The 139893-nt window shown below is 54.6% G+C and overlaps 2 protein-coding genes across 11 annotated transcripts; both read left to right on the top strand.

Moving 5' to 3' along the window:
• Positions 1-36508: 36508 nt before the first annotated feature.
• On the top strand, positions 36509-87845 carry FOXP4 (forkhead box P4). Of its 8 annotated transcripts, none has more exons than XM_053905033.1 (18): positions 36509-36871; positions 54810-55038; positions 67255-67344; positions 73182-73304; positions 73926-74006; positions 75319-75466; positions 75595-75808; positions 76057-76161; positions 76961-77048; positions 78063-78146; positions 78229-78436; positions 78519-78595; positions 79500-79601; positions 82434-82484; positions 83121-83242; positions 84740-84806; positions 85296-85465; positions 85941-87845. In XM_053905033.1, the coding sequence occupies exons 2-18, from the start codon at positions 54826-54828 to the stop codon at positions 86086-86088; spliced, it is 2091 nt and encodes a 696-aa protein (XP_053761008.1). In that variant the 5' UTR covers positions 36509-36871; positions 54810-54825; the 3' UTR covers positions 86089-87845. The 8 variants fall into 8 exon arrangements, with proteins under 8 accessions (XP_053761008.1, XP_053761007.1, XP_053761006.1 ...); XM_053905032.1 differs by having other exon boundaries at positions 73920-74006; positions 75598-75808; XM_053905031.1 differs by having other exon boundaries at positions 73920-74006.
• A 33431-nt stretch (positions 87846-121276) lies between these two features.
• On the top strand, positions 121277-139213 carry MDFI (MyoD family inhibitor). Of its 3 annotated transcripts, none has more exons than XM_053905029.1 (5): positions 121277-121527; positions 123172-123258; positions 132626-132808; positions 135732-135956; positions 138404-139213. In XM_053905029.1, the coding sequence occupies exons 2-5, from the start codon at positions 123183-123185 to the stop codon at positions 138658-138660; spliced, it is 741 nt and encodes a 246-aa protein (XP_053761004.1). In that variant the 5' UTR covers positions 121277-121527; positions 123172-123182; the 3' UTR covers positions 138661-139213. The 3 variants fall into 3 exon arrangements, with proteins under 3 accessions (XP_053761004.1, XP_053761005.1, XP_053761003.1); XM_053905030.1 differs by lacking the exon at positions 121277-121527 and adding an exon at positions 122171-122256; XM_053905028.1 differs by lacking the exon at positions 121277-121527 and adding an exon at positions 122846-123030.
• The last annotated feature ends 680 nt before the right edge of the window (positions 139214-139893 follow it).

The following is a 139893-nucleotide window of genomic DNA, read 5'->3' as shown; positions in this document are numbered from 1 at the left end:
GTGTCGGAGAGGGCTCAGGAGCAGGGATGGAGGCGGTTGGGGACTAGCCAGAGGAGTCCCGCTGTCCACCTGGCCTCTCCCCTGTTTCCCGGCCAAGCACCCTGCGGGACTCGATGATCCCCCGTTTCCAAGTAGTAAATAGATGTATAAAGCAACCATTTCCATTTAAAGCTCTGCAGACCGTAGGGAGGAAGGCCTGCAGGCCATCTGGGCCCTTGTTTGGCAATGTTTGTGCTCACAACAAACCTGATAGACAGAGATTTATCACCGTTTTCATTAGCTGAGGTTCGTTTGGTTTGCTGCTTTTCTACCACAGCACCCCCTCATCCCCCCCCAACACTCCAGAGTTACAGATTTATGGTGAGTGGGAGGGCCAGGGACTGGGGGAAAAGGGAGGAGGGGGCTGAGAGCAAGGTGTGGGCTTGGAGCAGGGGGCAGGGGGGAATTAGGGGCTCTGGAAGGTGGGTTGGCCAGAAGCACACCAGCTCCAGAGAAAGGACTGAGGGAAAGAAATGTGTGTGTGTGTGTGTGTGTGTGTGTGTGTGTGTGTATTAGGGAGTAAGGAAAGACATCTGCAGCAACACCCCCCCTCCCACAGGCACACACACATCTCATAATCACCATAATTGTTAAGCATAGAGGCTATTGACATTCTAAGCCATCACTACCAATGCTAGGCTAGAGGGTCCAGAAGGACACACGACTAGGGCAACCTCAGGGTCCGCTCGGGTCTGAACATAATTCGCAAAGGTCTATACACCGTTCCTCCTGTGCTAGACACTGTCCTGGGGCTTTAGATACATTAACTCATTTCGCTCTCAAACCAATGCTCTGGAGCAGACACCAGGGTTTTTGCTATTCTGCCCCCCCCCCGCCGCAGGCTGTGCCTTGCTCTTCTGGAGGAAAGAGCCTGGACGTGTGTGTTCCCGGATGTTGCAGAAATCATCTTTACCCCTGGATGTGCCCGTGGCGCTCCCACGAGCACCGACTGGGAACCCCTTCCTCAGTTTCTTTCCAGCTCCTTTGCTGTACAACCGCTGCCGCCCAGGCAGGCTCTGTGCCTGCGTGGACCTTGCGGGACCCTGGCTCGGCATCTTTCCCCACCTCCCGCCTCCTCCCTGCTCTGCCCTCCCCACACCTCCAGGCCTCAAAATTCCTCCAGCCTTCAAGTCCATCCTGGCGTCCCCCGTGAGGCCATTCCTGAGGTTTCTCAATGTGGTCAGGCCTTCCAATCAGACACTCAGAGCTGCCCTTTGAAATTATCTGAAAAAGAGGAAGAAGCCAGAGAACAAGGGCTCCCTGCCCTCGGAACGGAGCTCCTCTACCTTTACGGCAGAGTCCTGTGTTGTATTTCATTAGAGCCCAGGTCCCATATTAAGAGAGGAAGAAAAGGTTTAACCCAGTGATCAATCCGAACGTTCTCATCTTATGGATGAGAAACCAAGATCGGAGAGGGTAAGTGACTTGTCCAAGCCCACACAGTGAGTTCACAGGGCCAGAAGGCTGAGGCTCCCTTTATGTGATGTTCCCCCCAGTGTGAGCGTCCGTCTTCCCATGAGACTGTGAGCCCTAGAGGGAAGAAGCCAGATTCAAACATCTCTGTCTCCAGCCACAGCTGAGTGTCATTTCATGGGTTTTTGCTCCCCAAATCAGGCATCCTTCCAAGAAGCACATGTCACCAATTTGCGTCCGTGGTGCCCAGTAGAGACAGGTTATGGGGCTGCGACAGGGTGGGGGGAGGACAGCTCCTTGTCCCTGGAGAATCCCCTCTGACTGGAACCCACACCACCGAGAAGCTTTGCCTCAGAATTTCCAACATACAAAGGACCTTCCTTTCCTTCCAGATCCACCCAGCCTGCGTCTCTAGAAAACAGAGGGTTGTTTTGTTTGTTTGTTTTTGCCTGGACAGCTCTCAGCTATAATCTGAAGGAAACCAAAGGAACTTCCTTTCCCCCAACACACCAGGACGTCAACGTACCATCTTCCTGCTAAGTGCCTGCAGCTCCCCCATCAAAGTGCCTCCTTTGGGATAGGGCCTTGTCCCCAGCAAATCTAAACCCCAAGCAGGAATGCCACAGTGGGCACTGAATGAGGCCAGATCCCTCATAGGGGAAAGAGAGTGCCCCCCAGCCACACATTCCTGGGTTCTAGTTCTGGCTCTGCCCTGGGAGATCCGGGGCAGGTTACTTAACCTCTCTGCTCTGGTCTCCCCGTATGTGACATAGGGACAATAGCATTGGGAACAGTGCCCATAGGATGGTTACACAGACTGAATGAAATCACGGGTTGAGGGCACTCAGCACAGTGCTGGGTGCAGTCTCGCCCATTGATACCTTCCTGCGAAAAAGCTTCAAGGGAAAAAGAGCCTAGGGACAGTGGAGCTTGAAGAGACAGAAGACAGGGGGGATCACCCAAAACATCAGACAGCCCTGGGGGCGAGGCGGTCCCTGGAGGGGGCTTAGGGGGAGGGGCCGCCCGATCACTGAGTGCCCTCCCCCCCCCCCCATGGGAGTCCCGAAAGTGGGAAAAGAAAGATCTGGCACCAAAACAGACTTTGATTCCTTCCTTGGTTTGGCAGGAACGCTTAGCTTGGCTTCATGTTCCCTCAAAGGGGCCATTTTATGTGATAGTAATAACAAATGTTTTATAGCACTTACTGTGTGCCAAACAGTCACTGCATCTTTCCCCTCCCCATACCCTGTGAGGTGGGGTAATTAGGGATTATTATCACCCGCCAGTCCTACAAGTACTGAGGGGGGCTATGCCACTGGCCAGGGACCGCTCAGTCCTCAAGAGCAGAGCCCGGCTTTGCACGGGGCAGTCTGTGACTGGAGTCCCTTCTTCGAACCCCTGGGCCCCGGTCTGCTTTCTCCCCAGCCCTGTCCAGGCCACACCATCCAAAGGCCTCCCTAGACTCCTTTCCCCCTGGGGCCACATCAAGTCCGCATTTCTCGCTATCAGGCTGGGATCTGATTCTCTTTCCAGTTCGGTGGAAATTACCAAGCCTAGGGGCCCCTGGTGTGGGGTGTGGAGGGAGGGAGAGTGCACAAGGCAAATAAGACATAATCCTGGCCCTGGGAAGTTTTCCACTCACCCCTTCTGGACCGGGCAAAAGTACAAATGGAGGCCCACATTCCATATGTCTAAATATTTAAAAGTTATAAATCAAGTTAACAAACTGTTAAATAAAATATGTTCTATTCTCCTATGCTGACACATATACCTTCTAAAGATCTGGAAAGCCAGGTTCAAATTTAGAGTTCTCAGGCTCCTTGGAGCTCTGCACAGGGCAAGGCGGGGAGAAACTGCCTCTGTGCTCCCCCAGCTCCTGCCTCCCCCCTTCCCTTCTCTTCCCATCCCCCACTGCACCTGAAACTTTGAAGCGCTTCCGGGTGTGGACACCCTGGGCCGCCAGCCGCTGGGAGGGTGAACCGGGGGAGGCAGACTGCACAGGCCCCTCACGCAGACTCCTGTCCCTCTCCCGGAATTCGGGGCTCTGGGAATCTGGAGAGTAATCTGGAAGGAGCGTGGCTCCCTGTGTAGACTCCTTGCCTTGTGAGAAGGGGCAGAGGAGGCCCTAAGTGGGAGACCCTCATACCCAGTCTAGAGGCCCTGGAGCTGAATGAGGGTCTCCCTTCATTCCTCTGTTTCCAGCTCCCTTTTATCCAGTCAGCCAATGTCTGAACCTCCTGACGACTCTCATTGCCAGACAGTTCTCTGAGCCCCATCACAACCCCTGTGGTCCAGGCCACTCTCATCTGTAACCGGGTCACCATGACAGCCTCCTAACTGGCCTCCCAGCCCCCAGTCCTGTCCTTCCCCCTCTCCACAGCCAGACTGATCTTTCTCCAGCACAGCCTGGAGCGTGACGAGGTCAGGCTTGACACGCTTTTGGCTCCCCGCTGCCCACTGGAGAAAGCCCACACTCTTCAAGCTCCAGCCCTTGGCTCCTGGCCCCCCAAGCTCCCCAGCCCCAGCCCACACCACTCACTGCCTCTAAATGCTGCTCTGGCCCCTCGAGGCTGATCCCAGCTCCCGGGGACACGCGTAGACCTCACTCAGCCTTGCTGCCCCTCTGGCCCATCTCCCATCCCCCACCTGGACCAGTTCCTTCTCTTTCAATTTCAGCCCTGATCAAACCTCCAGCAATCCTTTCTTGTCAACAGCCCCGTCCTGCCTCCAGGCCCATCAGGAGTCCCTGACTTGTGCGCTCATGATGGACCGTCTCCACTGTACTGTAATTGTGTCTAATCTGACCACTTCCCCATACCCCAGCCACCTCACCCAAACCATCACCATCTCTTGCCTGGACTATTGCAGTAACCTCCTTACTAGCCTCCCTGCTTCTACTCTTGCCCCCCGCCCCAGGCAGTCCACTCCCCGGAGCCAAAGTGAGCTTTTTAAAACAGATGTTTGCTCATTTCACTCCCTCCCAGATATCCCCAAAGGCTCCCATCTGACTCTAGAATCCACAGACCTTGCCAGGGTTCCCGCACCAGTCACGATCTGGCCTCTGTTGCTGCTGACTCCTCTTTTCCCCTCACCTATCCTTCTCCAGTCACACTGGCCTCCGTGTTCCTTTTGGCTCACACAAGCATCCCTGCCTCAGGACCTTTGCACGCACTATTTCATCCCTACACTCAGGTCTCTGCTGAAGTGTCCCCCTCCAAGACCCTTCTCTTCCCCGCTGCTTTGTTTCCCTCGCCTTGCTTATCTCCACCTTGCAGGTTATATATCTCTTGGTTTCTGTGTGGCTGCCTCAAGCATGTAAAAGCTCCATGAGAGCAGGGACTCTGATTTTTTCACCTCAGTGTCCCGAGGGCCTCGACCAGCATCAGGCACACAGTAGGTGCTCAACAAATATTTGGCAAAGGAATGAATCTGTTTATGCTTCTATGTTTTAACTAGAATGTGTCCATCTAAAAGCAGAACCCATGGCTTATTCATCCCAGTGTCCCCACTGCTTAGCCTGGTGCTGGGCACATAAATGGAGGTCTTCATTTGGATGGTGAAGGAGAGAGGGCAGGACCATAGCGTGCACCTAGGCACAGAGGTGGACAGAGCTAAGGTGGAGTGGAGCCCAAGTTATGGAGGGGCCTGAAGGTTGCTGGGAAGACTTGCCCCTATCTGATACGGAGCATTACAAGGTCTGGGGCCAGAGAGAAGAATTTTATACAGAAACTAGAATTTGGGAGAAGAGGAATTCAGAAGGCATGGAATTGACCGAGAGATTGCAAGAGCCCCTCACTCCCCAGTCTCAGATCCCGGAGGAAAAGCATCATCTCTGATGTGCTTGCCTTTGGATACTTGTGGACCTGCTCACCTTGGGTTTGTCACCTTCTAACTCTGGACATGGGTGGTGGACACGCCTGCCCCACCACCCTTGAGGCTGCCTGGATTTGCGTGAGCAGGTGTATGAGAGAAAGATTTGGACGGGGAGGTTACAGTGACCCTGCCGACAGCGGAAGATCGAAGGCCCCTTTTGGCAACCCCTCTGGCCCAGGGCTTGGTCATCAAGAAAGGCCTGGGAAACAGGACGGAAGATCGAAGGCCCCTTTTGGCAACCCCTCTGGCCCAGGGCTTGGTCACCAAGAAAGGCCTGGGAAACAGGAGGACAGAGTGTTTAGGGCCTCCCCTCCCCCCTGCCCACCCCCAAGGCTTTACTCTGGGTCAGTTGGAGCCTGAAGTGGCTTTTAAGCAATTAGACTGAGCACTGGGCCCTTGCAAATCTAATTGTTTCAAAAGCCCTTGAAGGGTTTGAGTCTGAGCTCTTAAAATGCCAGAGAAGAGGGAAATCAGTGATGGTAGGAGGTGTGGAGGCCCTGGCTTCTCTTCCCCTACCCCACTTTCTGCTCTCCATCTTCTCTGGGGATGGGGAGGGGCCGGTTCAGGGCAGAGGGGCCCCTCCCTCCTGTCTCTTAAACGTCCCCCTCACCCTATGTCAGGTATCCAAGCAACTGTCTGACCTGTCCCCGTGGGCAAAGCACCTCGCCTTCACCCCCAGAAAACATGTCAACAGCTTCCCCACGATTGCACACCTATTCATGGGCTGGATGCTTGAGATTAAAAAGACACCCCTGACCTCAGCGAGCCCAACAGTCCAGGAAGGGAGAAAAGATCTGCTCCGAGGGAGTAGACATATAGGGGAAACTGATCTTTGGAGAGGCGCAAAGACAGGGAGCTCTGGGAACACCAAAGAGGGTGGGCATGGGGCCAGAACTGGATGAGAGAAGGGGACAACGCTCCACAAGGAGGTGGTATTTCAACTGAACCTGAAGGGCGGGAAGGATTTTGCAGGTCACGTTGGAAAGGAGGACACATCGTGAGTCCAGGAAATGAACGTGAACCAAAAGCAGACCATGGGTGGGCAGAGAACCCTAAGGACCAGCATCCTCCCCACCATGTTCTGACTCGGTTTCCAACCAACTCGGTGGATTCTGTCTGCATTCTCTAAGCTTTGGTGTTCCACAGGGGAGCTTGGGACCACTTCCGGGGGGGGGGGGGTAAGTATACAGCGTCCACCCCTGACCCCTGCCCCACCTCAACTAGAGCTACAACTCTTGGCCGGTTTACCTTTTGGGTTTCAGTGTAAATTACATTTATTAAAAGGCAGTACTATTTTAAGCCACTCTACCCGCTGGAAACTACTGGACCAGATGGTTCCTTGGGTCCTTTCAAAGCTCTGAGCTCAGAGTTTTCTCATAGCTCCCAGGCAGCCCTTCGTCTACTGAGGACAGAGCGAGAAACAAACCCAGAACCCTGATTGCCGGTTGGACCCGTTTGGACATTGCCCGCAGGATCTGATTTCCTGGATGGGCTCCTTCCCACCCACCCGGAGGAGCTCAGCCCCATGACCAAACTGGAATAAACCGGGTGATACCTGAAGAGGCACCCTCAGAGTACCACCTTTGTCATTTAAGGCAAACCCCCCTGAGCTCGTTCGTGGGGATGAGTTACCTTTCCTTTCACCCAGCTGTGAAAAAGCGAGCCTGGGTTGCTGCCACTATACCTATGCCTTGTGTGAGAAGTTGGGGGTGTCAAAGCTTGGACGGTAGCCCAGCAACCCGCGTAGAGAGGTCGCAGCTCGGGTTTTCAGATGGGGTGGAGGCCCTTCAAGAAGGCCAAAGGAAATGATTGAGTAAATCAAAGAGTGAACGGACAAAGAAGCTGTTGCCAAAATGCACTTCTGTCACGAAAGGGTCACTTTAGAAGCTGTTATCAGTCCTGTTGACTTTGGTGGGAGTGAAGTATCTTAGAGCAAGAGTTGATAGGGGTAGGAACGGTTTGGGAACCCGGGTATCACTCTATAAAAGAATTATACCAAAAGGAATGTGACCAAGTGTAAGACAGTCCCATAACTTTGTCTTCCCCTGGACTACCCCCACCGACCCGCCTCACCTCACCCCAGCCCTCCGCTCCTCACACTCACCCCCTTTCTTCCCTGGGAGCCCGGCCAGGTGCTGAAAGGTGCCTTCAGGGGAGGGGAAATGTATTTGGCCTGGAGCAGGCGGGTGAGGGACAAAGTGTCAGTCTGTGCCATTGTGAGGGGTGTGGCTGGCTGAGTGTAAACATGGGGGAGAGGCAGTGGCTTCCGGCCTGAGCTCTGGGCAGGAAGGAGTGAAAATTCCTACCTGCGCTCCTCTCCCTTCCCCACCTGCCACCGCAGCCCCTTCCCTTCACAGACAAAGCACAGACTGGAAGTCAGTGGAATCTTTGCTATGACATCCACCCTAGCCCAGGGCCTGGGCCCTTGCAGACGTCCTTGGATCCAGCCTCCGGCACCTGGGACCCCACTCTCAGAGGCCTCTGCCCTGGCCCACTTCCCTGGCTCCGTTCTCCCTTCACATACAAAAGCCCGAGTAGGTTTAAGAAAACAAAAACAATAAAATCTCCCACGGGGCTCCCAAGTTCATAGGTGGAGAAGTCAGGCGTGTGTAACTTAGAACAGGTCCCTTAATTTTTCTGGACTTCAGTGTCTTCCCAAACAGACAAAATAAGCATAAAGACAGCTCGAAAGCACCTTTCCAGGGTTAGGGAAAAAATATAAGGCCACTCAACTGTAGGTCCAAATCCTGCCTCTACCTCCTACCCTATAGGTGGGGGGGTCTTGAGCAAGTTACTAAGTGCTTGGTAACTCAGTTTTCTCATCAGGGGTGCTCATGTGACTTATCTCAAAGCTCCCAGAGGTAAATTGCATGACATAATGTATTGGAACCACCCAGCCCAGGCCCCATAGGTGGGAGATATTCCTACCTTGCTGTATGTCCTTGAACTAAGATTGTAAGATGCACCATTATTTCACGTTCCACTAAGAAAGAAATAGTGCCGGGGCACCTGGGTGGCTCAGCCTTGCTTTTGGCTCAGGTCATGGTCTCACAGTTTTGGGGGTTCAAGCCCCACGTTGGGCTCCGCAGCTGGCAGTGAGAAGCCTGCTTGGGATTCCCTCTCTGTCTCCCTCTCTCTCTGTCCCTCCCGGGCTTGTGCTGTCTCTGTCTCTCTCAAAATGAATAAACTTAAAAAAAAAAAAGAAGAAGAAGAAGAAAGAAAGAAATAGTGCCATCAATGGATTGGGAGACACATCTCAGATATCAGAGATGAGTGCACCTTAGAGAAATTTTTTTTAATGTTTATTTTTTTTTAATTTTTTTTAACGTTTATTTACTTTTGAGACAGAGAGAGACAGAGCATGAACAGGGGAGGGGCAGAGAGAAAGGGAGACATAGAATCTGAAACAGGCTCCAGGCTCTGAGCTGTCAGCACACAGCCCGACGCGGGGCTCGAACTCACGAGCCGTGAGATCATGACCTGAGCCGAAGTCGAATGCTTAACCGACTGAGCCACCCAGGCGCCCCAATGTTTATTTATTTTTTAAGAGACAGAGAGAGCACAAGCAGGGAAGGGGCAGAGAGAGAGAGAAAGGGAGACACAGAATCCAAAAGGGGCTCCAGGCTCCCAGCTGTCAGCACAGAGCCTGGTGTGGGGCTGAAACTCACGAACCGTGAGATCGTGACCTGAGCTGAAGACAGACGCCTAACCGACTGAGCCATCCAGGCGCCCCAAGATGGGTGCACCTTAGAATTGAAATACTGCATTATCCGGAGGACAGACAGGGAAAGGGCAACAAAAGAGTCAATCTCTAACAGCAATAGCTCTCCACTCGGGATGCAACTTAGAATCGGAGGCCCCGAGTATATCTCAGTTTAACCAAAACCTCCGGGGTGCGACCCAGTAATCTTTCCGTGCCTTGTTTTCCCCATCTGCAAAACTGGGATAATTATAGAATCTACTTCTGATGTTGTACTGAGTTAATTCACACAAGTGATTTAGAGCAGCGCCAGGCCCCCCAGAAATGCTAACCTAAGTAGTGTAAGTAAATGTTAACGATTTCTCAACTCTGCGCCCCAGGTCCTGGCACCCACGAGGTACCTCCTAAGTGTTGGTAGAATGCAGTAGATATTGCCTCGTGACTGCTGCCCTGCACCCACCCCCCCCCCCACCGCCACCCCTTAGCTGGGAGAGGCCCTCTCTGGCCTCTGTCGGGGGTGGGGGCCCAAGAAGAGGCTCACCTGCCCAAAGGCCTTCCGTCCAAAGTTCAAGAGAGCCACACCCTTCCCAGGCACAGCGCTGCCCCAGCCCCCGGAGGCAGCCCCCGGAGGCTGCTTTGCGGTGGGCGCCAAGAAACTGGACCTGCCACGGCCCTGCAGAGTCAATGACAAGAACCAAACTTCTCCCCTAGCCTCCACCCCTCCCCTTTCCTGCTTTTCTTATTTTCTTTTCCATAAAGATTAGTCTGTTGCTCCTCTATCAAGGCCTGGAGGATAAACATGTGGTCCAGAGGCAGAGAAACCCCAGGCTTGAAAGCCCCACTGCCCCCACCCCGGCCGCATAAACCCAGGGCTTTTAAGCAAGGAATGGTTTTCAGTAAATCTCTCCTATCAGCAGAAACCTTTGAAAGAGTTTGTTTAAAGGCCAGGGAGATAAACAGCAAGGAGAAGTGTTTGTTTAAGATGTATGTTCTGTGTGGCCACTCTGGGGCCCGGATTCACATCTAAGGGAGAAGAGCCACTCAGGGACCAGGGTGGGGGCCTCCCAGGGGCGCCTGGGGCCCTGGGTGTGGATTCCAGCCCAAGCAGGGACTGAGCCTCAGGAGGGAGGGGGAGCTGGACGGCACCTGCAGTGTGTGTGGGGGGAGGGAACCTGGCAGCCAGGGGCTAGGTGATGGGGGCTAAAAGGAGCTTCAGGGAGGGGGAGGGGTGGGGGAGGGGGACCCGGAAGGAGCTGCTGGTTGGAGAGCAGGTGGAAATCCCCCAGGAAGCCCCCTAACTCAGAGTTCCAACCACCGGCTCAAGGCCCACCCCACACCATACTCAGCAGCCCAAACTAAGCAAGGGCTTGACTCTGGGTTCTGACAGCTCTGTGACTTTGGGCAAGCCACCCAGCCCCTACCTAGAGCCCTGACTCCTCTCTGTTGTGCAAATAACACGCCTGCCTCAAAGGAGTTGACAAATAGGCGTGTTGAGCACCTGCTTCTACCAGACACTATTCTAAGGGCTTCGTGTATACGACAGTAAACAAAATCAACCAAGTCTCTGTCCTTTGGGAACCTAAAGCGAAGGGGAAATAGGCAGTGAGCAGAATGACCGAATTATTACTGTGCTAGGTGACAGGAGCTGTGGAAAGTAATGGAACAGGGCACGAGGGACTGGGAGAGGCTGGTCAGGTTCAGCCCGGCTGAGAAGGTGGCCTTGAAGGACATGCAGATCGCTGAGGGGAGAGGGGTCCGGGCAGAACACTCAGCCGGGGCAAACGTCCAGAGAATTGAATGAAATGCCCTACGTTAAGCACACCTACCAGCCCAGGAGCACAGTCCTGCGGTCAGAGAGTGATAGCTGCCCTTGTCGTTGTCTCCCTGAAGCAATTACTGAGGGCAGGAGAGCTTTCAGGGAGGAAGCCGGACTTGAGCCGGGTTTCCCCTGGAATTCCTTGTCCCTGCCAAGTAGAAAGGAGAGAAAGCCTCTGTGGCGCAAAACATTTTGAAGGTGGGGAGACAGGCAGACCGATGACAGAGCCCGTTCCCCAAACCCAATGGATCCTCAAGGAAAAGCCCTGAGCTGCGCCCAGGAGTTCTCAACTCCAATTCTGACTCTGCCTCTCATCTACCAGGTCATCTGGGGCAAGTGACTTGTAGCTTCCTGGGGTTTTCTTTTCTCCAAGTAAGATGGGAATAATACATCCCCTCTCACTGGCTGGCTGCTGGAATGGCAGGAGGTATGGTGGATGGTGGATGTGTGTGCCTAGAACATAGGAGATGCTCAATCATGTTAAGTTTGTGTTTGGGGCCCTCCCTCATCCTTTTTGAATCCCTTTTGGCTTTTCCACGGGAAGGTGAGCTGGACGGTTGACGGGCTCCCCAGTTCCCAGCATTGGAGGAAAAGTTATTTGACAGCTGAGTATTGTCTCCATGTAGTTGAAAGGCTGCCCCACTGGAGAAAGTTGCTTTGTTCCTGGGCTCCAAAGGGGAAGGTAGGAATTTGGGAGAATCTTACACTCAGGAGGAATCTTCCAGTGACCAGAGCCTCTTTGGCATGAGTAAGTTCCTGCTGATGGGAATTGGGTGAGCACAGACAGGCAGCTGAGCTTTGGGTCGAGTTTAAGCAGAGGAGATACCTGCTCTAAAAGGAGTTTAGACCCTGAAAGCAGAGGGTCCCTCCGAGCTGTGAGATTGGGGGATTCACTTCCATTCCTTTCCAGACTCCAGCGTCCATCAGTATCTGCCCACACATCAGACCTTCTCCGTTACCTTGTGAAAACTTGCCTGACCTGTGGCCTTCAGGTTCTGCCATGGGACAGGCCAGCATGTCTGATAGCTAAGTCCATGTGAAATTTGGAATGGTCCCAGATCAGCATATCAGTCCTGCCAGGTAAGCCAGGTGGCAGCTTAACGGGGACTAGGATGCGTTAACTCAAAAGCATGAGGAATGGTGGAGTTTCAGGCACTGTGGGAGAGACCAAGGGACAGATATGTTTGGGAAAACGTGCCTGAGTAGTTGATCCAATAGTTCCCAGTACTTAGCTAAGATCACAGACCACGGCTCAAAGATTTAAAGGGTCGGAGTGCCAGCCTTGGCCAGTCCTCAGCGTGTCCTCACCAACCAGCGGAAGTCCCAGGGGGTTCTCTGTGCACCTCTCCCTGCTCCACGGACGCCTTGCCGAGGAGAACCCACTCGCCTGGCAGCTGGAAGCCAGCACTTTTCTTTTCAAAGCCTCTACATCTCCTTTCCCTCCTCCTTCCTTCCCGCCTCCCCCCCACCCCGAAAGGAGGATGCCCCTTCTGTTGAGTACACAGCCTGTAATTTTGCTGTCAGATCTCAGCCAGGAGGTCAGTGTTGTGACTGACTGTGTAAGGATCGCTCCCTTAAGGGTAATTACACTAAATTCCCCTCTGAAGGACAGCTCTCTCTGGATAGAATACAAGAAAACCCCACATCCCCCCATTCATGGAAATTCATGATTGCTGTGGTTGTCACTGGCACCCTGGCAGTGAGACACTTTGAGGCGCTCCAGCTGCTTGGAGGTGAGTCTGCAGGGTGGCAGGACCCAGGCAGGGAGAGGGCGTGGGGGTGGATGGTCAGGCAACCAGGGAAAGGGGGCCACAGAGGGGGCCACACTGGGAGCCAGGGGCCTGGGTGGCCCCACAAGAACTGGGCCAGAGCCGGGAGGATGGTCACCCTGAACCGGAAAAGCAGGACAGCCCCCTGCAGACACCGGACACCGGCCCAGGAGCGGAGACCCCTCCACATTCACTCATTCCTTTGTTTAACAGGTTGGCTTTGATGGTCCGCCTGCCCCACACTACACTAGGCCCTGAAGGGTGACTCCAGGATGGGCAGCAAATCCATCTGGAAAGATCTGGAGGGCTCTTGGGCAAAACAAAGAATTCACACATGGAAGGTGAATGAATAGCCAAGCCCCTGCCCACCAACGCCAGGCCCCTCATCGCTGGCTGCTTCTAGGACCACAGCCCGACCTGCAGAGACCTTCCAGATCTAGCCTTCCCTGCCCTGGCACTTCTCCTCCCCCCTCCCCACCCCCCCCAGGGAGACCCGAGGGGGAGTTGGGGAGTCACTCACCCACGACAAACAGTTAAAGGGAAGAAAGCGGGTCTGGCGATATCAATGCACTTTGATAACAATAAACTCTGCTTTTAATTTATGCTAATGTGTAGGGCTGTGGTGACAGTAAGAACTAAATTACAGAGTGGCTTTCGAGCTGGTAATTATCCCTCCATTTTTCGCTGCTCTGGAAGATGGACACACAATTATGCTCTCTTGCTGTATATTAATACAGATTCTTGACATCTTCAGCAGACCTGGAGCTGTCATGGAGCTTTTTGTCTCCTTTAATTGAAAATTAATGGTTACTGGGTTGCCACGGAAACAGAGGCCACGGACGCCAATGGCGCTCACGTCTCACCAAGGGACTGGCGGCGTCAGGAGTCCGGAATGACCTTGAAAGTTAAAAGAAAAAAAAAAAACTTAAAAAAGAAGGGAAGAGGAGGGGAAATGAGGACAGAGGACAGGAGGGTGGGAGAGTGTGCCAGGGCTGAAAGAGAGAAGGGAGAAGGGGAGAGAGAGGGAAAGGAAGGAGAGAAAGGGGGAAGAGGGAGAAAAAGGAGAGGAAAAAAAGAAGAGAAAAATAAGAAAGAGAGAACTACAGGAGGTTGGGAGAATGGATGCTTGAGAGGGGGAAATTCAATTAGGAAGTTTTACCTCTCGATTTTGGTCTCCTACCTCTTTTTTTTTTTTTTTTTTTTGTAAGACCCATTGAAAAATTAAGAGTTTCAAAATCCATGATTCTTAAAAATCTGTATTAGGAGGAATGAGGGCCTGTGCCCAGAGCCCCGGGGGGGGGGGGGGAGGGCAGAAGAAGAGACAAAAGCTCCTGGGGGCCGTGGGACGTAGCAGGCAGAGCTGGGGGCAGAGCTGGGGGCAGGGCTGAGGTGCGCCAGAGTGGGCACCTGCCGGGGGCCGCTGGGCTGTGCGCTGTGCTGACAGAAAAGGAGGCCGGAGAGGGGGCTGCTTCGTGGGGAGCCCGGGGAACTGCCACAACATTGCTCCAGCAGTAATGAGCAGGTGAAAGGGCTCTGTCGGCTGGGCCCTCAGCTTGAAGACACAACAAAAGAACTCAAATGAGTCAGGGATGGGGGGTACAAAGGAGGAGGGTCCCGGCAGGGGGAGGCAATGTTTGGTTTGCTACCAGGAAGATAAGAGATACTGGGAGGGATTTCCATGTGCGTCCAGGACGGCCAGGGGCTCTGAGCTTGGGAATGTCTTTTTCCCAGGAGAACTGGGCAGGCCCAACATAGGGGCACCGGGGACCCCCTGAGGGTTCTAGCAAGGAAGGTGGGCTCCTCTCTGATCAGCCCACCCTTCAAGTACCTCACTCCAGAACAGGTTTCAGAAATGCCACGCAACTCCACAATTATGGCACGTCTACAGTGAACGAGGAGCCAAGCTAGGGTGCAGAGTCTGGTCTAGAAGGTCTCGGGCTCCAAGCAGAGGTGGGAGGTGGGTAGACAGATAGACACACAAACACTGCAAAAGTCAGCCACCCACACGCATACACCCCCACACAAAGATCTCTATAAGGGAATGTTTATCACGGTGTTGTCCACACTAGAAAAATCTAGAAACACTCTGGATGACCAATAACTGAGGACTGATAGAAGTATAGTAGTTCCCCTTTATCCGTGGTTTCGCTTCCCACGGTTTCAATTACCTGTGGTCAACCACGGTCCAAAAGAAGATGATCTTCCTTCTGACCTATTGTTGGAGGGTCAACAGGATCCTAATGCTATGTCACAGCGCCTACGTCATTCCCCTCACCTCCTCTTACCATGTGGGCATTTACCATCTCATGTCATCACAAGACGAGGGGTGAATGCAGTACAGTAAGACATTTGAGAGAGAGAGACCACATTCACCTTTAAAAAAATTTTTTTTAACACGTATTTATTATTGAGAGACAGAGAGAGGCAGAACATGAGCAGGGGAGGGACGGGGGTGGTGGGGGGAAGACACAGAATCCAAAGCACACTCCAGGCTCCGAGCTGTCAGCACAGAGCCCGACGCGGGGCTCGAACTCATGAACCCAAGATCATGACCTGAGCCGAAGTTGGACGCTTCACCGACTGAGCCACCCAGGCACACCCACGTTCACTTTTTATTATTACTATTGTTATATATTGTATAACATATTGTTATATTAAAGTTATTGTTATGTGTTCTATTTTATTATTAGTTATTGCTATTAATCTCTTACTGTGCCTAATTTATAAATTAAACTTTATCATAGGTGTATGTGTATGGGAGAAAAACATAGTGTATATATAAGATTTGGTACTATTCACAGATTCAGGCATCCACTGGGGGTCCTGAGGGTAAGCGGGGGACCACTGTATACACCTTATGACACATCCAACGGATGGAACATTTCAAATTATGTTCGAGAATATTTAATGACCTGGAGACAAGGTTCTTCATATTTTGTTTGATGAAAAAAAACAGTTTATGAAACAGTAATATATTCTTTCTCTTTTTTAATTTTTAAAATGTTTTTATTTATTTTTGAGGGGGGAAGGGGCAGAAAGAGAGAGAGAGACACAATATCCCAAGCAGGCTGCAGGCTCTGAGCTGTCAGCACAGAACCTGACGCGGGGCTCGAACTCACGAACCCAAGATCATGACCTGAGCCAAAGTCCAATGCTTAACCAACTGAGTCACCCAAGCACCCCTGAAATGCTAGTGTATTATTGATTCCATGATCCTGTTCCTAAATTTTGGAGATGTATATACATCAAGCATGTTATGCTGTATGTAATAAAGTTAATACATGTGTGTGAAAATGTATGAGTGTGTGAGTGAGCGTGTACTTAAAAAAACTAGAAGATACGGTAAAATCCTCCCATGGTAATCTCTGAGTGGTGGAATTATGGCTGAACGTCATCTCCTTTTTTTTTTGCGTTTTTCTGTGTTTTCCAAATTTTCCACAATACAAAGATATAACTTTTATTGACAGGTTAAAAAAAAAAAAGATGTATTTTTGAAATTAGCTTTTTCAGAAACCAGTCCCCTAGAAATAGAAATTCCCAGCCAGGCGCTCCCCACACACTGGGACTAGAACCCCTGGCCCAGGTACTTTTCCTAAGAAATCAGACTCAGCAGACCCTTTTCCTCAATTACCAGTATCTCTCCCAGGCTCTCACTCCCACCCACACCTTTCCCCAGTCCTAGCCTGTCCCACCCTACAGTGTCCAGAGATGGGGTGAGGGGCTGAGGACCTCCAGAAGGGACTGTGTGGTAGGCCAGGCTAAGCAGGTCCTGAGTCACATAGCCTGGAGGCCAGCAATGACCCCTCCTTGGTATGAATCTTAATCCCATTTTGCAGACCAGGCAACAGAGGCCCAGAGAGACTAATTGACTTGTGCCAAGTCACACAGCTAGAAGGTGGCAGAGCCCTCTGCCTCCAGATGTGTAGCCTCTGTACCTTTCTCTGTCGCCTCGTCCCTCAATGGGCCCAGAGAACTTGAGTTCAACTGGAAGCCTCTTTGAGTTGCTTGGATTTCTGGAATAAGCTCCATTCTGGGAAGGTCACCATGATAAACAGCATCTTTTCATGGTCTTTGTCCCCTTGGCTTACCCTTGGTTGGACTGGGAGAGGGTAGTCATGTTACCCCTAGTTAGAGCAGGAACTTTGGCTCAGAGCAGGGCTCCAGGAGGTATATCCTTTCCCCCTTCTCAGACCCTGCACTCACCTGGCAAATGGGACCTCCACCCCCACCCCTGACTCACACCATCCCCGTCCCTGGTCTCAGTCTCCAAACTCAGATTCCATGCTCCCTCCCTCTAAGACGCTTTCAGGCGGGTTAACTTCACACAGCCCCCTGGTAACAAGACTGCCCTCACTGCACACATCCCCTGCGGTGGGCCCTACATCAAATACTTTTCACGTGCTCTCTCCGTCTTCTTGACAACCTTGACAACCAAGCAGGGGGTGCTAGTATTTTCTTCCACTCAGGCATAGAGAGGTGAGCCGACATGACCAAAGTCACGCGGCAAGTTGGTGGCAGAGTCGGAATTTGAACCCAGGCAGTCTGAGGCCAGAAGCCACAGTCTTAACCAGCTCACCCGGGACACTGAGAGGGTTCGAGATTTTGCTGCAGCTCTACTGGCACTGGCTGGCCTGGAATTCAGAAGTCCATCTGGCTGGCCTCTTGTGACATTTGGATGAGTAGGCACATCGGGGTGATGGCCTTGCCCCCAAAAGAGGGGACCTTGCATTTGTAGGCAGGTAGAAACAGGTTCGTCCCCTATCCAGAGGGATTCTGGCGTCTGCCATGTTGTTCTGGTGGATTCTGTCCTCACTGGCCCTGCCACCGACACTCAGGACAGGCTCTGCCATGGGGGCAGGTTCACAAGGGGGTGGCTGGCCTGCTGGGGACAGGGTCCCAGGGAAGGGCCCCCTGTGTGCCCCTGAAAGCCACGAGGAGGCCTGGCGTCCTCTGCTCTCCACTGCCCTGCACCTGCCTCTCTCCTCCCTTTTCTGTCCTCCTCCCCCAACGTCCCTGCCTGGCCCCAGCCCACTTCCCTCCCCACCCACCTTCCCAGAATGAGAATAAACAAGAAGACAAACCCAGCATCATCACGGTGGCAGCAGCAGCAAGGGGAGCAGGGAACTTGCCTTCATTTCCCTGGTTTCCCTGATCCCGACCTTAATCCCCCGCTCAGCATCCTGTCAGCCGGCTTGTTCTCAAGCTGACTTTGCTGCAGGCGCCTTCTCGGCAGCTTTTCCTCAGATCTGCCTCCTCCGGGGACTTCTAAAGAGGAGCCCGAGGTTTCTCTGTTACAGCCGGCTTCACTCGCTGCCCTCAAGCAAAGCCTGGGCTCCCGGGGGGCCGTGGGGAGTGGGGGCTGCCGGGGGAGGGGGGCAGTGCCAGGCCTGACGTTTAGCAGGACCAGGACGAGGGGAGGATGCGGGCGGCTGCACCCCAGAGGCTTCCAGCCTGAGGGTCAGTCCTAGGGCAGAAGCCCCTCAAGCGGTGGCAGAGCCTCGCTCGGGTGTGGCGGCCCACAAGAGGGGACACCGAGGCTGGAGCGCAAGGAATTCAGGCCGGTGCTGGTTCTGGCTGTGGAGGAAGCAAAGGGGCCTGCGGTTTGCTGAGTCTACACGGAGGTCACAGCTCAGGGTGGGTTTGGAGAAACGGCAGCCGGGGCCTGCGCTGCTTGTATACGAGAGAAAACCCATATACACGCACTGATCAGTTGACCTGCGGAACATTCCTAGATGCCGGGTGCTGGGAGAAAAACGGGAAAGGCGGCCTGGTGAAAGGAATGGAGCGCGAGCTTGGCATGAGACGGATCCGGGGACCAGCCCAGCTCTGCCATGTAAGAGCTGTGTGGCCTCGGGCCAGTCACTTGGCTTTTCTGGGCCCCGTGTCTCTCATCTACAAGGTAGTGGGAGGTGGCAGCGGGGAAGGATATAATAAAAGCTTCCTTGCAGGATCAATGTGAAGTTTAGAGACATGTGCGGAGCACCTGGGGTTTAGGATGGTATTTACTACTCCCGTCATCACCCACAGGGGACATTAGAGTCCAGAGTTTTGCCTGGGTCTTCACGAAGGGGGTCTGCATGCAAGGGGATCACCTGAGAGCATGTGTATGCAGGTGAGCATCTGTGAGGGGTCTGAGCAGGGGTCTCATGAAATTGCACAGTCCCTGTGTTTTAAATCAAGCTCAGCATGAACAAACGACTAGGACAGTAGGCTCTGGCCAGCCCTGCCCCTCCCCACACACTCCTACCCTATCCTGCCAAGGGGACAGAGATGTGGGAGGCACCTGGAAACCCAAGAAGCAGTGTTCCTTGAGCCCCCTCCCCCCATCACACGGTTCCTCTCTCCTGGGACGCCCTCAGAGCCACGAATGCTCCAGGGACTAAATTGGCCTGGAATTCAGAAGCCCATCGTCCAAATATCACAAGAGTTCTGGGCATCTACCCTCGGGCGGAGAGCCCTGAGACCAGGATGCAGGCTGGGTGGGCTTCGAGAGAGTCCACGGGGTTCCAAAGGCAAGAGGCTTGGTGAGTGGCAGACAGGATGCCTCCCAGTCTAACTCCTTGGTTCTTATTTGACAGGTGGGAGGAAGGGAGTCTTGGCAAGAGGGCTGCAAATCAGGTTCTGCATTCAGTTACTCTATCTCCTTGAGATGATTCCTCCTGGGAGCAGTGAAAAGAGCAGTGGCTCTTCCTGATGCCAGGATTGACTTAGCTGAGTGGCCTCAGACAAGTTACTAAACCTCTCTGAGCCTTGGTGTCCTCCTCAGTAAAATGGGAATGTTACTGTTTGTTGACGTTGTAGCACAATAATAAATAGGATGTCGACGACGATGTTTCAGGTTTCAGAAATGGCAACAAATGTCAAAAAGTCGAAACAGCCGGATCCAAATGTCCCATAACTACGCCTGGCACCTAATAGATGTGGGTAAACTCTCATTTCTTTCCTTCCTTCCTCCTTCCTCCTTCCTCTCTCCCTTCCTTCCAACCGAACCAATTTTACCATTCTTCTGACCAATTCGTTCCTGCCCTTTGGGGAAAGTCAAATTCCCTCCCGACCCAACCCATAAGGCTCGTGGCTCATCTTTGAGGGCACAAGCTGCTTGCAGGACCCATTTATGTAGGGCACTGTTGACTCCAAGTCTTTGGGGGAAACCACCAATCTCAGAATTTCCAGGAACTTGCCCAATTCCTGGGCATTCCCCACCTACTGAACTAGCACCCAGGGGTGAGCCTGGGCACCAGTGTTTAAGAAGCTCCCTTGTGGGGCGCCTGGGTGGCTCAGTCGATTAAGCGTCCAACTTCGGCTCAGGTCACGATCTCACAGTCTGTGAGTTCGAGCCCCACGTCAGGCTCTGGGCTGATGGCTCAGAGCCTGGAGCCTGCTTCTGATCCTGTGTCTCCCTCTCTCTCTGCCCCTCCCCCATTCATGCTCTGTCTCTCTCTGTCTCAAAAATAAATAAAAACGTTAAAAAAAAAATTAAAAAAAAAAAAAAAAAAAGAAGCTCCCTTGTGATCCTGACACCCGCTGGATTTGAAAGCCACCACCCTGGCTCGTGTTCACTTTTGCACTGGGCCCGCACCATGTGGTCTGACATTTGTCACATGGTGTTTAAAGTCCTTGTCTTGGGAATGTGGCCGCTTCTTCCACCGGCCAGGAGATGCCCGTGGAACAGTCCTGTGAGACCGTGCAGCCGCTGGGTGGGACCGATCCCATGCTACCTGTATACATGCCCCACCCCCCACAGTCTGCGGGGGTGGGGGCTTCCTGGCCCATCTTCCCCAGTGGACGCTCTATTCCTCAGGTCAGTACCTCTGGGTTTCCCCAGTAGATGGCCTGGGATACCACTGGGGCCCCATGCCAAGCAAGACCCGAGCCCCCTGCCTTGGCATTCAAGGAGACAGGCTCAGGCTGAGCAGGTTGCCTTCAAATGTCCCCAAAACCTCCTGGCCCTGGGGTTTGGGGAGCAAGGCACTTTTCTGTGGCTTCTTCCCTCCCTGGATCATCCCCCAAAGGATGGCTGCCGTCGTGTTTGGGAAGGCTTGGGAGGGGGCATGTCTCAGATCTCTGACAGCTCACATTCCCCTACATTCCAAGACCCACACCCTTCTAACTACTCCCACCTGCCTTAGCAGGAGTTAAGTTGACCAGAACCCTACCAAGAGAGGTGCCCCTGGTAGAAGGGGAGCTGTGGGATGTGTGAAAAATCCAGGCTTTTCACAACCAGTTGAGCAGACCATGGCAAGTCCCTCTGGGTCCCTGCCCTCCCCTCCCCCTCAGGGAGCAGCACCTGAAAGCTGACCTTCAGACTTTTATAAGTGCTAAGTGAACACAAGCTATGGATCTTTTTATTCATATTTTATAGAATGAATCCTTTCGGGCCCTCCCCGCTAACAGGTGCAGGCCACCTAGGAAGCCCCCTGTCCCACCGCTACCTCTCAGGGAGTCCCAGCCTCAAGCTGTCTGGCTCTTAAAACAAGCCCATCTGCTTGAGGGGTTTCAGAGGCAGCTGGGAGGGGCCCCCCATCACCCCACTCCTTCCAAGAATGAGAACCCCGCTCTAAGGTAGCCTTGAGCCATGGTGTCTGCCCAGGAGGTACCGGGTCAGGCGGGGAGGGGAGGCACCGGGGGAGGAGGACTCTGGGAGCCAGATCCCGAAACTCCCATGGGCGTGAGACCAGAAACCCAAACCGGGGCCCCCCACCCTACCCCCCAAGCCACCGTCCGGAAAAAATAAACTATTTCCTGCAACCAGCTCCGAAACAAAGTCTGTGAGTGAGCTGTGACACATGTTACATAAATAGAAGCCGCAGAGGGGAAAAGCCTGTTTTCTCTTTCATTATTTATCACTCTCTAACCATCTCCAGCTGGGTGAGTAAACAGGCGCATTGGCCCATAATGAGGAACAGACTGAGCCATGGGGCTGCCGCAGGGGCACGGGTGCGAGTGTGACAGTGTGTGTGTGTGTGTGTGTGTGTGTGTGTGTGTGTGTGTGTGTCTGTCTGTCTGTCTGTCTGCCTGCCCCCGGGAGGAGAAAGTGGGGGTCTGCAAGGAGCAGGCTTGTAGGGGGCACCTGATTCCAGAAGGCAAGGGGCTGTCGACCGCCTCCCCGCCCTGACGGTTGGTTGTTCAGGGACCGGGTGTTCTGGATGGAGGCGTCAGAAAGGGAGAGGCTTGTGTGGGTCGGGGAGGATGTGAGAGATACGAGCAGAGTGTGAGGCTGTGAATGTGCCAGGTCTCAGAGCGTGACCTCGGCAGGGTGGCCTCTGAGTGTGGCCAGGGGCTGTGTGGGAGTGGGGCGGGGGGCTGTGGAGAGTGTGTGTGGCTGTTTGTGAGACAGAGACTGAGGAAGAGGGGATCGGGGGTGGTGGAGGCCCTGGGAGTGTGGACCGTGTGGTAGGCATGGGTATGTGTGATTTTGTGACTATGGCAATGTGTGTATGAGCGTCTGGGTGACTTGGTAGTGCTTCTACATCCGTGTGGCACTATGGGAGTATGATCCGTACATGTGAGATCTTATGGCCATAGACGTGGTTATGGGTTGAATTGTGCCCCCCACCCAAAAGAACATATGTTGAAATCCTACCCCCCAGCACCTCAGAATATGATTAAATGTTTATTTATTTATTTTGGGGTGCCTGGGTGGCTCAGTCAGTTGTGTCTGACTTTGACTCAGCTCATGATCTCATGGTTCGTGGGTTTGAGCCCCACGCCGGGCTCTGTGCTGACAGCTGGGAGCCTGGAGCCTGCTTGGGATTCTGTGGTCTCCCTCTCTCTCTCTCTCTCTCTGCCCCTCCTCTGTTTGCTCTCTCTCTCTCTCTCTCTGTCTCAAAATAAATAAATAAATGAACATTAAAAAAAATTTTTTTTAAGTTTATTTATTTTTGAGAGAGAGAGAAAGAGCGTGAGTGGGGGAGGGGCAGAGAGAGAGGGAGACACAGAATCCAAAGCAGGCTCCAGACCCCGAGCTGTCAGCCCGGAGCCCAACATGGGGCTCGAACTCATGAACTGGGAGGTCGTGACCTGAGCCGAAATCAAGAGTTGGCTGCTTGGCCAACTGAGCCCCCCCAGGTGCCCTTCAGAACATGATCTTATTTGGACACGGGGCTGTTGTCGAGGGATTCAAGAGGGGGTCGTGCCGGGACAGTACTGGTGGTACCTAGCGCGATGTGACTAGGGTCCCAGGAAAAAGATGTCCGTGGGGAGATGGAGGCGGAGATTGCATAGTAATTGATAATGAGGTTCTGTTGTTTCAGCCACCCAGCGTGTGGTACCGTGTCACAGCAGCTCTTAGGGAACAGATGCTGGAGGATAGGAGTATGCGTGTGCACTTGGGAGCAGGCAAATAAATGTGGGAAACCATGGGAATGTGTACGCGAGATCCTGGTAGTGAAGATGGGTGTGGGTGTGACTGCCCGACTATGGGGGTGTGTAAATATGTGTGCAAGACCAGGGAATGTGCCAACGTGCACGTGTGTCTGTCCACACCAGCACATACACGCTCGGAATCCGCTTACTATCATCCCGGAAAGGAAGCCAGCAGCCATCCTTCACTTCCGGCTGCCTCTGCACACCCCCAGAACCCTTCCCTGATCTTGGGCAGTCAAGGTCAGGTCCGCCCTGGAGGTGGGCTGAGATGGTCTTGCTGAGAGCGGCCCACAGCCTGCCCACCCCCCCACCCCCGCCCCGCCTTGGGGTCAACCCGACATCAAGGTTTAAACCCCACCCATGCATGCAGAACCGGGAGCGTTCAGATTCCTTGTTTGTGGCCCTGGTCATTCTTGCCCAAAGCCTGATTCCTCTCTAGCTCGGGGCTCCTGAGCTGATATCGAGCTGTCTTGCATGGGGACTTCTAAGGAAGACAGGCCTAAACCCATTGATTCTTAAAACAGAGCTGTGTTCCTGAACACCTTTGTTGACCAGGCCCATCCCAGGTGACCACTGAATGTCACAGAGCCACCTGGACACCTAGCCTCCCGGGCCATGTCCAGACCAGCCTGTCCTCCCACTGCCCAGCCTCTGTCCCCCAACCAGGGGCTACCACAATTGTTCAATCACTCACTGAGCATAACACGTGTCCCTAGAGCCTGTCTTAGAATCCCCTAAGGTATCCCAGAGAAGCCTTTCTGCAAAACCTCAGACAAGCCACTTAGGGAACTGAGCCTCAGTGTCTCCTCTGTGAAAAGGGTACAACCAACCCTTGCTCTGCCTATTTTATAGGAATGGTGTCAGGTTTAGGGGGTCTAGTGGACATGGACTTGTCTTATAAAGAAATGCCTTATAAAATGCTCCCACAGCCTGCCTCTGAGAATGACACATCACAAAGGGAGCCCCCCACAGGAAGACCTGTGGTACCGGAATCATCTCCACCATCAGGGTGGTTTTCTGTCTCCTTTTCCAGCTTTCCACAATCTCTTCCCTTAGCTTCTTAATGGTTTGATTTAATTCAGGGGGTCTGCAAACTGTGGCCCCTAAGCCAAACTCTGCCTATTTCTGTACGGTCTGTGAACGAAGAATGATTTTTATAGATGAACTAACATTTGCCATCAATTTTATGATAGGGAGCATTACCTTTGAGTTCCAATCAAACAAAATGTTACCCCTCTCCTCCCCCCAAATCCCATTCTTCTCATTAGCAGATATGGGCTACAAATATTACACTCAGTTACTTTTTTTTGTACTCCGTTATCACTGTAATTGTAATCCTGTCAATAAAAATTTTGTGAAAGTTTGTTTTCTTTCTTGTTATAGGAGTCCCTATGTAATATCTTTGATTCTGCCTCTTGGCCCACAAAGCCTGAAATATTTACTATCTGGCCTGTTACAGAAATCATCTGCTGGTCTCTGCCTCCACTACCGAACTCTGCCATTCCAGAAACAAGTTGGCCATAGTTTGCCAATCCCCAAATAGAACACTCTAAGCCCTTGGCCATTTTGATTGGTTTGGAGCGAGGTAAGTAAATTCCTAGACAGGTCCCAACAAGCCAGCATTTGCTCGAACAGTTCACCGGCCTGGACTGGGCAGGATGTGAGTCTAAAGCTGATGGGACTCCCTCCAAGGACTCTGAGAACAAAGCCCACCCAGGGAAAGGCAGAGTTAAGCAATGCACAGAACCCAATGGCAGAGGTTGAAGCCCCTGGATCACACATCACCTGCAGGGAACCCTACCCCTTGATTTTTTGGGTTACACGAGCCAATCAGTTCCCGTTGTTATTTGAGCCTATTTGCGGTGAATTTTCTGATGCTTGCACGGATACAAGAGTATAAAAGAAGAGTGTCTAAGCTAGCTCGGGGCATTCAAGGAAAACTTCCAGGAGGAGGTGTCATCTAAGCTGGGTCTTAGAGTCGGCCAGGAAAGCAGAAAGAAGAAAAGGTATGCCAAGCAGGGAGCACGACGGGAGGACAAGGAGCATAGCACAGGCCACAGGTCCCAAGTGGCAGAGCCGGGAGTGACCAGGGATGGACTCAGAGGTTCAAGGGAGGAAACCTGTGCACCAGGCCAACGTGCTCGAATTTAGCTCTGTGGAGATGGAATTTTTTTTCTAATGTTTATTTATTTTTGAGAGAGAGGGAGAGAGAGCACGAGCAGGGGAGGGGCAGAGAGAGAGGGAGACTGGGGGATCTGAAGCAGGCTCTGCACTAAAGCCCCACCTGAGGGCTCGGGGCTCGAACTCACAACCAGACTGATCAGACCTGAGCCGAAGTCGAATGCTTAACCGATTAACCGCTAAGCCTACTGAGCCACCCAGGTGCCCCACGGAGATGGGTCTTAAGCAAGGCATGACAAGCTCTGGTTGGCACTTGAGACTGAACTTTTGACCAATGCTACAGGGAGGTATAGGAAGGGATCAGGTTGGAATTGGGGGAGGGGTGGCAATTAGGAAGCTACTGGAATACCTCAGGGGGAAGACGATGAAGGTCCAGACCATCAAGAGTGGGGATGGAGAAGAGGGAATGACCCTGAGAATATTCTGGAAGTCACATCCGGAGGACTTGGTGACTGATTGGATGTGAAAAGGAAGGGATAGGGAGAATTAAGGGGTGACTCCTAGTTTCTAGAGGGACGGGGTGGATCAGGATGCCACCACTGAGGAGAAAATGCCAAAGTGGAGTATGTTTTGGGACGCAGATGATGATTTGAGTCTGGGATACGTTGCATATGCCATCACTGGAGGCTCACAGACGTGGAGGTGGGGGTGAGAGGTCCAGATTGGGTTAGTACTTGGAGCCACCAGCCCAGACTTCGTTAAAACCATGCGAGTGGGTGGGACTGTCCAAGAGGACACGCAGCTTGAGGAGAGCAGTGGGTCAAGGCTGAAGCCTTGAGAACACCAAGCATTTAAGAGGGGGCCGTGGGAGATGATACGAATTCACAGAGGCACACGGAAAGGAAAAGTCAAGGAGGAGAACAAAGGGCAGAGTGTGCCAGGCGCTGGCACCCGGCCCATTATCTGTGGGCACATACCTCTAGATGGACAAGGCCGCTCACTGCCAACACCTGCTCTTTGCCAGAGGGTTTTTCTGGCCATGGACACACTCTTGACTCCAGCTCAGGGCAAGCTGGAAGTGCTGGAGAGTTAACGTGCCCTGAAGCAGCCCTGAACCCACGGCAAAGGGGAGAACCAGTAGATAAATACCCCAGCTTTCTCGCCCTGTGGTATTGACAACTTGAAGCATATCTCATTTATCTTTCGGAGTTCCCGGCCAATGCATGAGAACACTCCCTCCATTGGCTTCCTGGCCTCCCTTCTCACTTTCCCACTTCTCCACAGGTATTTCCAGGGACCCCTTCCCAAACAGACTACTTGTGCTGGAATCTTTGTCTCGGTGCCTGCTTCTGGGAGAATCTAAACTTACCATGAAAACCAAAAGGGTAGAAACTTTCAAGATGTTCCCTCCAGGTAACTTCTGTCTTGAGGGAATCAGGTCCTCACTGCTCCCGTGCTCACCTCTACGCTCACAAAGAGGCAGGCCAATTATTGCCCGCTCCCAAGGTTCTCGGAATGGGGGGGCTTTCTCATTCTGAGGATAAGCAAACCTCACTCTCAAAAAATCCTTTCTGGGGCATCTGGGTGGTTCAGTTGGTTGAGCATCCAACTCTTGGTTTTGGCTCAGGTCATGGTCTTAGTGATTCATGGGTTTGAGCCCCAAGTTGGGCTCTGTACTGACAGTGCAGAGCCTGCTTGGGATTCTCTCTCTCCCTCTCTTTCTGCCCTCCCCCGCTCGCTCTCTCTGTCTCTCTCTCAAAATAAACAAAGTTAAAAAGAAATCCTTTTCCTCTCTCCTCACCTCAGCCCCTCCTGTGTTTCGGGGTTCCTGTGTGCAGGGAAGAGGGGTCACATTCTCTTGAATAGTGCAGAGGCTCAGAAAGGACTCCTTCGGCCTGAGCACCCTCTCCTTGTACCCCTGGCTCAGCCCTCTCCTTTTCCAGCACTCTGGCACTTTTTTCCATTCGTCACATGTCCAGGCTGGCAGGTTCTCTTTCTGTCTGTGATCCAGGAACTGGCTCTGACTGCCAGCAGTGACCCACAAGGGAGGCAGGAAGGGCTGGGTGGCCTGGAAACACACCCCACTTCCAACCTACCTCTCACCTCTTATCTCTCAAGGCACGAAACCAAGAAGAATGGCCTTGGACCAGACTTCTGGGGGGCAGGGAGGAAGAGCCCTCAAGAAGCCATATGGTAGAGCAACAAAGTGGACACATTGCTGTGTACCAAGCCAGGGTGTGGACACAGGCACTTTGCTTATGTCATTGGGGAACTGGGCATGAGTTTCACTGAGCTGTGGTCTTATCACTTGTAAAGCGAGGTTAATAACACTACCCACCTATAAATTGGTCCAGTGTGGAAAACAGTACGGAGGTTCCTCAAGAAAGTAAAATAGAAATACCATAGGAACCAACAATTACACTACTGGGTGTTTACCCAAAGAAAACAAAAACACTAACTTGAAAAGATATATGCACCCTATGTTTATTGCAGCATTATTTACAGTAGCCGAGATACGGAAGCAACCTGTGTCCACCAATAGATGAATGGATAAGGAAAAAGTTGTGTGTGTGTGCATATACACAGGCACACACGCACCCCCTGGAGTATTACTCAGCCATAAAAAAGAATGAGATCTTGCCATTTGCAACATGGATAGACCTGGAGGGTATTATGGTTAGTGACATAAGTCAGACAGAGAAAGACAAATACCATACGATTTTGCTTACATGTGGAATCGAAAACAAAACAAAACAAAACAAATGAGCAAAGAAAGCAGAAACAGACCCCTCTGTACAAAGAACAAAATGATAGTTGCCACAGAGAGGACGGGAGTGTAGGGATGGGCCACATGGGGTGAAGGGGAGTAGGAAGGACAGGCTTCCAGGTATGGAATGAATAAGTCACAGGATGAAAGATGTCGCATAGGGAAGATAGTCGAGGGTATTGTAATAGTGTCATATGATGACAGGTGCCAGCTACACTTGTGAGCACAGCATAATGTACAGACTATGGAATCACTGTGTTTTACACCTGAAACTAATATAACGTTGTGTCAACTATACTTCGATTTTTTTAAAAGGGGGGGGGAGTGGGCCTTACGTATGAAAGATGCACAATACCACTCCCAATGAAGGAAATGCAAATTTAAAGCTTTTTATTTTATTTTGAGAAAGAGCAAGCGAGTGGGGGAGGGGCAGAGAGAGAAGGAGAGAGAGAGAGAGAGAGAGAGAGAGAGAGAATCCTACACAGGTTCCAAGCTGTCAGCGCGGAGCCTCACTCGGGGCTCGAACTCGTGAACCATGAGATCATGCCCTGAGCCAAAATCAAAGAGTCGGATGCTTAACCGACTGAACCGCCCAGGTGCCCCTGGAAATACAGATTTAAAAAAAAATCACAGTGCCCACCTGACTTAGGCTGGATTCCCCCAGAAGGAGCCCCCGAGACAACTATTCCAGTATATGGGGCTGATTCAGGAGGTAAACACCAGTAGAGAAGTGAAGAAGTAAGACAAGGAAGGGAAGGAAGGTGATAAAGGGTGGGGGGCTCTCCCAGAAGCGGTTAATGCCCCTGCACTTCTGGCATCCCACACAGTGGTAAAGTGGATTTCAAGGCCCAGAGGGAGCCTTCAGGCAAGGACAGGCAGGTGTTGGTGACTAAAAGCCTTAGGAGTATAAGAGGTCAGGGGGAAGGCACAGGAGTGGGGCACCAACATAATATATTGTATCATCTCTGGGGGCTGTTAGGAGGTGAAATGAGGTCACACATGAAGAATGCTTAACACAGTGCCTGATGCACAGTTGGTTCATCTCTAATTGAGATCCAGCCTCACTCCAGCCTCCCGATGCCTGGCTCCAGAGACTTCCTGCTGCCTAGTGACCACGAGGAAGGTCTTGGAGACTGGAGGGCCAGGGGTCAAGAGAAGAAGTGACTGGAGGAGAGAAGGCCAGAAAGAAGAAAGGGTGCAAAAGAACCAAGAAGGAGGCGGGCCCAGCCCAGACCTGGGATGGAATGTGATTCAGGACACAGTATGAAAGCCGCAAGAAAATGTGTGAGCTCCACTCCATGGGCCCAGCTGGACACCACACACAATAAGCAATGTGTAAAAACTCTCTCTTATCTCCTCTCATATCCACGCTACATCTGTTGCCTCTGCCATTTGGGGCACTGCCTTCTAAGAGAGAGAGAAAAAGAGAAAGAGAGAGAGAAAAAGAGAAAGAGAGAGAAGAAAGAAAGAAAGAAAGAAAGAAAGAAAGAAAGAAAGAAAGAAAGAAACAGAAAAAGGAAGGAAGGAAGGAAGGAAGGAAGGAAGGAAGGAAGGAAGGTAGGAAGGAAGGAAGGAAGGAAGGAAGGAAGGAAGGAAGGGAGAAAGAGAGGGAGAGAGAGGGAGGGAGGAAGACAGGAAGAGAGAAAGAGTGGAGGAGGGAGAGATAGGGAGAAGGAGAGAGGAAGGAAGGAAGGAAGGGAAGAAAGAAACAATCCACATTAGGACCACTGTGGGGATCAGAGATACGTATCAGATACATATCAGAAATGCCTGGTATATTGGGGCACCTGGGTGGCTCAGTTAGTTAAGCATCCAACTTCGGTTCAGGTCATGATCTCGCTGTTCATGGGTTTGTGCTGAGCCTGGAGCCTGCTTTGGAGTGTGTCTCCCTCTCTCTCTTTCTGCCCCCCCCCCCCCCAACTCACACTGTCTTGTCGCGTGCGCTCTCTCTCAAAAATAAATAAACATTAAAAAGAAAAAAAAGGCCTAGCATATAATAGACGCTTCATAGGTGGTAGCTATTCCCAGTGTGAGGCTACCTTGGCTTTGACTTTCCTCCTTCACATCCCATCCCATCTCACCCTCCAGCGCTGATGGCTGAGACCTCAAACCCTAGGCTTTCAAGGTTCTCCTGGGAAGGAACGCTTCCCTTGCTCAGCAGAGTTCTGAAGGCATCCTCATGGACCAGCAGAAGGGGAGCAGGAAGAAGTGTGGAAAAGAATGGAAGCACAGCCTTCTGGGAGGAGGAGTGTCTCTGAGGGTGTGAGAGTGCCACCTTGTCCTACCCCAGCTCCCTTGACGCCCCCAGCCCTGTCCCTCCATCAGTGAAGACACATTTCCTGCCCAAGTTCTACAACCAACCCCCAGCCGATGCCTTCAGGGCACCAACTTGCTCTGCAGTGTATCAGGCTTTTTTTTCTTTAAGCTCTGCTCTAAAGTATCTAATCATAATAAAATGCAATCAACAAGCATTTACTGTGCACGTACTATGCAAAACACACTGTGCTGGGTGCAACAGGAAATTCCAAAATGACTACAATTGTAAGCTGCTGACCTCAGTTTCTTATGTAGTTGGAGAGATGAGGCATAAATGATTAAACAGTTAACAAACAACAGAATGTGTTACAAGTTCTTAGGTGCTTACTGAATAAAAGTTAGCCAACAAGGCATTGTAACAGGAGCGCGGAAGGGGAGAGGGAAGGAGGTGCAAGCCGGACAGGTAATCAAGGAATAACAACCCAGCTCCAATCTACCCAGTGCTGAGACTGAGAAGCCCACGTGACTTACACCATGCCTCCCCACCTCTCTGCCTGATCATGTGTCTCTCCATTCAGCAGCTGAAAAAACCCAGTAACCCCCCACCGGCCCCTCCGCTTTGGGATTTCAGGCTAGAAAGTGACAGAATTGGGATTAAAATCCAAGCGTCTTCACAAGGAAGGAAATCATGGGGCAGCTCCCAAAGGGGATGAAGGGAGAAGGGGTTCTGTCCTCTGAGCCTGCTCCTTGCCTTGTCGCCAGGCACACCCCTTCTTCCGTGAATGGCAGGGTGCCATGCACAGGGGAGGGGAAGGGCAATGGGTGTGCTCCTGGTGTGTGTCCTGCTCTATCCCTCCAGGGAAATCTCTCCACAGAGAAGTCTCATTTGACCCAAAGACACTGTGTTCTAATTGATGGAAAATTGTCCACTGCTTGTCAAGTTATTGTTCATTTCCTGGTCCTTAATGACTGATTTTCCACCAATTAGCCTAGAGTCCCATGCCCGCCACCCTATGGACAAGGCCCAAGTCTCTGAGTCCCTAAAAGTGACTGCAGGGGGCCCTACAAATATCTCCCAGGGCCCAGGCATGCGGCCAGCCTAGCACCAAGCAGGGCAACTGGGTTCCGCCCCCAGTCCTAAGTGCCCTCCATCTCATAGCCCCTTGGGATGGTTCCCCACACAGTGCATGGTCCTCTACTCAGGGCAATATGGTAAACTGATAAAGCTTCCCCCCACCCCCCCCCCCCAGGGCTAGGAGCCTCCCTTAAGGGGTGTGTGTGTGTGTCTAGAGAGTGTCTTGAGGGTTCCTGGCACAGTTCATTAAGATATCAACCCTTAATGAAATATTTCTTTGTTTAAATCATCATTTATCTTGCGGAACAGAGGCCTTTGTGGCAAAGGAAAAGGCTGCCCCCTTCCATCCCTCCCCCACCTCCACCCAGCACGGACCCGGGGTCTTTCTGAGTCAGAAAGACTGGGAAGCAGGGTGGGGAGGAGCAGCTGGGAAATGAGGAGGGGAGAAGATTCCAGAGTGGAGGAACCACAGGCGGAAAGGGGAACAACTTGATTGAGCAGGAGGCAAAGGAGGAAAGAGAAACAGAAGGCTCTGGGGGTGGGATGGGGGAGGGGAGGTGGACACAGAAGGAAGCCCACTGCAGTGTGACCACAATGGCCAAAGGTTGGAAACAACTCAACTGTCTATCACTGGGAGGCTGGGCAAGGAAACCAGGGCACCTGCTAGAGTGGAATGCTCTCCACCAGCCTTTTCAATGATTGACCTAGAGATACATGTAGCAAACCTAAATTAATCTCCCCAGCATGGAGTTCAGTAATAAACACCAAGAACAAAAAGTAAAAGCAAGGAGCAGAAAGATACCTTCTATTTAAAATTTCGTGATACCCAAGCGACACTAAATGATGAATAGTATAAAACTTAATTTGGGAGGGATCCCTCCAACTGCAAGGAAGTGGCTACCTCTGGCAAGGGAAGGATAGAGAAAGACTAAAAGGGATATGGAGAGGTCCTCAATTCTTTTTTTTTTTTTTTTAATGTTTATTTATTATTGAGAGAGACAGAGGCAGAATGTGAATGGGTTAGGGGCAGAGAGAGAGGGAGACACAGAAGCAGAAGCAGGCTCCAGGCTCTGAGCGGTCAGCACAGAGCCCGACGCGGGGCTCGAACTCACGAGCTGTGAGATCATGACCCGAGCCGAAGTCGGACGCTCAACCGACTGAGCCACCCAGGCGCCCCGAGAGGTCCTCAATTCTAACAGCAACAACGCTGAAGCTTTTTAGTTGAGCATGAAGAAAGGCACACAAATCAGAAGGACACATCAGCTCAAGTAATTTTCACACAGTGAACAGAACCGTGCCACCAACTCCCAAATCCAAAAAACCCAGAACAGGGGCATCTGGGTGGCTCGGTCAGTGGAGCCTCCGATTCTTGATTTCGGCTCAGGTCATGATCTCACGGTGTGTGGGTTTGAGCCCCGTGATGGGCTCTGTGCTGACAGCTCAGAGCCTGGAGCCTGCTTCAGATTCTGTGTCTCCCTCTCTCTCTGCCCCTCCCCACTCGCGCGTGCTCTCTCTCTCTCTCTAATAAACATAAAAAAAAAAAAAACAAACTCAGAACATGCCCATGCCCAGATCCCCCACCCCCCCACCCCGGAACCCCTTTGTACCCTCTCCCAGTCATGTCCCCTCTCTCCTGAGTTCTAATGTTATCAATCCGACCAATTTTTGAATTTCAGATAAATGGATTCACACTGGCTGCTTTCTCTTACGGCTTGTCTTGTTCTTATGCACAACATTCTGTGCATGAGATTCCTCCACGGTGCTGTGCGTGGCAATGGCTTATTCATTCTCCTTGCCAAGTACTCGCCCGTGTATGAGAATACCCTGATACGTCTACTTATCGCAGTGCTGCTGGGCACATGCTTGTGTACGTCTTCTGGTGAACATGTCTGCATTTTAGGACTGGAGTTGCCGTGTTAGGCTGGAAAGTTTAATTCCGCAATAAGGCTGAGGGAAAAAAAGTTAAGACCCAGTCGGTCAGATGAATGGAAACATCAAGTATCTGGGCCTAGATGTGTTGGGACTGTGGGATTAACGAGAATACTATTTTTGGACACACACCCACCACCACGCAGGAGCGTCAGGCTGGTATGAGGAATGAGCTCACCCACTAGCCCACTTCATCCCCACAACAGGGAGGCAGTGGACCCCGGGGGAGGAGCTTCTGCTTGGGAGCAGGAAGATCTGGGAGCCCACCCCTGTTGCAATACCTCCCAGCTGTGTGGCGTGGGGCAAGTTGCTTGACCTCTCTGAACCTCAAGTCCCTCACTTATAAAATGAGAAGAGCCACCATGTCTGGGGTGATAGAGGTCAAAAGCATGTGAGTCAAGTGGCTGGCATGCAGCCAGCAGCTAGTAAGGATCAACGGCTGTTATATGCATGATGTGCATTTTTGTGAGGTCGGAATTCTGCATTTGTAGGTGAGGAAACTGGGATTTACAAAAGGGAAAGGGAGCATTTGTGGAAAGCTGGATGATTTGCCCGTGCCCTTTCCTGCCAACCACCTAAGGAGCCATTCTCTCAGTGTTGTGGACGAGGAAACTAAGGCCCAGACATAACGTAACTTGCCCGGGTTACACTGCTGGCAAAGACAGAGGCTGAAGTTCAACCCAAGGCCGCCTCACACCAGCCCAATCTGAAGCCAGCTCCAGGCTCTGAGCTGTGAGCACAGAGCCCGACGCAGGGCTTGAACCCACGAACCGAACCGTGAGATCATGACCTGAGCCGAGGTCAGCTGCTTAACCGACTGAGCCACCCAGGCGCCCCCAAGGGCTACTCTTTTGAACCTTTTCTCAGAGCTCTTGTACCAGAAGGAAAAGCTTTGAACTGGCTGCTTTGATTTCACGGTGTTAATTCTGTACCTTTTTCTGGTGAGGCCTCGCCTTCCTCACCAAAATGCCCTTTAGGGGAGGATAACACAGGATCTTTGCCTCTCTCGTGTCCCTAATGTGACTCACAGGGTGCTGGAAACTGAGCTGGCCTGGAGATGACCGGTAACCTGAAATGAAAGCCAAAACAACCCAGGGAACTCTGTTGGGGCAAGGGAGCCCGTGTGGGAGGTACAGAGGGCTGCTGCAAGAAAGCCATGTGGAAAGGACTTGTTGGGGCTGAGAGCCAGAAAAGAGGTGGAGAAGCCCACCCCACCTCCCCTCTGCAAAAATCCCTTCTTTTCCATTGAAAGTCCTGAGATGTCACCCCACCCCAAGCCTCTGCAAAAATGATGAGAAGGAGGCCTGAGGGGCACGGCCACTGCCCAGCTGGGCTTACACGAGGGCCTGCCAACCCCACGCCTGGCCCAGACCTGTCCACCCATCCTGACTCCCACCAGAGCTGACTCCCCATGGAAGATAAATTGGATCACGTTATCAAGAGCTTCCTTCCTCCGCAACCGCACTCCTCCTCAGGTAAGACCCGAGCAGTACTGTTCTAGAAGCTTCCGTGAGGTTCTTCCCTGTCCTCATGGAAGCGGCTCCGGTTGGAATCCTGCTTCACCACTTACCAGCTCTGTAAGCCTGGGCAGGTGACTTCATCTTTCCGTGCCTCAGCTTTCTCCTCTGTAAAATGGGCATGACGGCACTATCCACCTCATCAGGTTATTGAGAAGATGACACATGTCTTCTGCCTGGCCTGTGGCAGGACTCGAACGTTTGCTGTGGTTATTGCTACTGCCATGGCTGCGCTGGGAAGGACACTGTGGCGCCCACATGAATGACCCTTAGAACACTCCTTCCAACAATCTCACACCTAGATACCTGATGGTTCCAGCTGGACCTAAATATGCCCATCACGCCCACACAGCAAGGCAAATACATAGGATTCTGGACCTGGACAGGCACCACTAACTTACAACTACTTCTGACTATTTGTACCCAACAGAAGAGGGATGGAATAATTGATGAACAACCCAAAAGGGAGCCTCCTCTCCTGAGATCCTTTTCTTCCAAGCCCCGTTGGAAAGACTTTCTCCTCCGAGAAATCCTTCTCTCCCCAGGCCACAGGACTGACTTACCCTGAGGACCCCCAGCTCACATTCCACAGGGGCCTCAATGTGCCTGCCCTATCTCCACCTGCCTCCTGTGATTTGGACCAGGAGAGCCTTCAAGAACCACCGTCTTCCTGCCCTCCTCCCGCAGCAAGGCCCTCCCTCCCTTGCTCACGGGCACTCCTTGAAGATCTCTGGGGGCGTCCTTCACCTCTCCCCACGCGCAACACGGAGACAGACAGGAGATGTTTGGGGGGTGGAAGATTTATTCAGATTTCCACGGGTCTCTGAGCAGAGCGGCTGCTACCAGCAAACCCTTCTGCGTTGGAATTCGGGCCTTTCCCCATCTGGACTCCCCCCACCCCATCCCTGCCCCCACCGAAACCCAACACACGCCACTGCCTCCACCACTGTCTCTCCAGCCCCCCACCCCACCCTTCCAGCCCCCCAGGCAAAGGCTCTGCGCTGAGCTTTGTTTGTAATCTAATTTGCCCGGATAACTGCCTCGACTTTGCACCTCGCTTCTCCCGCGTGTATCCGGCTTTGGGCCCCTTCTTCACCGGTTCGCAGAGCACTTTCTGGGAAATTCCCCTTCCGGAAAGGGAGTCAGCGCTCGCCGGGGGTGAGCGTTCACAAAGCCCAGAAGGAGCCTCCCCGCCTCCCCCACCCCCGGGTCAGAAAGCTCACCTCCAGCCCCCACGCAGTGGCGAGCAGGAAGGAGGCCAGGAAGAACCCGGGCCGACACCGGCCCCGGGCTCCGAGCCCCCGGCCACTCCCCGCGCCGAGCGCAGCCCGCTGGGAACCAATGAACCGTGTGGGAGCAGGGCTCGGCCGTACCTCCAGACTCCAGGGAAAAGCTGGGGTTTGCCAAGCGCGCCACAGGATTCGCGAGGGCAGAGAGGATCCCTGGGGTCTCTCCACCTCCCGCCTTTCTCAGGTCCGCAGTCCCGTGTCTTCTCCCCAAGTCCCCACTTTCCTTCCCCTAAAGTTCGCTCCACGTGGTGTTCTCTCGCCCGCCGCGGCGGCCTGGCCGGGTGAAAGCGGCTGCACCTGCTTTAGGCGAATTATGGTAGCGCTAGAAGTTGGTCTCCCCTCCCTCCGCCGCTCGCTCGCTCCCTCCTCCTCGGCTCTCCGCGCGCTCCCTCCTTCCCCCTCCACCCCGCGTCCCCCGCCCCCTCCCGCCCCGCCCGCGCGCCGCCCGCTCGCAGCCACTCGCAGCCCGGGCTCAGTCGCAGCCCCTCGGAGTCCAGAGCCGGCCGCCCCTGCGGACCGGACAGCGCGGCCCGCGGCCGGGACGGAGCCCCCAGCCCGCGAGGAGGGCGCGGCGCAGGCGGCGGCGGCGCGGCGGGGAGGAGCCCGGGCCGGAACCAGGGCTGGGCCGGGGGCGGGGACGCCGGGGTCCCGGAGCCCCGGAGCCGGAGCGAGCGAACGAGCGTCGCGGGAGGATCGGGAAGGAGGAGCACCGCCGGAGCGAGCCGAGCTGCCCACAAAGTGCGATGCCCCGGCGGGGCTAAGGCGCGCGGCGGCCGGCGCGGCGCGGCGCGGAGGGAGGACGCCCGGGAGCTGCGCGGCGCCGGGCGGCGCGGAGGGGCAGCCCCAGCGGGCGGCGGCGGGCCCGGGCTGCGACCCGAGCGAGCCCCATGCCCCGCGCGGGCTGACGGGCCGGAGCCCGCACGGAGCGGCCGGGCCGGACAGGTAGGTGGCGGGCCGAGCCCGGGGACGCGGGTGGGGGCTGGGCTGGCGACCAGACCAACTCCCTAGCTCGCGCACTCTCTCCCCGCTCACTGGCTCACTTTGTGTTTGCAAACTGCCCGCCGGAGACGCGCCGGGCGCCGGGAGGAGCCGGGCCCAGGCCGGCGCACTTTGTTCCAGCCGGGGCCGGCTGCGGCGCCCTGACCCCGCGCCGCCACCACACCCCGCCCCCGGCCCGGGCCCCCGCGGCCCAGAGCCGCCTTGGGAACAGGTGGGGGCTGCTGCGCGGCGGCGGGAGGTGGGGGCAGCCGGAGGTCGGCTGGGGCGGGGGTGCTGGCTGGAAAGGCTACTGAGGCCCGCCCTTCCCCCCCAGAATCTGGGCCCCGCCCCCTCCCGGCCTGGCCGCTGGGAGTGGGGTGTAAGGGGGCGCGACCCCCCCCCCCCCCGGTCCCCCGACCGAGTCAAACAAAGAGTACTTCCCGGCCCGGACTTTCCAGAGCTGGGGAGGGAAGTGGTAGCGCCAGCTCCCCCAACCCCAGTCTGTCCAGCACTCCCCGAGACGCGCCGGAGGCAGATGGGGGGGGGGGGGACCTCGGTGGCACCCGCCGCGTCTCCTCGAGTGAGAGGCAGACTTGTTTTTCTTGGGGTCGCACCTTGGAGGCTCCGGGGCCAGTCAACCCCTTTTCTCCATCGCTCGGTCAGCTCGGAGATTGAGCGGAAAACTTCTTGGGGACTTGAGAACGTCTGGAAACGGCCCCCGTGATTTTGTGCGCCTGTGCTGGAGGGCGGGGGACGGACCCGGCAGATACCTTTATTCACCGCATTTAGGGAGAACCACCCCCACCACCCCCCTCGACCTCACCATGGTGGGGAGAAAGGGAGGATGGCAGCAGGGTTCTTTCCAGGGAAGAGGGTTCCCAAGTGACCAAGCCCAAGCGGGAAGACCCCCCCCACGGACGCCTCTCTTTGACCGGCGGTCACCCCGTGGAGCTCTGGCCTCGCGCTCCCCATCAACGCCAAACAAACTAACTTGGAGCTGAGCCCGGGCAAAGCCTGTGGCGCTAGAATGCGGGGCTCCCTGAGCGACCCGGGGTCCCGGCCTCCCCGGCAAAGAACGGTGTGATTTCGCGGGACGCGGATTCTGAGACAGAGGCCCTAACAGCTGCGGATTCCTTCTCTACAATTGGGACACCTCGTGAACACGTCCGCGTCTCACCCAGACTATCTAGGTTGGGGGAAGATGATATGGGCATGCGGCCCCCCTGAGCCTGCAGAGCGACCGGCTCATCCCTTTTGCACCCCCGCTTCTCTTGCCAACCCCCGCCTGGTGGATTTCCTCCCTCACTGGGCGCCTGGGGTTTAAGGCGTCTGGAGATCACCGCGTGCCTCGCACCCTAGCACCGGGTCTCCCTGCGGATTGGCCGCGGAGGCTGGAGCAGGGGTTCAGGTGGGGACCTGAAAGAGCAAACCGGAGTATGAAGCTGTCACGCAGTGGGGGTGGGGGGGTTCCTGAGAAAGCCCAGGAGCGTTTTGGCCAATGCGGGTTTTTACTTGAACTTCAACATCTTTATCCCCCGGCTTAAAGCACCACCTGGATTGTCCCAGGGTGAGCTGTGTTGGGTCTGGGATTAAGGCCCCAGGAGTGAAGCTTGAGGGGCAGCTTGGGGTTGGAGCCAGAGACTGGCCAGGGTGCGCCATCTCCCACGCAGGAAGAAGGGGCAGCCTGCCGTCTATATGGCGTGTAGCTGCTAGAGGGTTTGACCAGTCCCACCGGGCAAACGGAGTGGGTAACCCAGGCTTGAACCCAGAAACTCACTTTCAGCAGAGAACTGGGACTGAACGCTTCCATGCTGAGCATTTCAAGCCCCTGAGTGTCTCTCCTGGTGAGCTAGCGGGTGGTCGCAGGGGCCGGAAGGCAGGGATGGCAGTGTCTCCAATGCCCCCCAGAGAGAGACATTGGCTTCAGACAGCCCCTATCCCAGACAAGCCTCGCATGCTACCCCCCGCAGAAAATTGCTTTGGGGATGGGGGAAGTCTGCAGGCTGGCTTTGTTTTGTTTTAAACTTAAGAAACTTTGTCTTGCCGGGGGTTCTGGGGCTCTTCGTCACCTGGCAGGCTGGAGGGAGGGTCCTGAGACTGTTGTAGGCACCTGAACAGCTTGCTTGCTCTGGCTACCTTAGATCTGAGCCTCTCAAAAGCAGGGATGTGCCCTGGGGCTGGGGGGGGGGGCGGATTCCCTATGGGGTGTTAACCACTCTTGTCAACGGGGCAAGGTAGCATGGGGAGGAAGCGATGCTGTGGGTGCCCTGTCCCCCAGACATACTCAGGACCCCAATAGGATCTGAATCTCCTCCCAGACCCTCCGGCCACTACCTTACCCTGGTCCCAGCCTTAGCACTAAGTTAGGGGAGACCACAGGAACCTTCTTCTTTGGCACTAAGCCGTTGGGTCTCTGGGTGGGGTTTTCTATCCTTCTTCCAATCCTGGGCAGGTTTCCCAGGACTTATAGAATTGGGGAACCACTGAGTCCTGGGGAGAGAAAGGTCTGACACCAGTGCTGGGGTATGCCAGGGGTAGGGGCAGGTTGGGCTCAACTTGTGACAGCCCCTGTCCCTTTGTGGGGGTGCCCTTCTCACACCTACACACCAACACCCCCACCCCCTTTCCTCCGCCTTTGGCCAGAAACTTCCTTTCTGGCTGCCGGCAGGTAGGTCCCTTCTTGCCAGGAATGTGCATATCCTGCTGGGCCCCTACTCCAAACACACCTCTTCCTTAGGGGGAAGAAAGCCAGAGGACGTGGGGGTGGGGGGCTTCCTTCGATGCAGTAATACCCTAAGTGTTTGCTGAGCCCCCCTACTCTGTCCAGCAGGTCCCAGGCTGGGCACTAGAGTGCCCAAGCCGTGAAGGCTGGGGTCTGCTCTCTGATCCTCATATTGTCAGGGTAGGACAGACAGGTAAGATATCACATCAGGGAGAGGAGAGTGGGAGCAGGGTGTCTGTTTCAGAGGAGAGGTGTGAGACGTGAGGGGAAGGAGGGGTCATTTCCTCAAGAAGACTTCCCTGCTCCGCCAGCGGCCCGGTCTGGCAATGGCTGCACCCGCCTTTCCTACATCCTAACCCTTCACTACACCACCCCACCGCCTTGGTGGTTTGCTTGTCTCTCCAGCTGAAATCCAGGCCCCTCCACGCCTATCCTGAGCACAGTGTCTTTACTTTCCTACTAGCCTCAACTGTGCAAAATACTAATTTCTTCTACCCAAGGAGCTCCACGCCATGTAACTCTCCCAGCTTCCCTAGACCAAGGCCAGGCAGATGCCACTTTTGACAGGATTCCATTGGCTGAAATGGTTTCCTTGGACTTGGTTCCAGAACTCTGGATCCCAGGGCAAGGAACTCAGGGCCTGCCCAGGGCAGACCATGGGTCAGAGTGGAAAAGGCTTTGGAACTGGCCAGCAGTGACGGGACTCTGGGGAACTCAATTAAGCTCTTGGAACCTCAGTTTGCTTATGTGTAAAGTGGGTCAATAATATCCACCTTAGAGGATCCTTTTGGGAGTCAAACGGGAGAGTGTATGTAAAGTCTGTACCACGGTGCCTGGCACATGGTAGCGCTGACCAACGGTGACTTTTATCATTAGATTCCCAGCACCGCCAGCCTGCACAGCGGACAGCATGTTGGAATTGCTTGAGTTTTAACCTCCATCTCATGGGCTGGGAAAATGAAGCCCAGAGAGAAGAAGCAACTTGTCTGATGTTCCACAGCGAGTTAGTGGTGAAGCTGGCAATAAAATATGGGGCTCCCAACTCCTGGTGCAGCCAGTACAGCTTGGGGCTCTGCCGTGGGGAAGGGAGAAAGGAGGGGATGCGGAGGGCCTGTCAACTCCCCCCTCACTCCTTTACAAACTCAGGCCTGGGCCGCCCCTCTCCCCTCCGGTGACAAGGCTATGTTCTCTTCTCCTGCCTTCCCTTTAAGCGGGGAGGGTCTAGGTTCAGAATCTGGCATTTCCCACCCACACACAACCCTGGAACAGTCCAGTCATACATTACCCCCCACCCCCCACCATGCCCTTTTAAGGTGCTCATAGAGACAAATAAGAAACGGGAGGGAGAATTCCCCCGGGGTGTAGAGGAGGAAAAATGGCTGGCACCAGGAGACTTCTGGGGCTTGGAACCCTAGCCTACACAGTCTTCTGGAAGGCAAGTTTGGCCACCCATCTGAGATCAATTTGGGACCTACTATGGATGGATCATCTCAAAGAAGCAAAAAGAAACTTCAACTTAAAGCTTCTGGCTTTTTGCACTGCCTTACTGGATTGTCCATGGGAACGCATACCTTCTTTACCCATTGCCAGTCCCACCTTGCCAGGATCACAGCAGGAAGGAACCCTGTGACTCCAAACCTTGTGGCTGCCGATGCAGTGGTCTGGGCAGGTCCCTCAGGAGTCTGAGCTCGGGGCATGCCTGCCTGAGCTAGAAATCTAGAGCTCCCAGCACAGAAAGTGCGCATGTAGACAGGGCCATGGGATGTTGGGCTGTGAGACCAAGCATCCTGTGCCTTGAGGGGGCCATCCAGGCCTGGGTCTCGTGGAGGCCTTCCTTCCCTCGATCCTTGTCCCAAATCTCCTCCTTTCCGGGCCTTTGCCAGGCTGTCCCTCAGTCCAGGGCCTCCCAACACCTTCTCCCCACCCTGACCAGAACCATGCAGCCTGGGCCCAGAATCTCAGTAGCTCTGCTGACCTCACCGGTCATCCTGTGCCCATCCTCTGCCCAGCTGGAGCCTCTAGAGCTGGCACCTGAGGGCCATTGGGCTCACTGGTGGTACTGGACAGAGGTAAATAATGTTTTCTCTCCCACTCAGAACTGATTCCAGTGGCACCTGACCTGGGCTGCAGGGCAAATGGGGGTGAGACGGTGGGTTTTCCTCAGACAGTAAGAGTGGAGTGGGTAGAATAGCGATTCTCTGGCATTTGTTCAAGGTAGGTGGAAGTTACCTAGAATTCTCACTGACAGCAAAGGAGGGACAAATGATGGTGACTAAGAAGGCAGGTGACTCAGGGAGTCCTGGTCTCCACTCCACAAACATTGTGGAGCACTTACTGTGTGCAGTGGCAAGCAAGAGGGTCCAGGGGAAGAGGTTTAATTAGAGGTGACTCGGTCCGTGGCAACTTGGAAAATCAGAAATGGAGCAGGTGCCCCAGGGCTGATCTTGCAGATAGGGACTGTTGTGCTCTGGCCCTGATGCCCCCCAGGGGCAGCCGGCTGCCTGCGTTGGCCTGGGAGAGCCCTCAGGAGGGCTGCACTGTGTGAAGGGGAACTGGAGTGGGGGTGGGTGGGAGAGGGGGGCGCCCATTCTTATTTCCTCAACCCAGTGAGCTCCCTCTGATTGGGTCCCCCAGCTCTGGAGCCCACCCTTCCGGGAGACGGAGGCTGAAAGAAAGTGGTCCAAAAAAAGGGTAGCAGTGTACTTCCTCCTTTCCTTCAAAAGTGCCCTGGGCAGATGTGCATTCGCACCCTGCAAGGAAGGGTGTGCGCAAATCTGGGGAGAGATTTGGGGGAGAGGTTGAATGGCAGGATTTGTGGGACACCCAGGGAGTGGCTGCAGCTGTAAGCACTTAGGGAGCAAAGCCGGAGCGCTGGAGAAGCTCCCTATCTTCTCAAGGCTTCCACACCACTGGATCAGAGCAGGAGGCGCTTGGGAAGGTGGTTAAGGATGTAGAGTTGGTCCTCTTGGAGAATCCCTCCTTTAGGAAGCCTCCAGGATATCCGCCCCACCCCCCACAACCCCTGAGAGCCAGGGCTACTGGTCTCCCCGCCCCAGCTCAGCACGCTTGCTTTGGGTTGCTTGCCTCCCCAGCCTTTTCCTGAGCTTCTGCGAGCGCATCAGTGCAAGTTGCAGGAAGCTCCTTAATCTCTTAGACCTGAGCTCGGAGATGCAGCATGGAGAAAGAGCCTGGGGCACGGGGCCCACTCCACCCAGGGCCTGGGGGTCTAGGGAACGTTGGGAGGGGGGCTGCTTGTCTTTTAGCCACTGGGAGGGCGGCCTGTGCCCGTGTGCTGCACTCTACTCTCTTGGCGATTGACTTCGCAGGTCTGGGTGATAAACAAGGTCTGGATTCACCAGTCGTCACACTGCTACCAGTTTCCTAATTCTAAGACCTTAGGCATGGCCAACTTCTCTCTGGGCCTCGGCTTTCCTAACTGCACAGAGGACGAGGGATCGATCACCTGTGGGCTCCTCTCCCGGGCCTCTGCAGGCCGAAACTGCGGGTTGGGCATCGGGCAGAGAAGAGACTGGAAGGTCTCAGTGCACTCCCCCTTTGTTCCCCGCGCCCGGAGCCTACTGCCTCTGCCACTCTTTCCCAAAAGGGGCGCTGTGGAACATGGGGCAGGCGACCCGAGGCCCAGCCAGGTCTCCTCCTTCCCAATTAGTCAGTGGAGCCTGATTAAAAGGGGGTGCTGCCCGCCCCCCCTCCTGCCCGATCTCCATCGACGAGATTTCCCTTCATCAGAATCTCACATCCTCCAGAAATTAATTTGATGCCTCTTGTTATCAATTAATTGAATCTCGTTGGGAGAGAGAGCTCAGCAAGGCAGGCTGCAGCTTGGCCCTTGTATGCCGCCGTTCTGCCCTCCCCCTCACATCAGGACAGCCTCCCCCCCCCCCCCCCATTTCTCTGTTTCTGCCTTGCTTTTATTCCACTTATTTTCTAAAACCACCGCTGGGAACCGTTTTGCCCAGTTTGGCTTGGATGGTACCCATGGACTGGACACTCCCTGGGCTTCACCCTTTCTGAGCTGGGGAGGGGGATAGGTCCTCTCTCCTGGGCCCTGTTCCACCCCTCCTTAAATCAACAAAACCTCACCCTTTGGGAATTTGGCCCTGACCCTGACCCTGACCCTGTGCACTCCGGGGGCTGCTGGTGAGAAACTTGGAGAGGAGGACTGGGGGAGGGAGAACTAGGGACAGACTCCAAGGAGCCTCTCCCACTAGACACCCACACCCTAGATGGGGGAGGGGACACTGGAGGACCAGGCTAGGGACATGTCAGCCATCAGGATTTTGTTCATTCATCTTTTTTTAGAAGAGGCAGTTAGGAGCTATTGCCCCTGCTAGAGCCGATCACTGTAGGGGGCGAGGGCACAGATGTGTGCTACCTCCTGGCTGCCCAAGAGCTGAGGCAGGCATCTGAAGGAACAAGAAGGTAAATGGAAGATGAAGGAGGAAGGTTCTAGAAGACATCCTGATCTGGGAGGGGGCTGTGGCAGGTACAGGGTACAACTAAGTGGTCACCAGACCCTGACTGAGGAGCCGGGCCTTGCCATTTCACATACTTTCTTGTTCTGATCCTCATAACACCCCTGAGAGATCCTCTAGGCAGTGATACACGTTACTCTCAATTGGCGAGTGAGGGACCCGGGGCTAGAGTGGAAATGTAACTTGCCCAGGGCCACATAGTTACCTGGAACCTGCCTGTCTGGAATGCTGGCCACAAGGGCCGAGGTCACAAATTGACTAACTTTACCCCCTATGAGTTTTTTGTTGGCCCACACAAAGTTTATTACAATGGCACATTTCACATAAATATCCCCACTTTAGCCTCTTTTGAAAAACCAGAACCCTGTCAACAGTCAGCCTGCATTTCTGGGTGTGGTAAGGACAGACTGGGATTGAGTGCCCTGCACTTCTCACCTGCCCTCCTAGGTGACCAGCCTTGCCCCTGAGGGCATTTTGGTTAGTAGTTCTGTCTTGGAGATTTCACCTGTCTTCAGTATTCTTCGAGGAAGAGCTGGGGGAAGGGGGGTGGTCTCCGAGACTCTGCAAGCTCTCTACTAGAGCTCAGAGAAGACCTTTAAGGACACCCTGACCCCAATCGAATTCCCACACACCTGTTAAAAACGGATGGTGGGGGACAATTGTCCTGTTTTCTACCATGGCGGGAATTATAGGGTCTTGTGTCTCCAGGAGCCTGTTTGAAGCTAAAACCAGCCCATCCCTGCCCAGGTGAGCCTGTCTGTGAAAGTCATCATCACCCTCTTCCCTGTCCCCCAAACTTATTTACTTTTTGTTGGGGAGAGGGGAGACTCTCTTCCAAGAATGGAATCTCAGGTGGGGACTAGAGAAGAACTACACATAAGTCACCTTTCTGGAACTCATTTGGAACAGGGAAAGAGGTGAGGAAGGATGCTGAATCTTATGTATTCGGATGTGGCTGTGTTTTAGATGCCCCTTGAGTTGGTACCCAAGATCCCTGTAAATGCCACACCTAAATATCGTGAGGGGAGACAGAGAGAGGGCCCAGGGCCTGTCAGGGACAGGTTAGGCCTAAAGCAGTCAAGGCCCCAGGAAGGGCCAGACCAGTGATCTGTCCCAGGCTGGCCAGAGCCCCTCCTTTGCTCACGGGAGCCCCCTGGTGCCAAGGGCACTACCAGAACCAGGCTCCAGATGGCCACTCAGGCCCTGGACGAGTCGCCCCCACCCCTTCACCAGCAGGCCCCCCCACGTAAGACGTCACTATTTAATTAGCCATCTCTGATTAACCAAACTTGGCATTCGGCTTCTCTTGCCCTCATCTTTCCCAGCTCCGAATCAATGGCTTTGATATGCTAATTAGGGAGTAATTTAATTTCAAAAGGCCGCAATTAACAAGGGTGTTGTGGACATGCTGTAGTTAAGCGGAGTAATCTAATTTGCATTAGTAACAAGCAGGGACTAATTAGAAGCTTAATTAGACACTTAGATGGCTCTTATGTTTACTTTCTTAATGAGATGGAGTGGGATCTTTGGTTCTCTTTCTTTTTTCTTTCTTTCTTCCTTTTTTTTTTTTTCATTGTTAATTCTTCCTCTTGGTCTGGTTGTAGAAAGGAGTGCTGAGGGAGGCCACCTTGCTAGGGCCTGGTGGAAGCATTTTAGGGCCAGAGCCAGGGGAGAAAGTCCACTGTGCAGGGGTGGGTGGGTGGCAGTGGTGAGGAAAGGTTCACATCCCAGGGAGGTTGCAGAGTGACTGCCCCAAGCGAGGCTTGCGGCTTCTGAGGTGGGAGTCAGGAGAAGAGCACTGGTTTGGGAGTCAGAAGAGCTGTAGGGTTTCAGTTTGGCTCAGACTTCTAGCAGCCAGGTGACCTCGTCAAGTCACTAGGCATCTTCAAAGAATGGTTCCTTCGTCCGTCAAATGCATGCCAGATTGTATGAAGAGGGGAGATGACAGGGGTGTGGGAAAGGGCTTCCAAGGACTCTGTGAGTGGAATGGTTGTTATTAAAATAAAATAGAGTCACAAATTGTGTGCCCAGGCTTCACTTCCTTGTGACTCAGCTTAGAAGTCACCTCCCACCAGAGGAGCCTTCCCAGAGTATCCCCATTCCCTCCAGGCACCCATAGCCAGCCCGCCCACCCACCCCCCCCCCCCCCCCCCGTGTCAATTTAACATAACATTTGTAAAGTTGTGTGTTGTATAGAGCAGAGGTTCTCAACCCTGGCTGCAGTTGAAGTTTAGAATACTTGGAAAAGATTTTAAAATTATCCACGCCTGGGTCCCACACCCCAGAGTCCAATTTAATTGATCCAGGGTGGAGCCTAGGTACTGTTTTTGTTTTGTTGTTGTTGTTTTAACACCCTGTTTGCCTGCATGTCTCCCTTTCTCCTCCACCAACTGGTAAGCCCCCCAAAAGCAAGGGCTGTGCTTTCTTCCCTCCATATGCCCAGACCCCCCTGTGTTCAGAGGGCCACCAGCCAGCTGTACCCTGTAAACTCACCCAGACTTGACAGTGTTGCATTTTGAGAACTTTATACAGGATCTGAGAGTCTTCTGGAGACAGACCTGAGGAAAATGGAGGGAAAATGCTGAAAAGGTGAGGGGCTTATAAGTCCTCCAGGATATGGGTGCATTGCTGAAGGGAGGATAAAATTGGTACCAAGTTTTTGGACATCAAGTGGGGAACAAATGCATTAACAGCCTTAAAAAGAGGCAGTTCTACCTAAACATGTATTGTAAACAAATAGTTAGAAATGTAGAGTATTCCGTTCACAGAAGGGTGTTTATTGCAGAGTCATAGTAAAAAAAAAAAAATTGGTAACGGTCTAGATATCCAACTCTGGGCGATTGGCTAACTAACTTCTGGAACACGCAGCCCATTCGAGCAACTATGTGGCCACTAAAAACTGTTGCTTAAAATATTTGATGTCATGTGGAAATGGTTATGATAGTAAGTGGTGAGTGGAAAAATAGGAAAATTCAAACCATGTACAGATTATGACCCCAATTTCACTTTTTAAATGTTTATATGCCAAAGAGGGTGAACACGAAGAGAAGGGGTAGATCCCAAAAGGCCAGCTCCCTGGGTGGCAGAATTATGGGTATGACTTTTTTTTCTTTGTACTTTTTTTTTCCCCCCCTCTTCAAAATTTTCTACCAAATTGTTACTTTTACGATTGGGAAATAAAGTTATTTGAAACTCGGAGAACTTGGAACAGCCCAGGATGGCAGCTCACCTTCCAAATCACAGAGGCTCGTTGCCGCCTTTTAGAGAGGCATGTCCTAACCCTGCCACCTGCACGAAGCTCCTCGGGCCCTGAAGTTTTGTGCTGAGAGGTTGAATGGTCGCTAACATTGGGGCAGGTGGCTGCTAGTGTGTCATTTAGGGAGAGTCGCGAAGGACAGGCAGGACATGGGCTTGGAGAGGGGTTAAGCTTTTTCTGGAACCCAGGAGAGCCCCCATCTTCTTGGGGGGAATTGGCTTAGTCAGAAAGCCAGGCAGTGATGAGACTCACATCATCCTTCTCTGGTTTGGGGACCCATTTTGGAACTATAGAGACATTCTCACCCATGGGCCCTACTTCACTTTCCTCAAATGCTGAACCAAGAGCTGTGGTAAGGGGATGGGCTCATAATCCATAGCCCACTCAGAGTTGAGTTGTAGCAGGTCCTTCTGGGCCCCCATAATTATACTAACTACCCTTCTCTGAATGCCTTCTTCCTGCGGTGTATTTTATTTGATATCACAGCAACCCTGAAAGGAAGGCTTATTGGTATTAGCCCCAAATCAGGAAACCAAGGCTCAGACTGGTGACCTCACTGCTCAGTGCTCTCATTACAAAGATAATAAGAGACGAGAAAAGGGCCAGCAGGTAGGATGGCAAATGAGTGGCTAGCAAAGGAGGGCCAAGGCCAAAGGTGGCTGCCGCCTGAACGAACCCTCAGCTCTTCCGGTAGCCTGAGCCAGTAGGCCTTGGGGGCCTGAGCTGAATGAGGGAGGGAGATCCCGGGGCCTTTGGATGACAAATTGGGAAGGCATCCTTCAGTTACTTGTAAGGTCAGTGCTTATTGCTCTGAAAAGCCCTCTGCTTTATGTCCCTGACACAAGTAAGATCTGATAGTAGGACAGCTAGAAAAAAAGGCAAAGAGAGAAGGAAATATAAGCTGTCTTCATGCTCTGTTCCCTGTGGTACCCACGTCTTTTTATGTAATCTAGCAGTATGTCCATTTCAAGGACTTGTAGCTCTGGAGAAGTCTGAAACTGGCAACCTCTCTTATAAAAGAAGGGCCTTTGCATATGCTGTTTCCCCTGCATTCAGTGTACACTTCGCCTGGCCAACACCTACTCATCTCTCATTTCTGAGCATAAATGCCATTTCCTTAAAAAGAAGGCCTTCCTTGCGCCGCCCCCGCCCCGTTTAAATTAGATTCCCCTGTTTATTCCCTGTACTCAGCATTTGATAGAACCTACTTTATTTGAGCCTATCTATTTATTTGCGTCCTTATTTATCATCTGCCTCCCCTCAAGGGAACCATAAGCCCCAGCATAGAAGGTCTGCATATTCAGAGCATGGCACGCTGTAGGCGTTTACCTATATGTGGAACCAGTGAACGGATGGAGGGTCATTGCTGGTGAAATACGCCCCAGGCCATCCACTGGAAGAGAGAGAAGAAGAACTCCGTTCATGGCCAAAACTCTACTAGTGGCTAAATGTTCAAAATGACAAATGCCTGGGGCCCCTGGGTGGCCCAGTTGGTTAAGGGTCCGACTCTTGATTTTGGCTCAGGTCATGATCTCATGCTCTCTCTCAAAATAAATTTAAAAATTAAAAAAACAAAAGAAGGGGAAATTCTGGGGAAAAAAAGACAAATGCTAGATTTACCTAGTAAAAAGGGGTGCGGGGAGTAGGACCCCCGTTATTACAAGTTGCCCTCGAAGCATCTAGGACACTATGCTGGCCACTACTGTACTGGCTTGTTCAAGATTTTTTATTTTTTATTTTTTAAAAACTGTTTTTTAACATTTATTTATTTTTGAGAGAGCGTGAGCAGGGGAGGGGAAGAGAGGGAGACACAGAATCTGAAGCAGGCTCCAGGCGCTGAGCTGTCAGCACAGAGCCCGACGTGGGGCTTGAACCCACGAACCATGAGATCATGACCTGAGCCGAAGTCGGGCGACTGAGCCACCCAGGCACCCCTTGTTCAAGATTTTTAAACCTGCAAAGGGCAGGGACCAAATTCCAGGTTCCTTCCTGAAAAATAGATCCTCACTGTTTGTCTTCTTTTATTTTATTTTTTTTAAAGTAAGCTCTTTACCCATTGTGGGGCTCGAACTCACCACCCTGAGATCAAGAGTCACATGCTCCACCAACTGAGCCAGCCAGGTGCTGCCCTCAGTGTCTGTCTTAAGCAGGCACTAAATCCCTATTGAATGAATAAATGGCCTTGGAGATGGATCATCTCATTTTGGCCACCAGGCAGCTCATAAACTAAAGTCAGTGGCCATAATCCGGGACACCTGTCGTCTTGGATGAGCGGCCTCAACATTTAAGTGGAAACTTTTTAGAAATGAAAATTCTCAGGCTGGGTCCCAACCTACTGAATCAGAAACTCTGGGCCTGTGGCCCAGTAATCTGTGTTCTAACAAGCCCACCAAGGTAATTCTGATGCATTCAAGTTTGAGATCCTCTGGCTTAAGGTTTTGGTCCATTCGTTCTCCCTTTCTACTACCCAGTGACATTGTATTTTAAGAAGCTTCATCCGCCTTTTATTGCAATCTGCTTCCTGACCTTCCTTGGAAGCTGATAGGGGTGTACATTGTAAATAGATAGCTGCATCTAGTCTAGTTTTCCCCGTTATACAGAGGAGAAAAGAGGGGAATGAACTTGGCTCAAGTCACACAGCAAGTTGGTGATACAGACCTGGGGCTAAGATGCCGGGTTTCCCAACTTCCAGTCTCAGGCTTTCAGCTGTCTCTCCGCCTAGGTTATGGGTTTGCGGAGCGCTGGAAACCGTGTGTACTTATTTCATCTCAAACCGCCACCATTGCTATGGGTACAGGTTACCTGTGGTCACGCCCCCACCGGCTTTGCTCGGATTAAAGCTAGGAGTGCCTCCTCGGGCTGTCCAGCTGCGCGCATGCACGTGTGCGCTGGGGTCTGCCCCGCCCCCTTCCCTCCCTCCCTCCCTCGCGGGTAAACTCCGGGCATCCATCAGTCTGTTAATTGCACTAATTAGAGATCGCGGAGGTGTTAATTGGAAAACCCTGGTATTGTGCCTGTTTGGGGAAGAAAACGTCAATAAAAATTAATTGATGAGTTGGCAGGGCGGGCGGCGCGGGTTCACGGCGAGGCACAGGGTGTCGTGGCAAATGTTACCGCTCAGATTAAGCGATTGTTAATTAAAAAGCTACGGTAATTAATACTCCCTTCACCATATGTGCCCGCGGGAAAGGCACAAAGGTTTCTCCGCGTGTGGGGCTCCCCGTCCCTCTTCGTCTCACCCCAAAACACCCTAGTCCTTGGGTTCTCCTTTTAGCCGCAAGGTGGGTAGAACTCGTCACTTCCGGCCTGGGAGGGGACAAGGCGGACCAGAAAAGTTACAAGGAGGCCTCCCTTGTTAAGTGCCCCCTGGGGTTCTTCGAAGGGCCACGAGCCTCAGGGGAAGTGGGAGCCCCCAGGGGCCCGCTGCCTCCCCCAGAGAGGAAGAGAAGGCTGCGGCTTTGACCCAGCTTCCTTCCTTCCGACAATGTCTGCGGGAGCTTCGGGGCCTGGCCCCAGGCTGAGGTGCCCGGGTTCCCCAAGGGGTTCCCTGAGAGAAAGGAGACAGGGAGCTGCCTAAGGGCGGGACTAGAGAACCAGAGAGAAATCCTAGGCCACATAAAACAACCCAGCCTGAGTCGCTTTCCCCTGCCCCCAACACGTGGTAGAAGAGGGGTCAGGGAAGGCGGAGGGTGGGGGATGAGGGCCCCATGTTTAGCGAATCCTAGAAAGATCTAATTTCCCCCTTACTTGCTGTGCGAAGGAAGAAAGACCAAACCAGTGACTTGGGCAAGGGGCAGTGACTTGCCCAAGGTCACAGAGCTGGCCCTTGAAACCAGATGGTCTCCTTCCCAGAGCTTCTCTCCTCATCTGCAGGTGTCTGCTGCTCTTTGCTGAGGAAACAGGTGACTGGGGGAGGAGTGTGTGGAGAGAGAGGGAAGGGCCAGAGTGAAAAAAGGAGGGGGCCCCCCACCCCATTACCAGAGGAGGAAGCTCAGGTCGACGTTGGGTGGAGCCCTTCTTTGGGCGAGGGACCACAGCTGTAATTCAAATGGACTCTTGGTGGCTCCCACCGGCCCTAGAACACTGTGGCTTCAGGTGCACCTGCTGGAAGAGGGAGTTTTACTCCTGGAGCTTCAAAGTTAGATAAGACCTTCAAGACCACCTCTCCATGCAGAGAGGGGGAAATTGAGCCCCAAAGGAGGAGGAAGGCAAAGGATTCACAGCTGGTTGTGGCTGAGCCCAGGCCCCTGCCTTCTCCTTAGCCAGAGTCCGGGCTCTCTGGGCATTGCTGTAAAGGCCTGCGTCTGCACCCTGTGCCTGGCTGTCTGGCCCTCTGAGCCTGCTCACCCACCGTGCAGGGAACACCCCAGTGCTGTTGGAATGCCCAGCGGAGAGATGGGCAGGAGGCATGAGGCTGCTGGTGTGCTCATCTTCAGAGGGCAGGGTGTCCCAGGGTAGAGGAGGTAAGGTTGCGGAGATACAGGGAACACGTGCAGGTTTGGGTGTATGTTGGTGGGCGGGTGGGAGCATGGAAGGAGGTGAAAGCCCCGGGAGAGGGCAGAGCGTGCCACATGGGAATTAATGCCATTCATACACCCTGCGGAAATGACTTTTCAAATGCATATAATCTCAAGCATGCAAATGAGAGGCTTGCTTCACCCTGTTTAATATGAATGATCGGCCCCTGAATAGCTATTATTACACGCCACATTGCAGCAATTATGTTGTTCACTGGGTGTCGCTCTGTTACCCACCCTCCCCCCCCCCCCCATAAAAAGACGGAAAAGAAAGGGACACCTCTGTTAGGAGCCTCCTTCCTTTTTTCTCCCTTTTTCCAAACTTGCTGTCTGATCTACAACTTTATACTGTGTGTGTGCGTGAGTGTTGGAAGGGAGGGCACTCTCCTTTACCCCAGGGAAAGTGCTGGATTCTCTTTCCTTTCTCCTTTGCACACACACACACCCCTGAGGCTCTAGTCTTTGTCCCCTGGGGCCCAGGAGTTCTCAGATCTCAGAGAAGCTAGACTTGGAATCAAGGCAGGCAGCTGCTCTCCACCCCGAGCAGGGCCAGGATTCGGGGAGAGGAAGCAGAGTGGGCCTCTGCTGTCTCCCCATCCCCCTGATGTGTAGCTGGGGCCCAGGCCTGAGTGGGGGAAGGTGCTCTGTAGGCCGATGGCAGGGATCAGGGTGGGTGGCTCGGAGGAGGGGGCTGGGGCCCTGTGCTCTGACGGGTGGAGGATGGCGCCCGCCCCATCCATCATTTGGCAGCCACTGGCCCTCGGGCTGACATGGCCATTAAGGCCTGGGACCAAGTGCTCAATCTCTTCCGAACCATCGCCCCCAACCTCACCCTCGCCCCTGGCCCACCTCCTCTCAGAACTCAGGAGTGGGAGAGGCCACTGGGGGTGGGCGCTGGGGAGACAAGCCCTTGGAAACACACAGAAATGCACAAACATGGGACACGCTAACAGCACAGGGTCACCCAGGAAGCCACACAGATCCATCCACTAGGACAAAGAAACCTAGAGTCACAGATGGAGAGGGGCCACAAGAGCAGCGATGTGGCACACGTGACCGGTGGGCTCCCCGTGAACCCCTTAGCACCTCTCCGTCCCCCCGCCCCCACCAATCCCTCCAATACCCTCACACGGCTCCCAACTCTGCTTCCAGCAGGGACAAAAACAGCAAGTGGCCCAGCAGAGCGAGGGAAAAGAGTTCTTCCGGAGTGAAGGGAGAGAATTTTCGGGCCAAGAGAGATCCAGAGAAATAATCCAGTCTCTCCCAGCAGCTTTCTGGTCTGCTTCCTGCAAAGGCCCTCATCCATTTACCTGTGGGGAGTCCCATGTGGTTGTGGGTCTGCCTAGGCCAAAAAGGGATCAAGAAGGGAAGAAAGAACACTGGCTGGCTTCCATAGACTCCTCAAGCTCTATGTGGTCTTGGCCTCTCTAAGCCTGAGAGTCTTCAGCCTTACAAATAGGGCAGGTGGAGAAGGGGTGGATTGGAGTAGATACCCCTGAGTGGTTTACGTGTACTGTTGTATTTACTCCTCACAGAACTCTTAAGAGGCTGAAATTAATAACTTTTACAGACAAACTGAGGGTTAGGGCTGAGTTTGTTGTTGTTGTTTTTTAAGTAATCTCTATACCCAACGTGGGGCCCGTTGAGATCAGAAGTCACATGCTCTTCCGACTGAGCCAGCCAGGCACCCGAGGTTTAAGGGAGTTTAAGACCTGAGTCAAAGATCAGTGATGGGTACCAACCAGGTCCCTTTTAACTGCAATCCACGTTCCTCTCAAGGGACTATGGCTTTGGGGATAGCCGGGGACTGGGGACACTGCAGACTTTGAAAGCAGCCCTGGATGCTAAAGCCCCCTATCTGCGTCACAGTGTGCTCCTACATGCCCCCTGCCCCTGCCCCAAAGATGTGGGAACCTCCTTGAGTGGTAGAAGGAAGCTCGGGCCTCCTCCTTTGCCTGGCTACCTTTGACCACTCCAAACATTCCCTCTCTTTCTGGGAATGTTTCCACCACTCGTTGAAAAGCAGCTAGGGAAGGGAGGGAGGGAGGGCACAGGATTCAGACCTTGACTCTTTGCCCCGACCTTTCTGGACTCTCGGTTTTCCCATCGGTAAAAGAAGGAACCATGGTGCTTGTAGAAACAGTGAACGTTATTGGGTGTCTACTTTTGGCCAGGTGCTGGGCTGAGGGCTTTAGAATGGAAGGTCAGAGACGTGGGACCACTGGCTGCCTTCCCTGCACACCTCCAGGCCCACCTGAGTGGCTCCCAGTAGGTGCTGGGCAAAAGGGCAACCATTTTTACTATGGAACAAACATAGATTAGAGCCTTTCTGGGTCCTGGGGAAGGAGACCCTATAAGGAGGCCCTGCCCTGGTTGGTCTCTATCTATGGGGAACATACAGAGAGGTCATTCATGTTGGTGGGGCTGGGGTGCAACCTATCCCTTTGCTATCCTAGCTGGACCCTAGCTTCCCCACGGCCCTGGCCTGGAGGGAGAGGCCAAAACAGGTTTCTGATGCCACCCTCCCCAGGGGCAGGGGTGAAAGCATCACCTCCTCCCCTTCCCTGCCAAGGTCTCCTGGAAGTCTAGAAAATGTGGGGGAGGAGGGCAGTGGGGTCGCCTCAGCCTGAAGCTGCCCCCTCCCTGGGGCCGAGGGGAGAGGGTGACATTGGGAGGGGGGGCCGCCCCCCAAGAGGGTTCCCAGGAGCTGCTTCCAGGAGGTTGAGGAGGAGGCGATGCCCTAGGACTGGGGAGGATAGCGGTAGTGTGATGTTGCAGGGGGGGGGGGGGGGAGGGGTATGGTTAAGGGGCTTTTTGTTGGTGTTGATGAGGGGTTTCGGTGGCCGCCCCTGGGGTAGAACCCTGTCCAGCCTGGAGTCTCAGCCCCTCCCCCACGTCTCTCCTCCCCCACTAGGTCCCGCTAGAGCGACATGATGGTGGAATCCGCCTCGGAGACAATCAGGTCGGCTCCGTCTGGTCAGAACGGCGTGGGCAGCATCTCCGGGCAGGCGGATGGTGGCGGCGGCGGCGGGGCCGGGGCTTCGGGCACCGGCGGAGGCGGCGCGGGCAGGGACGCGGCTGGGGGCGCCGACAGCAACGGCGAGATGAGCCCCGCGGAGCTGCTGCACTTCCAGCAGCAACAGGTAGGAGCAGCCGCCCCTTCCCGGCCACCGGGAGGAGAGGGGGCTTGCCTGGCCTCTTCCCTCTCCCTCCTGACGTCGACGTGGGCCCCAGGCTGACTGCCCAGCAGCCTCACTTTCAACCTTCTTGAAAAGGGCCAGCCCTCCAAGGACTCCTGCTCCCTCGAATTCTAGTGGCCACCTTGGGGCAGGCAGAGGGAGATCGGGGGCTCCCAGGAGAAGTGGGACCCAGGAGGCCCCGAGGTCAGGGAGCTTAGGGCAGTCTCAGAAGGACCCACCAAGACAGATGCCTGGGCAGTAGGCTGGAGAGTGTGCGTCTGGGATGGCTGGGCGCCTGGGCTCTCCTCCTGCACACTGGCTAAGTGAACAGCGTTGGGAGAGGGAGACCCCACTTTAGGTGCATGCCCCTTGGAGGAAGGGGGCTGTGTATACACTGTCTTCACTTTATTTGTATTGTAAAACATTCCCCACCTCCATGTCTGCCTGGGCCCCTGACCCAAGCTGTGAAGAAATTAAACTTCCAGGCACCAGAGTCCAAAGCAGCTAGGAAAAGGCCAAGAGCAACAGGCAAAGTCAGGCCTCCATTTTTAGGGCTCAGACTGGGGATCCCTATCTGCGTCCCCCTTCCCATTTCCCCCCTTCGTCATTCCCACCCTCAACTGCAGAGTTCAGGAGTTTAAGACCAGCTGCTGACGTTCCAGAGGCTCTGGGGTGGGGAGCCTGGTTGGATGATGACAGAGCAGGGGCCCCAGGCCCTGGCCCCATGGCCCCACCCCTGGAAAAATGGAGAATCATGCTTGACAAGTTCAGGAGAACCGGCCCAGCCAGCCTCAGCCTTGGGATTCTCCTCTCATTTGACTGCTCAGCCAGGCACACTGGCGGCACAGCCCCTTGGGGGCTCTGCTGGGAATGTGGAAAAGTCGGGTCTACATGTAGTCCCCGCCCATGCCTCAAGCGTGCACAGATGTGTGCACCCATATTGCCCTCACGATCTCTCCCAGGCTCACGCTGGGGCTCCTCCCTCAACTGCATAGCCCCTAAGGGGCCCTTTCCCACCACACTTGTGGAACCCAAGGTCAGACTGGAAGCCCAGTACCCTGTACTGAGTTGCTCAGCCACCACTAACACAAACTGAACAAACCCAGGTTAAGTCCCAGCCAGCCTCTTACCAGCAGTGTGACCTTGACCTAGTCATGGGCCCTCCCTGAGCCTTGGCCTCCTTGACACCCTAAAGTACAGGGTTTTTAGGATCAGGTGCAATTTGAGTGTGAGATCCCTGCACACAGTGCGTGGTTGATGTGGATACTAACCGAACTGAGGACTTTAGAAATCACTTCCTCTTGCAGACTACGGACACGGGAACAGGAAGGACCTGTCACCTTTCCCTGGGGAGATAGCCCTGGGGAGTTTGCTGGCATCTCCCAAGACTTCCTAAGCAGGATCTCTGCGGAAGAGAACCTCAGAGTCTGTGCCACCTACCGGGGACAGAATGTCAAAGGGCAAAACCTACCCCTTAGGAAAATAACAAACACACCCCACCGGAAGTCTCCAAGGCCACCCATTTTATACAGCCACCTCTTCCCCTCCCTCACCTCTATGCACACAGAGCTAGGAAAGATTTGAATGTGGTGGGGGATGGGCTGTGGGGGGAATACTGAAACTGGAAAGTGTCTTTTAAAACAATTACTTAAAACTGCAGAGTAAACACAGATATCTCTATAACTGGGGAGATGTGTAGGGCAGGGAGAGACAGAACTGTCTGTACTGATCAGGTTTCTTCATTCTGCATTGCACACAAGCCATGTTTTGCCATCTATATTCCACGTTCTAGTTATTCCTGTTTGTTTTGGGGACTATCCCAAAGTCCTGGAAAATCCTATATCTGTTTCACAAATAAACTGGGGTGGAGCTTTGGAGGCAGGCGGACGGCTGTTTTATCCATTTGGGCTCACTATGGGCCTGGGGCCTGGGGCCAAGGAAAATATTTGAGACTTTAAAAAGGTTCTATTGGCTCCAAACTATGAGAGAACCCTGCAAAATTACAATTATAAATGTTTCAATTAAAAGGAAAGTCTGTGGACGGTCCTTCTACCCCCGTACGAGCAAGGCTTTGAGGAAAGCTTCAGGGGTAACACTCTCTGGTACCCCCAACAACAAATGTTCCTGATTGTTTGTGGAGTAGAATAACTAGGGAAGAAAGCCTGGCCCAACGGGTTCCTCCTCCCTCTCCTCCATCCCATCCAGGAAGTCCTTTGAGGACAAACCAACAAATACCTTGCCTCTGTTTGGTGCTTTGGGTCTTTCTCCTACATGGTGTCATTTAGCTGCCTCCCCAGCCCTGGGAAGTGGGTGTTACTATTATTCCCATTTCACAGGTGAGGGGGGCACTGGCTGGTCCAGGTGACACAGGAACAGCTGCAGCTAGACCTCAGGTCTCCCAATTCCTAGTTCAGGGCTCAACACAGCCTCCTTTTGGCTGCTGCCACCTCACACAGTCCCTTGTAGGAAGTGGAGGGAGTAAGACCTGGAGCATAGTAGGTGCTAAATTAAACGTCTGCTGGTGAGTGTATGAGAGGACTCTATTCCCAACCCTAAAAGCTCTTAAAATAAACAAACAAAAGCAACACTGCCGGCCCTAAGGAGCCACTGTAGAGGGAGGTTGGGGGTGGGTGTACAGTCTGTGCATTAGTCCCATCCCGCCTCCTTGGGCCGCCAAGCCCCTCTCCCTGTTTCCATCTGCCTGTTGGTCTCTGTCCCTCCACTCTAGGTAAACAAGCCCTGGAAATGCAGTCTTAGCCTTTGGGAGTAATGAGTTGACAGAGGAGAGAGAGATAAACAGGGCAAGTCAGAAGTCAGGCCAGTGACAGGACTTCAGGCTGAAACAAACAGTACTAGAGACGGTGGCCGCATCACTTTGGAACAAGATCAGGCACTCGTTTCCATGCAACAGCAGGCCGGGAGCTTGTTTAAACAGAGGCTGGGGGGTGGGAGTAAGGGGGTGACATGGCGTGGCTGCCAGGCCCCATCTGACTAGAGAGAGGGTCCGTGGCCGGCTGCCCCGTTTCAGCCGTCAAGGCCCCAGCTTCCGGCTCCCTCCTGTCAACCCGCTTATGGATGAGTGATAGAGCCACACCACCTCCACTCTGTCCTTGGGGCTTTCGTGGGGTCTCCAATCTCACCCCCTTATGGAGAACGTTCCCCGAGAAGAAGGCCTTGGAGTGTGCATTCATTCAGCAAACAAGCATCGAACCTTATTTATACCAGCACCCTGCTGGCCAGCCAGCTGGAGGTGATGATCCCCAGCAGCTATTAAAGAATACCCTGGACCCAACAGACCTGCCAGCCACCTCCCGTTCCCGTCCCCTTCCTTCACCAAGGCAGAGTCTCCTTCCTCATGGCTCCTTCCTCCCTTATTTCCCTCTGATGGCTTTTTTCTTTGAAGGTTGCCCTTGCATTTCCTCCTATTCTGGCTTCACCTGTATGAAATGTTCCCAGTGTGTGGGGGCTTTCCCCAGGGACTGCACGGATACCCTTTGAGCTCTGTGATGGGGGGCAGTGAGGGCCGGGACGAGTGTGGGAGGTGGAGGGCCTACAGAGGCCTTGGGGTCGGGCCAGGCCGCTCTGGCCCAGGAGAGCTGGACCTGGGGCCGGGAGGGCTGGGCCAGGCAGGGTGGGGGCTGGCAGGGCTGCTGGCGGCTGCGCTGAAAGGCGTCCTGGGCCTCCGGAGCCTGCACTTCCATTGTCCTCGGGTTTCGGGGGTGACAGGTCAGCGAGGGTCACAGGAGGGTTGCCTAGCGTCTGGGAACTCCCACCACAGTTGCTGTGGCAACCGAGGCCAAATCCCACCCTGTTCACATCCTGTGAGGAGATTCAAAGACGTTGGGGGGCTCTGCACATTAATGGGCTTTTAACTCACCCCCTCCTAAGAGATGGTCGGGGTGGGGGGACGTCAGGGCGAGGAGGAAAAGAAGAATGGAAGACATTTTTGTTTCCTTCCCCCATCTGGCTGTCCTCTGCCCAGGCTACTTAGGGGGATGGGGTGGAAAGGGGAGCCTTCTAGGGTGAATTAGCACAGACACCCCCCACCTCACACAAGTCCTCAGTGGTCTTCAGCCTTCGGGTCTGGGGCCCATTTCTCCCTGGGACTCATGCCCCAGATTTACTCTTCCTCTCTGGTCCCACACCTTTTGGACTCTTCTTTTGGTAGAATGAGCTCCTCCCCAGGAGGCGCGGGGGCGGGGGGCCTGAAGGGAGAGTTGGGGCCCCAGCACCCCAGAGAGGAGACTTAGGAACTTGTCAGTGAAGCCCTTGACTCTCCAACAGCTGTAGCATAGCATGTGGAAACTACTTTCCCACCGTTGCTGGAACAGAGGGCCGGTGAGTAGGGCCCAGCGGGAAGGCATTCTTTGGGGTTGTGCAGGGAGAAGGCCTTAACCCCCTTCTTATATCCTTCCTGGGTTACTAAGCCAAAGGCCACCCTGTTTTATGTGTCTGCCTCCAAGTCCCCAGGAGGGTGCTAGGGCAAGAAGGGTGGAAAAGGCAGAGGAGAGGCCCTGGGCCCAGGAAAAGGGGCCCAGGAAAAGGGGCCCAGGTCCTTGCTTTGCTGGGACTGGGAGGGAACCAGCCCACTCTACCGCTAGCCTTCCCTTCTGGTATGGAATTCTGAGACTTCCTCTTTCCCATGCCAACCCCAGGGTTCTTGTCCTTACTCATTGGGAATTTGGAGACAGAAGGGAGAATATGGGGGAGTGGTGGCTGAATGTTTCCTCTTCTGAGTGTGAAAGATTAAAGTGGAGAGGGTCACATCCCAGGGCTACCCCTTGGTGGGCCAGCTAGTTTTGCACCAGGGGAGCCCCTTTATTCTGAGAAGCCCGGTGAGAGTCCTTGGGAAGGGACTCGCATGCCCCTACATGTCCCGCTCTGTGCCCCACACTTGAGCTCCCTATAGAAGCACTGGTGTGAGGGTAGCAGCTGGGCGCACAGTGGCTCTGATCCCAGACCTGGAGAGACACCCACTTCCAGAGACCCCACAGCTGCTGTGGGTCTGGGAGGCGTCCCAAGCGATCAAGCCACCCCCGCAGAGCCAGGAGGGAATGAGGGAGCCACAGAGGAGCCCCTTAGCCGCTTCAGAGCAGTTGGGGTCACTTGTTAATTCTCATCTCCCGGAGGTGGGAGGCCGGCCATTCCTGGCGTTGGTGAGAAAAGGGGCCTGAAACCCGGCTGTGCACCCAGGCTCCGAGTCTCCCACCCACGTGGGCTGGGCCTGCTTGTATCAGTGCGTTGCTGGTTTTCATTTTAATGGTTCTAATTTGAGAATGCGCCGATGTCATTTTTACGAGGTTGGTGTAAAAAAAATTTACAGCCTTTCCAAAAAGCTTTTTTTTTTTTTTTTTTTTTTCCAAGGGAAAAAGGTGTAGAATCACTTCGGGGGTTTTATGGTCTCCTCTTCCCCATCCTCCTTGCCCCCCTTCTCTGTGTCATTTAATTTTTATGTCTCTGCTGGAGGACAAAGCAGGGCTGGTAGAGAACCTGGATCTCTCTAGGTCAGTACCTTTAGTGGTTGGGACCACTGACCTCTGACCCTTCTCCCTGGGCCCCTTTCCTCCACTCTCTGGCCTCAGAGGACTTGCATTTCAAGCAGTAGACCAAAAAATGCTTCCTATTTAATTCAAATCAACAAGTTCTTATTAAGCACCTACTGTTTACTAGGAGTGGGTTATGTATCTACCCTCAGAGATTATATCACTCCCTCCTTAAAATCCTCTGGCATTTTTTCCTCAAGCATGAAGTATTGCCCAGATGCAGTGAGTATCTGACCCTTGATTTCGGCTCAGGTCATGATCCCAGGGTTATGGGATCGAGCCCCCATGTAGGGCTCCGCACTGATCGTGGAACCTGCTTGGGATTCTCTCTCTCTCTCCCTCTCTCTCTCTGCCCCTCTTCCCCACTCACACACACTCTCTCTAAAATATATATATATATATATATATATATTTTTTTTTTTTTTTTTTTTTTTTTTTAATTAAAAAAAAAGAAAGAAAGATGGGGCACCTGGGTGGCTCAGCGTCCAACTTCAGCTCAGGTCATGATCTCACGGTTCGTGGGTTCGAGCCCCGCATCAGGCTCTGTGCTGACAGCTCGGAACCTGCAGCCTGCTTTGGATCCTGTGTCTTCCTCTCTCTGTCTCTGTCTCTCTCTCTCTCTCTCTCTCTCTCTCTCTGCCCCTCCACTGCTTGTGCTCGTGCTCTCTCTCGCTCTCAAAAATAAATAAATAAATGTTAAAAAAATGTTTTCAAAGAGAGAAAGAAAACCACGGTCCCTCCATGATCTGGCTCCTGCTCACCTCTGGGACTTCCTCTTAGGTCACTCAGCACGGCTGAACTGGCCTTCATAGTTTATAATGCTCCCAGCTGAGTCCCACGTCAGGGCTCTTTTGTTCACCACGAAGACTCTCCTGAAAGGGTTCCCTCCCCACCCTCACAGCGGCCTTCCCTGGCCAGCCTCTCTGTGTGACGCTAACCACCATGTCTTCACCCGCTTGGCTTTGCTTTAGTATATGCTTCATCCCATTAGAATGTAATCCCCGTTAAAGCAAATGCCCCGTGTCCCCGGTGTCTAGGACAGTGCGAGCGCCCCATGGGGCTTCACAAATACTCGCTGAATTATCAATAAGTGAATAGAGAGTCCTACTGTGGCCATGCGGCGGGGGACAGGTGATGGGCTTTCCTGGGGCTCTCTTTGGGTTTGGGATAGGCTAACCCACCCCCCCCACCCCCCCATCACCTCCTCATGCCCCTTCCCCTAAATCTAGCCAGCCCCAGTTGAAAGTAACTATATCAAGATAATTTCTCTCTCAGTTTTGCCCAAATTAGCTATATGCAGACAAAAGAAGTTTGGATTTTATTTTGCCCGCCCCTCACCACGATCCAAATGGAACCAGAATTTGCTAGAAGGTCCTCCATCTTGCCTGGCCGCTCCTGGTTCCTCTTCCCTGCACAGAGCCCATTCAGGCTCTGCTTCCGCTCCGGTGTGGCTTCGGGCATGTCGCTGCCCCTCTCTGTGTCTCCATCGCCACCTCTATGAAGCAAACCACAGCTATGCTTCACAAACCATTTAGCTTAAGAGCTACCGTAAGAGATACATTTTACGTGGAGCCCTAGCACACACCATTCCATGAAACAATACTTATGCTTACCCTAATAACTCTGATGCTTTCTTACATACTGGTGTGTGTGTCCCTATTTTTTGGACCCCCTACATTGATATTATGACCCACCATTAGCTCATGACCAGCAGTTTAGAAAACACGAGACCAGATGGCTCTAACGCTTCCAGCCTGCCAGGTCTGGCTGATTCTGCCGCTCCATTCTCAAAGTTCAGCCCTTCAGGCTTGTCTCTGAGCACCCCATCCCCGCCCTCCTAATCCTCAGCCTGGGGAAGGGGCCAGTGAACAGCCCTGCACCTGGCTCCCATGGAGAGGATGCCTGTCCCTCCCCGCTGAATTTCCAGAGACAGAAATGAGGGTGTGGTCTCATCCTGCGGAGCGGAGACCCTACTGCTCCGAGACTTGTTTTTCTTTTCAGAGCGGGCCCCCGTGGCCCTCAGAGCTCTGGCTTCGTTCCCCTCCATCCCAGCCGCCCTCCCTGGATGCCTGTCCGTTATAAGCCATTTGTTCCTAATTGTGGAGATCCTGCTAATGACTTCTGAATGGGCGGTGGGGGGAGGAGAGTTCGCCTTCATTAGCAAGACCGTTCTTAGGCTTGAGGGGGAAAGGGGGGCGGTGTAGCCCTGAGGAGGGTTTGGTTAGCAAGTCCTGCTGGGTGGCACTGGACAAGTGACCGGGAGCTGCCTGGGAAGGTGGCAGATTAATAGTAACGACAAAAGTTGATGTCCGCTCAGGGCCCGCTGGGCGCCAGGCACTGTGGTAAGTACTACCATGTGCCTCGTGTACGCTTCACAACAACCCTGGGGGTTAAGGACAGGGTTCTTCCTACTTTGCAGAGACAGAAGCTGAAGCTCAGCGAGGTGAGGTGACTTACCCAAGGTCACCCAGTGTATGGTGGAGCCGGGATGTGCATCCAGATGTCCACCAGCGTCCATGAACTGAATGGCCCACCGCTGCCTCCTTTTGAGGAAAACTAGACCTTATCCGCCCAAGTCCCCCAGAGCTGAAGATTAGGTTTTAGGTCCAAGGGGTGGAGAGAGGGGATTTAAGAGGCCAGATGACTCCAAGTTTTCTATTCTGCCCCTGAGCCCCCTCTCCCTCTCCTTCCCTCCCTCCTAGGTTTGCCATGATGGCTCCTCCTTGGTGTGGGATTCTGAATGCCTTTTGCCACCCAAGGCTGTCTTCGGATATCTCTGGCCCTCAGGGAAGGGACATTGAGCCTGGCTTTCTGAAGAGTCCTGCCTTGGTCGTGTCTACTGGCCTGAACCAGTTTTACCTCCCTTTCACACGTAGACAGCGGAAAGCACACAGGCTTAGGGGAGAGATTCACAGGCCCTGAGAGACCATGCACAGCATCGTGAAGGCCCTCCAGTGGGTGAAGGGAGCTGGGGCATCAGAGGTGTGTGGACTCCATTTCCTGGCCGCGGGACCTTGGGTCTCAGTTTCCTTGTCTGTAAGATGGAGACAGTGACCCGTGCTTCAGCAAGATCTAGAAGGCCCTATACCGATGCTAGCTCTTTGTCCACCTGCCCTGCCAACCCTGTTCAGCCTAGACCAAAGTGAATTTCGCAGGTGTGCCTGCTGCTGGGGAGGGGGCTCACAGGTACATTTCATAACATCGGTGTCTTCAGAGGGGCTATGACCTGGTCGGCATCAGCAGAGAAGGTGGGGCTGGATCTGTCCAGGGTTGGGGGCCATCATTGCCCACGGCTCTCAGCAGCAGGCAGTGGTGATGTCATCAGGCCTCAGGGCCAGCAGCCAGTATTGAGGATGCCTGGCATGTCAGAGTGGTGGCTAGGAGTCAGGTGGGGCTTTAGAAAGTCTCAGCTCTACCTGATCCCTTGGGTGACCGCCCTGGAGGAGGGAATCCTGGGCCAGAGGGAACCCCTAGTTTCCAGAGTGCTGTCCCCAGCTGGGGCTCTGGATGTGTGGACGGTGGCAGGGAGTGGGGAATGGAGCAACACTGGAGGACGCAGCAGTCAGGGCCTTCCTTGTCCAGGCCATCTGGGGAGGGGAGCTTGGGCCCCAAGTCCAGGGTCTGCCCATCACCCTTAACCCTGGGTACGCACAGCGTGACTTTTAGATGGTACCCATGCCACTCTCAGTTGGGTCAGGGCTGAGCTCTGTAAGCAAATTGCACGAGACAACACTGTGTACCATCACCTCCCTGTCTCCTCTGAGCACAGGGCCTGTGCAAGGTGGGTGGCCACGAATGTGAGAGACTGAATGAACAAATGAATGAATGAATGAATGAATGAATGAATGAATGGAGTGCCTGCAGGCACTCTGACCCTAATGACCTGAGGGCCCCTGTGGGCTCCTCCAGACTTTCCAGCTGCCAGCCCAGGAATGGTTTCAAGCTCCCGGGACTTGCTGGGCCATTTCACTCCTCTGTACGGCGGGGGTCGCTATGCCAGCCTCCTGTCCTCCTGAGGAGCCCGCCCTTCGGGAATCCAGGCAGTGCAGCCAGTGCCTCTGCCTTCTCCGGGCTGTGGTGCCCTGTGCTCGCCTCTACTCAGGCTCTGAGGGGCGGCCGTCGTCACAGCCCCGCAGCCACGGGTCCTGGGGCAGGCCAGCGTTGGCTTCTGTGTGTCTCAGCACCTGGCACACAGCAGGCGCTCAGTAATGTGAAGGAAGAAGTGAGTGGGGCTGTAGCTGGGCTCCCTGTCACCTGGCCTGCAGGGGAGGCCCCGAGTGGGAGGAGGGCACGAAGGCGAGTGAAGGGCCTGTCACCGATTGAGACTATCAGGCCTGTCGTTTTTTCCTACAAATCTTGTAATTTCGTGCTCCAGGGGACCACAAAGCAAGAGAGTCTGTGGGGAGTGAATCCAACTCCCCCCAACTTCCCCTGGAAGCCCCTCCCCTGCAGCTCCCCTCTCCCCACTCTGGGTTGCCTGGGCTGGCCAGCTTCTCCAAGCCTTCCTCTTCCCCCAGCTTGCCCCCTGACCTGTGACCTCCTACCTCTCTACCCCACCTCCACTTTTGGAGGACAAAGAGCATCCGTCTGACTCCCATAGACCTGGAGGAGGTCACTAAGGCAGATAGAGGCAGGGGCTCTTTCCTGATGACCACGTGGCCACCTCCCTTCCTTCCCTCACCCCATCTCCCTCTTTTCAAAGCCCCTCAGAGCCTTTTGACTCAGGTCAGATTTCTACTTTCTGAAGTCAATCTGGGAGAAGAAAGCCCAGGCCACCTCCCTAGGGGAATGGAGGGGGTGCTGGGGAAGGTCTAGGACCTGGGGGACTGGGGAAGGCATCTGAACTCCAGGTTTGCTGGGGGGCATGTGCCCCGAGGTACACAAGTGAGTATTTGGAAACCGTGCCAAGGGGAGCTAGGCTTAAGCCTGGGGGTGGCTCAGCTGTTCAATGGCAGTTAAGAAGGGGCCGCGAAGGACGCGTATATACGTGCAGTGGGCCCCCCGTGAGCATTCGCTGGGTGGGGAGTGTGTATGAGCGTGTCCATATTGCACTGCGTAAGGTTTGCCTTGGTGGTGGTGAGGTCAGAGAGCAGAAGTCCACACGGGGACAAACAAGTGTGTGGGTGGATAGACGTGAGGGAGCTGCGGTGAGCATGCTTCATTACATAAGTGCGCTGGGCAGGAGGCCGTGCTGGGGACTGGCCGAAGGAGCCAAGGGAGAGAGCCCAGGAAGAGAACCGAGATTCCCGAGAAGGGAAGGGGGCAGACGCTTCGTGATGCCACCCTGATGCCAGGCAGGGGTCCTTTCATCCCCCTGGTGTTTCAGAAATGGGTAGTGTCCTGGTTTCGCAGAAGAGACTGAAGCCCAGGGAGAGAGTAATTTGCCCGAGGTCATACTGCTGGGAAGCAGCACAACTGGGGTTCAAACCCAGGTCTGTCTGGTGCCAGAGCCCCCTATCAAAGGCCGGGACCCAACTGCCTGGGGTGTCGAAGGAGATCTTTGTGGAATGTGGGGGGAGACAGGTGTTGTGCTCCTGGAATGTGGATTCAGGACAGGTCCCCACATCCCCTGCCTCTACCCCCTCTCCCCCCCCCCGCCCCCCCCCTCCCCCCCACACACATAGTGACTCAGAGTCTGGCAATGGAGGGCCTGGCCGTCCTTATGGATGGAGAACTTCCTATGGCTGCCTCCCTGACCCCCCACTCTCCCACCAGACCTCTTGCTGCTCACCTTCCAGGCTCACGGATGGGCCGGACCTGCTCCGCCTGCAGCCTCCACACCCTGCCGGCCCACAGTCCTGTCCAAGCCACCAGGGCCTCTGAGCCCGGACTGCCACAGTGCGGTCGGAGCTACTCGCTGGTAGTTCAGACACACCCTTGAGGATTTGACCGAATTCCCCCATACCACGAGGGCCTGCACCCAGATCCCCCGACTCAGAAAGCCACACAGTGCACGGACCCTGAGATTCCGCCCTCGTGGCCCTCAACTCTGTGCAGTGACTCCGAGTAAATGCCCCTCCCATAGCCTCCAGACCCGCCACCCAGCCAAGGCTTCCTGGGCTCAGATCCTGTCTCTGACACCTGGCTGTGTGATCCTGGGCACGTCCCTTTACCTCCTGGAGACTCCATTTCCTCAGCTGTAGAATGGAACACATAATCAATCCCTGGCTCCCAGCCTCACAGGAAGGATTCAACGAGATCTTGTGTGTGAAGGGCCTGACTCGTAATAGATGTTCAGCAAGTAGTACCTATTGTAGTCCTGGGGTCCAAATGCTGCACTTTCCCCTGGAGTCCTTTCGTGGCCGCTGTCCCTTCCATTTGCTGCCCCCACTGAGTCCCAGTCAAACCTCTCAGGTCCTAGAGTCAGGACCTAAAGGCTCTGATCCCCATGCCCTGGCGGCTTCTCTCAGGGACTCCTACTTTGGGCCTTACCTCCAAGCCTAAGTGGGCCCTGGGACCTGTTCACTCACCCCCAGGACCTTCCACCTTAGCCTGCCCTCATCCCCTTTGCTGCCCACCCCCCCCCCACTCTCCCTGAAACCCAGGTCCTGCACTGACCCCTGACCACCCCCCTCTGGGCCCTTCAGGCCTTTGTTAGAGCAGGGAAACCTTGCCCTGACAGGCCCCTATCTTGCAGGCTCTCCAGGTGGCCAGGCAGTTCCTGCTGCAGCAGGCCTCGGGCCTGAGCTCCCCAGGCAGCAATGACAGCAAGCAGTCTGCGGTGCAGGTGAGGAGAAGGGTGTGGGCTGGGGCCGGGCAGGTCGGGAGGGGGTTACTGGGCCCGGAGGGAGGGGTAGGGCCAGCAGGAGGATTGCTCTTGCCAGTCCCCAGTGCCACAAAATGCGCAGCTTTCCAGAAGCAAATGCAGCCAGTGCAGGCGTGGGATGGAAGAACTTCTCTTTCTCTGGCTTCACCTGATCAGCCAGGCCTTCCTCAGCTCAGCCTCTTTGTGTCTGTGGCTCGGAGTTTGTGGCCACGCGCTGCAGCTCTCTCTCCCCTGGCTTCCCTTCCCTGGCTCTGCCCTCAGGGTCCCCATCCCTTCTCAGCTTTCTGCTTCCCCATCCTTGTGAATCACTCAGCCTGTCCCTTTCTCCCCAGCTCTCTCTTAGAGGCTGCTCCCCATCTCTCACCCACCAACTCTGTCTCCCCCAGTTTCCTGTCTCTTGGTGTCTCTCTGTCTCTTTTGTTTTCCTTTGCACAATCTGCCCTTTTTTCCCCCCCTCTCCCTTCCCCCAGCTTGCCGGCCCATCTGGCTGGCTGGGGGAGGGGAGATCTGTGGGAGGTGGGGGGGTGGGGGGGTGGGGAGGGAAGCCGGGCCTTCTGTTTACCTTTTGTGTCACAAAGAACTTGGGAGAATTGCGGTCTGAGTCGGGTGGGTCATGATTCGGGCAGCCAGCTCCCCTCCCCCGGGCCCTGCAGCCTTGTTTCCAGGCTCCCCTACCCCTCCCCACAGCAGCAGGGGAGGCTTGGAATTGGGGAGAGGATTAAGCAGGGCTTTGAAAGGAAGTTTATCCAGGGGAGGAAGGGTGAGCACAGATCGCTCTGGAGTTTGGGGAGGGGGTGCTGAAGGAAGGAGGAAAGTGAGGAGGTAAGCAGGGGTGGGGTGCACCGTGCTTGGAGGACCCAGGACTAGACTTTGTGGGGGTGGGGGGCGGGGGGAAGATTCTGGTGCTCTGAGGAGTATCTGAGCTTTATGTCAAACAAGCTTATGTTCCGGAAAATGCTTTGAAGAAGTTCAAGGTGACTGACAGATGTGGGGCCTGAGCAGGGGCCCTCTTTTAAAGTCTTGAACCTAATGAGACAGCCCTCAAGGGGGAGGAGTTGGGTCAAGATGGGTAGTGGTCTGGGTGGGGAGGTGAGAACAAAATCTGGAAGGTCAGTAATGGGCAGAGGAGAAAGTTCTCACACTGCAATGATGTAGAAGGTTCTCATGCTCGTGTGGTATCCGGACTGGGTCTCTTTGAATTAGGGATCCCTCCACCCCCCACATATTCCCTGGGTCTGAAGTGGTCTTCAGGCTACTGCTCTGGGTCATCCTCACCCTGGGCCCAGCCTCCCACCTCCTTCTAAGAACAGGGAGGGGTGGGCTGGGGAGCAGGAATGCTCCCCCAGCTAGAGGAGACCTGCTGACCCAAAGGCAAGAAGGAAGGAGCTAGATGGTAGTTGGAGAGACCGAGGTCAGGCATCAAAAAGGACTTTACCGTTGGCCGTGAGGCATAGGAGATCTGAAATCATTAAGAGGGGAAGGGAGACCATGGAATCTTCCTGAGAAGGGCCCCTTCCGCCAAATAAGGGCTACCCTGGATGGCAGACATTTTGGTCAGAGGGACAGATCAAATGATCCTTTTCTCAGGCCTCCTCTCTCTTTGCCTCCTCCTCCTAATCACTGACTGAGTCATCCATTCATCAAATACTTACTCAGTGCTGACGAAACTAACATTTACAGAGTGCTTACCATGGGGCAGACGCTACGTGCTTTACGAGTGTCCTCTGTCTCCCTCTATCCTCACAACCCTGTGGGGTCTACAGATGCTATTATTATTAGCCGTCTTGCAGATGAGGAAACTTTGGCCCAGATAGGTTAAGTAACGTGTCCAAAGTCACACAGCTAATAAGGGACAGAGCCAGGATTTGACCCCAAACAACTTAGCTCCAGAATTTAAACTTAAATGCCAACACTGTGACATTGTGTGTGCTTTGCACAGTAGTGAACACCAGTAGTCCCCAGGGATGATTCTCTGGGCTCGGGGAGATGGGGTTCATGGGGCCACGTCTGTACTTCTCCAGGAGCCTGGAGCTCTGACTTTGATCCTCCTTCTCCCCCAACCCTGGATACCTTCCTTGCCTCTTCTCTCTACCCTTAGGTTCATCATCTCTAAGGAAATGGGTCTGATTGGGTCGCAGGGCCTAGAAATAGCTTTTCTGTGAGTGAAATGGTTAAAAGAAGGAGATAGGTGGCGGCCCTTTAACAGTGGCCCCCACATGACACTGCTCTGTTCCCCATCTCAAGACAGGATTGGCTGCCCACTCACCTCCCCACCATGTTCAGGACCCCTCTCCTGCAGCCAGCTTCAGAAGTTTCTAGCACCATTGGAGTCTCCACCCCTAGCCTGGAGATGGCCTAGTTTGTGCCCCAGTCTGGGCCCCCAGGCAGGGAGGGGTCAATTATAGAAGGCAGCAAAGGTAGCTGGGAGTTTTGGGGGGTGGAGGGGATGATGGTAGGCTAGGGCCAGGCCCCTTAGCTCTGTCCAGCCTCTGTATCATCTTCTCTAGAATTTCTGGAAGTTCATCTTGGCGCCCCACCACTTCTTTACTTCTTCCTTGCTGCAGCTCCAGCCCAGAGCTAGCCTGCGGACTTCCTTCTGGTCATTTGCAAGGGAGTTTAACCTAGACCAAGCTCTGGCCCGTCTGGCCTGTCTGGCCTGGTGTCTCCACTGAGCCAAGGACCTTAGACCCCACTTAAGAGGTTGAATTTGGGTCCTTGATTCTGGCACCAAATCGCATCCATGGGGTGCACAGCCTCCCAACCCTCAGGTCCCAGATAAGCTGCCTCTATGTCAGGCCACCCAGCCCAGCACACTGTAGTCATGGTGGGTGGAGGACTCAGGGGCCTGGGCAGGGTCCCTGAGGGAAGGGCTGGAGGCAGCTGTCGGCATTTAGCCCAGGGCTCGCACTGCCAGGGCTTTAGTAAGCATTTAGCTGTCCTGGCCACTCTCCAGATAGTGACTCACGGGCCTTGCTGAGCTGACAGGCTGACAGTGCCTATCCTGACACATCCTAGCCTGGTGAGGGGTCAGTGGGGACACCAGGGGAGCTCTAACTCAGTTCTCAGGACCCTAAGGGGCACGGGAGGAGGCGGATGGGGTCAGGCAGTTCAGAAGCTCAGCATGCGGCAGCCACTTCGCTGACCTTTCTTGACCCCCTTGGCCCCACTGGACAAGTACACACAAGGTGATCCGTCCACATCTCTGCAGCCGCCTCTCCGGCCAGCTATTCGGCCACTTGGCAGGAATGGCAGAGGCCAGGGAGGCCTTCCAAGGTCATCTCTTCCATTCCCCTGCGTCCAAGTAGGAAAGCCCCAAGGAAGGAAATGCCACATCCTTTCTTGCATGCCACTCACGGTGACTCACAACCCTAGTGGCTGGAAAGATCCCCTGGTGTCTGGTCTGCCTCCCTGCCTGGGCCATGTCCAGCTCTAAATTGAGTCCTCCCTGGGAATGACAGGCCCCAAACTCTGGTCCTTGGGGACCCTCGCCATGCAGTACCCTCCGGGGCTCCAGGCGGGCCTAAGGGGCAGTCATGGTGAAGAGAGAGGGAAAGGGGGAGAAGAGAAAAGAGAAGAGGAAAACCCAGAATGTTTTTAAAAGTAGTTTTCCCTGCATTTGTATGGAATTTGATGGCCTACAAATCACTTTCACTTACCCCTTCTCCCATTGTGCCTTTGAGGAAAGGGCAGGTGATTTGACTCCGCTAGGCCTCAGTTTCCTCATCTGTAAAATAGTATGAGGATTAGACCCTCCTTCCTCGGGGTTCTGTAAAGATTTGTGAGACAATATGCACAAAGGAGCCAGCTTCAAAAGTTTGTAGAACTTAGGGTCTGGGTGCCTAAAGGCATGTAATTAGAAATTGGAGGTCTGGTAGGAGATGAGATGGGGTACAAAGGATGGTCAGTGTCAGGGACAGGAACTTAGGTCACCTGCCCCAGGAATCCAGGACTGAGCTCAGTACCACCATGGTGGGCACCCCCATGGAAGGAGGAAAAAAAGGACAGCTGAGCCACCTCCCAGCGTTGGGGACAGCCTGCAAGGGGCGTGGGTCTGTGCTATTGTCTGCCCCCTCGGCCCCGGCCCCTCTGAGAGTGAGGACCAGAAGACCCCTACACCCTGGCTTTCTAGAGTCTCCTCCAAATATGCTTGTAAAAAGGGAGGCTGGCCTTTGGATCTCCAGCCTCATTGACCCCTCAGCTCCCTGGATAAGTTCAGTTTCCACATACTCTTCCAGACCTTCCTCAAGACCTGCTCTGGGCTGGAGAAGGCAGTGTGGGACATAGAAACACCAGGAGCCATGGAGTTCACAGACCTGGGTGTGAATCCCAACCCTGCCATTTAAGGCTCCTCGTTAGAGGCCCCTGGGAGCCTTCATTCACACAGAGCATCACAGCTAAAGAGCTAGGGTGTGCCCCACCCCAGGCTGTTGGCACAGAGATGACTGGGATAAAGGAGAAAAGCCCAGGGCCGGGGCTCAGCCACTAGTTGTTGGTGGGGGGTGGGGGAGAAGAATTGGGGGCATTGGGACTTCCCCGATGTCCCTGGATCCACCACACTTCCCCTGCTGCTCCTCTGTCAGGGAAGCCCCTAATTGGTGGCTTGAGGCTGAGTCCTGCCCCTGCCAGGGATCCAGAAGGGAACCAACTCCTCTCCCTTGCCCCACCCATGAGGCGAGGGGGAGGTGACAGGGCCACAAGTCCCCTGAGGACATAACCTGTCACATCCTGCCCAGGACAAGTCCCTGCAGGATACCCCTCCCTGACTGGGCTGCCCGAACCCCTCCCCACCCCTGGGCTGGCAGAGGGGCCTCTGATCTGCTGGGGAAGGTATTTCAGCTCAGGGGTGCAAACACTCAGTGCCTGCTGTGTGTGGGAAAGGGGGGGTTGTGGGGGCGCTTCTAGGGCTTGGCCGTGGGAGGGGAGATTAGACAAGCCGGGCTCAGAGCGGTGGGGTTGGCATAGAGCCCCATCAGGGCACCTGCCCTGCCAAAACAACGGGAGAAGACAACGTTGCAACTTGGGCCTCCCTGGCGATGACTGCCCCAGCCTGGGGATTTCAGGGAGGTGGGGCCGAGAAAAGAATGATGTTATTGCTTTTCCAGGAACCTCTTGCTGGTAGCTAGGTCCTGCAGGCCTCCCACAGAGGCCTAACCCAGGGCAGGGGATAGAAAGCTGCTCTACTTTGAGACTCCTGCACGTTCCTACTGGGAGTCCTCTCTTGTAGTTCAATCCCTGTTTCACATTTGAGGAAACTGACGCCCCAGAGATGCCAAGTGACTTGCCTAGAGGTCACACAGCAAATTCATTCCAGGGCTAGCAGCAGCAGCGTGCCTCCAAACTCCCTGCCTGGTGTTCTTTCCACCCGCCCCCCCCCCTTTGACTTAACTACACCTGTGTGTGCCATCTAGACAGGTATGTGAGAGTCTGTGACATGTCCACGATCAGAGCCAGAGTCCCCATGCCATGCGGGCCACTTTCTGAGTTCTTCCCATAGCTGCAGACCGCCCTCCTGGCCAGGCCCAGCTTGTAGACAGTGCTGTCAGATTAGACTGAGCAAGAACTGGGAAGGGCCTGGTGTGGCCTGTCCCCCGGGGGAGAAGCATTATGGGTTCTACTGACCGCTCCTTCCTGTTCAGCGACCAGAAAACAGAGAACAGGGAGGTAAGTCACTTGTCGCAAGACACACAGCTGGCGGGTGGCAGAGCCAGATTTTGAACCCAGGCAGTCTCACTCCAGTCCATGCCGCCATACTGTGGGTGGGATCGAGGTGAGCAGGCTAATGGGGCCAAATCCCACAGGTGCCTGTGTCGGTGGCCATGATGTCGCCGCAGATGCTTACCCCCCAACAGATGCAGCAGATCCTGTCACCCCCACAGCTGCAGGCCTTGCTCCAGCAGCAACAAGCGCTCATGCTCCAGCAGGTGAGTCAGGCCCCGGGGCAGCTGGGAAGTCTAAGAGAGGAGGGGGGGGGGCAGGGTAGGTGCTGGCTTCCCATCTCCCACCCTGTTTACTGCCAACATCACTGCTGGCCAAAGCAGTGGCAGGAACCAGAGAGACTGCTCAGGCTGGACTGGTCTGCATTCCTCCAGGGCCGCTGGGGACAGGTCAGAGGTCAGGCCTGTCCCACAGCAGCACCCCCAGACTCCTCCTTGTACGGACCCCACCTCTATATCCAGAACCCCAGGGAAGGGCAGAGTACTGGAACCTCCTGGCACCTTGTTGTGACCTGTTCAGGAGACCCACCAAGAGGCAGGGAGGGCTCACAGCTGTGGGTGAAGCCCCCTCTCCCTTCTCCACCGCCTCTCCATCCAGGCCCTGCTGGGGACCCTCAGAGCCCACTAAGGAGAGCAGACATCTCCCTGCAGGGTGTCTGTGTCACCGCCCCAGTGAGACTCCCTCCTTCTGCCTCCAGGAGCCCAGTTAACAGCAGGCTGGGGTTGCTGTAGGGTCATCAGTTCCCTACCCGTGGTAACCCACTCCCACCCCTGCCACCCCTTTCTCCCCTCCCCCCGCTCCCACCCCAACCCTCCACCCAGCTGCAGGAATATTACAAGAAGCAGCAAGAGCAGCTCCACTTACAGCTCCTCACCCAACAGCAGGCTGGGAAGCAGCAACCCAAAGAGGTAAGGGGCTTGGACAGGGCTGGCTGTGCCCTTGTGTTGTTGGATTAACGAGAGCAGAAGGCTAAGCCCTGCTGTGTTCCTCGCACACAGGCGTGTAGATGTGTGTATGAGCGTCCGACGGTCCTTGCTCATGACCGGTTGCTTTGTTGTCGGCCCCTTTCCTACCCACTTGCACCCCCCCCCACCCCAGCCCTGCCCCAGCCTCAGCCACTTGTCATATCCTGCCCTTCCCCTCCAGAGAACTCCCTAGCCTGCATCCCCTCACCTCATCTGGGCCACGCGTCTCCTGAGCTTCCATACCAGGCCCCTTGGCTCTCCCTCCATGCCCTAGACATGAGCCTCCCCTTCAGCTGGCCAAACCACAGCCAAGTCCTGAGCTGCCTCTTCCCAGAAGGCTGCCCTGGTGATGCCTAGTCATTTCCCCAAAGCCCAGCAGCCTCCCCCTCAACAGTCTTGTAATTGTTGCATTCTCTGCATTATCTCTAGGCTGGGTTTATTGAATAGCCAGCCCCCCACCCCACCCCCAGGGCAGGCAGGCAGAGCCGTCCCTGCCTCCCAAGCACCCAGGACTTGCTTGGCTCCTGGGACTCAGAAAAGACTTGCTGACGGCCAGACTTGTCAGTGCCTGTGTGAAGAACTGAGTTGGGGGGAGGAGGTGGAGGGGGGGCGGGCAGAGAGAGAGGGAGAGAGCAGAGCTCCCATACAGCGAGCAAGCGTGCCACTGAGCAATAGCGATGTGGCTCTTCCCTGGGCCTGGGTCCCAATGACCAGCCGATGCCGATCTTTGAAAGTCTCGTCAGACTCTTTGATTCCTTGTATCTAAGAAGCAGGCGAGGAGAGGAGCTGGAGGGGGTAGGCCCCCTCCTCAGCGCAGAAGGGGGGCACCCGGGCATGTGGGAAGGGTGCCCGCCAGGCGGGAGTGGCCCCCGGAGTCTGACAGGCTCATCGATCATTGTGATGAGAGCCCCCCACCCCCCCCCCCCCCTTTCCAGGCGAGCACAGCTGCGGTGCGGGGAGCTGAGGCAGCGGAAGGAGGGGGGCGGGAGCAGGGAGGGCGTCGTGCTGCGTGTCTGGGTCCGCTGTGTGTGTTTGCGCGCGTGCGTGCGTGCGTGCGTGCGTGTGTTTACTGCGAGGAGGCATGCAGCCCTATGGAAGCTGGGCCGGGAGCAGAGAGGCAGCAGCCGCGGACGCCGCTCCCACAGCTCCGGGGGCTGACAGGCCCTGGGAGGGGGTCGCCGCAGGGTGGGGGCCAGACGGCTCGCCCTCGGCCGATGGCACCCCTCTCTGCACGCCCCCTCGGGCCCCCCACCAGGCACTGGGGAACAAGCAGCTGGCCTTCCAGCAGCAGCTCCTGCAAATGCAACAGTTGCAGCAGCAGCACTTGCTCAACCTGCAGAGACAGGGGCTGGTCAGCCTGCAGCCCAGCCAAGCCTCAGGGCCCCTCCAGACCCTCCCGCAAGGTGAGTGCGCCCCCCCCCCCCCCCCCCCCCGCCTGACCTGGCCCACCCCCGCTCCCCTGGGGTGAGGTGGGAAGCCCCTTGGATTCTCCGGGGGCCCTGCCAGCCTCCCGCCTTTCTTTCTCCCGCAGCAGCCGTGTGCCCGACGGACTTGCCCCAGCTGTGGAAGGGCGAGGGTGCCCCCGGGCAGCCCGCCGAGGACAGCGTCAAGCAGGAGGGGCTGGACCTCACTGGCTCAGCCACCACCGCTACCTCGTTTGCCGCCCCCCCCAAAGTTTCACCCCCTCTCTCCCACCACACCCTGCCCAACGGACAGCCCACTGTGCTCACACCTCGGAGAGACAGGTGCGGGGCCCAGGTTGGGAGAGGGTGCTGCACACCTGCCCCTGCCCCCGGGGTGCCCCTGGAGCCCCAGGGATTGGGTGGGGAGGTGGAGCTGGGTTCTGGATGTTCACCCCTCTCCCAGGGCACACGAAATTGTTCCCGGCTTCTGGGAAACCCATAGTAGGGACAGAAACATCAACTGCCGGGGGGAGCCAGGGCTGTTGGAGTCTTTAGGGTCCCTGACCACTGCCTCCGTCCTGCTCTCCTAGCTCCTCCCATGAGGAGACGCCAGGCTCCCACCCCCTCTACGGACACGGAGAGTGTAAGTGGCCAGGCTGTGAGACCCTGTGTGAAGACCTTGGCCAGTTTATCAAGTAGGTGTCACCCCCAGCAGCCTTTCCGTGGGGCCCCTGACTCCCCAGCCGGCCACCTAGCTTGCCCCTCTTTGGGCCTCCAGCCGCCAGCTGTCCTGCTGTCCTCACGCCTGGGGTACCTAGCTCCTTCCCTGCCCCCACCAGCTCCCTGATCACTCCCCCCTCCAATATGTCGCAGGGCCTGCAGCCTCTGTGTACCCCATCCCCAGGCTGTCAAGAGCTCAGCAGGGTGGGGGTGTGAGGAGCAGGAGAGGACGCCCCCCACCACCCTCCCCAGCTTCCCCACAGACTCAGCCCCGGAGACTGATGGCCTGGTGACAGGCCGGAAGGCCGGTGGACAGGCAGGGAGGGAGGCCGACAGGCGGCTGGCAGCAGGCGGCCAGCTGCCACAGCCGTGCCAGGCTCTGTCACTGACTGATTAACTCCGCTGTCTCCCAGACCCTTGCAGCATCAGGGTCAAACAAATTGTTTTCACGCTTCGTCAGAGGTTTACTTAATTAGTTCATTTGCAATTAGATCTCTCTGTAGCTGCGATTTTAGCAAAGACATCAAAGGAGGCTGACGAGAAGGCGGCTTCCTTCGTTGCCCCCGTTGCCCCGTTTTTTGTTTTGTTTTGTTTGGTGTTTTTTTCTTTCCCACCTCTTTCCCGTTGTATCCCTTGGTCTGTCTACTTTCCAAGCCGTGGGTGGGATTAGAGCATGGGATGGTGGGGCGGGGGGCGGTGGCGGGGGGGGGGGGTAGTAGCAGCTGGAAAGCCAGGCCCAACTTTCTCTTCTCTGCCCCCTCCCCCTCCCCCAAGACACCTCAACACAGAGCACGCCCTGGATGACCGGAGCACAGCCCAGTGCCGGGTGCAGATGCAGGTGGTACAACAGCTGGAGATCCAGGTGTGCGCTGCAGGGACCTGGGGACCTCCGGGCCCTGCCCCACCTACAGCACTGACATTCCAGGAGGGGCTTAGAGGGTCTCGTGGAAGGGTCATCTTATGCTTTCTTGTTCCTGATAGCCGAGGTCACGAGGTGATCGCAGTCTGATTCTGAGCAAATCCGGGGTGGGGGGCGGGGGGGGGGTGGCCAGAAGAGTGCCATCCTTATAAAAACAATAAAAACATTAACAGCTAACACGTTGAGCACGCCCTTTGTGCTGGTTTAAATACTTTACCTGTATAACTCGAGGAATCTTCTAAACAACCTCATATGGCAGGTACTATTACCATCCCCACTCTACAGATACGGAAACTTAAGGCCCAGAGAGGTGAAGAAACTTGCCTCTGGTCACTCACCCAGTGGGTGGCCAAGCGGGGATTAGAACCTAGGCAGTCTGTCTCCCGAGCGTGCACTCTGAAACCCATTCAGGGCAGTCCGTCAGGCAGCCAGTCAGCATAAACCCATTTCCCTCCGGCACCTAGCAGAGCGCCCTGCCATGAGAGGGCAGTTGTGAAAGATCTATTGAATTTATGAATGGGGGTGAATGAATCATTCATCCATTCCCACGTCTCCATTCATCGCGCGAGGACCCTCTCACACACAAGTGCCACTGAACTTGGGTGTTGTTCAACCACAGCCTCTGCCTTCGATGGGGAGAAAAGGCCTGTGCCATGAGGAAGGAGGCCCCTGACTTGTAGCAGCTTGCTGAGCTTGAGCCTGGGACACACAGTGTTGAGGGGAAGGCGGGGGGGGGGGGGGGGGGGTGTGCTTTATGCAGTGGGCGGCGGCCCCAGGCCCTGGCCTTGAGGGTATGAGGGGGCAGGGTGGAGCTGAGGCTTTCCAGCAGTAGGGGACCGCTGAGGTGTGGAGGAGACGGGTGGTGGGAATAGGGGTTTTCATGGGTGTCTGGTGGAGGGGTAAGAGGACTGGAGGCCCCTGGGGCTCAGCCCCTGTCCACCTCCCGCCTCTTCACAGCTCGCCAAGGAGAGTGAGAGGCTGCAGGCCATGATGGCACACCTGCACATGCGGCCCTCCGAGCCCAAGCCCTTCAGCCAGCCGGTGAGTGACTCACCCCTCCCTGCGGCCCTCCCGGGACCCCCACCCTTGGCGCTGGTCTCAGCACCCGCCCCATTGCTCACAGCTGAACCCGGTCCCTGGCTCCTCCTCATTCTCCAAGGTGACCGTGTCTGCAGCAGACTCCTTCCCAGATGGTCTCGTGCACCCCCCCACCTCGGCCGCTGCCCCTGTCACCCCCCTCCGGCCCCCCGGCCTCAGCTCTGCCTCCCTGCACAGCGGGGGCCCCGCCCGGCGGAGGAGCAGCGACAAGTTCTGCTCCCCCATCTCCTCAGGTAAGGACTGCCGGGAGGGTCATTTTACCCCGCAAGCCGGACTCCCCAGCTGGCTACCTCACCCTCTGCCTGTCTCCCCCAGAGCTGGCCCAGAATCATGAGTTCTACAAGAACGCTGACGTCAGGCCCCCCTTCACCTATGCCTCCCTCATCCGCCAGGTGAGTGTGGATGGTACAGGGAGTGGGAAGGGCACACAGGCGGCACACACACACACACACACACACACACACACCCTCAGTGCCCCAGCCTCCAGGAGGGTCCTAGGGCCAGAGGAGAGACTTCCCCTCCCACACCTGTCCTGTCCTGGCACATGGGTTTTCCTTCCCAGCCGTACGGCCTCTGGCACAGGCTTTGCCTCAGCACCTGCTGGTGCAGATATGTCTCTGGGGGCACACGCATTATTTTTTGTTGCTCATACCCACTGTCAATCGTTCTCTCACTCCCATGTACATACACTTCTAGGAGATTATTTTCTCATAGGCTTACCCTTTGTCTGCCTGCCCCCTCTCCCCCTCCCCCCAACCCTCTTACACACACACACCCCTGTGTTCCCTCCCTCATGTCCTTAATGCTTAACGTACGTTTACATGTACGTCCGCTTGCTCTGATCTCCACACACAGGCACACACATCCTCACACTTATTCTCATACGTGCTGCATACATACCCCATCTCATGCTTTGGGTGCCCTCTGCCAAAATTAGGATAAATTCCAAATGGCCCCCACCCCGAGGACATCTCTTTCCTGAGAACGCTGCTTCATTCCCACTCCAGGGCAGGGGTGCTTGAAACCAGTTTCCCTCCAGAAGGAAGTCACGTGCTGCTTGCACAAGTGCGTAGCCCTTGAGGCTCGTGTTTTCTTTGGCCCCTGGCTGGGCTGTAACCAGCCTGCTCCCATCAGGGGACCGACAGGCACCCACCAGTCCTCTTGTCCCACAGGCTTCTGTAGTGGGTGTCCTCTCTCCTCGGGGTGAGAGTTGGGCCAGGCAAAAGGGAGAGAACACAGGCCTGTGACCCTTCGAGGCCCAGACTAAGGGTCTCTTTGCTTCTCTCTTGCCCGTAGGCCATTCTGGAAACCCCCGACAGGCAGCTGACCCTGAATGAGATCTATAACTGGTTCACCAGGATGTTCGCCTATTTCCGGAGAAACACTGCCACCTGGAAGGTGAGGCATGCTCCTTCCTCCTTCCCAAGGGCCCCAGTCACCCTTGGACATGTCCACCTCCCTTTGAGACCAAGGGTGCATAACATTTAGTCCCCTCGGAGGAGCAGTTCTACGAAAATGGCCCCAGCAGGGCCCAGGCCGCATCATGGGCCCCTCCACCCCCACTTCAGCATGGGCTATATAGTATGTTCTCAAACTGTTTCTTAATAGCCCCTCCTTTCCAGCCTTGTGCTGCCTTCCTTCTGGGAAGAAAGTTTCCTTTCTCCGGAGTGCTCCCCGACAGGCCCCAGAGACTCCAGCCCCATGAAGTAGGGCCTCCAGGAGTCCGTAATGCCCAAGCCTGTTAGGAAGAGCCAGGTTACACCCTCAAGAGACCCTAAGGGTCTAGGTATCTTGGCTAAAGGTACATGTTCGGAAGCGTAGGGTGGGGTGGGCAGTGTGCAGGCCCGGACACGTGGATGGACCAAGCAAGACCCGTAGACTGTGCTGGGGCACAAACACAGGCGCTCACACCCTCTCCCCAGCTCTGCCATGGCGGCAGGAAGATAATTGTCTCGATCCAATTAGTCATTTCAGCACCTTCAGCCATAGAGTGTTCTCAGGGGACCAGAGGCAGGGAAGGGAGGGACCCTAGAAAAATGGGACACTGAGATGTGGACTGGGGCACTCAGCTATTTGGTTTTCCATAGCCAGGAGGGGGTGTGTGTGTGTGTGTGTGTGTGTGTGTTAGAGAGAGAGAGAGATGGGTGAGAGTATGAGGGTCTGTGCAGCAGAGTGGGGAGGTGATATCTAAACTGGGAAGGGGGAGGGGAGAGGAGAAGGGATTGTTGGCACCCTGCAGGGAAAGTTAGACACCCGGGAAAGAGTCCCTGGGTCTCAGAACCTTAATTGGATCCCTGGCTCTTGAGTCCCCCTGCTGGCCATCTTGGAAAGTGCAGCAAAACAGGCTGCCGCCCCACCACCCCTCTAGGTTTCAACAAGTGTCATTGAGGCCCCCTCCCCACCAGTGCCGGATTGGGTGGGGTCTGCACAGGGCCCGGTCTCCTCTGCCCCGAAATGTGCTAACTGCAGCAGGAGACACTGCTCTATGACCTTCCGTATCCCTGTGCCCAATTCCCAAAGCTTGGGAAAGAGGCTGTTGGGCTGGGACAGCTGCTCTGATTGGCTGTGAATGATGTCATTTCCTGCCAACCACAGTCCTGCCCTCTCCCTGAGCCAGCAGGGCCTTGTGGGGACCATCTAGCCCGGTCTCCAACCTCCAGGCCAGTTTGGATGCCTGGTCTTATAAATGAGAAGAGTTCTATGCAAACATAAAGGATCACTACAGTTTTTATCTAACGTTTATGTTAATGATGCAGAGTAATCTTCTGTCTTTGGGGGTGAGACTATAGAGCCTCACTTCATAAGACAACCTCCTTCTGGGGGCAGAGTGTCATTCAGCCACCTACCCTCCTTTCCTGTTCTCTTAACTGTATCACCCCATTGTCCTTTCTTGAGATCAGAAGGAGCTGGTTTGGGGGACTTCCTGAAACCCCTCAATGACCATCTTGAAGCCTCTCCCCTTTAGCCCAGTGCCTTTGGCCTCCCATGCCACCTTCAGTCGTCACCCAGCCAGGGTCATCCCAGTCATGTGTCTCTCACTCCCAGGTCTTCACCTCCACCCCCCTCACCTAGTGTAGGTCCCAGTGCGACACCGGGAGCTGGGGGAGAAGTTGACCTTCCTAGTTAGTGCCCTGCTGCTGTTTCTGCCACTTAGGGCACTACCTGTGCCCTCCCTACCTGTGGCACAGTAGAATCTGTCCCTGCTCGTGGTCCACTTTCACCCTCAGGATTTTTGCAGCCAGGCTTCATCCCTGTTCCTCAGGAAACGTACCCTGTCTACACCCAACTGTTCCCCTTCCACTTTCCACCCATTCGTCTGCCCCTTGAGGCCCCGCCTCTTCTCAACTGTATCTCGTCCCCTCCTCCCTCTTCACCCTTTCTGGCCCACACCCTGAGTTGCTGTCCACTTCAGACCAGGGCAGAAGGGTCGGGCACCAGCGTGGGCCAGGCCAGCTGCCGTTCATCTGGGGACAGAGCTGCCATCTGCCAAGCCAGTGGTCCTCACCAGCCCGCCCCCTGTGTCCATCCCTTCTCAGGGCCCGTGTTGTGGGCCCGTCCTTTTGTTTACACAGCCCCCCGCCAGACCCCTTAAATTGCCGTTAATGTTTCAGCGTAACGAATTAGTCTCTCATCACGAATCAGGCTTCGAAATGAGGGAAAAAAGCCCCGGTGAGGCCATCCTCGGAAATTGGGGTCATTCTCATTTGCAAAGCGGAGGATCGGAGCCCCGTAATGCGGGCAAATTTATTCCGAGGCAGGAGCCCCGGCGTGATTAGGCCCTTTGTAATTATCGCTCCAAGAGATTCCACTCCAGCCGCCCGCCTCCCTCGTGGATTAGCAAGCGAGTCGGAAAAATACACAGGATTTAATTAGAGGCAAATTAAAATTGGTAATGAAATCGGGCCAGTTGCAAGTGGCAAGAGTTGGAAGGGAGAGAGGGAGAGGGGATCTCCAGGGGCACGGGCTGCCCGCCCTGCCGGCTTTCTTCCCCGTTTAGAAATGTAAAGAGGAGACAAGGATGGGGACAAGGCGGGGGAAGCAGAGGGAGGACAGGTAACAGGGACAGGGATGGCTGGGGGTGGGGGGGCGAAGCCGAGAGAGGAGAGCACAGAGACGGGACTGAGGGCCATGCGGGGAGTGGGTGGGCTAGGGCCCTCGTCTAGCCCCCCCCCGCCCCGGGGGAAATTGGGCCAAGCACCCCCGCCCTCACCCAAGTGTCCTACAATTCAGATGGCCTCAATTCCTGAAGTTACCCTGCCAGGAGGAGGTGGGAGCGACAAGGTGACTTTTCCTCTTTTCTCTCTCCTCTTCCTGCCTCCCAGCTACTAAACCCGTGCTCTCCTTTCTCCCCGTGTATTTCAACAAGTATGCATTAGGCCTGCTGTTTACCTCATGCTCTTAATAAGCTGTCTGTTCTCAAAGTCATGGTTCCCACACTCCTAGGAATTGAGGAAGGTTGCAGCGAGGGTTCCTGATTTATGTCCAGAACTTCTAAAGCCTAGTGGAAATTCTGCATGCACCTGAGATAACAGGTCACTGATGTGCCAGGGCCCGAGTGTGATCTCCTGGTGATCAGGAGCCCCAAGTAACAGCTACGTGTGTCTGATCAATGCTGCCGGGAAAACAAATTATTACTACCTAGATAGCATTTAGTTGGTAGACAGGGTTTTCCAAAAGATGGCAGGGAGAAGGGAGCAGATCGTAAAATGGGTTGTGGGCTCTGAGGACCCTGGCAGTCCCTGGGTCAAGGGCGGGAGAGAGGCCTGCCTTCGCCCCTGGCTGGGACTCCTCCCTGGGGCAGCCTTCTTGTCCTTGGGCCAGGGGAGGTGGGACATGGTGGGACAGGGACTTTGCTGTGTGTGCTTGCCTGAGTGGGGAAGGGGCCTCTGAGCACCCGCCCTGTCTCCACACCCCCAGAATGCCGTGCGGCACAACCTCAGCCTGCACAAGTGCTTCGTGCGCGTGGAGAACGTTAAGGGCGCCGTGTGGACCGTGGATGAGCGCGAGTATCAGAAACGGAGGCCGCCAAAGATGACGGGGTATGTTGGCCCAGCCCCAAGCAGAGGCATCTGCCTGGGGCGTGGACCGGGTCACCCCCCATTTTTCTCCAGGACACCCATGTGAACCCAGTCCTTCCCACTTCGGGGGTGGGGAGCCTAGAATCTGGAAGTGGCAGGTGATCAGAAAGAGGACATGTATGTCTTATTCTGTCCCTATTTCTGGCTGAGGGGAAGGAGCCTAGGGGGACCTGGCACCAGAGACAGAGACCCAAAGTAGCCATGGCTGGAGCTGGGACATGGGCAGATGCCAGCTAGGTAGCCATTGGTGAGGGGGCTGTCAGCCTCAGAGTCGTACTCCCCTATCTCATCACAGGATGAGCTGACATCTGAGGACCCCAGGCCCCACCTCTCTGTTTTATAGGGAAAGGAGACCCAGAGAGGGCAAGGGGCTGGGGGAAGGTCACACCGTACTGCAGATTCACAGCAGAGCTGGGTCTCTGAACTCCCACCTTTTGCGTTCGCTCTAGCATGCAGCATTTTCAGTGGAAACTGCGGAACCTGGGGGTGGGTCGAAACCTCCCCTTGGCTTCCCTTCCAACACCCAGTGGCCTTCCTACCCCAGATGTCCCTCACTTGGGCCACCCTTTGCCCGTGCTTCTTGGGCCAGAGGACTTTTGGGAAGGGGAGAGAAGTGAGGCAAGTAGGTGGATATCTATTTGTGTGAATGCCTTTTGCCCTCGAAGATCTTTCTCCTGGGAAAAGAGCCTCTCCACCCCACTCAGCTGTGGGGGCTGGGCAGGGTTGGGGCCTGGAAAAAGGAAGGAGAGCCATCCCCTTCTGAGTGCCCCCCTCCAAACATGGGGGGATTATCTTTACGTCTCTTTACCCACTTGGTCAGAAGACCTGGATTCAGATGCACCTCTGCTTCTCACTGGCTGGGTGAGCTTGGGTCAGTTCCTTAACCTCCCTCAGATGCTCTGTAAATGGGGGGTAGGGGATTAATTGCTATGGAAGAGGGACAGCCTTGAGCCATGGTTTTTCCTGACCCAACTCCTGAACCCCTTCCTGGGCAGACAAGCCTTTGGCGTGGAGCACCTGGGGACAGGCCAAGCCAAGCCCCTGGGTTATTAGATGTCCCACGATTCCGTATGGCAAGATAGCGTGGATATTACAGACCGGGGAGGTCAGGGCTCTAGCTTGGGTCCGCCAAGCACTGGGAAATGGAGACAGCAGAGAAAAACTGCTGGGGTGGCATGATGTGAAGACAGGCATCGGGAGGGACCCCCGTTCCCACTTGCCGGCTCTGAGACACTGCCCAGGGCCCGGGAAGGGGGCTGTCAGCACATGCCATGCCATGCCGGGTCAGCGTGAGGGTTGAGGGCGATGGAGCCCGCCCAGGGCTCGGCAGACGCTGCTGACCGTGCCGTAGCCTCCTAGCATCAGGAATGGAATATCGCCGAGTGCAAGGCGACCTAGGACCTAGTCAGGGTCAAGGCCTGAAGGAACGAACGGAGCACTGCCTTCTCTGTCTTCCAGGAGCCCCACCCTGGTGAAGAACATGATCTCGGGCCTCAGTTACGGAGCACTTAACGCCAGCTACCAGGTGAGTGTGCCCTGACGGGAGCCCTTTTCCCTCTTGCCCCCTTGCTGTCCTGCCCACACACACTGCCCTTCGTCCACTCTCCCCTGCAGAGCTCCCATCTGGCTTGGGAGGGGGAAGACCACTCCGAGGGGCCCAAACCCCAGCCCTCTGCCCCACCCCAACTCGGGGCACCAAAGCAGGGAGGGAGGTCGGCATAATCAGCTGTGTCCCCTTCTCTGGCTCGTCAGGCTCGGGGCCCTCTGCCTCCTGGGAAGGGATAGGTCAGGCCCACGTTCCCAGGTTCCCGGGAATGTTGTGAGGCAGTGGGTCAGGGTCACAGTCTGGCCTTGGGAGGGGAGGGGTGATGTGTGGGAAAGGCCGAGCCTGGGCTGGGGACTTGCCAAGATAGATCTGCCAGCACAGGACGCCCTGGAGGCTTTCTAGGGACACGGAAGGGACAGCACCTGCCTGGATAGGGCTGGCTGACGGGGCCAACCCTGTGCCCTCCAGGCCGCCCTGGCCGAGAGCAGCTTCCCCCTCCTCAACAGCCCTGGCATGCTGAACCCGGGCTCCGCCAGCAGCCTCCTTCCACTCAGCCACGACGACGTGGGCACCTCCGTGGAGCCGCTGCCCAGCAATGGTAGCAGCAGCCCCCCTCGCCTCTCCCCACCCCAGTACAGGTGAGCACACAGCACGGATCCCCCACCCCCGGGGCCCCTCAGACACCACTGCAGGTGGGGTCTCTATCTTCTTACACCCCGCCACACACACCTGTCTTCCCAGACAAGTGACTTCTCTTTCTCCCTTCCCATGGTGCCTCTCCTCCCCTCTCCCTTCTCATTCTCCTCTCTCCGCTTCCTTTTTATTTCCCTCCTTCCTGCTTTCTTCCTCCTCTCCTTCCTCCTCTCCCCCTGTTCTCTGTCTTCTCCCAATCAGAGGCGACCACTGCCCAGCCCAACATCCCCCTTCCTGGGAGGAGAGCTCTGGGGGAGATCAGACCTAAGACGTCAGGCGCCAGTGGCTCAGGGATGATGCGGTCCTAGGGGAGTGAGCTGCGGGCACCCCACTGCACCCCCAAATTCTGGGTGTTTGTGGAGGCTGGGGAACATGCCCCCACCCCCACCCCGGGTGCCCACACGATCCCTTCTGTCACAGCCACCAGGTGCAGGTGAAAGAGGAGCCGGCCGAGGCAGAGGAAGACCGGCAGCCAGGCCCCGCCCTGGGCCCCCCCAACCCCAGCACCGCGGGGCCTCCAGAAGACAGGGACCTGGAGGAGGAGCTGCCGGGAGAGGAACTGTCCTAAGGGTCTCTAGGGGCAGGCAGGGCAGGGGTGAGACCCCTCCCTCCGGAACCCAGGCCCCACCTACCCCCCCACTCCTCAGCCCCACCCAAACCTCAAGGCACTTCCAGGACTCAGATGGGGGGGTGGGGGAGGCTGGGCCAGCAACTCCCAACGTGACCTGACTGACAGACGCTTGGGGGCAGCGACGGTCCTGCCCCCGAAGGGACACCAAACCCCTGGTCTGGGACCGGCAGAGGAATCGGAGGGCCCAGACCCTTCCTCAGACCCTCCCCTACATCTGAATACCGCCTCCCCCCAACCACCAGCAGCAGGGCCCTCCTCCCCCACCAGCTCTCCCCTACAGGGCCCCTCAGCGCCATGGAGACCCGCAGGCGGGGCTAAGCCACCCCTCTCAAACCCAGGGCCCCTCGCACCTGGCTCTGGCAGTGTTTTCTGGCCAGAGGCCCCCCCCCCCCTTTCCTAATTTGTGCCCCCTTTCACCTTCTTTTCCGTACTGTGAAGAAATCTCCCCAGCCCCCACCTCCTCTCCCTGCCCCGGCCTGGGCTGGGGCGGGGGGGAGCTGACGTTCCAGACCATCCCCAGAAGAAACGGGCCCCCTGAGCTGTGCCCACTCAAGAGCCACAGCTGGGGTGTTGCTGCCCTGCGGGGTCTGTGAGAGCAAGGCTGCCTCGCTCCCGGACAGGAACCCAGGCCGAACTGGGCCTCCACCCCATTCACTGGGTGCCCCTCGGCTGCCCCCCACACACCAGGGAGCAGAGGAAGAGGTCCAGTGCTGGCTTCCTCGCAGAGGTCTGTGCCGGGTGGGCCGATGGAGGGGGAGCCGCGAGGCCCTCGAGGCTGAAGCTGCCAGTGCCACCCAGGAAGCATCCTGCCTCTGTCACGGGAGAGGCCAGGCCGAGACCAGGCTTGAGGGACAGGTGACTGCTGTGACCCAACAGGTCACCCCCAGCCTACAGGTCCCCTCATGGTAGTCCTCCCTCACCCCTCCTCAGTCCCCCTCCCCACCCCCAGTTAAACCGATGACCAAAGACCTTTCTTATGCCGGAAGCAAAAACCAAAACTTTTTGTTGGCTTTTTCCTTTGTGGCCTCCCACCCCCACCCCCACCCTTCTTGCTCCCCGTCCCTAGCCCCAGGCTGGAAGCCCTCCCTCCACTTAAGTTATTGTTTTAAACCAAAGTTTACAGTGTCTGTTGGTGGCCCAGACCCTCTCTCCACCCTTCCTCCACCCCACCCTGAGGACCCTGGGACTCAGTAGAGGCTGGGGGCCCTGCTCACCCCTACTTCTGCTCTTGGCCAGCCAGGAGGAAGGTCCGAGGGCAGAGGGAAGGAGGTGTGCTGCCCTCAGCATCCCGAGGGGCTCTCCTCTCCTCGGGCAGTGGGCCTTGAGCCCCAGTCCCAACCCTGGGCTGCTTCCTGGGGGCTCTCCAGACCCCTCGCTAGGACCAAGTCCCCCATCACACTGGGAGTGTGGATTCCAGCAAAGGAGCTGGAAAAGAAGTGAGACTCCACAGACCCCCTATGGGGGACCCCGACTTAGGCCATGGACTGGGTGTGTTGGATGCTCGTGATACCCCAGGCCAGGCCCCTTTGCTGAGAAGACCTCCTTGGACTATTTCCCAAGAACCCCCCACATACACCCCTTCACAAGCCACCCCTCCTGAGAGGCAGGGGGCCCTCCGCCCCCTCCCCTATGTACTCCCCACCTGTGTTCTGTTTGACCAGCACAGAAATATTAAACGTCCTCTATTCACCGGGCCCTGCGTGTGTCACCAGGGTGAGGGGGGAAAGGCACTGAAGTGGAAAGATTGCTCTGAGGGGCTGGGGGAAGGAGGCCCTGTGGACAGTGGGGGCTCCTTAGGGGTGCTTTCTGGGAGTGCATGAGCAGACCAGGACATGGGGGTGGGGGGGCTGCGGGGGGGGGGGGCGGGGCAGGGAACCTATCAGCAGCTCCCACCTGCCTTTTCCACTGTCACCCTGGTGGTGTTCTCTGGTATTTTCTTTCAAACCAGGTCTCTCCACCATTTTTTCTCCCAAAGTCACTGTTCCTTCCTGCCCGCCCCCACCCCTTCCTTCAAGGGTAGGTTCAGCAGGGAGATTTCTTCCGGGGATGGAGATGATCCTTGCTGCAGGACCACCACCCCTGGAGACCTGTGCTTGCAGGCCCAGGTGCCCTTCTGGGCCCATCACTCGGCCTCCGTAGGGGCCTGGATAGGGGCCTGGGTGTGCACATGCATGGGGGGGGGGGGGGTGGCTGTTAGTGGGTGCAGGCCTGCCGCTGTGTGCCCTGTCCGTGTCGTAGTGCTGGTTGGCTCTGCCAGGAAAGGGGGTTAGCCTGACCCACAGGTAGGGGTGCCCTCGATGGTTAGAGGAGGGAGGGAAGGAAATCGAAGCTGTGAACCCGAACGTGTGTCCTGACACCTCCCTTGGCTTTCCATCCCGCAGCACTTCCTGGTCCTTCCCCAACGGGGGACCCCCTCTGGCCTTCTCAGTGCCCAGCACCCACCGGGGTCCTCTACCAGTTCCCTTCTTCCAGCACCTCGAGCACCTTCCAAACACTTCCTTCTTGAGGGCAAGGCCCCCAGACCTCTGTCCTGGGGCAGGAGCCCCCAGAATGTGTGTACCTGGCGGGGCGGGGGGGGGAAGCCGGGAGGTAGAGGAGTAGGTGTGGAGAAAGCAACCCTGTTGGAATCTGTTGCCCTTGCCACCAAACTGCTAGAACTTTCCCAAAAACGAAGCTGGGGGTGGGGGAGCAAGTGGGGCGGGAAAGGATACAGGATCTGGAAATGGGAGTCTTCGCTGACTTCTCTGTCTCAGGACTGCCTTGTCCTTTCCTAGTGCTTTTGACCACTGTCTGTCACCTTCTGCCTCTTTCTCCCCCTGTTTTCTCTCTCACTGCTGTCCAGGCCACCTCCTCCCCCTGCCCTAATCCCCTGGACACTTGCATAGAGCCTGGGGTGAATTCCCAGTACCTCCTCCCGGCATCTCAAGATGGCCTGGGCGGGTCAGGCCAGGGGAGCTCGGCCTGGAGTCTGAATCCACCCCCCCCTCGCCCCCGAACCCTCCACCCACAGACTCGCCCACCAGCACCGTATCAAGAAGCAGCAGTGCGATGTGCCATCGTGTGGCCCTCCCTGCCCTCTGTGGAGGCTGCCAGCCCAGGAGAAGTGGCTGCGTGTGTAGTCTGGGGACAGCAGCATCCCCTGCAATGTAATAAAACAATCCCCTATGATTTCACTGCGGCCGCTTCCCCTCGGGGACCCACCAACCCCCTACAAAGCCCCAGAGAATCCTGGGGTGTCTGCGCCAAGCTCCCAGCTCCCTTAGTCCACCCTGGGAGACCAAGGTCTCTGTCCTCCAAACTAGCCCCAGAGACTAAAGCGACAAGACTACACCCAGCCTCGCTCTCAGGACAGTCCTTCCTGCAGTCTAACTTGTGTTCTTCTGCTTTTTTGTTTTTAATTCCTCCCTCCCACCGCCCCCCCCCCCCCCGAGGTACAGCAAATGTCTGGCCAGTGCACTTGGACATGGAGGGAGGATCTATCTCGGGCTTTGAGGAGGAGAGGGGCTTACAATATGAGCAACAGGAGACAGCTGTGGGCCACCACCTTCTGAGTGCACTGGGCTTACAACCCAATAACCCATTTTCTCTCTAGTCTCCCAGGTTCCACGTGGGGCCCTCTCCCATTACCTTCTTCAAAAGAAGAACCAACCCCCTAAGCCCTTCATTGTGCTTTGCTGTCAGGATGCCCTGTGTGTGTGGTCTTGTCTCTCCTTCCTCCTGTTTAGGGAAATGGGAGCAGGTGGTCAGAGCTGGCTGGCAGCTTATCCCGGTCTTAGCATTTCTGCCCTGGTGGGGAGAGGGGAGGCTATCTGCCGAGCCCGTTCTCAGGCTGGCAAACAAACAAACAAAAAAGGGCTACCCCAAGCCAGATATTTTGGAGATGAGAAGGTAGGGCTCTGGGCTCTGCACTGGACAGAAGTCCCCCTCGCATTCAGAAAGCTCTTCCCTGCCTCTACCATGAAGTGTCCACCCCTGCTCAAGGTCTTTTGCCAGCAACCAGCAGAGGGCGCTTTAGCCAAAGCCGACCTTGGGCTCCTCCTTTGGGCAAACTTGCGGGTCTGAGGAGGTGGGGAGGACGGGCTCTATCTAGGGTGAGAACAACAACCCTTCACCCCTCTGGCCCAGGGCAGAAAAGGGTTCCGTCCGTTGAGTGGGGACTTTGCGGACCTCTCCAACTTGGTGACCTACGCAGTCTCCTGAACAGAAATGGGAGAAGGCAAGAGAAATACTGAGTGATCTAGAAGGAAGTCGTCTCTAAAGACTAGTATACCGGGCAGACAGGCTCAATAAAGATGTTTAATGGTAATTGCTAACATTTAATGGGCTCTCGTGTGCCAGACACAATTCTAGACACTTTATGTTTCCTGTAATCCCCCCACAACACCTCTGAGTTACATGCCATGATTACCCCCATTTTACTGATGAGGACATTGAGACCCAGGAATCAAAGAGATTAACAGACAAAGCATTGAGAACAAGGAATACTGTGGTGGGAGGCTCGGTGGCTTAGTCTCAGCGTTTTAGTGACACTATTTGCTTTGCCTTCTCCCCCCCCGCCCCCCCCCCCGCCACCTTCTTGGAGACTCCCAAGGGGGAAACTGAGGTAAGAGCCCCTCAGCTGCCGTTCTTCTCTCGGCAGAATGAGGTAAGTCGGGGCTTGTTGGAATAGCCACTGTGGGACAGAGGGAACGGGAGAGAGAAGGACTGGAACGCCCTATAAAAATAAGCAACCGGGGGCCTTCTGAAGGAGCAGAGAGTCTGAGCAGGGAACACAAAGAGGCCCTTGTCTGAGGTGGGGGATTCACGACGACCACACACAAGCATACACCTGAGCACGTGTGCAGACACACACGGGCACACACACGTGCCCCTCTCTACTCGAGCTATGTTTACACCGAGAGGTCCCTTCCACCCCTAAAGCCTGCAATTAAGCCTGTGGACACCCAGGGCAGGGACACATACCACACGGTAGTCACAGAGACGTCCCATCACACAGGCCCAGGACCTCTCCACACCTGCAGTCTGCCTCCCTCCTGGGATCAAAAGTTTAGAAAAACAGCCCCTCCTGAGAAGGTGGTCATGGCGGCAGCCAGGGCTGAAAGGCCCTGTGTCCTAGCCAGGAGGGGCCGGGGCCAGGGTGGTGGGGACCGTTGGGGGTGGGGGCGGGGTAGTGCAGAGGTGGGATGGGCACTCCGGAACTTCCGGCCCGGACTAGAAGGCCTGTAGCCGCACTAGGGGTCAGTGCCCCTCCCGCTCTTGAACCGGGAGCTCAGACTGTCTACCTCAGGCCACTGCCTGGGCTTTAGGACGGGCCAAGCGTGTGGGGTGGGTAAGGGTGGGTGGACACCAGAGAACTCCAGGAGGGGTCTCTGCTCTCAGAGAGCTGGTTCTCTGGCTGAGAACCTGACGGAGATGGGCTGAGCGCCCGGTGCTCCAAGGAAGAAAACTCAGGTCCTGCGGGGGTCAGCCCAACGAGGGTCTAAATCCTGCGTCCGCTACTTGCTGGCTCTGTGGCTTTGGGAAACTTCGTGACCTCGCCGGGCTTCCGTTTCCTCATCTGTAAGACTGGAGCCAGATAATCATCTCTGGCTTGCTGTTCCTGTGTAGGAAAAGTGGCACATATTAGGCCCGCGACACATAATAGCTGTTAATAAAATGTAGTCTGGGATGCCAATCACCACTGGGGGTGAGGGGGATCAGAGTGCTCCTGGAGGAGGCCCTGGCGGAGAGGCTGGGATGTAGGGAGAGGAAATGTAGGGGAGAGGAGCGACGTTTTAGGTCTGCGGCGGAGCTTTGCTGGAGCTCGGGGAAGGTTCTCGTGGCAGGAAACAAAGGGTTCAATCGGGGCAGGAGGGGCAGGGGCAGGGAGTCCAGGGGGCCGCCAGCAGCCCAGCCCGCCACTATCATTGCCGAGGCACATCCACATCCTGCGGCAGTGGGCGAGGCCGCGGGCAGGTGAATTGCAGCCGGATTTCCTTATCTCTAACGTGGTGAGGAGCCCTGACCTCGCAGAAGGTTAAGGAGAGAATTAAGAGGAACAGCGGATACGAAGCATGCGCACCAAGCTTGCACCTGTTCGTATCCCGCAAGTGCTGACGCTGCTGAGGTTGCCGAAGAAGCTTCAAGGGGTGGCCCGCGTCACTGAGGAGCTCCCATCAGAGGGGGACAGTCTCGTATTTAAATAAACACATAGCGGGCTAGGCTTCCAAGTGGTTCCAGCACTACGTGCTTGGTCTTCGAAGGGCGTTCAGGAAAGGGCTCTTGGAGAAGATGAGGCTTACAAGGAGCCTGGAAGGAAAGACAACGGGAGAGCTTGCCATGTAGGCCAATACGTGAGTCAAGGCAGGGGTGGGACCGGTTCGGATGTTCGGGGAAAGGCCGGAAAACCCCAGGGGCTGCGGTACTGGAAGATGACACTAGAAAGGTGGGAGAGCCAGGCAGTGAGGGGGTCCCGCAGGCCAAGCTGGGGGTCCAAGCCAGGGGCATGGGGCAGCGTGCCCAGGAGGAGCTTAGAGCAAAGTAGTGACGGATCCGTGTCCCGTTTGGAGAGAAAGTAGGTGTGGGGAGGATAGGCTGGGTGAAATGTTGGGGCTCGGGGGCCAACCGGGTGGCCACCCGTATTGGCAGGTGGCAGGCGGCAAAGTCCCAAATAGGGAGGGTGCTCTGGAGAATGCCAGCAGGAGGCTTTTTGAACAACAGTGGAACAGAAGACGGGACTGGGTTGCTGCCTGAAAGAAAGGTCCAGGATGGCCTCAACTGGGTATGTCCTAAAGGTCTATTCCAAGTGTGGCACATTCTCACGTAGAATATTAAACTGCAGAGAAAGGGAATGCGTAAGACCTGCCTGTATCCGTGGGGTACATTTGAGAGGGAAAAAAGGAAGGGGAAGAAAGCTATGGAGAGAGTATTGCCCTTTACATAGTGTTTGAAAACAGGCATAATAATGCCATATGTCATGTAAGGGTGTATGTGCATGTAGCAAACATTTAAGTAATTTGTAGGACAGATGGATAACAAGTTCAGGTCACTGCCACTCTGGGGAAGGTGGGGAATGCGATGGGAAGGGGCACTCAGGGGGCTTCAAGTATACTGATAATTCATTCTAGAGCTGGGGGCACTAGGGCAAGAGGCACGGCTGTGAAAGAAGGCAGAGATGGTCGGGGCCGAGGAGGAAGAAGAGGCAGGAGGGAGGGCAGTCCCGAGGCAATGATGGGACTCATGGGCTACAAGGCCTGGGAGATCCCCTCCCACCACCACCATGGACTTGGCAACGGGAAGCCTCTGGCCCCCTAGGACAGCAGTTTCCAAGGACAGGGATGAGCTAAGTAGTCAGTGTGTGGAGTGGAGATGAAGGCAGAGGTGAGGTCTCTCTTTCGATGAGTTTGGTGGCCAGGGGAGAGAGGGGACACCCGGAGGCGGAGGGGAGGGGGACACAGCATGGAATGCCAGGAAAAGGTTTTCTTATTGATTTTCTCAACTGTAATGATCTCGTGTATTGTTATGTATCTTTTAATGTTTTTTATTTTTATTTGGGGGATGCAGAGAGGAGAGGTTGAGAGAGAGAGAATCCCAAGGAGGCTCTGTGCTGTGAGTGCAGAACCCGACACAGGGCTTGATCTCACAAGCTGTGAGATCATGACCCGAGCCGAAATCGAGAGTTGGACTCTCAGGCAACTGAGCCATCCAGGGGTCCCTGTATTGTTTTGTATTTTTAAAATTTTTAAAAATGTTTACTTATTTTTGAGAGAGAGAGAGAGAAAGAGACAGAGTGCGAGCAGGGTAAGAACGGAGAGGGAGGGAGACACGGAATCGGAAGCAGGCTCAAGGCTCCGAGCTGTCAGCACAGAGCCCGACGCGGGGCTCAAACTCACAAGCCGCGAGATCATGACCTGAGCTGAAGTCAGATGCTTAACTGAGCCACCCAGGCGCCTTAATTGTTTTGTATTTTTAAGTGGGGGAGAGGGCAGGAGAGGATCAAGCTGGATATTCCTATGAGTATGTGTGAGGGTGCACCTTCCCTCCTCCATCAGACTAGCCGATGCTCACTGTCCGTCTTCATTAGCTCTCCCAGGACTCAGGCCCAGATGCTCAGGAAGACGGGAGTCTGGAAACCATCATGGCGCTCACATCCGGCCCGGGGAAGGAGTGGGGGTGGGAATCCCATCCCATCCCATCCTGGAGCTGAGGTCTGGGTCCGGACTGAGGACACGCAGGGGGAGAAGGGAAGACTGGGTGGCTCCCCCACGCACACTATAAGGTGTGAGGTCCTGAGGAACTGGAGGAAGGCCGGTGGGAGGGAGGGCTGGGGCCAGGCAGCCATGGGAGGGAGGCCTTCCCACCTACTTCAGCCCTCCCGCCATTGCACTCGCCACCCTCACCCAACTGCCACTCACCCCCCTTTCTCTCTGTCACCATCTAACACCTTCCTCATCCTCCGCTTGCTCCCCGCTTCCCAAAGAACACATGGCTGTGACCGGCTGTTCCCAGACATTCTCTCCCACAGGCCGTTACCACCCCCGGGCCAGACCCAGGCCTGGCGGGGCTTACCTGATTTTGCCTCCGTACCAGAGACTCACCCCAAACTGGCCCACTTCTCTCTTCCCGTACCCGGAGCACACACAGTCAGTCTACAAATCTTTACTGAGTGCCTCTATGCCCAGTGCTGGGTGCTGAATAGCCAGGCACAGGCCCTGCCCTCAGGAGGCTGACAGAACACCGATAGATCAAGAAGTAAAATAAGAAATCGAGATAAGGCAACGTGTGAAACAACATACTCTTCTCCCCCTTGCTGTCAGCAATCCTTGATATGGAGACAGTCCTTCTTAGGAGACTTTCAAGGAGTTCAATTACTAAAAATCGAAATTAATAAATTGTTATTAATATGGTGGCGGGGCGCCTGGGTGACTCCGTCATTCGAGCGTCCGACTTCAGCTCAGGCCATGATCTCACAGTCTGTGGGTTCGAGCCTCACGTCAGGCTCCGAGCTGATGGTGCAGAGCGTGCTTGGGATTCTCCCTCTCTCTCTCTCTCTCTCTCTCTTTCTCTCCCTCGCTGGCCCTCCCTGACTTGCTCTTTCTCTCTTTCTCAAAATAAATAAATACACTTAAAAAAAAAAACTATAAAAAACCAAAATATTTTAAAAATACACGGTGACCGTGAAGCCGGCAGCATAGACAGGCATGGATAACTAATGAAGTCCAGTTATAAAGTCAATCATTCAGTCAATGCTTACTGAGAACTTATTGCACACAAGGCACCAAGCCGGGCCCTGGAAGACGAGACCCATTCCCTCCTCTCTGCAAGAACCCCCAAGAGAGAGACAGACATGTAAGCAAACACAACATTCTGTTTTGAGTCTGGGGACCCAGAAAGGGTGGGCGCGCTTCCTTGGGGAGCGGTGTGTCGGCGGCAGGGTTTAAGCTGGGCCTTGAGAGGTACACAGACCAAGTGAACAGAGTCAAAGCGGGGCCAGTGTGTTCCCAGTGACCACACCCAGCAGAAGTGGCCGGAGTATTAAGCCCAGAGAGGCGGACTGGAGTCATATTGTGGAAACTTGCCTGAGCAACTCAGAAGCATGGACTTTCGGCTCTAGACAAAATCTGTTGGGGCAGAGAGTGACAAGGCAAGGCAGGTTGTTTTGTTTTGTTTTGTTTTGTTTTGTTTTGTTTTGTTTTGTTTTGTTTTGTTCCTTCAGGCCTGGGTGTCAGACGGATGATCTGGGGGGTGGCTGGCTTCCTCTGGAAAGGAAGTAGGAAGAAGGTGGGATGCTCCTCAAGCTGGAGGCAGGAGACAAAGGTGTGAAAGAGGCCCTGCGGGGTCCCCCTCAGGCGAGAGAGGGTAGCAGAGGCACCGGCAGAAATCAGGAGAGACGGAGGAGGAGTTTATCCGGGACGGAAGGTGACGGATGGGTCCCAGTTACGCTGGCTTTGACATAACAACGGAAAATCCAGTGGGAGCAACTTGTAATGAAAGGTGGTAGATTGGGCTCATGCATTTCCCTTCAAGTCAGCCCAAAGCCCGGCTAAACTCTGGTAGGGGGCCTTTTTTTTTTTTTTTTTTTTTTTTTAAGGTGTGGACTTGTAGAAACAAATAGAACAAGCAGAAGAGGACAGCAACAACTTTTGGAGGTTGGGGAGAGGGTGGCACAGGAATCTGAGTCCTGAGCCAGCAGCCAGGAGAGCTGAGACGCGCCCAGATGTTGATGGTGGGGAGGTTGTGTGTGTTGGGGGGCAGGGGGGTCTTTGCACCGGGGCACACTGATGTAGTTGAGGCAGGGACACCACAGGTGGATTAAGTATAAGACTCTGACATCAAGATTTCTAAAGAACAGGGCAGGAGAGGCCCACCCCCCTGCACAGAGCTTTGAGAGTCCCATTCTTCAGTAGAAATCCAAGGATCAATAGACCTACAAGGAAAGTATCTAATAGGAAAAAGAGACGGGGGGAGTGGGGGAGATCAAAACAAGCAGACAGGGGTGCGTGGGTGGCTCAGGTGGTTAAGTGTCAGACTCTTGATTTTGGCTCAGGTCATGATTTCATGATTTGTGAGATCGAGCCCTGCGTTGGGTTCTGCACTGAGAATGTAGAGCCTGCCTGGAATCTCTTCCCCTCTCTCTCTGTCCCTCCCCTGCTTGTGCACTCAAGCACTCTCTCTCTCAAAAATAAATAAATATACATTAAAAAAAAAACAGACAAAAGCAACTTGGAGGACTCTGCTATGCAGAGAGAAGGAAAAAATTTTAAAGTCATTTATTCTAAGAGAAATATGATAATATACCCATGAAATTTTTTTAAGAAATGCTATAAAAGTAAATGTTCAGAGAACAAAATGAGGTCTTAGAAATTAAAATATAACAGAGGGGCACCTGGGTGGCTCAGTCGGTTGAGTGACTGACTTCAGCTCAGGTCGTGATCTCAAGTTTCATGAGTTCAAGCCCCACCTTGGGCTTGCTGCTGTCATCGTGGAGCCTGCTTCGGATCCTCTGTCCCCCTCTCTCTCTGCCCCCAACCCCACTCATGCTATCTCTAGAAAGAAAGAAAGAAAGAAAGAAAGAAAGAAAGAAAGAGGAAGGAAGGAAAGAAGAAAGGAGGGAGGGAGGGAGGGAGGGAGGGAGGGAGGGAGAGAAGGAAGGAAGGAAGGAAGGAAGGAAGGAAGGAAGGAAGGAAGAAATTATATATATAACAGAAATGGAAACAAACGGGAAAGCTGGAAGTTAAAGATATCCTCTCCAAACTACAACAAACAAAACAACAAAGGAAAACAGAGAAGAGGATGAAACTAGAAGACCGGTTCAGATGGACCATTGTCTAACCAAAAGGAAATCTGGAAAGAGAGAAACTGAGAAAGCAGAGGAGAGAAAATCCCTGAACAGGTAAGTGAAGAGCATTTCCCAGGATTGAATGGCATGAGTTTCAAGCTGAATAGGCCCAACAGTGCGTAAAAATGTGCCCTCACCAAAGCACATGGCCGTGGAATGTCAGAACGCAGGAGACAAAGGGAAGATCTTACAAACTTTTAGAGAGAAAACCGAGCCACGTTAAAGGACCAGGACTCAAAATGGCATTGGTTGTTCAGCAATAGAAGCCAATGGAGCATCTGTTGCCTTTGAAGTTCTAAGAGAAAATTATTTCCAACCTAAAATTCCATACCCTGCCAGACTATTAATTAACTGTAGGATAAAAATGTGTCAAGACATGCAAATTATCCAAAAGCAGCAACTCCGGTTTACCGGTGACATGGTGGGAGGGGAGAGGGTGTGTTCCACCAAAAGCAAGGAAAAGGAACAGAAGTTCAGCAGCAGAGAGCGGTTAGGGACCCATCCCAGGAGCAGAGGACAGCCGGGTCTGCCAGGAAGAGTCAAAGGGCTCTCTCAGGCAGAGATTTCTTCAAGAAGATAAAATGCACAGGATGCCTGAAATTTAAGCATATTGTGATAAAATCTATGCTACTGGGAAAGATTTGGGGGGTGAATCACTCACATAGATAAAGAAAACTAAGCAAACCGGGGCGTCTGGGTGGCTCAGTTGGTTAAGCATCCAACTTTGGCTCAGGTCATGATCTCGCAGTTCGTGGGTTCGAGCCCCGTGTCAGGCTCTGTGCTGACAGCTCAGAGCCTGGATCCTGCTTCGGATTCTGTGTCCCTCCCCGCTGCCCCTGCTTCCACACTGCTCTCCCACTGGGGAAAAGCAGCTGAAAGAGAATTTAATCTACACCTTATAGAGTGAGAAGAACTTAACTGGTACTTAACACTGAAAAACCCAGAAGTAGCCATGCACGTCTCTTTTCTACAGGTATGATGACTCAAAGGAATCTTCTAGAAAATTCAGAGCGGCCATGCCTGGGGAGTGGGAAGGGAAGGCCGAGAGGCCAGGAGACTGCTGCTTTTCTTAACAAGTTTGCTACGACCCGCTGATTCTTTCAACTGCAGCCCATAGCCCTCTGTGTTGCATTCCATGCCTCTCCATCTGCCTGTCTTCTAGAAGGTGACTTCTGTAGGGACAGGGACAGGCCCCACTCATCTTGTTGTCCCAGCACCTAGCCCGGTACCTGTCCAACAGCAAGCCCTCAATTACAGGTTTGTGGAATGAATCATGGTAGGTTCAAGCTGGGAGGGACCTCTCATTTCGCGTCTATCATTTTACAGGTTAGAAAACGGAGGCCCACAAAGAAGAAATGACATGTTCCCAATTGTTCCGGGGGTGAGTGGCAGCTCCAGGGCGATGCTGTCAACCTCCGGATGCTCTGTCCACTGCTCCGGCAACGCCAGAGACTGCCTTCTCATCTGCATAGAGGCCACCGTTCTGGGAGCTGACAGCTCTCTAGGGGAGAGGCTTTAAAGAGAGAGGAGCGGGAATGTGCAGAGGGGAGACAAGCCATCCAGGAGGAGAGGTTAGACAGTAGGCACGGCTCCTACCGGCATTGTGTAATGTTGCCAAGCAGGGAGAAGAGCATCTCCCAGAAGAAGAGGTGGCCGCTGGGGACCCCCCGGGGCGCTCCTCCCCGCTGAGGCCCCACTGGCTCTCAGAGTTCAAGCCCACTCCCCACGGCTGCCATCCAGGGATCAGGAAGAGGCCACCGCTGCGGCCAAACCTGCTTGTCAACGGGCAGGAAGCTCAAGAAAGGCGCCTGGAACAGTGTTGCCGAAAAACTGCACATTTCTACCACCTGATCTGTGAGCAAAAGCAGCCGCAAAGGGTGCTTGGTGCGGCCTTTCCAACAGCACTAAGTGCATCGACATAGGGCAGAAAGGAATTTGCACCTGCATCGCTGTTGCCTGTGAGCTTTTGAGGGACATGGCCGTCGCTGTCTGCAGCCTCCAGAGAAGGTTGGACCAGAGATCGAGAGCGACATTGCACAGCCTCCTCTGTTGTCATGCCATCTGTCTCGTCTCTCCCTCCAGCCTGGGCAACCGCACCAGAAATGGCCCTTCCTTCCCAGGCCTCTGAAGAAATGCCCGCCTGGGCATTTGTAAATTCATACAATCAGATGCCCTGGGGGGGGGGGTGGGGCGCCCGGACACCCAGTTCTGCCCCTTAGCCTAACCCTGCGTGGGCTTAGCAAGGACACCCTGCTCCCCACACCCGAGGAAATATTAGTGTCATTAATGGGCACCTTGTCCTTCCTCTCTCATCCATCAAGGACAGCATGCAGCACCCAGAGGAGAGGGGGATGCTAGCTTTAACTTGTGACCCAAGGAGAATGTTCACCAGCACACCGGAGTGTGATATAAAGAGGCAGGAGGGAGAGTGGGTTCAAGAGAAAGGAAGCAGCTGATGCTCTCCCCAACGGGACTCTGATGTGATCCTTGTGCTCATGACTCCAGCTCTGTGCCAGAGATATGTGCGGTGCAGGCAGCCTGTCACTGTCACAGTGTGGGTGCTGGCCTACAGGAGGCGGGCTGCATGGGTCCCCAGGTTGGTGAGCTGAACGAGCCAGGAGACCTTTTCAGAGACCATATCCGTTTGGGACGGTGTGAAGGTGGGTGGCGTGTCAGGCAGGGGACGGGGTAAGGTCTGCCTGGGTCAAAGAGCTCCTGGCCATGAGGACCCTCCCACCCCATGAGCCCTTGGAGTTAACCCCCGGATGCAGAGCCCAGTCTCCCCACCACATTCCATCCAGCACTTTCCTCCCTCATCTGCTGTGCACCTGCCCTGGCACGAGGACCATCCCGCGGGGAGTGAGGCGGGAGGCACCGATTCTCCCTGCCTCCTGTCGCGAGAGCACGGGCCCTGCCCTGGACCCCTGGCCATCCCCTCATCCTGCCCCTCTCAGAGTCAGACAGACTTAGGTCCCAATCCACGGTCCGCCACTCTGTAGCTGTGAGACCGGGAGCCAGGTGGCGCCACACTTCTAAGTGTGGCTTTTCTCATCCGCCAAAGGTAACATTCTCCCAGAGATGTCTTGAGGATTGAGTAGATAACATGAGTCAGGCTTCCAGCAGTGCTTGGCCTGCAATGCATTATCTGTTGCTGTGTATAACCCACTCCCGAAACGTGACTTCAAGCAACAGCTACTTATGATTTCTCACGATTCTGGGGGCTCAGCCGGGCCCTGGTGGCTGTTCCTCGCTGTGGTGGCTGCGGTCACCCATTTGGCTGCATTCGGCGGGCAGTTCAGCTGGGGTGGCTGGAGCAGGCGGACCTCTTGGACCTCCTGGCTGGACCTCTTTCTCTGACAGGGTGCGTTTCTTGCACGGTGGCCCAGGGCCACAAGAGCTCAGGCAGAAGCGGTCAGTTAACGCCTAGGCTAGAACTTGCATGATATCACTTCCGGTGCATTGTAAAGGTCAAAGCAAATCCCAAGGCCAGCCCAAGAATCCAGGGGAGGGGAAACAGCTCTTGTTCCCTCCTAGGAGGAACAACATGGCACGGGGGTGGGAGAGATGGTTGGGGGGTGTCTTGGGAGACAGTGTACCCAGCACATAACATTAGAGCAATGGCAGATGGGAAAGGTGGGAGTTTGGTGTGGCCGTGCAGATCAGCACCCCCATATCAGTCCGGCCCAGAGCAGGGTTTCCCGGACAATGGGCTCTGTAATCACTGGTGTCCTAGAGATGACGCAGTGGACCTGGGCATGGCAAAAAGTAAGTTTGCATTTTGAATTCTTTTTGCAATCTTTGGGTGCCACCAAAGAGAAAGATCTCAGCCTAGCTCGCTTGTCGGTAACACCTCTCTGACCCTGGCCATCTGTGGCCGGCATTCCCAGTATCTAGAAGGCAACAATATTTAGCTAGACTATAATATGCTACTTTTCCCCCCTGTATATATTTTTATAATTGCCAAGTGAGGGGCGCCTGGGTGGCTCAGTCGGTTAAGCACGTGACTTCGGCTCAGGTCGTGATCTCACGGTTTGTGGGTCCAAGCCCCGCGCTGGGCTCTGTGCTGACAGTTTGGAGCCTGGAGCCTGCTTCAGATTCTGTGTCTCCCTCTCTCTGCCCCTCCCCTGCTCACACTCTGTCTCTCTGTCTCTCAAAAATAAATAAACGTTAAAAGAAATGTAATGGCCAAGCGATACTGGCTTTCCACGCCCGAGGATAATAGTTGGCTGATAGAGAGGGCCAGAGCGGTCAGAACCCAGGGACTTCCTAGTCTAGACTACAAGCTCTCTCCTGATAGCCCCCTTTCAGTGAGTCCGTTGTCCCCAGAGGGAAAGTCAGTACCTCCGGGACTCCCCACCCTTAATCTGTACTCCTTACCTCCCTCACCCATCAAACCTTTCCCCCCTCAACATAAATTCCACTCCCTACAGAGCTTCCTAGACCTCTTTACAGGCCTCTTCCAGAAACTTCTCTGTGCCTTCCTCTTCCCAAACACCCTGCCCATTGTCTACAACCAGGCAGTGTAGTACAGTGAGAAGTGCTTGGTCTGGGGCCAGACCACCTTGGGGACGTCCTGGATCTACCACCTGACAGACATTGCCCAACCCTTCATGTTTGCAGCCCAGGGCAAGAGAGCAAAGGAGACCCCCAAATTCGATATACTTAAAAGTTATAAATAAAGCCAACAAACCATTACACAAAATGAGCTCCAGCCTCCCATGCTGACAACTATATTTTCTTTATAACTAGAAGAAATGCACACACATACAGAGGTATGGTTTTTTTTATGATGAAAGACAGAAAAATATAAAAATGCCTGAATTTAATTACTATCGTAAATGTATGGGAGTTCTTTTGATGGGCTGGCAATGTTTAGATGAGTGATCCACAAAAATATTCATAATTCATGAATTATATACTTATTCTAGAACATTTCTATTTCTTGCTCTCATTTCATTAAGATCACCAACTATGTTTTTATAATTGATTCCCATGTAATTGTTGTATTATTTTTTAAAGTTATTTCGGGGACAGCACAAGTAGGGGAGGGGCAGAGAGAGGGGGACAGAGGATCCAAAGTGGGCTCTGTGCTGACAGGCTCAGCAGCGAGCCCAGTGTGAACTTGAACTCATGAACCGTGAGATCACGACCTCAGCCAAAGTCAGAGTCTCAACCAACTGAGCCACCCAGGTGCCCCTGTAATTGTTTTATTGACAGTAATGGTATGACAGCTTAAAAACAAAATGTAATTGTGCTCAAAGTAGACAATGTTTTAATATATTTTACTATAAAAGCATTTAAAGATTTTTAAATATCTACTTTTGAGAGAGAGAACAAGAGAGACAGAGCCTGAGCAGGTGAGGGGCAGAGAGAGAGGAAGACACAGAATCCAAAGCAGGCTCCAGGCTCTGGGCTATCAGCACAGAGCCCAACACGGGGCTCAAACTCACAAACCACGAGATCATGACCTGAGCCAAAGTCGGAAACTTACCCAACTGAGCCACCCAGGTGCCCCTATAAATGCATTTTAAAGTAGATGTAAAAAGTTTGAAATGATTTAGATTCTAAGTTTACTTATTTTTATTTTAAAATATTCAACATTATCTATTATAATTAAAAAGGGGAAATGCAAATTATAATTGATGAACACCAACTGATGATTTGTCTGTACATGAATACCACACTATAATTTTATGACAAGCTTTGAAATCAAGTTAGTGTAATTCTTTCTAGTTTACTTCTTTTCAAATTTTCTTTGGCAATTCTAGATCCTGAGTTTTCTGTCTGTAGGTTGCCTTCATTTCTGAAAGATATTTTCACTAAGTATATAATTCTGGGTTGACAATTTCTTTCTTCCTTTTGTTTCTTGTAGTACTTTAAAGATGCCTGTCCATAGTCCTATGACTTGCATAGTTTCTCATGAGAAATATACTGTCATTCTTTTCCTTTGCTCCTCTGTATAAAATGTGCCCTTTTTTCTCTGGCTGTTTATACAATTTGCCCTTTATCATTGGTTTCCAGCAATTGAATTATGATGTGTCTTCATGTGGTTTCTTTATGTTTCTTCTTCCTGGGTTCATTGTACCTCTGGAATCTGTTGTTTCTCTCTTTCACCAAATTTAGAAATTTGGGCAGGGGGGGAATGAATTATTTTATTTTCTTTTTTCATCATGATGAGTGTACTCTTTAATCCCCATCATCAATTTCTCCCATGCCGCCACCCCCCTCCCCTCTGGTAACCATCAGTTTGTTCTCTATAGTTAAGATTCTTGGTTTCTGTCTCTCTCTCTCTCTTTTCTTCGTTTGTTTGTTTTGTTTCTTAAATTCCACAGATAAGTGAGATCATATGGTATTTGTCTTTCTCTGACTGACTTATTTCACTTAAATTTGGAAAATATTTGTCTGTTATTTCTTCAAATATATTTGTTATCTCCTTGCCCCAATCTGGGTGTCTGATTACTCATATGTTTGATTTCTTGATATTATCTCAAATGTCACTGATGTTCTATTTACTTTTTCCCATTCTTACTTTCTCTCTGGGCTTTATTTTGGGTGTTTTATGTTGCTGTATCTTCAGATTCACTGATCATTTCTTCTAGAGTATCTAAATCTGCTTTAAATCACATCCAGTACATTTTTAAATTTAAAATACGTATTTTTCATTTATGGAAATCACTTTTGGATCTTTTTTATAACTTCTGTTTTTCTCCTCATAATGTTCATGTGTTTCTCTATCCTCTTTAACATGTGAGGCATATGAGGAATATTATATTATCTCTTTCAATGTCCTTCTCTAAGACTAATTCCTTCACATCTCTTCATTTCTGGGTCTTTCTACAGAATGACTTTTCTCCTGATTGTGGATTATACTTTCTACTTTTTTTTTATAAGATTCTATTTTTAGGTAATCTCTAATTAAGATTAAGATTAAGTTTAAGCCCCAATGTGGGGCTCAAACTCACAGCCCCAAGATCAAGAGTCCCATGCCCTACTGACTGAGCCAGCCCGGCAACCCATCCTTTCCACTTCTTTGCATACCTTTTGTTGTTTGTTTGTTTATTTGTTTGTTTGCTCTTTTTCAGGTTGAGGACATTTCTTTCTATTCCTAGTTTTCTGAAAGTAAATGAATGTTGAATTTTGTCAAATGTTTTTCTATATCTATTAACATGATCATATTGCTTCCTCTTTTTAGTTTGTTGAATATGGTGAATTAAATTGATTGGTTTTAAAATATGAAACCAACTCTGCATTCCTAAGATAATCCTCACTTTGTCATGATGTATTATCTTTTTAATATATTGTTAGGGGCACCTGGGTGGCTCAGTTGGTTAAGCATCTGACTCTTGATTTGGGCTTAGGTCATAATCCCAGGATCGTGGGATTGAGCCCCATGTCAGGCTCAGAGCTGAGCATGGAGTGTGCTTAAGATTCTCTCTCTCTCTCCCTCCTCCCTCTGCCCCTCTCCTTCACTTACACACTCTCTGTCTCAAAATATAAAAATAAAAATAATTTTAAAATATTGTTAGATTTGATTTACTAAAATTTGTTTAGAATTTTTGCATCTGGGACACCTGACTGGCTCAGTCCAAACATCCTGCAACTCTTAATCTCAGGGCGGTGAGTTTGAGCCCCATGCTGGGCATGGAACGTACTTTAAAAATTGTGTGTGCGAGTGTCTACGTTGAGGGCTATCGGTTTCTAGTATGATTAGACGCCAGACATTGTGAATCTCGCGTTGCTTGATGTTGGGAGTATGTTGCGTTCCTTTGAGTAGTATTGGACTTGGCTCTGATACATAGCTAACATACTTGGAATACGATGTATGCTTCTGAGGCTTGCTTTTAAGATTTTTAGGACAGATACAGAGAAGCTGTTAGACTAAGGTTAATTTAGACCTCTACCAAGGCAATACCTTTCTGAGCACTGTACCCCACGTATTACAAGGTCTTGCCCTTCTGCCTTTTGGGAACACAAACTCATCCCTTCCCTGCGTGAGCTACAGAGCTACGCCTATAGCTCTAGTGACTATTTTCCCAGCCATTCCAGATATATGTTCTGGATATATGTTCTGGATATATGTTCAGCTCCCCCTCCCTGGGACTCTGCCCTGTAAATTCTAGCACCTTGGCCTCTTGAACTCTAAATCTGTCTTCTCAATCAGCAAGACGTCCAGGCTCTGTTTGGATTCCCTCCCCCCTCTGCTAAAGCCTGGAAACTGCCTCAGGCAGGGAGCTGGGGTAATTACAGGGCTCACCTCATTTGTTTCCCTTTTCAGGGAATCGTGGTCCTGAGACGCCTTTGTCCAAAGTCTGAAAATCATTGTTTCATACATTTTGTCTGGAGTCCTACGTGTTTAAGGGCAGGGGAGTAAATCCAGCCTCTTTCACTTCATCATGGCCAGAAGCTGAAGTCTTGTTCTGTTAATACATTTATTTTTGGGGGCGGCGGGGAACCACGGAGACTTCTAAGGTACAGATCCCAGGTCAGAGGCCCCTTCGCCTACATCTAAAAACAGTACTAACTAGATGTGTTACTTTGGACCAGTTACTAATCCTCTCTGTGCCTCTGTTTAGATTACTGTCAAACAGAGGGGACAAGAACAGTATTGATCCTAAGAGTTCTTGTGGCGAATGGCTAAGATTTGATAAGCTTAGCATCTAAAACAGTGCCAGGCACACAGCGAGTGGGTGTTCAGTAAGTGTGGATGCTTTCGGGAACAATCAGGACCCCCAGGGCTCCGTCAATCTCCTGTCACTTTTGCTCAGAGAAAGAGGAGTCCTTCTTTATTTTTTCTAAGGCCATCATATCCCCTGGCCGATGAAGTAAAAAGATCTTTTATGGTTATACCTTCTCTTCATTCACTTTTTTCCCCGGATTTTTTTCACCCGCCTCCCTCTTTCCACCGACTCTTTTCCCTCAGACTAAAACATATTCCTGTCTGCTGCCTTCTAAACACAAACAAATAAAAACATTCCCTCTTTCCTACCTCCCTCCTGAGAGCCTTTCCTCTGGCTCTATTTCCGTTCACTGCCAACTTTCCTGAAAGAGGGCTCTGTACTCTCTGGTTTCTCCCCCTCACCTCATGCTCACCCGACATCTCTCCACACCCAGCTCGGCTCCCACACTGCCCTCTCACAAAGCCCAGGCCACCTTGTAGCTGCAGTGGCCACATCTTGATCCTTGGGCCACTCAACCTCCCTGGAGAATTTGACATTGGATGGATGGAGCCTCTTCTTAGGGCCTCCATGATTCGGATCCAAAATGGCCTTCGGACACGGACAAGCAGAGTCCCTGACCCAACAAGTTGCTCATGGGGCCAAAGACTCACGCCGTCCTAAGAGCACGGAACTTTTCTTCTAGGCCACACTCCGGGTAGCCGATATTTAGGAAGTCTTCGCCCAGGCAACCCTAGGCTCACTTGCAGGGCCTGCGAGGGCTTCCTCCCTCAGTGTCTCCTCTTTTTTTTTTTTTTTTTTTAAATCTTTAATTTTGAGAGAGAGACAGAGTGCGAGCCAGGGAGAGGCAGAGAGAGAGAGAGAGAGGGAGACACAGAATTGGAAGCAGGCTCCAGGCCTGAGCTGTCAGCACAGAGCCCGACGTGGGGCTCAAACTCACAAACCACGAGATCATGACCTGGGCTGAAGTCAGACGCTCAACCGACTGAGCCACCCAGGCGCCCCTCTCAGTGTCTCCTCTTAAAGGGTGAAGTCTGATTAACGCAGGTACCGTGGGCCTGAGGGGTGATGGGGAGACTGTTTGCAGGTGAGGGGTGTGGACAGAGCTTGGCTTCATGGTTGTAACGTGCATGCATGCTGATATGAGACCCTCCCTCTGCAGGACAAGCTGAAAGGGTGAAAAGAAAGGGGACAGGCCGTGAGCCAGGGGCCCTGCAAGTGTTAGGGTGGGTCCCGTTCTGCCCTCTGGCCCTCCTGAACTCCCAGACCAGCTTTCCCTGTCTCCTTCACTAACTTGGCTCCCCCTTCCATCCTCTTGGAAGAAGCTTCCCAAGGGCCAGCTTTTGGTCTCCATGCTCTACCTCCTCTGTGCCCCCTTCTCGGGTACTCACTGTGCAGCAAGGTAGTTTAGCATCTACGCACCTGCCTCTCCCTCCGGATGGGAGGTCCTTAAGGGAAGGCTGCTGATTCACCTTGGTTTCTGTCATAGAGAGCTGGCTGGTACCTCGTGGGTGCTCCATCCAGATTTGTTGAATGACAAAGTGAATGAATACATGACGTTCACGCTTTTGCTCCCATGGTCTAAGTTTACCCTGCTGAGCTCGTATTTCCCCAGAGGATGGGATGAAAAGACTAAGCAGGACCTCTAGAGTCAGGCCACCAGGCTGCAAACTCTGGCTCACCACTCGGAAGCTGGATGTGCTCCAGGGAAAGTCATTCAACTTGCTCTGTGCCTCTGTCTACTCTTCTGCAAAACGGGGATAATAACAGTACCTACTCATTTAGGATGCCATGAGGAATAAAAGAGCTAATCCACAGGCCTCCATTTCCCTTCCTCTTTGCCTTTGCTCATACTGTTTGTCCTACCTAGAATGCCACGGCATCATCCCGGTTTTTTAAGACCCAATTTAAACATACCACCTCCTTGCAGCCTTCCCAGATTCCCACAGCCTCATGCCTCCTCCCCAGCTAAATAGCCATGACATGCTGCCTGAAGGCCACAGTCCTACTCTGCCTCAGGTTCTGGTTATGCCCGGCTATGTCCCACTCTCCCCCTTGGAGAGCTTCTGGAGGGCAGGGCCTCAACAGTTGGTGCTTTTTTTTTTTTCTTAGTTTTTTTCTTTTTTTTTCTTTTTTCTTTTTTAATGTTTGTTTATTTTTGAGAGAGAGACAGAGACAGAGAGCGAGCAGAGGAAGGCAGAGAGAGAGGGAGACACAGAATCTAAAGCAGGCTCCAGGCTCTGAGCTGTCAGCACAGGGCCCGACGCAGGGCTTGAACCCATGAACCGCGAGACGTGACCTGAGGCAAAGTCGGACGCTTAACCGACTGAGCCACCCAGGCGCCCCAGGTTTTTTTTTTCTTTTGAGAGAGAAAGTGTATTTGTGTCCCAGCACGTGCGAGCAGGGGAGGGGCAGAAGGAGAGGGAGAGAGAGAATCGCAAGCAGGCTCCATGCTCAGAGAGGAACCCACCCCAGGGCTTGATCTCACAAACAGGAGATGGTGAGCTGAGTGAAAATCAAGAGGCGGGCCCTTAACCGGCTGAGCCACCCGGTTGGCTGGATACTTATTAATGGATACTTATTGAATAGATGAATGAATGAACGAATGAATGCATAGTTGCAGGGTATATCAGATACTCTGACAGTATTTTTTAAATTAACTTGTTTTATTTTTTATTTTTTTTAATTTACATCCAAATTAGCATCTAGTGCAACAATGATTTCAGGAGTAGATTCCTTAGTGCCCCTTACCCATTTAGCCCATCCCCTCTCCCACAAACCCTCCCGTAACCCTGTTTGTTCTCCATATTTATGAGTCTCTTCTGTTTTGTCCCCCTCCGTTTTTATATTCTTTTTGTTTCCCTTCCCTTATGTTCATCTGTTTTGTCTCTTAAAGTCCTCATATGAGTGAAGTCATATGATTTGTGTCTTTCTCTGACTAATTTCACTTAGCATCATACCCTCCAGTTCCATCTGCGTAGTTGCAAATGGCAAGATTTCATTCTTTTTGATTGCCGAGTAATACTCCATGGTATATATATACCACATCTTCTTTATCCATTCATCCATCGAGGGACATTTGGGCTCTTTCCATACTTTGGCTATTGTCAATAGTGCTGCTATAAACACTGGGGTGCATGTGTCCCTTCGAAACAGCACACCTGTATCCCGTGGATAAATGCCTAATAGCACAATTGCTGGGTCATAGGGTAGTTCTATTTTTAGTTTTTTGAAGAACCTCCATACTGTTTTCCAAAGTGGCTGCACCAGCTTGCATTCCCATCTGACAGTATTTTTTTAAGTGTATTTATTTTGAGAGAGAGAGAGAGAGAGAGAGAGAGAGAGAATGCATGCAGGAGAAGAGCAAAGAGAAAGAATCCCAAGCAGGTTCCACACTGGCAGCACCAAGCCCCACGTGGGGCTTGAACTCACAAACCATGAGATCATGACCTAGCCCAAACCAAGAGTCGGACGCTCAACAGACTGAGCCCCCCCAGGCTCCCCACTCTGACAATATTCTGATAAATCTGCAAGAATTGTTTTTTAGGGGGGCACCTGGGTGGCTCAGTCGGTTGAGCGTCCAACTTCAGCTCAGGTCATGATCTCGCAGTTCACGAGTTCGAGCCCCGCGTCGGGCTCTGTGCTGGCAGCTCAGAGCCTGGAGCCTGCTTCAGATTCTGTGTCTCCCTCCCTCTGCCCCTTCCCCGCTCATGCTCTGTCTCTCTCTGTCTCTCAAAAATGAATAAATGTTAAAAAAATTAAAAAAAAAAGAATTGTTTTTTAGGAAGATTTGAACTGAGATGAAGCTGGCCCTCAAGAAATGGTAGAATCACCATCCGTGTGTTCTTGCCTATTGTTATCGCTAGCAAAAACTGAGTCTGGAAGGGAAAGATGCCCGCAGGCTGATTCATTTGCAGTTAGGACGAAGTCACTTCTGCCTGAGGACTCTGTCACCACTTCCAGCCCGGCACCTGTTCTTTAGGTCAGAGGTCAAACACGGGTGTCATGGGGCTAAGCTCCCGGCAGGGCTGCGTGCCTTTCTGGGGCCGGTGGCCCCTCCTCCTTCTTCAAAACTGGCAGCTGTAGGTTGAGTCCTTATGCTCCCATTTCTCTGGCCTTCTGCCATCACATTGCGTACCTTCTCTCCGATCACGGCCAGGACAGTGTCTTCACTGAGGATTTATGTGACTCGATAGGCCCACTTGGATAATCCAGAGTAATCTTCCCATGACCACAAGGCCTTATCCTTTATCATATCCGCAAAGTCCCCTTTGCCATATAAGGTAACCTATTCATACATTTTTGGAACATCTTTTGGAGGGACATCATTATTCTGCCTAACACAGTCTTACACGTTGTTTTCTGTGTGGAGGCTGCCCGATCTCGTCTTCAGAGGACCTCCCCATCACCACCATAATAACAAGTCATTAGGTAGGGTTTAGCACATGCCAAAGCGTTGGTCTAGAACTATACATTTCTTTTTTTTTTTTTAATATTTACTAATTTTTGAGAGGTAGAGTATGAGTGGGGGAGGGGCAGAGAGAAAGGGAGACAGAGGATCTGAAGCAGGCTCTGAGCTGACAGCGGACAGCCCGACGCAGGGCTCGAACTCACGAACCATCAGATCATGACCTGAGCCGAAGTCGGACGCTCAACCGACTGAGCCACCCAGGTGCCCTGGAGGACCAACTACACATTTCTTAACTGATTCAGTCTTCACAAATTCCTTATGAGGCTCCCCGCACCTTAAGCATGGGATGCGCACGGTGACTTCCTTCCAAAACGCGCAGTCGGGAAGGAGGCGATAACTTCCCAGTAGAGAAACCGGAGAAAGCAGGACCTCAGCCAGGTGACCTAGGGCAACACCCATAGTCATCAGTCACACTGATTGCATACGATATTGACATGCCACGATGGGAAGGGAACTTCACCCCTGTGATCATCCACCCTCCCTGAAACCCATAATCCCAGTTTGATCGTGAGAAAAAAGCAGACAAATCTCATAAAGGGGCATCCTACGATACAACTCACTCGTACACCTCAAAATTGTCAAGATCCTCAAAAGCAAGAAAAGTCTAAGAAATTGCCACAGCCAAGAGGTGCCTAAGGAGACGTGCCTACTAAGCACAATGTAGTATCCTGGGTGGAACCCTGATGCATAGAAAGCACATTAGGTAAAAGCTAAGGAAGTCTGAATAAACTGTGAGCTTTAGGTGGTTACAGCTCATCGATATTGGTTGATTAGTTGTAAGAAATGTTAACAACGGAAAAAGCTGGCCGGGATATATAGCAGAATGCTGTGCCAGCTTCTCGATTTTTCTAAAAATCTGAAACTTCTCTGAAAAATAAAGTCTGTTATTGAAAGATAAATAAATAATTTCAGAAAACCCTACAAGATTGGTGCCAGCGCTGTCCCCATTTTACAGATTAGAAACGAAGGCACAAAAAATAACTCATCCTATAAGTGGTAGGGCCAGGAGTTGAAGCCAGGATTCTGCCTCTGAAGTTCATGCTCTTAACCACCATATTTTTCTGCTTCTCTAGGGGCTGTCCAATCTCTCCTCTTAGTCCAGACGTTCCCCCAAGGTCAGGATCTGTCTCTCCCCCAGACTAGGAGGAAGACTGTGCTTCTCTGCCTTGAGGGACAAAGACTATATTTTCTGCCAGACTGAACCAGCTCCTGGTCACTGGGCACATCCAATGTCAAGATATGTCCTACGTTTGGGGGGAAAGACCCATTTTTTTTTTTAATTCTTTAAAAAAATTTTTTTTTAAGTTTAGGGTGCCTGGGTGGCTCAGTTGGTTAAGCAACTGACTTCGGCTCAGGTCATGATCTCACGGTTGGTAAGTTCGAGCCCCGTGTCCGGCTCTGTGCTGACAGCTCAGAGCCTGGAGCCTGCTTGGGATTCTGTGTCTCCCCCTCTCTCTACCCCTCCCCTGCCCACACTCTGTGTCTCTCTGTCTCTCAATAATAAATAAAAACGTTAAAAATTTTTTTTTAATTTTTTTAAGTTTATTTTATTTATTTAGAGAGAGAGAGAGAGAGAGAGAGAGAGCGGGGGAGGGTCAGTGAGACGAGGAAAGAACCCCAAGCAGGCTCCACATGGTCAGCTCTCTGAACTCGATGCGGAGCTCGAACTCACAAACCATGAGATTGTGACCTGAGCGGAAATCAAAAGTCGGACGCTTAACCGACTGAGCTGCCCAAGGTGCCCCTAGACCAGTGCTTTTAGGGCAGAGCACTTTTGCACCCCCCGGGGAACATTTGTCAACGTCTGGAGATATTTTGGGGTTGTCACACCCCGGGGGAGTGCTACTTGGCTTTTTAGTGGGTAGAGACCAGGGCCGCTGCTAAGAATCCCGCAATGCCCAGGACAGCCTCCCAAAACATTGTCTGGCCCCACAATGTCAAGTGCCAAGTTTGAGAAACCCTGCGATAGACCCCACTTCTAATACTCACGTCCATTGGCCTCAGCCAGTCATATGTGTCTCCCCCACGTGTGCCGATTTCTGATTTTGCGAAATCCCGCCACCATGAACTTACCGGTGACTCTGGTGGAGAGCTCCACTCTGGGGAAACAGGAGGGAAGGCCCAGCGCAGGGCCACCTGCTCCTCTCCTCCAGCCCCTGCCTAGATGACCTACCCTCCATCATGGCCCTTTGGGCAGAGCCGCCAGGATGCCCCTATTTCCTGGGGCAGAAGTAACCGGCAAGGTCACGCTGAGGTCAACCCTTCTCGGCCTCCGCTCCAGGAACACATGGGGACTGGAAGGAGGCATCCACACGGTGGCTCAGAGCTTGCTTGGGGCAGCGGCACCGGGAGGCGTGGCGGCTGCCGAGTCAGCCCGGTCTTCACCCCACAGCCTTCCAGAGGTTTGCCAGACGGGCATGTCATGGCAGCCGGGGCCCTTTGGGCAAGTTACGACTTTCTGGACCTTGGTTTCTTTGTACGTTAAGAGCGGAGAACATTCACGCTCTCTGAGAGGACGCAGTAGTCAGGGAGGACATTTGTAGCCGAGCGCTGACACCGGTTCTGGTTCCAGGCGCAGCAGCAAGTGTGGGGAACAAACAGCACCCTGTCCTCCAAGAGGTCAGACTCTGGCAAGGGGAGACAGAAAATACGCAGGGAAACAGGGCATCTATTCCTGGTGGGGACCCGCAGGGGCTACATGGCACGCCGGTTCTCTTCCTGTTGGCCCTCAGCTCTCCTCCCTCCCCCTCCGCCCCGCCCACCCCCCCCCCCCCCCCCCCCCCCCCCCCCCCCCCCCCCCTCCCCCCCCCCCCCCCCCCCCGCTTCTGTGCTCAGCAAGTGCTGGTGGCCTGAAAACGTTTCCCAAACTCCAGTTAGGTTCTGCCAGTGGGAAGAGCTGGTGAGAAGCTTTATCTGCTTCTTCAGGGGACTCCCGCACTGGCAATAGCGGTGGGCCACAGTGGGAGGCGCTGCCTCAGCGTGGCGGGGGGCGGGGGGGGGGGGGGGGGGGGGGGGGGGGGGCGGGGCGGCGCCTGCAGGCTCCTTGGATGCTGTTCAGGGGCGGGTGGTAGCACTTCGAGCTGCTCAACACGAAATGCAGGCTGTGGGCTCCAGCCCAGGGACGTTAGCAGCTTCCTCGCCTCTGAGCACCACCTCCTCCTTTCCAAGACGTCTGTGACCCGTTCCCTGTACTCAACCCCCTTCTGCTTGCAGCCCCTAGAATGGTTTCTGCTTTCCTGACTGGACGCTAATTGCTACCGAGGGCAATAAATGAGACGATTACGGTGGAAAATGCTTTTTTTTTTTTTTTAATTTTTGAGTTTATTTATTTTGAGAGAGAGACAGAGGCAGGGAGGAGCAGAAAGAGAGAATCCCAAGCAGGGGCTCGAACCCACGAACTGTGAGATCACGACCTGAGCTGAAACCAAGAGCCAGGCGCTCAACTGACGGAGCCACCCAGGCGCCCCCCCCCCCAAATGCTTTGTTTCTTATTACTGCAAGGCCCAGAGCAGAAGGGAAACCCCAAGCCCAAACCCAAACTCTCAGTGACTTACTTGCCCCTTAGAGGGACTCTGACATGTTCCCCACCCATCAGCTAGACTGCTTTAGGCCAGACCACCTGCCACCCCAGTGGTAGGCCATGGGCATCTTCAGGAACCAGGATACACAAATACCCCCTCCAAACTCTACACCCCCTTCACATCTACCACTTCCTTCACCCTCCACAGTCCCGTTATATTCTCATGGCTATTTAGAAGTTCGCTCTTTCTTTTCTTTCTTTCTTTCAAACATATATATGTTTAATTATGAATAATTAATATATTAATATAAACATATTAATATACTATCTTAGAGACAGAGAAAGAGCGAGCATGAGCAGGGGAGGGGCAGAGGGAGAGAGAGAGAATCCCAAGCAGACTCCATGCTCAGCACAGAGCCCAACACAGGGCTCGATCTCACAAATCGTGAAATCGTGACCTGAGCCAAAATCAAGAGTCTGACACTTAACCGACTGAGCCACCCAGGCACCCCTAGAAGTGCTTTCTGATTACCTGCCTCAATCCCACTCTCTATGCCTTCCTTCTATTTTGCTTTCTCTGTTCTCTTCAATAATATCAAGATTGCCCTCAAAGGCCTACAGACGCGGAACATGGCCACACAGGTGGATACGATCTTTGCTCCCTTACCTCCAAATACCACTGCCTGCACGTGCCTGAACTGCCACCCCAGAGTGGTCCTTCCGATTAAGTCAAATAATCTTTTAATGAGGTTCTCTGGGAGTCCATGAATCTCCCAAACAGACAAGGCTGTCTGTCAATCACATATATTCCTTCAGGAAGAGGAGTACATCATTGCCTCCAAAGTGGGATTCAGGAAGGAACGCCTAATTATATTTACTTCTATTTGTATCAGATTCATTCATATTTACCTTTTGTCTCACATTTTTTACTTTTGTTTTTTTAATTTTTATTTATGTATTTATTTATTAATTTATTTAAAGAGAGAGAGAGAAAGAGAGAGAACAAGCATGAGCGTTAGAGGGGGAGAGAGAGAGAGAGAGAGAGAGAGAGAGAGAGAGAGAATCTTAAGCAGGCTCTACACCCAGCAAGGAGCCCAATGTGGGGCTCGACCTCATGACCCTGCCATCATGACCTGAATGGCACGAAACCAACAGTTGGATGCTTAACCGACTGAGTTACCCGGGGTGTCCCTATTTATTTTTTTAAGACTTTATTTTTAAGGAATCTCTATACCCAACATGGAGCTTGAAATTACAGCCTGGAGATCAAGAGTCACCTGTTCTACTGACTGAGCCAGCCACGCAGCCCCCTTTCTACTTTTCTACTTGGATGATGATTCTTACATACATGTTATATTAAGTCAGTAGCACAGGCATATAATTTGTAAGTAAAGAGACACACATCGGGATTGATGCTCAAGTTTTTAGGGGCGCCTGGGTGGCTCAGTCGGTTAAGTGGCCGACTTCGGCTCAGGTCATGATCTCGCCATCCATGAGTTCGAGCCCCGCATTGGGCTCTGTGCTGACAGCTCAGAGCTGGAGCCTGCTTCTGATTCTGTGTCTCCTTCTCTTTCTGTCCCTCCCCCACTCACACTCTGTCTCTCTCTCAAAAATACAGATTAAAAAAAAAAAGTTATGCTAAGTAAAATAAGCCAGACGCAAAAAGTCAAATCTTGAATTCATTTCACTTACATGAAATATCTAGAATAAGCCAATTCATAGAGACAGAAAGTATATCAGAGGTTATCAGGGGTAGGGGGGAAAGAAAGAACAGGGAATATTATGGGTTAAATTGCATCTCCCCAACCTAAAAATGATGTGCTGAAGTCCTAATCCCTGATACCTGAGAATGTGACATTATTTATCTGGAAATAGGGTCCGTGCAGATTGAACGAGGTGGAGGTCATGGGGGGGGGGGGCCTAACCCAATATGACTGGTGTTCTTATAAAGGGGGGCAATTGGACTCAGAGACACACATACACAGAGGGGAGACGATGTGAATTCAGGAAGAAGAAGGCCATGTGACTGGATCCATGTGTGTCCAAGCCAAGGAATGCCAAAGACTGCAAGTAAACACCAGAGGCTAGAAGAGGCAAGGAAGGAGCCTTGCCCAGAGCTGTCAGAGAGAGTGTGGCTTTGTGGACACCTTGATTTCAGACTCCTAGCCTCCAGAACTGTGGGGACGATAAACCGCTATTGTGTTAAGCCACCTAGTTTTTGGTACTTTGTCATGACCACCCTAGGAAGCGAACCCAGGGAGTTATAGCTTAAGAGTTACAGAATTTCTTTTTTTATTTATTTATTTATTTTTGGACAGAGAGAGACAGAGCATGAACGGGGGAGGGGCAGAGAGAGAGGGAGACACAGAATCGGAAACAGTCTCCAGGCTCCCAGCCATCAGCCCAGAGCCTGACGCGGGGCTCGAACTCATAGACCGCGAGATCGTGACCTGGCTGAAGTCGGACGCTTAACCGACTGTGCCACCCAGGCGCCCAGGAGTTACAGAATTTCTGTTCAGAGTGATGAAAAAGCTCTGGAAATAGATAGCGGTGATGCTTGCACAACATTTCGAAGGTAATGAATGCCAGTGAATTGCGCGATTAAAAATAACGTGGCAATTTTTTTGTGTTATATATATTTTACCACAATTTAAAGCAACTAATAACGTAATATACACCAAATCTTGAACTGTACGTTCTTTCAAATGTTTATTTATTTTTGAGAGGCAGAGCATGAGCGGGGGAGGGGCAGAGAGAGAAACACACACAGAATCTGAAGCAGGCTCCAGGCTCTGGGCTGTCAACACAGAGCCCGACGTGGGGCTCGAACCCACGACTGCGAGATCACGACCTGAGCCGAAGTCAGCCGCTTAACCAACTGAGCCACCCAGGCACCCCAATCAATACAGCCACTTTGGAAGAAGTTTGGCAGTTTCTTACAGAACTAAAATACTCTTACCATACATGTAGCAATCACAGTCCTTGGTATTTACCCAAATGAGTTGAAAATTTATGTCCACACAAAAACCTGTACATGAACATTCATGACATTCTTGAAGAGGCAAAACTTGAAGAGAATAGTGGTGCTCAGGGTTTTAGGGCAGTGAAACAACTCTGTCTGATGCCACAGTGGTGGATATGCTCATTATACATCTGTCCAAACCCATGGAACATGCACACCAAGAGTGAACTCTGGACTTGGGGTGATATACGGGTGTATGGTAGATGGGACCTCCCTGTACTTTGTGCTCAGTTTCGCTGTGAATTTGAAACTGCTCTAAAAAATCCTGGGGCGCCTGGGTGGCTCAGTCGGTTGAGCCTCCGACTTCAGCTCAGGTCATGATCTCGCAGTTCGTGGGTTCAAGCCCCGCGTCAGGTCCTGGGCTGACGGCTCAGAGCCTGGAGCCTGCTTCGGATTCTGTGTGTGTGTCTTTGTCTTTCTGCCCTTCCCCCACTCACTCTCTGTCTTCCTCTCTCTCAAAAATAAGTAAACATTAAAAAAAAAATTTTTTTTAATCCAAAATCTGGCACTGTCCAGAAAAATTTTAACAGGTCAATTTATCATTGTTATAAAGTTAAAATTACTAAAAAAAAAAAAAAAGTTTGGAGGTCACGGCAAGAGGACATTTATATGTGGATAACAGCTCAGAGTTAACTCACCATAGGGATGACGGCGAAGGGATGGAGGTGAAGAGGTTCTATGTGAGAGTGAAGCAGCGGTGATGACCCAAGCCACCTCCTTTCTCCGAGGAAGATGGCACCTGCGGAGGGCCGCGGGGCTAGGGCAAGTTGCGTAACCTCTCTGTGCTTTGGTTTCCCCATCTGTGAAATGGGGGGCAATACCGCTATTAGCATTAATCGATATTTACTATTTGGAACATTAAACCGGGGGAACTAATGCACAGTGCTGTTCATTGTGCCTGTCGCATGGGAAGCACTTGTGTATCACCCGGAACAGCGACCCCAGGGCCCTCTGAAGCCCCCCCCCCACGCACCTGCTGTGGAGTGAGCGTTGGGGAGGGAAGTGTCGGCAAGAGAGTTAACATTTACTGAGAGACAACCACGTTGTACTGGGCGCTCACTCAATTTCTCCCCCCACCCCCCGATTGTGAGGTGGGAACTCTCCTCCCAGAACTGGGACACTCAGAAAGTTGCAGTGATTTGCCCCCAAATCACCCAGCTCGGTAGAAGCGACCGAACCAAGATGCACATCGGGTCTCCATGACACCCAACCCAACTCATTTCCACTCTGCCAAGTGCCCGGGTACCTGATTACCAATGAGACAGAGGAGAGGTGCAGAGTGTCGTGTCTCCCTATTCGGCAAGCCGCTTGGAGGTGACAGACACATCATGAAGAATATCACAGTTCCCTCCACGTGCTAAAGGCTGTGCCCGGAATGGAATGAGCACTGCATGTGGCCTCAGAAAATGTGGCACAAATCCCAGCTACATCCACTACTAGTTGTGTGGCCATGAGCAGGTCACTTTACCTGGGCCTCAGTTTCCTCGTCTGTAAAATGGGCATAATAACTAGGCAGACCGCGCAGATTTTGAAGGAAGCAACAAACCTAGAAATGTCTAGCAAGGGGATGGCATACAGGACATACCCATGTGCGCGTTTACTGAATGTGACATACCACCAAGAACAGAAGAGAGGGACAGAATCAGGCCTGGGGTCCAAACTCACATGGCATCTCTTTCAGGAAGGCGGGGATCAGAGCTCCATTCCCCACACGGTGCCCATCAGGGAGGGAGTCAGGGAGGGGAGCTGGAGGTTCTCAGTTCCAATCCGGCAGCCCCCACTGCACACAAACACACCCTCTTCTACACAGCCCTCTGCCGGAGGTTGCGCCACCGTGTCCCGTCCCCCATTCCCCCGGGCACAGCAGAGACCACAGCTGCGATCCAGCTGCGGAACTGGGGCCCAGCCGCTCCCGACTGGCCTTGAGCCAGAGACAGGAAGCTGGGAAGAATTGTGCATGCCTGCCGGACACTGGGAAGGGGTGGACACCAGGGGCTGAGCCCGGGCCAGACTTGTGAGCGCATTGTGTAGAAAGGACTAGATGGGAGAGCTCCGTGGGGTCATGGTCACCCTTCATTGCCCGGAGGGCTCTGGGTGGGGGGAGGGGATTTGATAAGCCCCAGGAGGCTGGAAGGAGCACTGGTTTGGGAGTCTAGACACCCGGATTTAGTAAGATTTTTCAACCCATTCACTGTGTAACATGCAATCAACCCCTTCCCCCTCCGGCCTTTTGGGAAACTGATCTATTGAGCTCTCTGTGGCAGACACCCTCCAGGGAATACACTGGCAGAGGAGACAGAGTCCCCTCTCTCCCGGAGCTTTCCTCCTGCCGATAAACAAACACGTGGAAGAGAAAACATGGCGAAAAAGGTTGTGAAGAAAGAGAAAGTGCTGTGAGGGGACAGTGAGGGGTCCGGACGGCCTCTGAGAAGGTGACACAAGCAGAGGAGACGTGGAAGTGAGGAAGGGGGCCGTGTGGAGATCTAGGGGAAGCACATTCTGAGCAGGGAGCAGAGCAACAGCAGAAGGCCTGAGGCAAGGAGAAAACACGAACTCAGGAAGCAGCCAGGCTGGAAGAGAATGAGCGAGGGAGACGAGGGTGGTGGTAGGAAGAACCCGTCTCCCAGAGCCCAGAGGCCACTGTTAAGCACTTGGCATTTTACTCTGAACGGATCAGTGGGCCCCAGGAGAGCCAGGCCGGGACAAGGGGAGCAGAGCCCGCCTGGTGTGTGTGAGTGGGTGGGAGTGGCATCTTAAACCTCCACTCATTTGCCCTGGGGTCCTACCCAAGTCCTTTGGGGAGAGTGGTGTGTAAGGCCTAGAGTGATCAGGGCACTTGGCTCAGATGAAAAACGTCAAGGAGCATCAGAAAAAACTCCATAATGAAGGGGGGCCTGGGTGGCTCAGTCTGTTGGGCGTTGACTCTCAATATTGGCTCAGGTTGTGATCTCACAAGGTTGTGGGATGGAGCCCCGCGTTGTCAGGGCGGAGCCTGCTTAGGATTCTCTTTCTCTGCCTCTCCCCTACTTGTTCTTGTTCTCAAAATAAATGAACTTAAAAAAAAGAAGAAGAAAAACACCGTAATGACAATAAGCAGTATCTTCCTGCAATATATCTAAAAATCAAAATTAATGCAAAAAATCCACAGTGCACAAAATGCCAACATTTTGTAAATCAATGCAGGGTCTAACCCTGAACTTGCACGATCCTGTCTCCCTGGCTTCACTCTAACCCCAGCCCTGGTTCCAATAAAACTTTATTTATGGGAAATAGGCAGCTAGCTGGCAGGGCTGGAATTTGCTGATTTGGGTGTTTTAAATACTAAAATAATTGGATTAAAACGTTATGTATCTTGGCATCCTTCTAAATTTTGCACCCCAGCCAAGTGCCCCGTATACCTTACCCTAGTCCTGCTCCTGGACAACAGTGAAAGGATTGAGTTCGACACCGAGGGCCCCAATATTCAACCCTCTGAAGCTCAGACAGATGCAAAGATTTCACCAGGGAAACGTATGGATGGTGGGGCTGGGATGTGAACTGTAGTCCCATGACAAGGCCCACCACCTGGCCATCACATCCTACTGTGCTCTGTCCTGGAATGTTGATTTCGATGAGTGTTGATTTTTTAAACCTTTATTCATGTATAATAAACACACAATGAAGCACATGTACCTGAAACGCTCACCTTGCTGAATTTTCACAAACTGAGCACACCTGTAAAACCAGCATGTGGGGATTCAATTCAAAGCCTATTTTACATTTCCAACAAAACAAACATATTAGTCCTGGGCCAGATTCCTAGGACTTGGGCGCAAGCAGGCGACTTGGGACCCTAAGGTCGGGGGACTGGACTGATCCAGAGTTTAAGGGCCCTGGATAGAGACTGAGAAGGGAGAAGAAACGGTGCCCATCTAGGGAGTGTGGTTGAAGGAGGGGCCCTGTGGGTGCAGGAGAGGGCAGACAGAGACGGTCCTGGAGACAACGTCCCCCCACCCCCTCGGAGGAGGGCGAGGCCCACGCCGCGGGCCCAGGTAAGCCGGTAAGAATGCAGCAGTCGCCGAGCCGGGCGCGGGTGCGTCCCGGTGACTCAGCCCTTGCCAGGAAGGGGGAGTTCACTCTGCTCTCCAGAGCTCCCAGACCGCAGCCTGGTCCGGGCTGGCTCCCGGGGCGCCAGGCCAGGGCCCCGCAGCAGGCAGCCCGGCCCCGGGAGCGGGACCCTTCCTCCAGGCCCTCCCCCCCCTTTCCGGTCGCAGCCACCTGGGGTCATCACAGGGACGCGGCCGCGGGTGGCGAGAGCGCGGCGAGCGAGCGCCGTGGGGCCACGGCAGTCCTGCCCCTGCCGCGACGGCGCCGCAGGGGCCTTCGAGCGGCGTAAGTAGCGACTGCGGGGGCTGGAGGAGGCCAAGGAGAGGCCCCGAGTCACTCACTCGGCTCCCGGTGTCCCAGCCCCCTGCTTCAAGCCCGGGCTGGAAGGCGGGATTAGGGGAACTGGCCTGGCGCCGCCGCCGCCTCCCTAATTGCTCACTGGCCGGCGTGGTGGGGCGCCCAGACTCGGCTCCGAGGCGGCCCTGGTCAAGTGTGGCCCAGACGCTGTCACCCCAGCGGCGGCCCCACCTGAGGATCATCCCACGGGCGCGCCCAGCGGGCCGCAGGCTCCAAGCCCTCCCCCATTCTCGGGGACCTGGTCCCGGGGTCACGCTGAAGGTCCTCGCCCCCCACCCACCCCCACCTCGGGCTGTCTGATGGGCGGCTCCTTCCTGTCCCCACGGCCCCGAGGAGGGACTCAGCTCGCGATTCCAGATATGCTGTCGGGCTGTCCCTGCCTGGAGGGGCCCCTTCTCTCTTTCCCCGAACAGCCGCAGTTGGAAGGCCTCGGACTCCGTCTGGAGCCAAAAGAAGGGCTCAACTGGAGAACCTCTCTTTGCCTCCAAAGTTGGTTTTCTGACACAAATTCCCACGCACAGCTGGCAGGGCCGGGCAGGGGGCGGGGGTGGGGGGGGTGCGGATTAGGGATGCTCGGGGCTGCTACCGGACGCGGGAGGCTAGATGGTCACTAACCGGATTTCCCGGAGGGACAGCTTCTGGCGGAGTGGGCACGAGGTCTGTGAGCCCCAGGCCCCAGGCGGAGGGGGTGGGCGAAGGGTGCCCGAGGGCCTTGATCACTCCCATCTTTGGGACAACGAGATTTGGGGCCACAATTATTCAGACCATTGGCTCGAGGTGGTTGTGGTCACAGCGGTTTCTCTCTCTCTCTCTCTCTCTCTCTCTCTCTCTCTCTGTCTCTCTCTCTCTCTCTCTCTCTCTCTCTCTCGTTCTCCTGATTTCCCGAAAACTTTTGCAGAGTTTAGGGCAGGAGAAGGCGAGGGCGCGGCCCCTAGTGCGGCCCCTCGGGGCGCTGGGCCTGGGGGCGGGCGGAGATTTGGGGGAGACTGGGGCCCAGCCCCGAAGTCGCGGAGGAAACGCGCGGAATCGGCTTCCTGTGGGGGCTCCGGCCGCGGCGCCCCGCGGACAGACGTGTCCGGCCCTGGCAGCGCCCGGCCGGGCTCGGGGAAGGGACGTGGGGGTGGGGGGGAGGGGGCGACGGGGAAGCCGGGGAGGGGGGCGGGGAGAGGGTGGGCCTGGGAAGAGGGGGAGGGGAGAGGCGAGCGGGGGAGGAGCGAGGGGGCTGGAGAGGGAGAAGGAAGAAGGAAGGGGGCGAGCGGCGCGAGCTGGCGCCGAAATGGGAGAAAGGAGCGAGTGAGAGGGGAGGGGGGCGCGGGGCGAGCTGCGGGGAGCCGAGCGGCCCCTCGGCTGGGGGCGCCCTCCGCAGGCGCGCATGGCAGCCTCCGCGCCGTGATCCCCGCCGGCTGAGCGAGTAGCGCGCAGCTTGCACGAGTAAGTTGGTCGGGGGGCCGCGCTGGAAAGGGGGGAGGCGCGCGTCTGCGGCCGGATCACCCCCCCCCCCGCGCGTTCCCCCCCTCCCCTGCTGGCGCTAGGGGAAGGTCGGCCTCGCCCGCTGAGCCCTGTTTTCTGCAGGTCCCGGGCCGATGTCCCAGGTGAGTGGCCAGCGCCCCCCTCACTGCGACGCGCCCCATGGAGCCCCCAGCGCAGCCCCGGGCCCAGGTAGGACCACGGCTGAAGAGCGAGACTGGAAGGGAGCAGGGTGGGCGGCCAAGCCGGGGGAAGGGAGGGGGGTGGGGGGGTGGGGGAGTTGGTTGGGGGGATTTGTTAATTCTCATTCCTCCTCCGGGAGACGCGGGGAGACGGTTCCGGGGAGCTTGGGTGGAGGTGGGGGGTAAGGAGACTGGGTATGGGGACTGGGTCCAAGGAGAGTAGAGGGCTGGGGTGATGGGGGCAGGGCCGAATGGAGACGGCGGCTGCGCCAAACTGGCTCCAATTACCCCCACTCCCAACACCAGGCGCGCACACACACACACACACACACACACACACACACACACACACCGCGGTGTCTGTCCGTCTGGGACTTGTGTCCCAACCGTTTCTGCCCAGTGTGTAAATATTTATGGGGGGCCTCAGGCTGGGGTTGGGGTGTCTGAGTCTTTCTCTCCTTCCCTTCCCCCAATCCAACGAGAGCCTAGCGCTTCCAGAAAACTTTTGTCCGTCGAAAGCTGCTGCAGGACCCGGCCCCTCCCCTCCTTGCCATCTTGTCTCCCTCGTCTTCCTCCCCCACCCGGGCCTTGCCGCTCCCACCCTGCAGGCGCGCGCGTACACACACACACACACACACACACACACAACTCCAACCAAGTGCCCATAGCTGGAGTGAAATGCCCCTTCCCCCACCTCGCAGGGTCTGTAACCTCTCTGGGATTCTTGCGGGAGCCTCCCACCCCAGGAAGGCTTTGCAACTGCCAGAGAGAGATATGGGGTGGGAGCCCTGAGGCTGTGGCTCTCAGTCCATTGTCCTCATTGTGCGGATGTAAACTGAGGCTCACAGTGGCACGCAGGGCCCGGGAGAAGTGGGGATTTGTTCCGGGGCAGTGTGGCGGAGAACAAGAATCTAGGCCCAGATTTCGGGACTTCAGCTCTAGGTTAGTCTCATATTCTTTTGCCTTCCTCTCACCCACCCCCCCTCTCCCTTTCTCCCCTCTTTGAGACTCTGAATAAAGAAGGTCTGGTCCTGGGTCTCTGACACCAACTGCCTGCATAGCCTTGGACAATTTCCTTCCCCCCTCTCTGGCCTCAGTCTCCACCTCTGCCCATAGGGGCCTGTGTGCCTGTTGGAGAGGCCGTCACCTCCCCAGGTCTATCTGGTGCACACCCAGGGCCACCTCAGTGGGGCAGGACAAGTGGAAGATGTCTGGCCAAGGGCCAACGTGTAGATGGGACTCGGTGTGCCTGCTGAGTATCCCCGCTAACCCTCAGATTCTCTCTCCTCTTTGTGGGGCCCTTGGAGCAGAGACTTCTGGAGAATAAGCTCCTCCAAGAAGTGGACTCCTTCTTCAGCCTGGAGAGAGAGGTTGGGGCGAGGGCCAGGAAGGATCTTTCTCTGTGTCTGGGAACCTCTCTCCCTCTCAGCTTCTCTCACCCCTCCTCACTTTCTGGGCCTCTCCTCTTTCTCTCCCACCCTCTCTCTCCCGCCCTGCCTTCTTTCTCTGCTCATCCGTTTTCTCCGCTCTCTCCCCCACTACCTCCTTGCAAGCTCGACTCTCCTGTGTGACCCATTCCGAGGTGCTAGCAGGGAGCCGAGGGGCTGGATGTGCTCAGGGAGGGTGGGCCACCTGGAGGGGTAAACTCTAGGCTGTAACTTAAGGCTCCCCCGGCCCAGAGCCCCAGCGAGCCCCCTCCCCAGCCTGAGCTGGGCCAGACAATGTGGCTTTCATAACTCGAGGAGGCCTGGCTCTGCCGCCTTGGGAGAAAGAACCCTGCTGCCCAGGAAGCCCAAACCGCAGGAGACCCAGCCAAAACCCCACAGACGCCGAGACCAGAATCCCCCACACTCCCTGCCGAGGGCTGACAGAACAGCAAGGCCAGAGAGCTGCCTCTGGGGGCCCTGTTGGCAGGACAGCCTCGGAGCAAGTTCCCCCCTCCCTCAGCCACCCAAGATGCAGACGGGGTGCAAGGGGACTCAGGGTAGCTCTGGCTGGGGCAAGTGGCCAAGCCCCCACACCCTTGGCTCCCCCAGTACCTCCCTCCCCACCCACCCCTGTGAGCCCCGGAGAGCCTGGCTCCCTTACCCACGGCAGATTTCTGTCCAGCACTGGGGCGTCACATTCCTGCTTTTGGTTCTAAATTGAATTTCCTGGGGAATTGGAGCCTTCAGACCTAAAATAAAACCAACCCGACCCAGCCTAACTGGCCAGCTCAGGCTGTCTTCAGTCCTCAGCCTGGTGGCTGGGATTGAGACTGATGTGTCACAAGTGTGCATCCAGTGAGCTTACATTCTCGTCTTCTTGGAGTCTGGAGCCAAGTGCTACCCCTAATCCTCACCCCCTCATTCTCCCTCCTGCCCCTGACCTGGGGCATTCCAAATTCCAGGACTCGGTCCTCACCAATGGGATATTTGTCGAGTGCCCACTGGGGGTGCAGAGATGAACCGTGACACCACGGGAGCAAGCTGGGGAGGGCTGCAGTCTGTCTGGTCGAGGAGCTGTGACCTCACTGTGAGATATAAGTAACAACAGGTGTTAAATGGGTCCTAAGTTCTCAGGAGAGGGGCCACTCCAAGGAGGGTCTATTGGCTTGAAGATCAAGGGAAGGCTTTCTAGAGAAAAGGGTGAAGCTGGAGCTGGGCCATGAAGGATAGGTTGGATTGGAGGAGTGGGAGAAGGGAGGGGTAGGGCCTTCCGGTCAAGAGGAGTGTGTAAGCAAGGGTGGATTGGTCAGAAGGCTCGGTGGTGACCTGAGACCATGGAGAGGTCCGGCTGCCTGGAAACAGAATCCCTGTCCATTCATCAGGCTGAAGATGTAGACTGAGGGGCCTTGAATGCCAGGCCAAGTAGAGATTGGGGTCCGAGGTTCCAGTCCCTACCCTCTGAGCAGAGAGATCCTGGCCCTCTCCAGAGACAGGCAGAAGTCCAAGGGGGGAGAAGCCTGAATCCACTGCCCACAAGATAATGGAGAGGGCTGGGTTTGAGAGACCAGGCATTGGAGCTCCGGAACAAGGACCCCAGAGTGAACCCATCCCACCGAAAGAAATTCCCCGTACTCTGCGGTCCAGGAGCACCCCTCACCTTGGAGGGCAGCAGGAGGAAGGAGCCCCCAGGGCTCCTGCTGAAGTTGTGGGTCTCCCTACCTTCCCTCTTGGGCTTGCAGATTTTAAACGGGACTTTTCCGCTCCCTTCTGGGAGGCCTTTCCAGAACTCAGGGCATTGGCTTGAACCCTATCCTGTGTCAGGGAAGAAAGTGTGTCAAGGCAGAGGGACTGCTGCCTTTCTATAGTTCCCTCTTGTGGATGGAGACCCTAGAGAGAGATGCAGGGCTGGGGCTTGGTCTCTTGGTTGAGCACTTGAGCTCCACCTCTCGTCTGACTTTTCTGCTCCATGGGCTTCTAGGGAAAGCTGTTTCCTGGTCCAGCACCTGGGCACTGGGCCATCTGGGTAGTATCTCGGTCATAGCTCAGGTCTCCCCGCCACTTCTTAATGCCTCCTCATTTTGCTTCCATGTCTCTGGGCACTCAGCACGAGTTCCTTGTGCCCTCGGGGGGTCGCGTCTGTTGGGTCCCCCTCCTCACTCCAGGAGGCCTGTCCTCTGTGTTTCCAGGTCACGATGACTGGAGTGGATTGTCTTTCCTCCCTAACAACCTTCCAGGTCTGAGCCCTGCCCCAGAATGGCCCGTTTCCTCCAGGAGGGCCTCCTCGGAACTTGGGGCTGGGCTGTCTAACTTCCTGTCTGCACTGGCCTCGAGGTCACCAGCCCCATAGGTGACCTACAAGAAGAGACCGCCAGAGAGTGGCGACACTAGGGGTGGAGGGAAGAAATGGGGACCAGTCTCCCTAACCCTGCTTTCTCACCTTTATCCCTTTCCAACCCTGGAGGGGGGCCAAGGGAGCTGCAGTCCTGGCTCCCTCTGTGGCAGAACGGATGGTGTCATCCCGGTGCACCCCAGTGACCTCAGGAGAAAGCCTGGGAAGCGACCACAAGGCCCCATCTAGGCTCACCAGCCTCAACGCCACCAAATGACTGTGGCTTCCCTTGTTCACGATGTAACCGTTCACCCTGGGATGTTGGCTTCCCGCTGCTATTCTTGAAATGTCTTTTTCCCCTTCTTTGCTGATTATCCAAGACCCAGTGTGGTCGTTGTCTTCTCCGGGAAATGTCCTAGAGACACAGCACGCACACTCACCCCTGGATGAGTGCCCATCTTCTGTGCTTCCACAGCCTAGCGTACCTCCTGCCCCTCAGTGTGTGTGACTGCCCCCCACCCTCCCACAGAGAACTCCTGGGGCAGTGACCTGGTCTGTCTCATTTTGGTCTACCCAGCACTTGACGTATTGTAAGTTGCATTATAGCTGCTTAATAAATGTTAAACCAATGGCAGAGGGAGGGAGGGAGGGAGGGAGGGAGGGCGGAAGGAAGGAAGGAAGGAAGGAAGGAAGGAAGGAAGGAAGGGGAGGGAGAAAAGAAGGAAGGAAGGAAAGGGACGGAGGGAGGGAGGGAAGAAGGAAGGAAGGGGAGGGAGGGAGGGAGGGAGGAAGGAAGGAAAGAAGGAAAGGGAGGGAGGAAGAAGGGAAGGAAGGGAAGGAAGGAAGGAAGGAAGGAAGGAAGGAAGGAAGGAAGGAAGGAAAGGGAGGGAGGAAGGAAAGGGAGGGAGGGAAGAAGGAAGTAAGGAAGGAAAGGAGGTAGGGAAGAAGGGAGAATGGAAGGATAGAAGGAGGGAGGGAGGATGGATGGAAGGAAGGAAGGAAGGTGGAAAGAAGAAAGGAAAGGAGAGGGGGAAGGAAAGAGGGAGGGAGGACAGATGGAAGGAAGGAAGGAAGGAAAGGAGGGAGAGAGGAAGGAAAGGGAGGAAGAGAGGAAGGAAGGAAAGGAGGGAGGGAAGAAGGAAGGAAGGAAGGGAGGAAGGGGAAGGAGGGAGGAAGGAAGGAAAGGGAGGGAGGAAGGAAGGAAGAAAGGAAAGGGAGGAAGGAAGGAAGGAAGGAAGGAAGGAAGGAAGGAAGGAAGGAAAGAAGGAAAGGGAGGGAGGAAGGAGGGAAGGAAGGAAAGGGAGGGAGGGAGGGAGGAAGGAAGGAAGGAAAGGAAAGGGAAGGAGGAAAGAAAGGGAGGGAGGGAGGGAGGGAGGGAAGAAGGAAGTAAGTAAGGAAAGGAGGTAGGGAAGAAGGGAGAATGGAAGGATAGAAGGAAGGAAGGAGGATGGATGGAAGGAAGGAAGGAGGATGGATGGAAGGAAGGAAGGAAGGAAGGAAGGAAGGAAGGAAGGAAGGTGGAAAGAAGAAAGGAAAGGAGAGGGGGAAGGAAGGAGGGAGGGAGGACAGATGGAAGGAAGGAAGGAAAGAAAGAAAGGGAGGAAGGAAGGAAAGGAGGGAGGGAGGAAGGAAAGGGAGGGAGAGAGGAAGGAAGGAAAGGAGGGAGGGAAGGAGGAAGGAAGGAAGGGAGAAAGGGGAAGGAGGGAGGAAGGAAGGAAGGAAAGGGAGGGAGGGAGGAAGGAAGGAAAGGGAGGGAGGGAGGGAGGAAGGAAGGAAAGGGAGGGAGGAAGGAAGGAAGAAAGGAAAGGGAGGAAGGAAGGAAGGAAGGAAGGAAGGAAGGAAGGAAGGAAGGAAAGGGAGGGAGGGAGGAAGGAGGGAAGGAAGGAAAGGGAGGGAGGGAGGGAGGGAGGAAGGAAGGAAAGGAAAGGGAAGGAGGAAAGAAAGGGAGGGAGGGAGGGAGGAAGGAAGGAAAGGAAAGGGAAGGAGGAAAGAAAGGGAGGGAGGGAGGGAGGGAAGAAGGAAGTAAGTAAGGAAAGGAGGGTAGGGAAGAAGGGAGAATGGAAGGATAGAAGGAAGGAGGGAGGATGGATGGAAGGAAGGAAGGAGGATGGATGGAAGGAAGGAAGGTAGAAAGAAGAAAGGAAAGGAGAGGGGGAAGGAAGGAAGGAGGACAGATGGAAGGAAGGAAGGAAAGAAAGGGAGGAAGGAAGGAAGGAAAGGAGGGAAGGAGGAAGGAAGGAAGGAAAGGAAGGAAGGAAGGAAGGCAGGCGAGGAAGGAAGGGAAGAGAGGGAGGGAAGAAGGAAGGAAGGAAGGAAGGAAGGAAGGAAGGAAGGAAGGAAGGCAGGCGAGGAAGGAAGGGAAGAGAGGGAGGGAAGAAGGAAGGAAGGAAGGAAGGCAGGCGAGGAAGGAAGGCAGGCGAGGAAGGAAGGGAAGAGAGGGAGTGAAGAAGGAAGGAAGGAAGGAAGGAAGGAAGGAAGGAAGGAAGGAAGGAAGGAAAGAAGGGAGGAAAGGAAAGGAAGGGAGGGAGGAAGGAAGGAAGAAGGGAAAGGGAGGAAGGAAGGAAGGAAAGCGAGGAAGGAAGGGAAGAGAGGGAGGGAAGAAGGAAGGAAGGAAAGAAGGAAGGAAGAAAGAAAGGAAGGAAAGGGAGAGAGGGAAGAAGGAAGGGAGGGAGGAAAGGAGGGAGAGAAGGAAGAATGGAAGGATAGAAGGAAGGAAGGAAGGAAGGAAGGAAGGAAGGAAGGAAGGAAAGAAAGAAGGAAGGGAGGAAAGGAAAGGAAAGGAAGGGAGGGAGGAGAGGTTCATGAATGGCCCCCTACATGCCAGGGCACTGCTGAACATTTCATCTACTCTTTGAAACCCTGAGGGATAAGCACTAGGACCTGTCTTTACACACAAGGGAACACAAGTTCTGGTCACTTGCCCAAGCTGGTTACTGATAAAAGCCAGGGCGTGGGTCTTCCAGCTCCATGCTCAGGCCTTTTTCATGACACTACATGGGAGGGACAGTGCTGGCTGTCAGGGCCATGGCACGGTGTCTCTAGGGCCAAAGGCTGGAATGGGTCAGGCTCCTCCCTTCCTGGGAGTTAGGACTCAAACCCTGAACCTCCATGTTCGCGCCAGCTTGGTCTTAGCCCCCAGGAGCCATGTCTGAGCTGTTGTCTAGACCAGGCTCAGGGCTAGGAGAGGTGCCATCTGGTAGGCATTGCTCCTCCCCGGGTGTCTCTGTGCTCACCTGCTCCTCTTGTCCCACCCGTATGATCTTCCAGAAGGCGTTTGACTCTGCTCTCGTTACCCCAGGTAGTGAGGGGGCTTTCACCGGGCCCAAAGAGTGGGTGGGGCTGGAGGGAACCCTCCCCCTGCCTCCCTGGAGCAGCCATGGTCACTGTGAGGGGCGCCCAACACATAACTCTGCTGCCCTCCAAAGATTCAGGAGCCCTGCGCCCCCCTCCCGCCCCAGCTTCTGTCTCTTCGAAGGGCCTGTGGTTTTCCCAGGCAGGTGTGAGCACGTCCCTCGGTCTAGTGCTGTCTGTCCTGTTTACTTGGGTTCCCGGGGCCTCGTCCCCTTGGCCATGGGGACCAGGATCTTTGGAACAAGGATTGCTCGGGGCCCAGGGAGGCAGCGGAGCCCCTGGATGGATCCCTCCCCTCCGGCTGCTCCCACCCCCCAGACCTGCATGCCCAGCCCTCATCGACTCCTCTAACGATCACCCTCCTCTCCCTACTCCCTTCTTTTGGAGAAGGACAGAGAAGGACAGCGTATGCATGCCCCTGTGTTCTCTGTGACTGAGTCTGTCTCTGTTTCCAAGACTAGTCTTTGTGTATCTCTCGGTCACTCTGGGCGTGTCTCGGTCACTTTGTGTGGTGGGCACAGGCGGGTGTTGATCATTTACTCTCTGGGTTTCTGCCCTTTCTTTTCCTTCTCTGCCTGTGGCTCTCCTCTCCCTGTGCCCTTGTGGTCTCTGTGTCTCTCTGTGTCTCTTGTTTCTACGTCTCCCCTGCTTCCAACATGGCATGCAGTGGGGGGGGCGGGGGCGGGGAGCACCCTCTCTGAGCCCCTGTTACCCTGAATACACAGCCGGTGGTCTGATGAGAGGATCAGGCTGCACCCTGTACCCTGTAATTGCCCGCCTGGCTCCGGGGCCCCATGGCCCCCGACTTCACCCTCCTGGCTCCCAGCTTACCCTCAGTCAGGCCTTCCCACACCCCAGGGGTGGCACCGGGGGGGATTGGGAGTCCAGGCCCCTTTCTGCCGCCCTCCCCTACCTCCCATCCCCCTAACCCTCTTGCCCTGGGCCCAGGGGGCCCTAGTCTTGCCACCTCAGGAGCTGTGGGTTTGAAGTTTGCTCCATTTCTGCCTTCCGCCCACCCTGCACTGAGGGGCTGAGCTCCTCACTGTAATTACATGTGGCTGCGGTCCGCCTCTTCCCAGCCTCCTGGGCCGGCTCCCTGCCTCTCTTCCTGCCCGGCCCCTCCGCCTCAGGCCCGTCCTTCTCCTCACCCCCAGGTCTCTGATTCCTTCTCCTGCTCTCATCCTATTTGACCGGGCTTCGCCCTATCTGTCACTCTTGCCCTTCCGGTAATCATGTTCCCTTCTCTGTCGCCTCTGCCTCTGTCCCCATCCTTACCTGCCTCCCCCTCACTTTCTCTCTACTGAACCTCCCTCCTGTCCCAGGCTGTCTGTCATGGGGCTTCCGGGGGCTCCCTCTTTCAGTGCCCAAAGCTGCCTTCTGATGCTGTCTCTCTCTCTCTCTCTCTCTCTCTCTCTCTGCTTCTTCCTTTCATTGTCCCTTTGGTTCTTCCCCTGTCACTCTTTTTTTTTTTTTTTTAATTTATTTTGAGAGAGAGAGTGAGTGTGGGGGAGGGGCAGAGAGAGAGACTCCCAAGCAGGCTCTGAACTGATGCAGGGCTCGAACCCACAAACCACGAGATCATGACCTGAGCTGAAGTCATGAGCCCCCCACCCCATCACTCTCGATGCCTGTCCCTACTCTCCATCACTGACCATCTGTCTGTTCTCTCCTGCTCCGCGGTTCTGCCTCTTCAACCCACTTCCCTTCATACTGCACATCGCTGGGGCGCCTGGGTGGCTCAGTCAGCTGAGCGTCCACCTCCTGATTTCGGCTCAGGTCATGATCTTGGAGTCTGTGGGACTGAGCCCCGCATCGGGCTCCGCACTGACAGAAAGGAGCCTGCTTGGGATTCCAGCTCCCTCTCTCTCTGCCCCTCCCCCACTTGTGCTCTCTGTCTCTCCGTCTCTCTCTGTCTCTCTCTCTCTCAAAATAAACAAATAAACATTAAAAAAAAAAACACTGCACATCTCTGGCCCCTTTCCCTGACAACCACACGGACACATGTAAACACATGCACTCACGTGCACGCATACACACACACACACACACACACACACACACACACACCCTTGATCACTCGTGGGTTTTGTTTTGGGAACTTTCTATTTTGGAGCCTGGCACTGTTGCCAGATAGGGTAAGGGCTGGGTAGCTGGTACAAAGAGACAGAGAATGAGGGCTCATGGCATTCTGGGCTGTGGGAAGGGGACCAGGGCTGGGCAGACAGGAGGGCACCAGGAAAATATACCTTCGTCGTCTGATTTTTCTCTAGCCCAGACCCAACCCCTCCTGCCTGAGCTGGAGGTAGTAACAGGATCCACGCACCCTGTGGAGGCAGCGCTAGAGGAGGACTCCCTGGAAGAGGCGGCACCCCCCATGCCCCAAGGCAATGGCCCTGGGGCCCCTCAGGCCCTGGACAGCACTGACCTCGACGGCCCCACAGAAGCTGTGACACGTGAGTCCTAGGGAGCCAGGGGATGCGGGTGGCAACATGGAGGGGTCGCGCCAGGGAATCCGATTCTTACGGGCTGGCGGAAACGCAGCCGTCGCCCGCGGGAGCCTAGCACAGGGCCAGGACCTTGAGGGGTGGGCGACGGAAAGGCATGGTCACTGTCCTTTCTGTCTAGGAAAGAGACCGCCACAGGCAAAATGACTGGTATAAGATCAGTTCACAAGGAGTGTGGACAGGCTCCAGGCGATATGGTTCAGGACAAGAGGGCGTGTGGCCATATGAAAGGAAGAAGGGGGCTGGGGGTGCTGGGGGCAGGGAGCCAGAGCAGAGCCCCGCTGGATCCCACCCTTCCGGGCGTCAAGGGTGAAGAGGCAGGAGAGAAGCCCCCAGCTGCCCTGGGCAGAAGGGAGCCCACCCCCAGGCTTGGCTCGAGGAGGCCTCCGAGGAGGTCCTGGAGGGAGGGAATTCTTCCCCTTCGCTCTCAAGAGAGGGGGAGGGGCAGCCAGAGCCATTTGTATTTAATAATAAGATCCACAAAATCCGTAGACACATTTGCCCTTTCCAACCTTCTCTCCCTAAAGGATCTCACGAGCTCTTCAAAGCAGCCTGTAGCGAGGCAGCAGGATAGCTCTTGCCAAGTCCATTTTACAGATGAGGAGACTGAGGCACACAGAACCACTCAGCCTGGACACAGCTGGGGAACTCAGGTCTCCCGGCCCAGTGCTCTCTCCTATGCCTTCCTGCCCAGCTGGCAGGGCTCAGCAGGGAGCTGCCTTCAGCCAGGGCATCTGGGGCTAAGTTGGACTCCCTGGAAGTTGGGGTTACTAAATCCTGCTAGCGCACTGCCCTCAGCCTCCTCTAGACACACCCACCAGCAGAATCGAGAGAAAGAGGTCAGCGCCGTGGCCACAGAGGAGGGGGCCTGGATGGGAGTCGGACAGACACCTCTGTGTCTATGGGCCCGAGTGTTTGCTCTGTGACTCAGTCCCCACGGCCACCCCCACGGCTATGGCCACAGGCAAGCTCTGTGTCTGCCCGAACCTCCCAGGGCCCTCAGCTCACCACACACTCCCGCCCTCTGGTCACTGTGCCCATGTTTAGGCATCAGGGCAGGGGGCACGGAAGCTGGCCAAGGACTCGGGCCGGTCTCCCGCCACCTCGGGGCCAAGAGGTGGGAGCAGGATGATTCAGGCCTGGCTGCTTCCCATGGCCTTACCCCTGTTTACCCAGATGCAGGCACCAGCCACACCTCAGGGCCAAAGGCTCCCAGCGTGGAGCTGCTCCAGAGCCCTGCTCCCATCCTCTCCTGACTCCCCATCTGGTCCTCGGCTCCTTTCTCACAGCCTCCATCCCCTCCCCACTCCACTTCCTCGCTGTGGATTCTTGGGCAGGTTTTACCCTCTCCACACCTCAGTTTTTTCATCTGTGAAATGGGGCCGGTAATAGTCGATCTGTCACAACTACGACACGGAAAGTTCTCGGCATGGTGCTGGTACCTCATCACAGCTCCACGTGTAAGCTACTAGTTCTGAGACTAGTGATGGTTGGGATGTAGCAGCCTATTCCCCAGTCCTCCATCTCCCAGCCTCTGCTCCCTTCCTGCCTCTGCGTCCCGAGCCCCAGCTCTTAGCCTCCAGGCTGGGCCCACCTCCGACATTTACTAGCTGTGGGACCTTGGACAAGTTACTCTACTCCTCTAGGACTCCGTTTCCTCCTCTGTGAAAGGTGGGTCCTGCCCTATGGAGATACTCAGAGGCTTTGGTGAGAGAAGAATTAGCATGACAAGTGCTTAGAAGGGTGGAGGCGAGTAGTCAGTGCTCCCTGACTGGACGTGACCGCCACCATTTCTTAGAAGGCCCAACCAGGGGACGCTTCCCCAGTCAGGGGACGCTCTGAGGCCAACTTCCCCTCTCCTCAGCCTGCCGGGACTCGGGGACCCAGACCCCAGTGCGTAGAGATGGAAGTGTCCCGCACACATTTACAGAGTCCTCCCCAGGGGTCAGCAGCCCTGAGTGGCTGAGGGGTCCCAGAGCTCTGCTTCTCCCTCCCCTCCCCCAAACACACACACACACACACACACACACACATACACACCTCCCCTCATCTCTTGTGAACAGAACCATGCCATCCAGGTGAGCAAACCTGAGGTGAGGAAAGGGACTGGGTGCTTTGGGGGGGATTCCCAGACCCAGCTTCCCTGTACCCCACTGATGAAGCTGAAGTTTGGTCCCTCAGCCTGAGATGGGGACTCAGAGAATTCCTGGCCTCGGGGACCCCCCCTCCCCCACCGCTGGCCTCTCTTCCCTTGTCACCCTTCTCACCCAGACCCCCAGGGCCCCACAGCAGACTCTGCCAGCCACCCCACAGAGGCGGACAGGGCAGGGGAGCCGAGGAGAAGAGAGGGGCTGTGAGGGCCCCTGGAGTCCAGGGCCAGGGCGTTCATCTCCAAACAGATGTTTCCAATAAATCACCCAGCACACGAAGGGCAAAAACAGCTGGGGGCTTGGCAGGGGCTGAGGTGAAGGTTAACTGCTTCGCTGCTGTCCTTCCTCACCCCAGCCAAACAGTCCTTACCCCTGACCACCGTCCCTCTTGCCAAAACCCCAGGACTCCAAGGGCAGGAGAATGGATTTCATGTGGGGTAAGAAGATGGGGTCCAGGGCTCTGAGTCCCTCCTCTTGTCTTGCACCTCTGTCTTTTCTGGAGGGAGCACTGGCCTGGGAGTCATGGGCCAGGCTCAACTCTGCTATTTCCTGGTGTGCCTCCGGGCACGTCAGTTCTGCTCTCTGGGCCTCAGTTTCCCCATCTGCAGAATACAAGGCCGACTAGTTGGCCTGTGGTGTATCTAAGGACCGGGCCAGAGCTCTGGGAGGTCGTGGCCCCCCACCCCGGGGTCCCCCATTAACCTTTCTCATTGTCTCTCTAGGCCAGCCTCAGGGGAACCCCTTGGGCTGCACCCCTCTGGTGGCGAATGGCTCAGGCCACCCCTCGGAGCTGGGCAGCACCAGGCGGGCGGGGAATGGTGCCCTGGGTGGCCCCAAGGCCCACCGGAAGTTGCAGACGCACCCGTCTCTCGCCAGCCAGGGCAGCAAGAAGGGCAAGAGCAGCACCAAATCTGCTGCCTCCCAGATCCCCCTCCAGGCGCAGGAAGGTAAGCACCCCATCCCACCTCTCCCTGGGAGAGGCCTCCAAAGGCATGATGCAGCAGCATTTTCACCAGGTTGCTCGTTAGAAGTTCAGTCTCAGCCCCGCGCCAGGCCTACCGGCTCTGAACCTCTGGGTAGGGCCCAGGAGACTGGCCTGGGAATCTGGCCAACTACACCTGGTGGGTAAATCGAGGCACAGCTGCGTTCTCAAGACCAGCCCCTCCCCATCTCTGCTCACGGAGAGTTGCCATAACAAGGAAGAAAACCATGTGGGCTGATCCTGTGTAAGCCACCCCATTTCTGGAAACACAGCTTCCCTCAAGGAATGGACCCTCTGTTTAGTGAGAGCAGGACACCCAGCAGAATAAAATGAAGCACCATCATCAGATACTCACATGGGGGTGCAGCGAGGACTGTGTGCTCCGGCGGGGGCGGGGGGGGGCGCCGTGGTACAGCGGGAAGTCAGAGAACCCAGATACGCCAGCCATCGTTCCTGCAATGCAGAGGGGCCTCTGCAGGGCCGCCCTGGGCAGCCAGCTTTTCCACCTCATGAGGCATCAGTTCAGCATGGGTGACGGCCCCCTGTAGCTCAGTGGTACTTGACCTTCACCCCAGAATTTTTAAGTGAGCCCTGTCCACTCCGGGGGACTCCGTCCGGCCTGGTCTTCTGCAAACAGGATTCAGTGTGCACATTTGCACGTAATGTGTTCACCAACTTTCCCACAGAACAGATTCTGCCCAACAGTCTTAATTATGAAGGGAGTATTCGTTCATTTAAAATGTACTGCGCATCTGCTACGAGCCAGGCCCTGTGCTGGGTAACCAGTCCGTGGCCTCTAAAGCTCTCATGAGAAAGACAAACAGGTAATCACCATATGGGGTGATAAATACACTGACAAAGCCACACACTGGAGATTATGCAAACAACCCCAGGGGACCCCACACCAGCCCAGAAAGCTGGGGAGGACGAGTCTGGGCAGGCTCCCGAGGTGTCTGAGCAAGCTTTAAAGGGTGAGTAGGAGTATCTAGCCAGGAGGGGCATTAACACAGAAGTGAGAAATGGCTAGTTTGGCTAGATCATGAAATTATGTAAGGAATGGGGAAAGGTGAGACTCCAAAAAGGCAGGGGCTCTGGGGGTGGGAGGCACCTGGTTAACTCTACCCTGGACCTAGACTTTATCTGGAAGGCAATAGGGAGCCATTGAAGGGTTTTAAACAAGGTAGTGACTTCCATCGGATCTGCATTTGAAGAGAACGCCCTCGTTCAGTTTGCAGGTAGGTTGCAGGGGCTCCGAGCTGTCCCTCCACACAGTCCCTCCACACAGAAATGAGGCGGGAGAGTCAGATCCTCCATGGTGTGAGACTCTCTGGAGGGGAGGCCAGGGGCCCACCTGCCGCGTGCCCAGCCCCTGGGAGGGATGCCAGCTCAACATCCTGGCAGCACACTGAGTGGAACTAGCCTGCCTGGTTTGGGTTCCCAGCTCCACCGTTTCCCCGCTGGCTGCCCAAGGGTAGGCTCACGCGTTAATTCAGCTACCATTTACTTACCTCGATGTCAGGCACCTTCTAGGGACTAGTAACATGCCAGTGACTACAGCGGACAAAGACGCCTGCCTTACATGTTAGTACGAGGAGAAAGCTGTGCAGAGCCATGGAAGGTGATAAGTCCTGGGGGTAGGGAGGAGGCGAAGCAGGCCAGGGGCGGGGCTGAAGGAGCTGGGGTGCGGCCAGCAGGTCACAGAGATGGTGGTTGTGGAAAGCCACAGCAGAGTGATCCAGGGGGACAGTGTGGGAGGAGACCAGGTCACGTGGGACCGTGGGGGCCACTGTGAGATCTTTGGCTTTTACTCCTAGTGAGGCGGAAGCCGCTGGAAGGCTCTGAGCACAGGAGGGATGGACTCCACTGAGGTTTTGCAAGGGTCCCTCTGGGCTACTGTGTGGGGAGTGGGTGCAGGGAGGGGTAGTCAAAGGCGGGGAGTGGGGTGACCAGTGAGAGGGCTGTTGCAGTTGCCCTGGTGAGAGAGCAACAGAATGGCAGGATTCTGCTGGGTCTATTTTGAAGTGACTTCTCTGTGCCTCAGTTTTTTCATCTGTAGAGTGGGGCTAAGAGTGGCCCCATCTCATGGAATCCTTGCAAGTTTAAATGAGTTTCATTCATGCCCAACACTTAGAACAGTGCCTGGGACGGGCTACCACTCAGTGTGTGTGTTAAATAAATGACTCAGGGTGTCGAAGAGCGGGCCTCGGGGTCCAGACCGCCTGGGCTCAGACCCTGGCTCTGAAGCCAATGGGGCAGGTGCATGTAACTCTCTGTGCCTTGGGGTCATGCCCTGGAAAGAATCACCATTTCTCTGAGCTGTGGGAGGGTAGGGGAGCGCTCGTGAGCCCCCTGTGGCTGGGTCTCTGGCCCCTTGGCTGTCTCACGGCCCTGTCCCCCCACCCGTGCCCGCAGACTGCTGCGTCCACTGCATCCTGTCCTGCCTGTTCTGCGAGTTCCTGACGCTGTGCAACATCGTCCTGGACTGCGCCACGTGCGGCTCCTGCAGCTCCGAGGACTCGTGCCTCTGCTGCTGCTGCTGTGGCTCTGGCGAGTGCGCCGACTGCGACCTGCCCTGCGACCTGGACTGCGGCATCGTGGACGCCTGCTGCGAGTCCGCCGACTGCCTGGAGATCTGCATGGAGTGCTGCGGCCTCTGCTTCTCCTCCTGACCGCCGCCGCCCCCGCAGGGTCCCTCGCGCCCGCAGCCCGGGGGCGGGGACGCGCGAGGCCACCTCCGCGGAGGCGGCGGGGGGGGCGGGGCCGCTGCAGCGCCGCCTCCTCGCGGTTCCCGGGACCGACGGTGGCCCCGGACACCTGGCGGGCGGGCGGGCTGGGGTGGGAGCCGCGCCTGGCCCCGCGGCCTGGGCTGCGGAACACTGTGAACGTGGGGCGCAGGGACGCGGGGGAGGCGGGGCCGGCGGGCGGTGCGCTCCTCTACCTCTCACCGCCCCTGGCGCCCGCCTCCCGCAGCCCAGGCTCCGAGGACAGCAAAATGTGAAGTGAGACACCCCAGCCCGCCCTGGGCTAAGCCCCTCCCCAGTCTTCTTCCTGGGACCCGAGGGGGCCTGACCCCTGCGGTGACCCCCGAAGTCCCCCAGAGGGCAGGGCTGGGCCAGAAGGGACGGGAACGTATAGAGACGACTGGAAGGGGGGAGAGGGAGGGAATGGAGGGAGGGTCTGTTCTATTTGTTGCTGTAAATAAAGTTATTTGTCCAGCTCAGATTTCCTCGGCTCTCGTGACTACTCACGAGTCCACAGACCCCGAGACTCCGAAGCAAACACCCACCTCCCCCCACCCCCCACCCCCCACCTCCACACACACACAAAGCACCCAAATGGATGAGCCTTCCTTCTGGGGTCTGTTCTCTTCATGTTCCCCTCCCTCCTTCACGGTCCCCTGAAAGGCAGCAAGGGTACAGACTCCCCACCATTATTTCCCTCTTCCCATCAAAGGGAAGGGGTGAAGCCCAGGGAGGGAAGAGTTAACCCTTGGCATAGAATTAATTAACAACAGATGTGTTCGGGTTTTGATTAATTAATCTCCTGCTGACTCCTGCTTCTCGAAGCCCTTTCCGTGATGGCTCTGAGGCTTGGGTGCCGCCTGTGTCGGTGGTAGAGCAGTGTCCGGGGAGGGGTCGACTCAGGACGGCGCAGCCTGGGCTTGACCCCCCGCTGGCCCCGGAAAGCAAGCGTGGCTTGCATGGGGGTCACTCAGCCCAGCCTCCAGTCCCCTGATTGTCAGGGGGCCTGAGGAAGAAGAAAACTGGCAGGACTAGCAGAAGCCTGGGAGGCCCCATGGCCAGAGCCCTCCTTGTCTGCAGGCAGGACAGCACTGAGCACTGCAGGAGGGGGTTCCAACACTGGGGAGGCCTGGCTGGGCTGAGCCTTCCCTACCCCATCCC

This window comes from Panthera pardus, unplaced genomic scaffold (assembly GCF_024362965.1).
Source record: "Panthera pardus isolate Hobbes unplaced genomic scaffold, ASM2436296v1 HiC_scaffold_17, whole genome shotgun sequence".
In the NCBI taxonomy this organism is placed as follows: Eukaryota; Metazoa; Chordata; class Mammalia; order Carnivora; family Felidae; genus Panthera; species Panthera pardus.
The sequence above is the reverse complement of the archived record's forward strand: the minus strand, read 5'-3'. Positions and strand labels throughout refer to the sequence as shown.

Coding starts and splice junctions, on each gene's coding strand:
- FOXP4 (XM_053905031.1), top strand. CDS start 54,826: ATGATGGTGGAATCCGCCTCGGAGACAATCAGGTCGGCTCCGTCTGGT. Junction 74,007..75,318: donor GGAAGCAGCAACCCAAAGAG/GTAAGGGGCTTG, acceptor GCCCCCCACCAG/GCACTGGGGAACAAGCAGCT. Junction 82,485..83,120: donor GAGGAGGTGGGAGCGACAAG/GTGACTTTTCCT, acceptor CCACACCCCCAG/AATGCCGTGCGGCACAACCT.
- MDFI (XM_053905029.1), top strand. CDS start 123,183: ATGTCCCAGGTGAGTGGCCAGCGCCCCCCTCACTGCGACGCGCCCCAT. Junction 123,259..132,625: donor CAGCGCAGCCCCGGGCCCAG/GTAGGACCACGG, acceptor ATTTTTCTCTAG/CCCAGACCCAACCCCTCCTG. Junction 135,957..138,403: donor CCCCCTCCAGGCGCAGGAAG/GTAAGCACCCCA, acceptor CCGTGCCCGCAG/ACTGCTGCGTCCACTGCATC.